Source organism: Porites lutea, chromosome 5 (genome assembly GCF_958299795.1).
Source record: "Porites lutea chromosome 5, jaPorLute2.1, whole genome shotgun sequence".
NCBI classification, from domain to species: Eukaryota; Metazoa; Cnidaria; class Anthozoa; order Scleractinia; family Poritidae; genus Porites; species Porites lutea.
In genome coordinates this window covers 8790851-8912705 of record NC_133205.1, presented here as the reverse complement: position 1 = coordinate 8912705, position 121855 = coordinate 8790851, and the positions used below count along the sequence as shown (strand labels likewise).

Here is a 121855-nt window from a genome sequence, read left to right as displayed (position 1 = left end):
GATACCCAGCTGTATATATCGTTTAGAACTGACTGTAGCTATGATCTCTCTTTGGCTAAGCGTCGTGTCGAATGCTGTGTAAACGACATTGATTGTTGGATGGTGAACAACGGTCTTAAACTCAACCAGGATAAAACTGAACTTGTTCTCATCAGCTCAAAATTTCGTTGCAGGCCTTCTCTAGAGTTTATCCAAGTGGTTGATGAGAAGATCCAACTCAAACCTTCCGCCCGAAATCTGGGGGTGATTATAGATCAGTGTCTTGATTTAACCGACCATGTTAACAAAATCTGCGTTTCTTGTCAGTATCATTTAAGGAACATAGCTAAGACCAGGACGTACTTGAGTGAAGATACCTCTCAAATTTTAGTATATGCGTTTATTAGCTCTAAACTCGGTAACTGTAATTCTTTGTTATATGGTCTTCCTAAACACCTGTTAAACAGGTTAAGACTGATACAAAACACTGCTGCACGCATTGTTACATTATCTAAGCGGTTTGACCATATCACTACTATCCTGTTCAAACTTCATTGGTTGCCGCTGGATTATCGCATTTATTTTAAAATTTTACTCTTAGTTTACAATATCTAAATGGCTTGGCACCAACTTACCTATCCGAACTTTTACGCTACACTAATGGTCCACGATTACTTCGTTCTAGTTCACAGAATTTTCTAGCCGTGCCTAGGACTAGGTTAAAGACGTATGGTGATAGGGCTTTTTCCGCAGCTGCTCCTAGGTTATGGAACCAATTGCGCCTTGAACTCAGGGGTGTTACATCTGTCGACCAGTTCAGGACGCAGTTGAAGACATACTTATTTAAATTAGCCTACGATGTTTGATTTTAGTAGCTTTATTTAATTTTTATTTTATCTTATAATAGTTTTTAACTCTAGTTTCTTACCATATTATTGTACAGCGCTTTGTATAGGTAATAGCATGATTTGTAGTGATATTTGGCATAAATACCGCGAGTGATATTTCAAAATTGTTATACGAAATTTAACGAGCCGTTAAGCGTGTGAAATTTGAGACAATTTTGAAATATCGCAAGTGGTATTTATGCCAAATATCACGTACAAATCATGCTATTATTTGCTTTTACTTCTACCCACAAAAGGTCTGTAATTTTCACATGTAGGTATTTCAAATTAAGCTGAAATACCACTGCTCTAAGCCAATCAAATTGCAGAAATGTCTCATGAAGTAGTATAAGAGCAATTACTGGATACCGCGCTATATAAGGATCTATTATTGTTATTATTATTAAAACGAACAAAGAGTGAGTTGACAGCTGGCAGAAAAGTGAAGCTTTTGCTTTTGTTGTATTTGTATGAAGCTGATATACATGTAGTTCTCAGTATCGGACTAGGATTATGCCTCTCAACGTGTTGCCCCGAACCTTTGAAGTACTGCAGCTGATATAAAATGGCAAATTCAGCTCCTCTAATTGTCAACAGAAGTGAATGAATATTATTGGGAAATATCACAGCTGCGCCTATACTTTAATTGGCTACAAAAAAGGAAGAAAATTCGGCCATTCATCTTCCAGCACCGAATCTCTCAGTGTTGTGTTAAAATCGAGTGCAAGTTTTATGTTTAATATCTCGAAAAAGAAATAGTCAGTCTTTGACTCAGGTTGATCAGTGGGTTGTTCCATGAGAAAAACAATTTACGGTGAGATAAACATCGACACTGACTAGAGGTAGAAAACTGTCAATTTAAGAAACAATGAAAGAGTGATTGAAGTTTTGATCTAACTCTTTTAAGTTTCATTTATTATTAATAAGGAGTTTATTTGCAATCTTTGATAACGCCCACGTGTGAAACTGAATAAAAGTGATTGGTGAAATTAAAAGTCATAAAAAAGCGAATAAACACAACTGTCTTTTTGATAGAAAAAAGGCCGGGAGAGATGATAAAGTAATAAATAAACACGCGTCAAAAAGGTTTTTAAGAGTGATGAACCAATAAATCTTTATTAACACAGGAGTGGTTTTGATGTGGGAAGCTCCGCAGTCGTCCTTGTGACCAACGAACGTTTTAACTACCCGGTTAAGAATTTAAGACAAATAAGAAAAATGCGCAGCGCTAATTGTACGCTTTGTGATAAAATAAAGGCACATATGGAGAACTCTTCGTACAAGATCTTAGCCCTATTTAATATCTTTTCTGGAGTTTTATCTGTGGCAAGCAATCTATTGGTTTTAATAGCAATTTACAATTTTTCTCCTTTGAGAAAAGTTTCAATTTTTTTCATATTATCTCTTGCGGTGGCTGATTTCTTAGTTGGCCTGGTAATGAATCCAGTTTACGCTTGGATATTCTTCGTAAACGCAACTGAAGAGAATCATCCTTTAAGAGTTGCCGAACATTGGTTATGACTTCAAGCGGTCGTGATCTCAACTTTTACCTTGACTGCTGTTTCTATAGAGCGCTATATTGCAGTGACAAAATGCTTGCACTACCTCGAAATTGTCACAGCGAAGCGTTGTTTGTATTGTGTCGCATTGACATGGCTTTTCTCTACCATCTACGCTTCACTTTGCTTTTTCATTCACCGCGCTAAAGATCTACCTGCGTTATGGATTTCTACAACAATGCTAACAGTGTTTATTCCTTTCTTCATCATCTTGTACTGTTATATTTGCATTTTCAAGGCTGCTAGAACTCAGTGTATGCGCATTGCTACGGATAGCAGCAGCACAAATGCGGCGTACTGCAAAGAAGTTCTTAAAAACAAGAAAGCGGCCTGGACTTTGTGTATTGTGATTGGTTTGTTCGCGTTGTTATGGAGTCCCAGTTTTATACTGTCATTATGGGACAGTATGACCGCTGATCCATGCGACAGACGGTGGGTAAATTATCTCTGGTTCTGGGCAAGCTTTTTGTCATTCACAAGCTCGTTTTGTAACCCTTGGATTTACTCCATACGTATGAGAGAATTTCGGTTAGCGTTCTTCAAAATACTGCGCATTAACCATGCATCAACAAACAAAGAAGCTTAATGTTAAACGCTTAATGACTGGTCCCGAGGGACTGACGTCATAGATTTTGCAATGCTGCGCATGCCCGCTCAGAGATTTTGGCGGGAAACAGTTTCATTGTTAGATGTCATGTGACCTCGAAGTTTTTTCGGGGGAGGAGCGCGGGCTCATTTCCCGAACAGCGGCTGGTAATCGACCTACGCGCGCTGTTGGAAAGAAATTTCTGGCTATATAAGTAGGTGTTACGTTCTTTTAGTATGAAGGCTAAAGTAGTAGCAGTGCGTAGCACTTCAGACAGCAGCCAATAAGCATCGAGGAAACACTCACATTACAGTTTTAAGCCAGTCAGGACCGGGTAAAAAATGAGCCCTAACTGAACTGCCTTAATCTGAAACTACATTGTTATAACACACGAAAAAAGTAAACACATTACAGGGTTGGTACAGGTCATGTAAAACCTGGAAGGTCATAGAAATTAAGAATCTTATCTTCCAGACCCTGGAGAGGTATGGAATTCAATTGTCCGTCCTTCAAAGTCATGCAAAATTAAAGTTTTGTTTGATAGATAAGTTAATGCAGATGACAAGGCAAGGACAATGTAAAATAGAGAGGAGTAATTCAGCAGCGCAAACGGCGTGCTTTTTTGGTGGACCCTAGAGTTTGTGTCTGTTGAACCGTTTAAGGTCACAAATACTCTAAAACAAGAAAACTTTTTGAATTTTTGAAACTGACAGCTAAACCTAAGGTCTTGGAAAACTTGAAAAGGTCACGGAAAAAGAGTACGAACCCTGCATTAGTTATGTCCCTGTTAGTACAGGTATCTCACAGCGAGACACTGCGAGAAAACTCTCATTTTTCTCTCGCCATAAGAGACCTCTTAATTCTAGCAGGGAAACGTCTTATTGGACTGACCATGGATTCAGGGCAATCTTGTTCCCAGAGCCCTTGTTACCCATACCAAAAGGTCGCAGCTCTCCCCCACTGGAAAGGCGCCCTTGAGAAAGACCATAAATGTCCTTATATGAAGTAAAACAAAAATGCCCAGGTATCAGCTGAGATTAGGGTCTCCTAGCGAGGGTGGAAGAGATGTTACTTCGCCAACTGGAGAAATATATGTTCAAGAAAACAAATTTTATAACCTTTCATGCTACTTGTCTGTTTCAGTGGTCTAAATATACTGATGTACGCAAGTCCCAACTAGACTAACTAGTTTTTGAATTAAAGTGATCGTTGTAGAGTTAAGATTCTGAGGAAACTCTAAAACAACATGTAAATGGTCGAGTTATGCTTCAAGTTTTATTGCCGGATTTTACTTTTATTTAACAAAGCTTCTACGCTAGAAATTTGGATAAAATTTAATGCACCTTACGTATAAATAATCATATTTCCTATATATTAGTTTACACAACCTTCTATCTGAGGCAACTTTAAACAAAAAGGGGATCCACTGGTTTAAAGCTGTGTTTTCTTTAACGATAGGGAAATCGCACCCACATAGTATAATCAGTATTAACAAGGCACAAGAAAATGAATGCATTGATGCAAAGCCAATTTTAAAATATCACATATATATTCACTTATAGCTGTATATTTCTAACTGTCATATACTGCATAGCAGGAAAAAATTAAGGTTGTTTGCATTCCCGTTCAACCAGTTTGTCCTTGTTTTTGGATATTATGGTAATGTGAGCAATAATGAGTTTAAAGCAAAATTTTTCAAAATCTGAACCAGGGATAGAAATGACGCACAACATTTACATTAAAGCCGAGTTGTTTCCAACTCTGTTTCTTTAGCTTAAACTCCTCTGTTTTTAACATATGGTTGCGCTTCTTGTTTGCACCTTGTAAAACATAGTCCGCCACACCGTTTTGCTCTACAACAGAACTTTCTCAATTCGTCGCTAAAGGTCCTATTGTAATAGCCAAATATAAGAGGATTTAGGACTGAACTGGCGAAAGTCAACGTATCAAATATTCCGTGTAGTAAAAAATACAGCTCAACACTATAAATGTCATGAAAAAGCCGAATCCGTGAGTTCGTACCGACTGCTTCGGTAGTGCCTTCAAACTCCTCCTCCACGTTATCCTCCATTTCTTCAACAAGTATTGATTCCTCGAATATTTTAAAAGCGTCTATCGTGTGCAAAATTAGCTGAGGGCCCCATGTAATCAAATAGGCTAAGACAACAAGCAACATCATTTTTACAACTCGAAATTTAGCCCTTGCAACTTGGGAGTTGATTAATTTGCTGCGATTACGGCTCCATAGAAAGTGTAGAATTTTACCGTACGCAAAGCCCATGGCAACCAAAGGAATCACAAAAGAACAGCAAAGAAAAACAGTTAATGAAATTGGAAAAGCCAAACCGAAGACATGATCACAGGACAAAAACTCTTCTTCTTGATCTACGACTTTCACACTTTCTGAGCTGTACAAAAATGGCGCCGAACATGCCGCTCCGTAAATCCACGAGAACACCACCACATTTCGACTGTGCCTCCAGGTTATACTCCTCGCTTTGAACGGATGAACAATATGCATGTAACGGTCAAAAGCGATTCCAGCGAGAAGGCAAAACGTGACCGCTAAAGTCGCGTATTTCCCAAATTCCACAACCTTGCATCTCAAATCGCTGACAGCGAAAGGCGTCTGAATAAAACGATCGGGATTGGAGACAATCCGAAAAATGAGATCTGCGACTGCTAAATTCAACAAATGAAAGTTGGAGAAGCTTTTGAAGCACTTTTTCGTCCGAATTAGTATCCAGCAAACGAGAACATTTTCAACGAATCCACAGATGATTAAAATGCCGCATATAACAAAAAGAGCCATGTGTACTGAGTTTAATGCCTTGATTTCGGGAAATAAATCATCCTGTATTCCCGTTTGAAAGTAATTGTTGGAATTTTCTTTTTCTGTGTAATTCCAATCCATAATCTTCTTTCAGGCAAGGCAATATCTCCGATCATGAAACCATCAACTTCTTATCCTCCTGTTCGAAGTAGAACTCTGATATTTTCTCTGTATTGCAACAGCGTTCCCTAACCAAACAGATATGTTCATATCTACCTCTTCTCGAGTGTTATGTTTGGATTATTTTCCATCTGTGGTCGATGTTGGACCTGCGTTAAGCCAATCAATGCTATGGCATTTCTTTGTTACATTACAACAATGTGAATATCATTGATTAGGTTTGCAATCAGTGTGACGAATAGACGCAAAGGAAACATGATAAATAGAGCGAAATGTACTAAAACGAGCAGTCGACCCTTTTTTCTTTCTTATTTTTGGCAACGTTGCTTTAATCATTTCCTCTCTTGAATATTTTATGTTCCTTTTTGTTATAATTAAGTGTTCTATCGCAGTTCTAAGTGTTTTTTTTATTACCTTCCGGCGTTTTAAATAGAATTCTTTCCAATAAATGTCACCATGTAACTGATTATGATTCATTAGCTATGGCTTATCAACCGCAAAATTAAAGCCTTGTAACATGTCAAGAGCCCACAACGAAGTGATAGGCAAACCTATGTAAGTGTCGGTTTAACTGCTTTCTCTTGGCTATCCAGCGTATTAACACCAAATATAATAAATCCAAATAATCCGACTTTTTTGCCCTAACTTTAAGTCCGTGTCGGTGAGGAGAAAACCGTCAGTATCTCACCTTGAGTCAAAATTACGATCGTTCAATTAGGGCCGGAGTAGGTTTATAGTTTAATTTAAAAGCATCATGTAGACCCACCAGCTGAAACTCAAGATTGGAATTAAATCGCAGTTTGATAGGCCTTTTCTAGCTTTTTTTTGGTTTTTTTTGGGCTCCACAAAATGCTGAATCGCACTTTGAGTCCGCGGGGAAGATCTTATGAGTTGCATATCTAGGAGAAATTTATGTATTTTCTCAGCCATAATTTATATAAGTCATGAAACTGAATTTTGTAGCAGCAATGTGAATTTACGAAACCTAGAATTTGTCACTGTTTAAGTCAATTAAGAAAGGCAAAACAGCTGTTCGGGTCATATAATTATATATTTGCCATCTTGTAAATACTCTTATGGAAAAGTGCTCTGCCCGGATCGATATCGATTCTGGCAGATAATAATAACAAGAATTCCAAAATGAGTTATTTCGGTTAAAAAAAATCATTTTTCACTTCTTCTTTAATAAATCACTTAGAGTAACGTCGAATGAACTTTTGTGACTGATTTGTAAAAATATGAAATACTGTTTCAAAATGTATATCAGCCAATCTATTAGGAAAACCGTCTTGTTACATTTTCTCTCTTTCATTCTCTAGTAACATTTTGTTTACAGTCAAACACGTACTCATAAAACAGCGCGCAATGCGGCGGATATTTGAAATGATTTTACTGTAAAATGCCCAGTTGCAGGGTTAGTTCGCTCAAGTCTCAAGTCTAATTGCTAGTGATTTTAAAATGATTTTCAGCGTTTTTTTAAAAATAAATAGTTACTGTCCAACAGTATCAAAGTACAGTCTTTGACCGAAATTTTTTTTAACTCTGCTAAAACTTAGTATTCTAATATCAGAATTCTTTTGTATGACGCGTAAATGTCTTTTAGTTAACTAATGACTTTACTTAGAGCGATTTTTGTTTGACTTTGGATGATAACGCAAGAAAAAAACTAAACAACAAAGGGAAAAAAAACTTGTGATTAAAACTTGAAAAATGATGGCCCAACTTTTTTGAAATTTCAGTCCATGTTCATCCTTGCTATCCGTAGCAACGGACGACAGAAACAGTTTCAGTGCCTTTAAAATATAGAATTAAGCTACAAAACTCGACCATTATTTTTAAAAATGAACTGATGGGAAGATCCGTTTTATAGCCTTTTAAGAAGATAGCAAAGAGCGTGACATTAAGCCTCTTTAACACGATCATGAAACCTTGGGAACGACAGTGTACTGAATAACTCGAAGTATAAAACGGTTTCAGGCTGATCGAACGTCACAAAGACAGTGTTAGTATTTACCAAATCAGTGAATAGCAATTTTCGCGCGTTTTGATTGGCTCCCGTAAGTAGGAATATCCCTGGCTAGTTCTTGTTTTGCGACCGGAGCCAAGATGGCGTCTCGTTTCAAGACATTTTCGGAAGACGGAATTTGAGCGATATATGAAGCAGTCGTACAAAGAAATACCAGAAAAGCGACGAACCTTGGCTTGTCGGTGTTTACTGGCAGGTAGAAAATTAATTTCGTGCTGAATTTGCAACAAAAGTCGTAAAAATCACTTGACAAAATCCCCGAAATGTTTGTAAATTGTAAACAAAGTTCCAGCTAAGTGACGTTTTTAAATTACAAAAAGTTGTTTTCTTCATCATATATATCCAACCGATTTGGTAAATACTAAAGCAACTATCCCCCTCAGGGTCGGTGAACAGCGCTCGATATTTACCTCGACGCTTCATGTCTTCGGTAAAAACCTACCACCATTCACCTCCCCTTCGGGGGATAATTGTATATTATTCAGAGACAGCCTCCGTGGCAAGCGTCGAAAAAAAACTATTGAAATTTGTTTGCCCACCAAGAATTTAAGAGTTCTTAAAAAAACTTTTAAATGTGTCCGTGCGTTCCAGATCGAATTGATATTTGGAAATGTTGACTTTTGAGGAGAAGGGCTTTTTTCTCCCCCGGCCCTTTCCTCCCCTCCTCTTTTTGCGCCTGGCGCACAGCCTGTTAAATTCCGGAAGTACTGTATTTGGTTGCTTTTTCATCTCACTGACAGCAAATTGTTGTATATCTAAATTCTATCTTCCTTTTATCTCCATTTTCCATTTTAGGTAAGGTACGTTTTTATTAGCGGAAAAGATTGATCAATCACACTGGCCTTGTCATCATTACAGTCATTACGCAAATGAATCCTAAAACAAACGCTAAAAAGTAAAGAACATTTAATGACAGTTTTATTCTCATAAATATAAACATTTGTTCAGCTTTACGTTCGTTAATTACAACTTTGTAGTAATTACCTCCAAATCTTCTGTCATTTTGGTTGTGTCCTCGGGAAAATAAACCTTTGGAAAAAATTCACTTCTGTCCTCTAAATTACAAAAATCTAAAGATCTCATCGTGTTGGTCTCAAAAAAGAGAGTTTGGGGCTCGGGTTGTCCTGTTTTCTTACGACTTTTGGTCTTCGCATCACCTGTTTTAAAACATTGTGAACAATTTATTCTGCAACAACAACTTTTCAGTTCCTCCCTGAAAGACTTGTTATAATAACCAAATATGACAGAATTTAACACGGAACTTGTATAGGTTAACATTTCCAGGGTATCGTCAATAATAAGTAACTTTATGTAGTTCTTCTCTTCTCTAATTTTGTCTTCCAGAGGTATTTCTTTACTTTCCCAGTCAATCATGTACTCTAGAGAAACTATCTCGAACGCTTGCAAAAAATCCCAAACTAGCTTCGGCCCCCAACTTATCGAATATGCAATCACCACACACACCATCATTTTCACCGCGCGAAATTTAGCGTTTGCAATTTGTGAGTTGACACAGACGTTATTTCGCGCTCGTTGCCAGAGAGCTTTTAAAATCTTGGCGTAGGCAACTGTCATCAAAGCTAAAGGAAGTAAAAAGGCAAAGAACAGAAATACACTTGATGAAATTTGAAAAGGCAATCCAACACCCCACAGACAGACCTCGTAATCTGTTTCCTTCCAGTCGACTGTTGAGTATTCTATACTGAAGAGAATTGGTGACGAACAAGCAGCTCCGTATAACCAGGAGAAAAATACGGCTTTTCGGCTGTGCTTCCATGTTATGTTTCTGGCTTTGATCGGATGTACAATATGAAAATAGCGATCTAACGTAATTCCCAACAGCAGGACAAAGGTGACAGCCAGGGTAGTGTAACTTCCAAATCCTCCGAGTTTGCACAAAGCATTGCTACCATCTCTTACTTCTTTATTTTCAATAGCGAATAAAACCGGTGTAAGAGCCAGTCTAAAGACCACATCCGTCATAGCTAAGTTGAAAAGGTGAAAATTTGAGAAGTTTTTCAGTAGGCGTTTCTTGCGGAGCAGAACGCCGCAAATTGTGATGTCCGCGATGATTCCGATCACGGCTACAGCGAATTGCAAAACATACACGACGTTTGTGAACAACGAATATCTCTTGTATTCTTCGGCGAAATATTGTTCAAAATAGAAGTCACTGTTGGTTGTATTTGTGGACTCTTCGTACACACTTTCAGTCATTTTGATCAAGCGATTAAACAGAAACTATTGATCATCTTCAAACTTGAAGTCCACTCGATGTCAGTTCGTCACCTTAAAGCAAAACCATCTTTACGGGACAATGATTGCACCAATCGTTATAGCGACCCTCCAATGAATATAATAATTTAACTGCCTGCAGGTGGTTTATTAAAACAATTCGCAAAAAAGAACGTACTTATGGTAACACAAACAACAAGAAAATACTCTGGCTCATAAAAAATACAGCATAAATATTGACAATAAAAAACTTAATTTTAGAAAATTCACAGTCTTCAAAGATTTTTGGGCGGAAAAAGCAACAAGGATGGATGATTAACTGTAGTGAGAATGTTTATCACTGAGAATTCAAAGTTTTTGTTACAGCAAATCGCTTAATTATTTTCTCATCAATAACAAAATTGTTTATTGAACCTACAATAGGTGGTCAGTAATGTTTATCTAAAGAAACAACTTGAGTGTGCTTGCTTACTATTAATGATAACTCTAAAACAAAACTATTACGACGTTTTGAAGTATTTTTTAAGACATACACTGTTATTGAAAGGTCTCTCTTTCATAACCCTCAGTTATACTGGAGTAACTCAAAAGGCAAAAATGCCAATCGAGGTTAGTTTCTAACGTTTATATGCAGAGCTTCGTAGAATTCGACTACAAATATTATTCTCTCTAATCTACACCTTCCATTATGAGAACATTAATTTTAAAAACAGTTTACTTTAGTGTTATATTAATAACCAAGACGCAATTTTTGTAGTTTTATTTTAACTATAAGTAAAGGCCGGGGAACCGTATTGTTAACAGGTTACGTTGTTCCTGGACACCACACGATAACGGGCAAAAAATTAAGGTCGTGATTGAAGTACACCAAGTACCAAGATCACGTAAAGGAAAATCATAAATTTATATTTTTTCACCTGGTGTTTACTAGATTTTCACAAAAAACAAGTTACTGCGAGTAAATTTTGGGGGCAGCTGTCGAATTCTCATGACACCACTAATTAACGAGAGAAAACCGCAAGCAGCCTGAATGTTTCTCTGAAGCAATGACTCAAACCACGTGAAAGAATAATAAGTAATAATAATAATAATCCTTTATTTACCCTCGGCAGTATTTATAGCACTAATGCCAGTGGGACCGAGCAAATGCCTGGAAGAAATAATTTAAATCAAACTAGAGATAAACACCTTTATTTATTCAGGGAACTCCCGTCTCTTTTTCCTCAATCGTTTTTCTCCACCCTCTAACCCTTGGGGGGCGCCGGGTAGAGAAAGACGTCAAAATTCCTAACGTTATCCAGCGACGTCACCTACTTTTGCGAATATGGTAGGTGTTTTCTGATTGGCTATTACCTTTCCGAAATAGAACATCTTTAATTATTGGCTGAACACGTTAAGGAAAACATCCGGTTGGAAATAGTGTTGACAGGCTAATTGAGGACTGGAGCGCGATAGGAACTTACCCCACCAACTATCATGACATTCTAATGACCCGCCACGCAAGGAAACACCTCGAAATTTTCTTCCCTACCCACCAAAGGATAAATAATGAACGCTCCCTTAGGGTAGCATGGGTTAGATCTGGGGTGGGGTTTTTTCGTTGAAGACACAGGGGTTTTTTTCATAACGTTCCTTTACTCATAAAAAGTGTCATTTCGATGCGACACACCTTTGTCACCAACTAAACATCGAGTTCAACTCGCGCACGGATCACATACGAGGTCATGGTCACACAACCATTATAAAATGTCCTTGCTCATTCAGGAATGTCTCGCATTCTGCAGACTTCCCTCAAACACCTAATTGAGCAGTAACAGAAGACAAATGTGCATTGAATTTCTCTCAACCTCTGTAAGTTCAAAGAGCTTGGTTTCACCACTTGCAGCGCTGTAGCAGCGCTTTCTTTCAGAGGGAACGCTGCTGTAAAGTACGGATTGCAGCAGATAAAGCAGTGCCCGGTCGGCGTACTTAGAAGACTGGTCACATCAGATGGAAGAAGAAGAGATGACAAACTTTCATCGGTAATGGATCGAACTACAAAGGAAATTACAGCAGGGACAACTGAAAAGACAGTTTGTTCACCTTTCAATAATCAGGTAACAAGTGAAACAAGTAATGGCGGAATTTGCTGATTTGGGATTTAAGCTTATCATTTACAAACTGCAAAATGAAGTGTCGCCAAATCATTGCACAGGCTTCACAGTTTACTGTTTAAGAGGTGGGATGAAAGAGGCCTTCACCTTAGAGTGAGAACTGGTTTGGTGAACTGTGATTGAGAATCTGATCACAGTTTAACTATCCTAAGAGTAGTTTTAAATAATTGAGAATCAGAATTATTTCCATGTTTCTTAGATTAGACATTTCATTTTCTTACACGTTGTGCCACTTTTCCGACCCAGTAGGAGTAAAATCAAGACAACTTGAAACTTTAATAGCCACACCCAGTCTGGGGAACCATGTTCTGGTACTAAAAAAAGGGTAGTTTACACCTGCTAGCACAAACTGTTGTAAAAGGTTAAAACATTAATATGGCTTTGAACATCAAGTGTGAAACTTCTTACCAAATGAGTGGACTGCTCTAAAACACAATTCTGTCAAGGGTGGAACATTGCTGTAGTGGCTGTCCAGGATATACCTCAAACTTAGCACTTGTCTTAAATCTGTCGAAGAAAAAATGCGAGAGGTATTGTTCAATTTATTGGCATTTGTCAGCAAATGGAACAATATGCCTTTCTATGCCTTTCTATGCCTTTCAGATGCGATTGCTTGCAATATTTCCTTATCTTTACTACAAAACGGCCATTCCCTAAAAATAACAAGATACATGTACACTGGGTTATGAAAACTTGCTTCATAGCAAGCAGTGGTGGATCCTGGGGAGAGACCCCCCCCCCCCCCCCCCCCCTCCCCAGTTAATTTTAGACCAAACTGAGCAAGAGATCCTTTTTGGGCTGATTTGCCAAAACAAGATACAGGAAACTCTTCTTTCCAAATATTCCCAACACCCCAGCCACTCCAGCTATTTTCAATGAGGAAGCATTTATACAAGTTAGAGTAAAATTCACAGAAGATTTGGAAACAAATACAAAAAACATATAACTGAATGAAAGAGGAATGTGATCACCTGAACAATGTTCTTCTTTTGAGCTGGACAGACTGCTGACAGCAATGCTGAATAAGTAAAAAAGTAATCAGCATGCATGCTTGGGATGTTTACACCTGTAGGTTCAATGATTTTTAAACAGGTCTGTTATTTAACATTCAATCCCAATCAACTTCTGATCAACAGTTTGAAAGAGAGGACCTCCCATCCTATCCAGGACTGTTTTTTGCAACTGACTACTATATTAGGAAGAAAGGCACTTTATAACCAGTAATTGAATGTCCTTAATACAAAATGTTAGTGCCTTTCCTTGACCTTCTCTTTTCAGTAAATTTATTTTCTTTTGGACTCTAACCGCTACTCTGCCAAGCACAAGTATTAATGCTATGAACATTTCATTTGTTGACATGTCAATGTGTGCAAAGGACACTGTATCTGACCTGCATACTAGAATCAGAAAAACACTATTTTCGAAAATATAATTTCTATAAATCTTGGGCATAAAAGTGAGTTTCTCTTCTTAGGACCTGCCATGACACCTAAAATACTCAGTAAGAAAATGAAGCGAAAATGGGGAATCAAGTCCCAAGAGATGTCGAGACGGTGTTTCGTTAGCGCAACCTTACTAATAAACAGTAGTAAACTTTCTCTTAACTAACAACTCTCTAAAACATACAACAAGTCGTTGACCCCTGCCCTTCTTTAGTCATTTTCTTGGTCTCTCTATAAGATGCATGGACACCAAGACTAAGAGTGACCTGACTAAGACATGTGTAGTGATGCATACCAACTTAAGCCAATAATTTTCAAATTCTCCATTTTGAGAAGAGTGGCAGGTAGTAGCTGAAGATTCATGTTGTTGTCTAGTATTAAAGACTCAAGCGACGAAAGCTGATTCACATCTATAAAAAAAAGAAACAGAGGCACTAATATTTAGGGCTGGTTCACACAAGTGACTCTTCACCCTGCAAGCACGTAGCCTGAAAAACAGCCGTCTCTCTTTGCTAAATTTGTCGCTAGAGATGTTTGGCCAGGAGGGACATCCGTGTTTTGGTCACAGAAATTCCATAATAATGATGTAAAATCTATTTGAAATATGCTCAGGAGCTCTTATTGGTTGGATTAGTTATATGATTACTTCAGCTCTTGTTTACTAAAGACAGACAAAAGATACTAGTCACAAAAGTCAAGATAATGTAAACAGAATGAATCTACTTCGAAAACTGTAAAATGAATATTCCTCGAATTAAGATTCTTCTTTACAAGATGCATTTGAAGTTTTGCTCAAGCTCATTTGCAGAACACAAAACTTTACCATAATCAACCAGGCAAAACATAAAATCGAACAAATTTGCTTTTGGAACCCCATATGACTACCCAATTTAGTATAAAGTTTTGCATCATTGGAATTTCTGTCACTGAGGCACAGACGTCTCTGCTTGGGAAATGTCCCTAAGAGTGAGGAGTGAGGAGGGATGGCTGTTTTCCCAGGCTACAAAGTTAAAAAAAGAAGTATAACTTTACCTCAGCTTGAGTGTGTGGATCAAATAATCCTTAATCCTTAAGAGCCCTTTTATTGTGTTACCTTGAGGTAAAGAACTGAGTTTATTTCCACTTGCATAAAGATCAGTTAGTCCTTGATGCCTCATTAACTGACGCGGAATCTTGCGAATGGCATTTCCATCAAATGATAAACTGTTAAGGGATGCACAGTTGCATAATTGCCATGGTAACCATTCAAGCTTGTTATTAATGACATTGAGATCCTTTAGTTGTGTTAGATTCCCTAATTCTGAGGAAAGAAGTAATTTATAAATGAATTAATATTTTATAGGTCAGAATGTTAAATTGTGTATGAGAAAATTTAACATTACACCCTGGGGGGAACTCCGCATATGAAAGTGGTGGGGATGCTCGTCGTCTCGCTTAGAGGTGTAAATTGCGGATTTTGGTCTCATTTAGGGTGTTCTGGGCAAAATCCCATCATATTTAGCCATGAAGGTCTCGTTTAGGGTTGCACACGAAAAAATTTAAAAATATATATTTGATATGTGTATTTTAACTCGTTTTATTTACTCCATTCATATAATCCAAGTTTTCTCATTTGTCTGTGTTTTAACATGGTCTCTTTTAGATTTCAAAAAAAGTTTGGGCCATGCCCAGATCGGTCTCCTTTAGGGGTTTAATTCAAAGTTTCCGATGAACATCCCCACCCCTTTCATATGCGGAGTCCCCCCCACCCACCCGGGCATTATACATCCCCAGAACTCCTAGAATAGATGGAGACCCTTAAACCACACCTAATAAACATCTAAGTTTTGTGTCTGCCTCAAAGAAGGTCAATGAGATTGACTGAAGAATAGTATGAAGCAACTCTCTATCATCACTTTTTGAAGGTGTTCATCTTACTGATGTATCTGTTAAGAGAGAATTTACAGTAATCGCCTTATGGCCTACGTACCTTGGGGTAAAAATGGCAATTCATTGTTGACAAGTTGCAATGATGTAAGTGATGTCAGCTGACCAATGGCTGGAGTTAGATTTTTCAAGAAGTTATTACAAACATTAAGTCTCTCCAGTGTCTGAAGTTTTCCAATTCCTAAAACAGAGAAAGAGCAATGCCTTCAGCGTTACACCAAAGTTTTATTGGAACTTATATTAAACTCTCCACGACCTTTAATTTCAGTCAATTATTTACATGAAAATATAGTATCCACAATAAATAATGTAATTTTACCATCTGGAAGTTCATGAAGGTTATTAGAATGCAAGTACCTATCAAAGAAAAGGTAAAAATAAGGAAAGTCACCATGTGGCACATATATAGAAGAGTAAAATCAGCTACTGTTATAGCATGACTTATAGCGTTATGAGAACAAGACAGTAGCTGTGGTCACACTACGGACTTTACCTAGGTAAAACCGATTTACCTTGGGCAAATTCATCAAAAATCTCCAGAAGTAGATTCATCTCGGGTTTTGTTTTACCTGGGTTAAAAAATTCAGGGAAGGTCACACTACTGATATCGGCTCCTAAGGTTTTCATGCACAGTTGAATTTTTTGGATCATAAATTCAAGAAGGCAAGATGCGCAGGGATCTACCCGATCAAAGAGACGTTTTTTCTTTTATCTTGCTGTTATTTCTTATGCTAATTCAACGTGCAAGGTGAAGACAGGCGATGACGTGGGCAACTCGTGCCCCCAAACTTTCTTTCACCGCGTGAGCTATGTCTGGTTCTGTCATCAAGACCTTCGCCAATGCGCATCTATTGGCTAGCAACCTCGGTATTTCTTTTTTCTTGGCTATCGCTTTGGGGTAGCTGTCAAGGGAAAGTCTATTGTCCTGGAGACATATCCAAGCCTCAGACGATAAAATTTCCCCGAGGTAAGTTACTTAGGGAAAAATCGGTCACATTTAAAAAATCAAGTTTCCCTAAGCAAACTGTCAACAAGTCGAGTTTACCGAGGTAAAAAGTCAGTAGTGTGAACACAGCTATTGAGAGCCAAGACAGTAGCAGAAATATTATTGAGCTATTTTGAAAAATAGCTCATATGTCAGTGGTGTGAGCGTATGTATCTTTGTGGCTTTGTATCTCTGTATCTTCGTGTGTTCGGATGTTTGTTGCAAGAGCCAATAAGGTTGAAGGTACTATGAGTTGATGCTTAGGAACCAATGAGATCTTGGCATCTACTTAAACATGACATTGCTAAAGGTCGAACAAGGGCACTTTTAGATCGCCATCTTGATTCTTGACAATTTTTTCGTCTTTTATTACGGCTACAGGTGTTTGGAAACATTATATTAAATATCTTCATGATTCAAACGCTGTGTACATTGATGCAGCTGTTTAAGGGTTCATCTTTTAGTGTGGATGCTATTTCAAGACATTTCTGACCGAATTCGGCTATCGTGAACGGTACTGACGCATGTACCGCATTTATTTGAATAAGCGCCCAACCTTGAATTAGCGCCCACCTCGAATAAGTGCCCATCCTAAAGGCAGAAAAAGTTAATAAGCGCCCAGCCTCGAATAAGCGCCCACCTCCTCCTCGTCCCAATCAAACTCAAATAAGTGCTCACCCCCACCCCACCCACTTGAGTGAATAAATTCTAATAAGAGACTTCCCGGAGGACGGAGTTTTCTTCAGAGTATTATACAGAAACCTTTCTTTGTTACTTCTCCGCGTTTTGTTATTAGCATTTATTGTTTTGTTGCAAAATAAACATACTTTACTTGCTGAAAATAGTGAAAATTTAATAAGCGCCCAGCCTCGAATAAGTGCCCACCTCGAATAAGCGCCCACTCTCAAGGTCCAAAAATTTAATAAGCACCCAGGGCGGTTAATCGAATAAATACGGTATTTATGAGTTGTGTTTCACCTGCTTCAAGGTAGAATATAAAAGGTCATATATTTTCAAAGCTCTTCCAGTGAAGCAATAATTGATATTTAGATATGGACTTTAATTTGAAAGTATGCAGCCTATAAAATGTAGTCTTGCAAGTTTGAAAGGCAGCTTATTTTTTTAAAGCTGTACCGAGTATTGTTAATCCTGAAAAGATTGTAAACAAGCTTTAAAAATATTATTCTCTTGCTTACAAAGTTCAACAGACCTTTTTCGTTCCGGCAAAACAAAAAATAATAACGATAATAAGTGAACAACATGATACATCCTTCCTGCATACTAAGCATTATAGTTATTGAAACGTATTTTATTTAGCAAAGATGAGTAACTTAAGTAGAAACCAGTAGCGTTAGGGAATAAAATTGGAAGAAGCTAGTTGACACAATAATTAGATACTGTTTTATTGAGTGGAGTAACATGATTATGAGCAGAAATATATTTCGGCAGTTTGGTAATTTTCTTGGAAGTTAATAGACCTTAATAAATGTTAGGCTATCAACCTTGACGTTGCATGAAACATAATTTAATTGCAGATGTTGTGATGAAGCCGAGGTGATTTCTTAAAATCGTTGAGAAAATTTTGTAGTAAACAATTTGGGTTTTTTGTACGTACGAATTGTAAAAGGGCCAAAGGCCAACATCTTCACGTGCAAATTGTGTGCATGAGTTATTTTTATTATTCTCTTTACTAGATTACCGTGTGATAACTCGAATTCCCTCACGTACGAACCACGAAAGGGGTCAAAGTCCAACACTTTCACGTGCCAGTTGTGTGACTGTGCATCTCATGCAGATTGGCTTTTCACGATAATAATAGTAACTTGAACGTATGAAAACCTGTTTCGTTTTGTAACCAATGCCTTTAAAAAGGCTCTTGTCTTTTAAGAAGCAATAGCTTTTAAAACATGAAGAAATAAGTTGTCGGAGTTAAGGACTGTTTCACTGAGTAGAATAGCACGTGAAAACCTCGTGAACTGTGATGATGCAACCATCTACCACAATGATAAGAATCCTGGTATTTCGTAAGTTCGATGAGTCACATTTTGGCTTAAGAAACTCCGAGGAAACCTTAGAGTTTTCCTTCTAATCAACATTTGGTGAGTAGACATTTATTTTACTTTAATAATTTATTTAACTTGCACCAAATGTAACAGGGAAAGACAGAGGAAAGTGAATATATAGCATGATGATCGACGCAGCTGAGCGATTCGCATTTTCATTTATGTACCGCAATACCCAATTTCGCACAAAAACCCAGTCTACATTTAGGACGAAAAAGGTAGATTCATCACTCTTGGTAAGGACGTTACACTGAAGCATTCAAAATAGCTCATGCACGTTTAACGTGCCAATGTTTACTAAAAACTAGTAATAGTTGACACTACAGCTGCCCCCGCTCTGTATATTGTCGGTCAATAGCATTCTTGCTCGTTGTGTAGCTCTTTGAAATATACCGATTCATAAGGAAGATTTTCACACATATTCCATACAATAGGTGAGATAAATACAGGAAACGCAAGGTTCCATGCACAGTTTTAGGTCGATTTACACATTGATCAAAACATTCTCAGTTTCGAGAATAATTTATTCTAAACCATAAGAAAAGATTTAATTAGAAGTTGAATTTTTCGCTATTTCTCTTTCACTTTTTACATTCAGTTCATTTTATTTGCCGGAAAGGAAGCCTTAGAAATTAAAAGGACGTTTGATCAATCCACACTCGCGCATTCTAGTCTTATTTTAAACTTTATAGCGGAAGGACATCTTTGAGCAGGGAATAAGTCAGCAGAGAATTTGACTGTCTGCGAATTTCTGTAATCGTCCATCGTTCTGCGAGTGAGAAGCTAGCCGTTGTTCAGTCGTCTTGCTTTTTTGGGGCTGAGTCTTATTCCGGTCAAAGAGAGAGAGAAAGAGTGTCTGGCAAGGTTTCCAATGAAAGATTTGTGAACTCGTGGCTGGCAAACTCTCCAAGTGTTTATATATACACAGTTATTCCTCACGAAGCGAGGCGCGGAGCGCCGAGCGAAGTGAGTTTATAATCTCGGCGCGCGCGCTGTGCTTGAACCGCGTGTGGGTCCTAGCGAGCTGCAAACTCGCAGCTCTCATCTTTTCTTGTATATATCCGATGGTGTCCGCCATGACGTCATACAGTAGTTTGACGTCACGGCACATTTTTGTTTCTAGGCAACATTCGACTGAAAGCGATTTCGAATTCCATCAATGACCAAAGTATTCATGAAGAGCTGTCTTTTCAGCGTCTGCAAAACAATGTTTGCTATCGGTGAATCTCAAGCCATTTCTCGTGCAAACAGAACGGCAAACACAAGAACGCCGAATTGTCAATCCTCCCAGGGGAAGATTTGACTCCTCTGGAGCGAGAACGCCGACTTGAAATTCAACGGCCCAAGCAACAAAGATGGAGACGGCATCAACAAACAGCGGAGCAGAGGGAACATCACGCAATGAATTTCGAATGCTAAAGTACTTTAAGAGCAAATTGAAGCGATTTTGGATAATTAGCCTTAACATATGCGCGAACATCGCGGGAACAAAACACGATTTGCTCGCAGACGAGCCGTATCGGCTTAGGCTGTTGGGCTTCCATTGTTTACATGTAAATGCGACGAAATACATCTTCGTTGGGTTTTCACTGTCGAAACTGCAGTCATTCTTCTGAAAAATATCTTTGAATTCACGTTTAATAAGGCCTGAAGGCTCGAAGGTTTTAATAATAAAATTTCGACACATCGTCGTTGTTTCACGTGGCCTAGTGGTAAAGCTTTGACTCGGTGTGTCGGAGTTCCGGAAATAACCTTTTTCTCTTCGCTTCTTTTCTTTTCGTCTTTTTTTGCTTTTTCTTTCCCTTTAGTTTTCATTTTACGTATAACAGTTTTGTTATGTTTCTATATATAGCTTGCAATTTTTAGATTTACAATTTTTTTTCTCGGCTTACTTGCCGTAACCCCGAAGTCCTTCGCGAGGTCCTGCGATTTACGTATTTCTAGTACGCACCTTATAACTTTTTCTGCGCTTAATGACTGTCGTTAAAATTTTGGTTCATAACTTTCACTGAAACAACTGCTCCACAGAATGTCACTGATAACACGTAACGCAAAAGAGTGTCGAAGTATGACTGCACAATAAATGTCACAAAATCTACCTAAGCGGTCCCTTGGGGATGTTCTGTCTTTACGTCATCCTAACCATTTCGTACTTGCGGGCACAAACAATAGAAACGTCATCATTAACCTACCGGGCCTCGCGGCCCCTGTTCAACTTGAAATCGAGATATTTCAACTGTAAGTACTTTCCTTAATATACGCGCGAGTTACTAGAGTGCCTCCTCGGGATTTCGCATTCTAGGCGAAATCCCTGCGGGGGTGATAATACATTTGCAGATAATTATGTAAGAACGCTGGCTATTTTGGTGCCAACATTTTAGCTTGTCTGCCTATACCGCAGTTTGTTTGCTTGACGGGTTACTTTCTAGGGAGGTAAAAGTGGTATTTCCCAGTTCAACATTTATCCAATCCCTCCTGAGTATCTGAAGAGAAACAACAAATATAAAAAGGCGAAGAAAGGTAAGAGTTCAATCTTCGGCTTTTATAGTTAAATTTCTCTTATCACAATTCTGATTTTTGACTCATTCATTCAGTTTGGTTTGTTTAGTAACGACTATGTTTAGGATATCAGAATGTTTGTTAGGTTGGAATTTTGGAAGTCATAGGTAACTGAAAACCTTCTCCATCAGTATTCGGCAAATGAGTTTGTAAGCTCTTTAAAAATTGACCGAAATAAACACAGGTCAGTAAAAATAAGGTCTGTCGAAATATTCTGCTGAAACTGAATCTATAGGTCATTACACGAAAATTTTCCGAAGAAATAGGGGAAACTGACGGATTTAAGTTTCTTATATTTTCACCTTCTTTTAAAACATTTTTAAACCACTGAATTTACAATTAATTGTTTCTTTTAAAAACCAACTCTAAGCTGAGGTAGAGTCGTCTCTGATTTATTGTTCGTAGAAACAGAAAGTTGCATTCATAATTTCAATTGTAAAGATGTCTTTGAGTTGCCCGAGCAAACGATGACTATATAAAATAGCGATTTTCATTCCGAAAACACCTTTTTTACGGTTTTGTTTACAAAGGGAATAAGAATGGCAGACGCCACCGATTGCCGTGGCAACTGGATATTTTCCGGCCCCGATGGTATTAAGCCTTTAGTACGTTACAAACTGCGTGACACAAGCTACGTTGGTCACACAACTTTCTCACGTGAACGCACAAGTGACGTCAGACATATGTGGCGTGCTCCGTGGTAGTCTGCTAATTTTACCGCCAAAAGTTGCTGGGTTGGTGCTATTGGTTGGAACACGTGGTCTTACAATGACTGGCGACTGCTCAAAACCGGGAATCAGATTAGATCTGGACCATTTCGTTCAGCTGTTGCACATCGAATCGTTAACGAAGGAGTGTATTGACAGTTGATTAACGTTCAAACCAGTAAAATTGCCAACTTATCTAGTGACAACAGTGAAACTACAAATAAATTACTGCTTACTTACGTGGCTTGTATTTACTTTACAGTGATTCATGTATTTATTGAATAATTTTCCACTGGACAACTAAGAAATGTAGCTTTAATTAAGAATTTACAGGGCTTTTCGCAACTTGCGTGCAATGTTTGTCTGAGAAAAATTAAAACATTTTGGTAACTCTTTAAATTCCTTTCGGAACGAGTTGGATCCAGCGGAGAATACAAAAGAACGCCCGAGGCGCGAAATGAACTTCGACGAACTGCAAGAATACTGGCAAGAAAACCGTCATGAAGGTAAGTTCCCGGTGGTTTTGTCGCCAGCAAGAAGGAGTCCTCAAACCGAAAATCGCTATTGATGATAGATCACTTCATCTTCAATAATCTGGTCGTTGATAATGCTGGTCAAACAGCAGATAACAAGCACACAGGCTAGCATCAACTCAGAATCTCTTCCCTCTTCACTCGCCATATCCAATGATTAAATACTGATAGATCGATTAGTTACTCAAATAGCTTGATGTTAATTTCAACCAATCGGATTAAGGAATCAAGGCTGCAGTTTGACACGTTTTGGGATACTCAACAATCAGGATTTTTACATTCATCTGGTGGATGTAAAAAACGTTCTCTTTCCTCCTTCCTCGGGCGCCTTTCGCGCTTCTCACGCGCCCGAAATCCTTTTTCTCTTGCCCTTCGAACGGCTACCACGCAGGCTAATCATGACCCCGCGAGGAAGGTCGGCAAATGTAAATCCGATGATATAACTGCAGCAAAGTATTTCGCAACTCCCCTCTTATGCAGTAAGCATATAAAGCTACAAACCACCCCCTGACTTTACTTACACTTTATCTAACCCCACAAAGCTTAAATTGAATAACTATACTACCCCACCCATCCCCTACACTTCAGTCATTGCACTTGATTACCGTAAAATTCCGAAAATAAGCCCCTTCGTGTATAAGCCCCTCCAAATATAAGCCCCTAAACTCGTAACGCAAAAAATCATCCCTTAAATCGCCCCTCCAAATATAAGCCCCCACGGGGGCTTGTACTTAGAAATTACCCTCAAATACAAAGTAAAACAAAGCAAAAACGGTAAATTTACTTCCAACTATAAGGCTAGCCCGATCGATTTTGAAACGCAAATTTCCCTCCGTAGATAAGCCCCTCCGAATGTAAGCCCCTCCAAAAATAAGCCCCTCAAAAAGGGCCTTTGAAAAATATAAGCCCCGGGGCTTATTTTCGGAATTTTACGGTATGTCCATACTACAAATAGCGTGACTGTCTAAAATAGCGTGACTGTCTAAATAGTGTGATTGTGCAAATAGGGTGCGTTTGACGTCAGTATTATCTGTCATGTGTATCATACCTCACTTTCACTTTCCATCAGCCTCAAGCAGTTTACCTCATGTTATAGTGAATAGAATTTCTTTGGATTCTGTTGAGGAAGGTGGGTAGTTTTTCTCTGGTTATTATGCTCACAGATTTAATAATTCGTTGTAGACTTCGCCATGTGCTGACGAAATTCAGTTGTTCTCAATACGAAGCGTTTCTATAGCCTCTTGTTTTCACAACGTGTGAAAGCCTTATGCAGCATTCATTCTTGGTCTCTGTTTTGTGCATGGTTTAGAATTTGAAGAAAAAAGGTTATATATGTCTGTTGTAACTGTTTGGTTATCGTGTTTCGAAACCATTTTAATTTTCGCGTGATTATTTGAAGCTGACAACATATGCGAGTACAAGTCATACTTCCCTGTGCTTATGCGAGATCATTGAAGACTGGACTCCGTGTGGTTTATCACTTTTGCTAACGGTCGCTTTTCGGTTAAACATACGTGCGTTAAAGTGACTTCTACCGTCCTAGAAAATATACGTCGATAGTCGTGGACCATTGATCGTGCGAGTTCAAAACGAACGATTATTGCATGCCTTGGAAAGGAATTAAAGAAATTGCAGTTTGTGTTCACAGATGCTTGACATTCAAATAGGAAGCTTAAGGTGCTTAATATGAGCCAGTTTCAGTAGTTTTTCTAACCTGCTCTCGTCGCGCCAGAAGTGGCTGGATAATTCTCGATTTTTAGATATGTGGATAGTAAAGTTCAATCGTTCTCGCTTTCAACTAAGTGATTGAAATTTGTTTTGAAGCTTGGGTTTAGCAATATGAGCAAAGTTTCTAACAATGGTATCTCTGCAAATCGTCTTTCTGTTCACACAAAAATCGAGCGTTTTCAACGAAACTCAAAGTTCTTGAGTTTGAGACTGACAGGAAGTTCCTGTGCAACGACGGAAATAAGAGACGTCTGCAGGCTAAAGCAAAAGCGTTTTTTAATTGACCACGACAGTTTAATACCATAACATACCATAATGCTCTCTGCTTGTCACCCCAAAATTTTGCACAAGCATTGTTTTCAGCTTTTCTTGGGGCCATTTTAACTCCCAAGAGAAACTGAAAACATTGTTTATGCAAAATTTTGGGGTGACAAACAAAGGGCATTATGGTATGTTATGGTATTTTCTGGAGCGGTCAATTTTGAGCGACGCACGTCAACCGGAAGTAAGGCCTTTTCCCTTTAAATGTGCCTTGACGCTACCAAATTGTATTGCTCGGCGTCTTTTAAGAATTAAAATTCATATAGAGACAATTTTTCCAAAAGTTGAGGACATTTACTGCCCAAGAATGCAAAAAACCACTTCCGGTTAACGTACCTAGCTCAAAAACGTCTTTCCTTAACCTCCCGTCCATTCACAGGTTTCGTTGCTTAGTGCTCAGTGAAATCTTCATGCACCTTTTTATGACTAAAAACTTACAGTCTCAGTGGCGAGCAAAATTTATGAACTTTTGACCAACCCACTTTCGTTCTCATTTTGCTCTCTGTTCGTTATGATCCGTTATCTTCTTATGTCTATTATGTGTCTATTGCACTCTGCTTGCCCGCCCCCCACCCCCCCCCCCCAAATTTTGCATAGACTATTGTTTTCAAATCCTCTTGGGAGGACTGTATATTCCCAAAAGGATATGAAAACAATACCTTATGCAAAATTTGAGGGGTAAACAGAGTGGATTATGGGGATTTGAAAATAGTCAGTGGGAAGGAGGTGCGTGCGCACCCGTTGCACCTCTTCCTCATTATTCTCCTCTACGGAGCCATGCTGCCATGGGATTTTTCTGGCCGCGTACAGACGAGAGCTCTGGAGTCGAAAATACCTCCTACGTACTTGAATCAGAAAGACCGCAATTTGATTAAAAGGGTACATCTCCTTCGATTGTTTTATCCTTCTCTTCTGCAAAATCTGCTTCCTCTACTTGACAGTCACACCAAGCGCTAGTCGAAGCCTTTCAAAACGTAGTCTACGTGGTTTTAAAATGGAAACATTGAAGAGCGTTCATTACTTAACAAATCTTAGAAGCACGTTGCTGGTCACGAGCCGTATCTCTTGTTATGAAGTAGCCTGTGCCAGGCTCTCAGAAAGTAGAGCCGCCGAGAAAATAAAACAAGCGAAGCGAAAATAGGACTCGCGCGATCTGGAGGGGGCTGTGTCCCCCGCGCGTATTTTGCATCACTTTTTACTGTACGACTGTACCACTATCTTGGAGCCTGGAACAGACTAGTCATAAATTAAAAAGCTTTATACCGAAAAGGTTAATAAAAAAATATGTGTTCATACTTATCTAACGTAACTTATGAAAGGAATTCATTAGTTTATTAACTGAGCGAATCGATTGCAGGATCAAGAGCTGGTGATGGAATACTCGCAGGAGCAACTGAACTTCTTCAGACTCTGTTGTGTAGTATTTGATTTGGTTCCAGAAGGACTGCGGCAAATTTTCAAAAACGAGTGGGACTTTCGTTACAAGGCGCCACTCGGAGAATGGAAAGACACGGCACAAAATGGTCGTGATTTCTACAACAAGGAATCGAAATCAAGTCGCAAGAAAAATGGCCGACTGCTCGCGACAATACAGAATGGTAACACGGCCGAGTGGGACTGCACCTGCTTGTTTTTTGCCATCCTGTACTCAGACAGTATTGGTACCACCTTAAGTCCAGCTGTCCAGAAAGAGGTCGATGATATTCGTCAGGTGCGAAACGAGATCGCCCATATCACTGACGGCAAACTGGCAGATGCTGATTTTCAAACTTCTGTAGATAGAGTGTTGAACGCTTTTACATCCCTTGGCCTTGCTATTACTGACGTCCAAGAAATAAAGAATCAGACGAGCTTTCCAACGACAGAAGTAGAAAAAATTAAGAAGCAAGCCCTTGATCTCCAAGCTGAGTTAAAACAGACAAAATGTGACTTGAAGGAAAAGGAAAGCAGACTTCAGCGTACAGAAGCTGATCTGGTTTCTACGAAAGAAGAAAACAGGGCTCTCACTCAGGAAATAAATGCGAAATTTCAGCCATTTTGCTTTCTCACATCGCGTCCCCCACATGATATCATCAAGCGTTCGCATGATATTGAAAGAATTACAAACAAAATGGAGGAGCTTTACAATGGTGCTAAGGGAGCAGTTAGTGCTGTGTATTTGTCAGGAAATCCAGGATGTGGTAAGAGTCAACTTGCTCGGGAAATCGGACAGCAGTTTTATTCTGAACGAAACGATGACGTTAAAGAATTGATCTTTGTTGCGACACTGAACCCTGAAAGCGTTGAAACACTTGCTGACTCTTACCTTACCCTTGCCAAACACTTACAGATGACTGAATACGCCTTGAAAGAGTTAGAATCTTTAAAAAGTGAAAAGCCTCTTGAAGCAATTCAGCAGCTCTATCGGTTCATCATACCAAAAGCCAGCAAGTTTACCAAATGGCTTATTATCGTGGACAATGTAATTGACTTGCGTTTAGTCCGCGGCTTGCTGCCTCAAACAGGCAGCGTGGAATGGGGCCATGGTCAAGTCTTGATTACCACTCAAGATAGTGGTATAATTCCTCAAAACGCGCCTCATACGTATCATGAATCATTAAGTAAAGGAATGAAGTTAGATGAGGCGGTGAAATTGCTGGAAACACTAACGCAAATTTCAGAGCGAGGACAAGAAGAAATTGTCGCTGAACTTCTCGATTTTCAGCCACTGGCCTTAGCTGCTGCTGCTTATTACGTGCAAACTGTTGTAAACAGTGGGTCTTTAAATTATGATTGGAAAGCGTACCTCGACGACATATCAACATATGGCCAAAGAAATGAGATTGAAAGTGTCCTTGCGACTGAGAGTTCAGCATATTCTAAAACAACAATGGCCGCTGTAGAAATGGCCATCAAGAGAGCTGCCGACGTTGACGAGGTTCTTCGTCAGACATTTTCTTTTCTTTCTCTTTGCGCTAAAGAAGATCTCCCCCTCGAAACTGTTTCAAAGTTCGTCAAAGCCCAAGTAAAAGACCAGCCAGAGGAGTTAATAAAGGCAAAGATTGTAAGGTCTTCTTTACTTCTTGTTTATTCCGAAGAAGGAAATAAACCATTAACTTATTTGCGCTTGCATAAAATTGTGTATGAAGCTTTAAAGCAAGCCAAAATGTCAAATTTAAAATCATGGGAGTATGACCAACATATGGCAGAAGCGGTAAAGATTTTCAAGTCCCAGCTTGAAGGAAATGGCGAAAAGTATGCGTTTTGCAAAAAATTGACGCCCCATTGTGAATCTTTACTTAATCACATGACGTTAGAGTTCAGTTTCGATCAATGCACTTTCAAAAAAAGGCTTACGCCCTTTGTAGATTTGGATATTGTTATCGATTGGCTGTGTACAATTGCCAGTGTCTGTCTTAACAATTCTTATTACTTTTTCGCGAGAAAAGTGGTCGGTTTAGCACGCAATCTATTGGAGGGCATAGACGAAACTAATTCACGTGCATAAGCTCGAAAAGCGAGAATTTTCAACACGAGTGGTTTAGTATACTGGAGGCTAGGAGAACATAATCAAGCCAAAGAACTTCAGGAAAAAGCAATTGTGATTCGCAAAAAGATTTTTGGTGAAGATCATGCCGATGTAGCAAAAAGTTATAACGACTTGGCCTTAGTGTACGACAGCCTGGGAGAATACAATCAAGCCAAAGAACTTCATGGAAAAGCAGTGATAATTTACAAAAGGATTTTCGGTGAAGATCATGCCGATGTAGCAACAAGTTATAACAATTTGGCATTGTTGTACAATAGGCTGGGAGAATACAATCAAGCCAAAGAACTTCATGAAAAAGCAGTGATGATTTACAAAACGATTTTCGGTGAAGATCATGCCAACGTAGCAACAAGTTATAACAACTTGGCATTGTTGTACAACAAGGCTGGGAGAATACAATCGGGCCAAACAACTTCACGAAAAAGCACTTGTGATTCGCAAAAAGATTTTTGGTGAACATCATGCCTGTGTAGCAACAAGTTATAACAACTTGGCACCAGTGTACAACAGGCTGGGAGAATACAACCGAGCCAAAGAACTTCACGAAAAAGCACTTGTGATTTACAAAAAGATATTTGGTGAAGATCATGCCAATGTAGCAACAAGTTATAATAACTTGGCATTGTTGTACAACAGGCTGGGAGAATACAATCGAGCTAAAGAACTTCACGAGAAAGCACTTGTGATTCGCAAAAAGATTTTTGGTGAAGATCATGCCGATGTAGCAACAAGTTATAACAGCGTGGCATCAGTGTACAACAGGTTGGGAGAATACAATCGAGCCAAAGAACTTCACGAAAAAGCACTTGTGATTTACAAAAAGGTTTTTGGTGAAGATCATGCCGATGTAGCAACAAGTTATAACAACTTGGCATCAGTGTACGACAGACTGGGAGAATACAATCAAGCCAAAGATCTTCACGAAAAAGCACTTGTGATTCGCAAAAAGATTTTCGGTGAAGATCACGCCGATGTAGCAACAAGTTATAACAACTTGGCATCAGTGTACAACAGGCTGGGAGAATACAATAAAGCTAAAGAAATTGACGAAAAAGCACTTGTGATTCGCAAAAAGATTTTTGGTGAACATCATGCCGATGTAGCAAGAAGTTATAACGACTTGGCATCAGTGTATGGATGGTTGGGAGAATACAATCGAGCAAAAGAACTTCACGAAAAAGCACTTGTAATTCGCAAAAAGATTTTTGGTAAACATCATGCCGATGTAGCAACAAGTTATAACAACTTGGCATCAGTGTACAGAAGGTTGGGAGAATACAATCGAGCAAAAGAACTTCAGGAAAAAGCACTTGTGATTCGCAAAAAGATTTTTGGTGAAGATCATGCCGATGTAGCAACAAGTTATAACGACTTGGCCTTAGTATACGACATCCTAGGAGAATACAATCGAGCCAAAGAACTTCATGAAAAAGAAGTGAAGATTTACAAAACGGTTTTTGGTGAAGTTCATGCCAATGTAGCAACAAGTTATAACAACTTGGCATTGTTGTACAACAGGCTGGGAGAATACAACCGAGCCAAAGAACTTCACGAAAAAGCACTTGTGATTCACAGAAATATTTTTGGTGAGGATCATGCCTGTGTAGCAACAATTTATAACAGCTTGGCATCAGTGTACAGCAGGTTGGGAGAATACAATCGAGCCAAAGAACTTCACAAAAAAGCACTTGTGATTTACAAAAAGATTTTTGGTGCAGATCATGCCAATGTAGCAACAAGTTATAACAACTTGGCATTGGTGTACAACAAGCTGGGAGAATACAATCAAGCTAAAGAACTTCACGAAAAAGCACTTGTGATTAGCAAAAAGATTTTTGGTGAAGATCATGCCTTTGTAGCAACAAGTTATAACGACTTGGCATCAGTGTACAGAAGGTTCGGAGAATACAATCGAGCAAAAGAACTTCAGGAGAAAGCACTAGTGATTCGCAAGAAGATTTTTGGTGAAGATCATGCCGATGTAGCAAAAAGTTATAACGACTCGGCCTTAGTGTACGACAGCCTGGGAGAATACAATCGAGCCAAAGAACTTCATGAAAAAGCAGTGAAGATTTACAAAACGATTTTTGGTGAAGATCATGCCAATGTAGCAACAAGTTATAACAGCGTGGCATCAGTGTACAACAGGTTGGGAGAATACAATCGAGCCAAAGAACTTCACGAAAAAGCACTTGTGATTTACAAAAAGATATTTGGTGAAGATCATGCCAATGTAGCAACAAGTTATAGTAACTTGGCATTGTTGTACAACAGGCTGGGAGAATACAATCGAGCTAAAGAACTTCACGAGAAAGCACTTGTGATTCGCAAAAAGATTTTCGGTGAAGATCATGCCGATGTAGCAACAAGTTATAACAGCGTGGCATCAGTGTACAACAGGTTGGGAGAATACAATCGAGCCAAAGAACTTCACGAAAAAGCACTTGTGATTTACAAAAAGGTTTTTGGTGAAGATCATGCCGATGTAGCAACAAGTTATAACAACTTGGCATCAGTGTACGACAGACTGGGAGAATACAATCAAGCCAAAGATCTTCACGAAAAAGCACTTGTGATTCGCAAAAAGATTTTCGGTGAAGATCACGCCGATGTAGCAACAAGTTATAACAACTTGGCATCAGTGTACAACAGGCTGGGAGAATACAATAAAGCTAAAGAAATTGACGAAAAAGCACTTGTGATTCGCAAAAAGATTTTTGGTGAACATCATGCCGATGTAGCAAGAAGTTATAACGACTTGGCATCAGTGTATGGATGGTTGGGAGAATACAATCGAGCAAAAGAACTTCACGAAAAAGCACTTGTAATTCGCAAAAAGATTTTTGGTAAACATCATGCCGATGTAGCAACAAGTTATAACAACTTGGCATCAGTGTACAGAAGGTTGGGAGAATACAATCGAGCAAAAGAACTTCAGGAAAAAGCACTTGTGATTCGCAAAAAGATTTTTGGTGAAGATCATGCCGATGTAGCAACAAGTTATAACGACTTGGCCTTAGTATACGACATCCTAGGAGAATACAATCGAGCCAAAGAACTTCATGAAAAAGCAGTGAAGATTTACAAAATGGTTTTTGGTGAAGTTCATGCCAATGTAGCAACAAGTTATAACAACTTGGCATTGTTGTACAACAGGCTGGGAGAATACAACCGAGCCAAAGAACTTCACGAAAAAGCACTTGTGATTCACAGAAATATTTTTGGTGAGGATCATGCCTGTGTAGCAACAATTTATAACAGCTTGGCATCAGTGTACAGCAGGTTGGGAGAATACAATCGAGCCAAAGAACTTCACAAAAAAGCACTTGTGATTTACAAAAAGATTTTTGGTGCAGATCATGCCAATGTAGCAACAAGTTATAACAACTTGGCATTGGTGTACAACAAGCTGGGAGAATACAATCAAGCTAAAGAACTTCACGAAAAAGCACTTGTGATTAGCAAAAAGATTTTTGGTGAAGATCATGCCTTTGTAGCAACAAGTTATAACGACTTGGCATCAGTGTACAGAAGGTTCGGAGAATACAATCGAGCAAAAGAACTTCAGGAGAAAGCACTAGTGATTCGCAAGAAGATTTTTGGTGAAGATCATGCCGATGTAGCAAAAAGTTATAACGACTTGGCCTTAGTGTACGACAGCCTGGGAGAATACAATCGAGCCAAAGAACTTCATGAAAAAGCAGTGAAGATTTACAAAACGATTTTTGGTGAAGATCATGCCAATGTAGCAACAAGTTATAACAACTTGGCATCAGTGTACGACAGACTGGGGAATACAATCAAGCCAAAGAACTTCACGAAAAAGCACTTGTGATACGCAAAAAGATTTTCGGTGAAGATCATGCCGATGTAGCAACAAGTTATAATAACTTGGCATCATTGTACAACAGGCTGGGAGAATACAATCAAGCTAAAGAACTTCACGAAAAAGCACTTGTGATTCGCAAAAAGATTTTTGGTGAAGATCATGTCGATATAGTAGCAAGTTATAACGACTTGGCCTTAGTGTACGACAGCCTGCGAAAATAACTCCAAAAGGCTCCACAAGCGATGATAACACGAACAAATGTATGGTGAAAGTTTAAAAAAGTCGGGACACAGTATTTACCAAACAATCACAGACCGTAAGACCGTATTAAAAACTGTCTTCTCCTCTCTCCCTTACACTGTAATCATTATTGAATATTCCCTGCCTGACACCATATTGAATGTGTTGAAACATGCCATTCATTCTGCATTTTGTATGAGATTATAGAACTTATTGAACGACCGCAAAAGAGTCCTTTACAAATGTTTTCACGCCTTCGTCAAGCTGCAACATCGTTGTCGGGGAACATTGAATATCCGAGTTATGAAAGTAGTTTCTCGTAAAGTTTAAAAATGCGATGGACGAGCTATTTTAGACTTAAAGAAAAAGAAAAAACTACTTTATCTTTATTTCGCTTCCCCGAGGAAGGGTTCACTTTGCATTCTCCTTGCTGCCCGATGTTTGCAACATCCTGTTTATATAAAGGAAACGGAAAATCACGAGACCTCAGGAAGAAGTACGTTGCATTTTCTGGCCATTCAGTTCACAACATTTAGCTCAGCATGTTTGTCTTTCATCATCCTCTTAAGTCCCAATATCCAAATACAAATACTCCAAACTGATCTCTATATATTTCTTTAAAGAATGAGTTGAGAGAATTTGATAAAAGATCAAAGCATTTTCTCTTAGGTGATCATTTTATTAATTCTCATAACCTAATCTCTTGACAATGTATGGATATTATTAGGAGAAAATTGATGTTGGTCACTATTGGGACTTAAAGGGTTAAAAAATTGCTCCTGTAGAGTGTTGAAAAGATGTAAAACAATTACATTCTCATCAGGGAACACTAACCGTAACATTTGGGGTGATTTTTGCTTGCATAGCATTTAACACTTGAAAAAGTTGGGCAAATTTCAATCAATGTCAATCCTCGCCATTTGTAGCAGCAGGCGACAAGAAACATTTTCAATGCCTAAATAATAGTCTAATATAACAAAACTGGACCATTAGTTTTGGAATTTGTCAATACGAAAAAAGTCTCAGCTTTTAAAAAAGATCTGATAGCAAATAGCTTAATTTAGCCCTTTTAAAATTTATTAGTGTGCTGAGAAACAAGGAACACATTTGGGAGGACCTCTAAAACAATACAAGTGGCGCTTATAATTGCTTAATTTGGAAGATTTGTGAATTTTGGTTACTCCCCTGATAGTAACAGTTGACACTACAGCTGCACCCGCTCTGTATATTGTCGGTCAATAGCTAGCATTCTTGCTCGTTGTGTAGCTCTTTGAAATATGCCGATTCATAATGAAGATTTTCACACATATTCCATACAATAGGTGAGATAAATACAGGAAACGCAAGGTTCCATGCACAGTTTCAGGTCAATTTACACAGCTTTGATCAAAACATTCTCAGTTTCGAGAATAATTTATTCTAAACCATAAGAAAAGATTTAATTAGAAGTTGAATTTTTCGCTATTTCTCTTTCACTTGTTACATTCAGTTCATTTTATTTGCAGGAAAGGAAGCCTTAGAAATTAAAAGGATGTTTAATCAATTCACACTCGCACATTCTAGTCTTGTTTTAAACTTTATAGCGGAAGGACATCTGTCAGCAGGGAATGAGTCAGCTCAGAATTTGATTGTCGGCGAATTTCTGTAATCGTTCATCGTTCTGCTAGTGAAAAGCTAGCCGTTGTTCACTCGTCTTGCTTGTTTGGGGCTGAGTCTTATTCCCAAGGTTTCCAATGAAAGATTTGTGAACTCGTGTCTGGCAAACTCTCCAAGTGTTTATATATACACAGTTATACGCACCTTATAACTTCTTCTGTGTTTAACGAGTGTCGTTATCAGTTGTTTCACTGAAACAACTGCTCCACAGAATGTCACATATAACAAGTAACGCAAAAGAGTGTCGAAGTATGACTGCACAATAAATGTCACAAAATCTACCTAAGCGGTCCCTTGGGGATGTTCTGTCCTTACGTCATCCTAACCATTTCATATTTGCGGGCGCAAACAATAGAAATGTCATCATTACCTACCGATTCCTCGCGGTCCCTGTTCAAGCAAATCGAGATTTTTTCTATATTGACTGTATGATTGTATATTTCAACTGTAAGTACTTTCCTTAATATACACGCAAGTTACTAGAGTGTCTCCTCGGGATTTCACCCCAAGGGCAATAATTTAAATAAAACGTTTTCTTTCAGCTTGCTGTGGGACATTATAAAACATTTCCAAAGCCTCCCCCATCCCAAACTCCCACAACATCAAAATTTTATCATGGACAAATCATGAACTGCTAAGGTGCAATTTCCAAAAGTGCTGACAACAAAAATCTAGGGCACCAAAATCTGCTTCTACATAGGACATACTGCGAATAGACAATGGCATGTTTCTACCCCTCGGTACTCCAGGGATCAATTTGATAAAACCTTTATAACTGTTATATATATGTTATATCTGTTATATGGTTCTTTGGTTCTTAATCTTCTGTTTCACTTAATCTGTAGTCATGTAGCTGCAAAGAAACAAGAAGAACCATTTAATTCACTGTAGCCACTTACAGTTCTACTAGATTTCCAAGTCTCCAAATATCTGCTGGCTGATAAAAGTAGAAAAACAAAGCTTTTAAGAACCTTGAAATACAAATTGAACGCATCTGTGCTAAAACGGCACCGCTTACCAGTTTTCGTAGCACATTTCGCTTTAGATATAGTTTCTTTATCTTTGACAAGGAGAGAAGTTCCTCAGGTAATTCACTAAGCTTGCGATAATTCAAGTAAAGCAAAGTATAACCTTGAGACTGAGCTTCTAAAATTTCTTCGTGTATAGAAGAAGACATCAAAAACAGCGGACACGAAAGCAAAATGACGAATAACTACGAGGTTTAGTGCCTGCAACATCAACCTCGGCCGCCATGTTGAAAGTGTACATGTATATCTCGCGGGCTCAGCATTGGGCCGCCGAGCTGTTAAGTCTGTATTCGGCGTTTTCACTCTAACATTAGTAACATTGATTGTAAAATATTTTTATTTGCTAGAAAGTCTTAAAGATACTACAAAATGCAGCTGAAAATAATTATTAAAAAAAAAAAACGAGAAAGCGAATGCCTCAGTCCTCGTCCAAGTCTTTCTCATGAGATAGTCAGCGGTATCAGGCTTGAAAAAGGTAGGTACTTCATATATGATGAGGTCGAACCAATTTTCGCTTTTCGCTGGCTGGAAATTTGTCCGAGGTTTTCGTCCTATTTTTATGACTCTTCTTGGGTGCTATTCCTTTATTTCGTAACAATACATCTATGAGTATCTAGCCAATGTATTACGAAAGGCAGGTTCCCTTTGGGTTTGCATATTTTACAGAAAAATAGTACAGTCTATTTTTCAAACACGTGCGTTGAACACCTTGCTGTCGGAGGTTCTACAGTTTTCACTTGTTGAACTGAAGCTCAGTCTATGGACTGATTACGTTATGAGGAATCTAGAGCTTTTGAGGAGCTTTCCTGTACTGGAGTTGGATGGGTTAGAGTCGTCCTTCTGTTTGACAGTTGACTCAGAGTGTGGAGTTATCTATACAGCCACCAATTCAGGAATAACTGGTTTCCAACCTTCCAACCAACAGGTATAAGCTTATAATGATTTCTGTGATTGTTTCTCTACACACACTTTTAGTTTGGAAATGGAAGGGAGGTACTAAGTAAACTCAGCAGGGGAGGTGATGGGGAATTTAAGACATACAGTTTGTATTTGCAGAGATGCCAACCTCTGGAAATCTCAAATCTGGAGACTTTCTCTTTTGCATTACCCCCCTCCCCCCTGAATATCAATGACCAACCATTCCCCTCCCCTGACTCCGACCCTCCTGATAAGCACGATTCGATCCAGTCCTATAATGCCCTAAGCCACTCCCATGTGATAAATATATGAAGTCTCACATTAGGTACAGACCATCACAATTCGCTGTTATGATAATCTTTGTCAGTGACGAAATACATACAAAATGCCCCAGACACGGAACTATGAATCAAAGAAAATTCAAATTTTAGAAGAAAATGGGGTAAATTCCACATTAAAGCACAGAAAAGCTCATAACTTGATTTTATGCCGGAGATTTTGTGACCCATATGGGAGAGCAAGAGATTGGTGTCATATCCAGGAGAGCTAGCATGTATGTATGTATATGTCTTGGTAAAACAGAAACCAGTTCAGCCAGAGGCAGAAGGGGGGGTACACCCATGTATTGTGATACATGTATATAGCAATCCTGAAAGCACTTTGTTCTTTATGCAGATAGTGAGCTCTGTTTCACTTGTGACTGATGGATACTTACCTGATGATGGCACTGGAAGAGTAACAGGAATACAACATTTACCAGATTTGGAGTCTGTATGTGTAGCTACAGGCAAAGGTGATGTTATTCTCTGGAATACAGTCACTGAACAGGCAAGTTCTTAGCAAAATTAATTGCCATAGAATAATATTTTGTTATAAGCAACTCACTGAACCTCCAAAAATATTATCTTCTCATTTATGTTTTTAGGAGACCTCTCAGGCAATTCCAGACAAATTTTTTGGGCGATAAAGAAGTTTTTAAAGCATATCATCCTTTTGTCCTTAGCTCAGATCCTATATGTAAACTTCTAACTAACTCTCTTTCTGAAGAGTTACAGATCTAACTGTGCAGTTTTATTTGAACCGATCAGAAACAGAGAGCCACTATTTTTGAATGAATAACAAGTAATTGCACCTGATGTTGTAGTTTGAGTGTGACTTGTCTAATGTTGTTGTTCTTCAGCTTGAGTGTGTTGGCAGTGTTGACAGTGGACTGAGGTGCATGGCCTGGAGTCCAGACCAAGAACTTGTTGTTTTCATGACAGGTTTGTCTTCCTACTTTTAGTCCTACATTTTAACGGGCTAACCAGGGTAACCTACGTGCACCACTGACAAAGCTTAACTCTGGTTAAATCCGTCTGCCAAACTGGGCCAAAATCCTTGTTCTGGGCCCCAAGCTGTGTACCAGGATTTCAGTATGCATCATGATTGGCCTGTTGTAGAAGCCATTGTCGATTTGCCAATCAAGATAAAAGGAAATTCGATATGCACTTCTGGTAATTCGTTGAGTCTGTTGGGGGCCCAGAATAAGGATATCGGTACTGCTTCGCAGATGTTGCTGAGGTTAAAGTACGTCTGCGGCTCAGGCTAACCAGGGCTTGAAAAAGTCCAAGCTGGCACATTGTAGTCTATGACAAGTAGAGTTACGTGCTGTGCAAGTAACTTTTAAAGCTTACTCGCCCAATGGGCAAGGGTCCAGCAAGTCTTCCTCTAACAAAATCATTGACTAATACAAGCAAGAAGTGGCCCTAGGCAATTAAAATGGAGAGCTTAGCTTGCCCAAAAGACAAACTGGAATTCAAGTTTTTTTTTAGCCCTGTTAACCATATACTTCTATCTTCTGATGTTGGAGCTCAATCCACGTGTGCTTGAAGTGACACGAGTGGAGCCCTTTACCTAGGGAGAGTTGAAAAAACTGACCCCCACTCCGCGGACTACCCACTGACCCCACTCCGCGGACTACTCTACGGACTACTCCGCGGACTACTCTATGGACTAGTCCGCGGACTACCATGCGGACTACCCTAACTAATCAACCAAATTTACTTTCACGGAGAAAAGAGTTAGAAGAAGCGTACCTGCCTACGAGATCACACTTGATAAACAGCCGCCATCTTGATTTTCGCCATTTTACTCGACCCAGCTCTCCTTTAGCCTCGCCCCAGTCTTCATCGGCCACAAGTCAGAGCACGCCGTTCAGCCAATCGATGACCACTATTGGCGCTGGTAACAGTTTTTGTTATATTCAGCTTAAAAATGTTTTTAAGAACTTACTTATAGCCGTGCTTGGAAGTCACCATATTTTTGGATTCACCTGGCCCACAAGGCCCTTGGAGACGTATTCTCCTACGTAGGGTACGCAGTCGTTATTTGGATCGTCACGCGAGGTTTGGAGAGAAGCGTTGCGTGACGATCCAAGAACGGAAGCTGCAATGGACGTAGCAATGAAGAAGAAGGGCTGGGTCGAGTAAAATGGCGAAAATCAAGATGGCGGCTGTTTATCAAGTGTGATCTTGTAGGCAGGTACGCTTCTTCTAACTCTTTTCTCCGTGAAAGTAAATTTGGTTGATTAGTTAGGGTAGTCCGCATGGTAGTCCGCGGACTAGTCCGTAGAGTAGTCCGCGGAGTAGTCCGTAGAGTAGTCCGCGGAGTGGGGTCAGTGGGTAGTCCGCGGAGTGGGGGTCAGTTTTTTCAACTCTCCCCTTTACCTACATGTAAGAAAATTTAGTAATCTATCCATGCGATAAATTTGGTGAATCATGTGACTGATATCCACCTGTCTGTCCGTCCACACCACCCCGAAACCAATGTGGAATGTCAAACTTTATACTAGCTTAGTGTGGGAGCCTGTAACCTGTGTTTAACTTATATTATGGTTAATTGACAGCTGTCAAAACAGGGTATCTGCTGACCAGTGTCACATGACCGTATCGCCGGCTCAGGTGCCAACTCATCAACATTAAGTGTTTTTTAAAGTTTTTCGCTGACCAGTTGTTAGCTTTTAATCAATTGCAGGCTCAAGTTTTTTTTCAGTCGTACAGTTGTAAGGTTCTCCCCTAAAGTTAAGAAGTATAGATTTACAGATTTCTTTGCAGTGGTAAAGAGTCCAATTATTTTAAAATGCATAAACGGGAGCTTCACTTTTAGCTCTGGCTAAATCTGTATATTATGTCAGGAATGTAAGATTAGGACAGTTAAGGGAGGTGGGCTGGCTGTTTCATGGTGGTTGTTTATATATTTAGTTATTTATTTCTCCTAGCTTCTCATCCACCCTTTCCAAAATTTTTTGTGTAGACTATACATGGACTGAAAAAGGAGAAGTTCCATTTTGATTTCAGATATTAATTAAAAGTTTTAACTTTCTAGGAGAAGAAACTCTTATTATGATGACTAAAGATTTTGATCCAATATCAGAGTTCCCTTTCCATTCAGAGGAGTTTGGAGAAGGTATGCCATCTTTGGAATACATGTTAACTTTCTATACAATCTCTTATTTTGATGTAAACAGTAATAAAGTAAGAAAGAAACTACATGTAGGTAAAGTTTGCATGCAAGCTAAGTGGTTTGGACAGGAGTGTAACTTGATTTCTGTAGCATGAAGGGACTAGGAATACTGTAAATGTCTGCTCATACCCCCCTCCCCCTACATTATATGCCCATCTACCTGTAAAACAAAAAAATTTATCCAGTTATAAGTACCCCTCTATCATAAACTGAAATGAATTCGATTTTTTACAATGTTTTAAAGCTTTATTAAAAATGCAAATAAATACAAAGTATTTTGATCAGCACTGCTAGGTAACTTGTTAAGAAATGCTTTTTTAGTCTGGTTATAAGCCTGCCTACATCTCCCCGCGCCCCCTCCCATCTATAAGCCCTCCTGACCCTGGTAGGGCCTGAAGCTGAACCTCTCGATATGCAGTGATGTACCCAAGGAAAAGTTAAGCAGCCTTTTTTATCTGTCAAGCTGGCATTTTTCTCAACTGCACCTCAAAATTTCCCTGTTTACCAGAGAAAATGAGTTCATTAAGTTTGTCAGTTAAGTGAAATTAGCCAGCAGCTTTCTCTGTGTGAGATCCCTTGATATGGAGGACTTCCAAAGCACTAGCTACTAAGCCACCCTTCCCACTAGTAATAAAACAACAGCAAAGAAATTAGTGGTTGTTGCACTTTATAACACTGTATTGGTTTATCCCTAATTATTGTTTTACCTCTAGAAAAGCCAATAACAGTTGGATGGGGAAAGAAAGAAACTCAGTTTCATGGATCAGAAGGAAAACCCACAGCTGCCAGTTTGCAACAAGTTGTAAGTTCATGTTCACAATGGACTGTCTGAAATCCCAGCAACTTTTATGTACAGTGAAAATTAAGGCTCACCTACTGAAACATAGCTGTTTCTTATGCAATTAACAGACTGCAAGACCTGCGACAGAATGGGATGACAAGATGCCAAGAATATGCTGGCGTGGTGATGGACAGTTTTTTGTTGTTAGTGCAATCAACCCTAGAACAGGTTATAATGCGAAACTGAATTCTCCAGCTTCTTAATTGCATTGCGTGTTTTTTTTGTATTTGTTATTATGGTAAATGTCCAGTCACATGTACATGTGTATGTTGAGCATATTTGTAAGATTTGTACTTCACATTATTTTTGTTGCTTTGTTCACAGGTTCAAGGATGCTACGAGTGTGGAGCAGAGAGGGAGTGTTAAGCTCAACTAGTGAAACTGTGGATGGTTTGGAGCAAGCCTTGTTTTGGAAGTAATAAAATTATTAATTGCAAATGCATTACTGTGTACAGTTGAACCTCTCCACAGTGGCCACCTTGGGGACAGAAAGTGGCCATTGTAGAGAGGTGGCCATTAGTGCAGGTTCAACTGTATTATCATCATCTCTCTCACTTTACTGTGGCAAAAAACCATTACATTAGGCATTACTGCTAGTATCTAACAAGTTGAAAAGTTTTTCTTGGCTACAAGTCAGTGTTACATTGTAAATTCTGTATTTTAATGCTTGATCGCTATGATGTTACAGGTTTTCAACAAAAACCGAACATACATTCTTTAGGCATCACAACACTAACAACCCAGCACACATGGCATTGTGGGATGTCTACAGTGTAATACGTATACTTCCGGTTAACTTAAACAACCTAAACATCTGGTTTAATACACTACATCCCTCCTGTTTTTTTAGAGCATAATGGAATGTCCAAAATGAAAGGAGAACGAAATGTTCAATACTGGAGAAAGAAATCAAGTTCAGTTCCTTAACATGTTAAACAGGGTACAGCTGTAAGATGCTCCGCCGGTAACAAAGTCCAGTCATGCCTTTGACAGTTCATAATCATCAAATTGTTTAGGAAGTCTAATACATGTAGTTGGAGTTGGTCTTGGGCTTGTTTAAAGCATAGCTGAACTTGGGTTAACTGTCTGCTGCATTGAAATTGGGCTAGCAATTGGTTGAAGTGGTGCAACTGATTCTGATTCTGATTCTGATTCTGAAGTACCATTCTCTTGGTACTTCAAAAGCGACACATTTCGTTTTATTTCCACACCATCTTTCTTCCTTAATTTGACTTCCTCTCTATTTCTGTCTATGACTTCACAAGGACTGCGGTCGTAATTTGGAGACAGTTTGTTTGTTTTGGTGTTTCTCAATAATACTTAGTCCCTAGCCTCCACTTGACCCTCAACTGCGTGTCTCTTTGTGTCCACGTTATCTTTCTGTGTCATCTTTCTTGCCTAGTCCGGGTCACGGATTTCTTTATTGGTGATGGGTGCCTCACGTCTTAACTCTGGCAACTTCGACCACATTTCTCACCCAAACATTAAGCAGAATAGTGCTACACCAGTTGTTATTTGAGTATCCTTCCCTTCAATTTGGGCTACCTGGGTCACTTTCTACCCCCCCCCCCCCCATCTGCTTGGGGTCACAGTGGGGGAGATGTTCGGTGTTCTATCCCATTTTCCGCAAGGAACACTCTGAACTCCTCTGAAATGAACTGAGGACCATTGTCTGTTTTAAGTGTGTGGGGAACTCCAAACCGAGTAAATAAAAAAATTATTGGCTCAAGTTTGTCGATGACCTTTGTGCTTGTAGTTGACCTCAGGATAACTACTTCAAAATATCTGCTATAATAGACCGCTGTAACAAGTAAATTCTCTCCAGAGGGTAAAGGACCCAATATGTCTGCAGCGCAATCTTGCCATGGTCCACTTGGTGGGTTAGCTTGTGCCATAGGTTCTGGAGCGGAATATTCGCTAACAGCTTGACAGCCATGACGACTATTGCATAATTTTTCTGCATCTGCATCTACCTTCGGCCACCGCACCTTACTACGCTGTCTACACTTTACTTTCACCATTCCTTGATGTCCTTCATGAGCCAATTTCAAGACATGCTCCCGTAACACTTGAGGATTACAATTCTCAAACCACGCAGCAATAACTGACCATAAGAACACAGTTCATTCTTCACATGGAAATAGGCAGGTACATTAGAAGCACTCCAGTCTCCCGTATGCAAACATTCTTTCACAAGGCTTATTTCTGGGCCTCCTGTTGAAGCTTTCTCGATCTCAGAGGGTGTCAGAGCACAAGGAGTGCTATTCTCAACTACGATGCGAACATGGTCATAGTGTTCTCGATCACCGCAGGGTACTCAACAATTCAGCCTTGACAATGCATCTGCAATATTGGTTCTTCCTGGTCTGTAGATTACCTTAAGCCATAGGCTTGCAAGTGGAGAACCCACTGTTCCACACAAGCGGAAGGCTTTGATTTTGGTGAATACAATTATGTATTCTAGTTCAAAATTCCTTCCAAAAATGAACATGTTAAAGTGTTCGCAAGCCCACACCAGTGCCAGGGCTTCTCTCTCTGCGTGGCTGTACCTCCTTTCTACATCTGTCAGACCTCTTGAAGCATAAGCAATAACCCTTCACTCAACCCCCTGCAATTGAATCAGCACTACCCCTAAACCAACTGGTGATGCATCCGCCACAATCGTTGTCTTACTGTTTACATTGAAGTTAGCTAATGCCACTGTACTTGTGATCAGTTCCTTTAACTCAAATGAAGCCTGTTTTTCAGACTGCCACTTGAACTCCACATTCTTGTGAGTTAATCTCTGGATGGGCTCTGTAACAGTTGACAGGTCTGAATAAACTAAGACACAAATTAAGCCAGACTTAGGAATGATCATGTGTCGCAGGCATTCTTGGTGGATGTGTATTCCAGATTGCTGTGACCCTCTCCTCACCAGTTTCTACCCCATTCTGTGTCACTTAATGGCCAAAAAATGTCAACCTTGGTAACTCGAACTCACATTAATTTGTCCCCATTCAATGTCAAACCCACCTTCTTTTACCAACTGAGCATGACAAAAAGCCTCTCATCATGCTGCTCAATACCCTTCCCATGAATAACTAGGTCATCTGCAATATTGATGACCCCCTCACAACCACGCATTACATCCCGGATGATTTGTTGATACATGCAGTTTTTTGGGGGTGCTGAGGTCACCCCAAACAAGAAAAAGACTGCAGTGAGTCACAAATGTTGTCACATGATTACTCTCCTCTGCAAGAAGTATCAGATGAAATCCCTACTTCAGGTCCACACAGCTAAATACTGTGCTGCCATTCAAGTCTTGGAGAACTTCTTTAACTGTGGGGATGGGCTGACGTTCTCTAATAATTATTGCTTATTTGGCACACCTCATGTCAATGCAGATTGTAACATCACCATCAGGTTTGGGTGCAACAACAAGTGAAGAGACCCAACTGGTTGGTCCCTCTGGTACTTCCTCTATGATCCCACAAGCCAACAACTCTAACTTTTCCTCCACTTTCTCTCTCACACCAAATGGGATTCTTCAGACAGTTTGTGCATCCGGTTTTACAAAAGTATTGACATTAAGTTTCAACTCGTAGCCCTTCAGGAGACCCACCCCGTTGAACAGTTCCTTGTATTTGCCCTGTATATCTTGTTCTGTGGTCTCTACCCCAACATTGTTCGCTATCACTTATCTTTTGCTCAACTTTCCTACCCCGGCTATACAGACCTGGTCTTTCCCACGGCTGAAAATTTTGAGATGTCCCTCTCTGACACCACTTTAAAATGACCTATTTCTCCACACTGGTCACATTTACGACCCCTTGCAGGACATCTTCTATCCCTTGAAAAACAATCATCCTAGCCACAGTTAAAACAACCCCTCCTGTCACCTTTCCCTTTCAACAAAATCAGTGACATTATTGACCTGTTCTGAACTAGTGTTCTCTCCCATTGCTACCATTTGTAAATCAACTGCTTTCTGAGCTCTAGCAGTTATTAAGAGATCATTCAGAGTAACGCTACCATCTTTTTCAAGGAACTTTTGATGCAACTGTGCAGAATAACATTTATCAGTTAACTGGCCCGTGTGTTGAACAGCTCTGTGGGGACCTTTCAAACTTTGCCATTGAGAATCATGATTGAAAGTGTTAATGGGCAGTTGACAAAGGAGACTGAAGTGAAGATGTGTCCCTGCAGTGACTGGAAGCTATCAAGTTGAAAAATTGGAGGGCAAGTAAAGTTAGGTGGCCTCACCTTGTCCAGTGTGATGAATTGGTGGACTTGTTGATTGGGGTTGATTATGCTAAACCCAGGGCTCAAAATAACGGCCAGTCAACGGACAATGTCAGGCCTGATCGTGGGCTTGACCGGTCAAACTCTCGTCTGGCCGGTCATTTTGACCGGTCATTTTTGGATGCTTGTCGCTTAATACGTTTTGCTCTATAACGCTGTAATTCGCTGCTTTCTGTGGTTTTTTTTGCTGCTTTGCACTAAACCCTTTAAAGAAAAACGTTCTGCTCTGCTGTGATCAGTAATGCGACCTTCTTTGGGAAAACATACGCCAACAATAATCCGTTATTTTTTAGAAAACTAAAGGATGAGTGACAGTTTTTGTCCATCAAATGTTTCACATCTACTTGTAAGAGGATTGTGAAAATCACCTTTGACGGAATTCGGGCTAATCGCCGATTTCACTGATATGCAGATATAGGACGAACCTTGGAGACTTCCGATACCGCCGTACGATGATACTGAAGGTATGTATAAACTGACATAAAACGGGCGAAAATCGCGGGAAGGAACTCAACAACGTGTGAATGAATTTTTCACCAACTTGCCGGCAAAAACCTGAACGACCATGCCGTACAACGATCTACTGCCAGCTTAATTCGATATTCCATGGGCAAAAAAATAATTATAATATTCATTAATTTGACTGGCCAAAATCGGGGTTTGTCAACCAGATCGACTGGTCAGTGCCGTTATCATACAAGCAAAAATTATCCTTCAAAAATTCTGGAGTTAAGGTTACGAATGGGAAGAGGAAATTGAAGATGAAATGGCTTACTGCATACAGAACTGGTTTTCACAGCTGCCATGATTAAAGGAGGTCAAAGTTTCCCGGTGCCTGAGAAAACCGTAGCCAGTGAAATGTAAGGAAGTGGTAACCTTTGTTGACGCTTCGCGGAAAGCTTGTGGAACTGTGTCATATTTACAAAGCGAGTATGAAGAGGGCTCGGTAACCACACAACTGATAGCCTCCAAGAGCAAAGTAGTGCCGCCCACATCTATTACTGTACCCAGGCTGGAATTTATTGGTGCGATTGTTGGGTTGAGGTTAACCCAGTCTGTTTCAAGAGCACTTGAAGTACTGCAGTTAAAGGCTGCAGCCTTCTACTCTGACAGCAGGGCCGTTTTTGGTGGATCCAAGGATGAGGGAGAGATTTCCTCCCCTTTGTTGCATTGGCGAAATACAAATGTACACAGATCCAGCTCAATGGCAGCATGTTCCCACTGAACAAAATATAGTAGACCCATGCTCCAGAGGAACTGGTCTAGTAGAACTTGCCGAGTCTCCTCTGTGGTGGGATGGTCTTGAGCGCCTGAGTAAAAAGAAGAGTGAGTGGCTGAAGATGCAGCCAGTAGACCACCCCCCAACCGTCATGCAAGAGATGAAAACAGTAAAGAAACAGGAGACAGGAGACGAGGACACTGGGTTACAAAGCTCATTGTTAAGCATTACCATGAACAGGCCAACCATTCAGCAGGTACTAATTTTCTGCTGTCCCAAATAAGTGAAAAGTATTGGGAAATTGCAGCCCATGGGGAGATTCGAGAATGGGAGAGAGAATGCAACATGTGCAAAAGGAGGAACATAACGAGCCGCACGATCTTAGCAACCAAAAAAATCCTCAGTATCCAGCTGAGATAGCTGAGTAAAAGTCAGCTATCTCAGCTGGATACCCAGTAGCTTGCACCATTCCCTACTTAATCTCTGATCGTATTTCGCATCTAATATGATAGAGGCGTCAATTTTCACGCAATCATGTCATCATCCTAGGGCGAGAAATGTAATTAATTAAAAGTGCAGTATCTAACAAAATGTACGGCTTTGCTTTCGGAAAAATAATTCAGTGCCGTCTAAAAAGAAACATTTTTCGGCTACGGATCGAAATGCTAAAGGTGTTATGTATCCTAGAAGCGCTCAGGCATAATAACATCATGCCAGGACTTCTACCTGGATGAACCAGAAAGGATATAGAACAACTGCTTATTTTTTTTTTTCGCCTACGGGTCGAAATGCTAAACGTGTTATATATCCTAGAAGCGCTCAGGCATAATAACATCATGCCAGGACTTCTACCTGGATGAACCAGAAAGGATATAGAACAACTGCCTAATTTTTTGTTTTTACGGCTACGGGTCGAAATGTTAAACGTGTTATATATCCTAGAAGCGCTCAGGCATAATAACATCATGCCAGGACTTCTACCTGGATGAACCAGAAAGGATATAGAACAACTGCTTATTTATTTTTTTTTTCGCCTACGGGTCGAAATGCTAAACGTGTTATATATCCTAGAAGCGCTCAGGCATAATAACATCATGCTAGGACTTCTACCTGGATGAACCAGAAAGGATATAGAACAACTACCTAATTTTTTTTTCTACGCGTCGAAATGCTAAACGTGTATATATCCTAGAAGCGCTCAGGCATAATAACATCATGCCTGGACTTCTACCTGGATGAACCAGGAAGGATATAGAACAACTGCTTAATTATTTTTCTTCGCCTACGGGTCGAAATGCTAAACGTGTTATATATCCTAGAAGCGCTCAGGCATAATAACATCATGCCAGGACTTCTACCTGGATGAACCAGAAAGGATATAGAACAACTACCTAATTTTTTTTTCTACGCGTCGAAATGCTAAACGTGTTATATATCCTAGAAGCGCTCAGGCATAATAATATGCCAGGACTTCTACCTGGGTGAACCAGAAAGGATATAGAACAACTGCCTAGTTTTTTTTACGGCTACGGGTTGAAATGCTAAACGTGTTATATATCCTAGAAGCGCTCAGGCATAATAATATGCCAGGACTTCTACCTGGATGAACCAGAAAGGATATAGAACAACTACCTTTTTTTCTACTTGTCAAATTTCTAAACGTGTCATTCTTAGAAGCGCTTAGGCTTAATAATTTGCCAGGTTTCCAGCGACTGATTTTAGCTGATTTTGCGGTGCGCAAGAATGGATAATTTACGCGACTTGTAAACAGATATTTCCTTCAGCCGATTGTGTCTCATGCAGGAGAATGTCATGTCTGCGTTGTTTTGTTTCTACTGAAGTTTAATCAAAGAAAGCTTAAGCGAAAATAGGGAGATCGCAATTTATACTCTTACAAACTATAAATTAGGGCTGACCTGGAAGACACGTTGAATTGTGCCGCCATCCATAATCTGGCTGTGTTTAGGGAGACAATTTCCTCTTCCATCCAGATTTACTTGGTACGTGTGTTTGGGAGAATCTTCAGACAAAGAATTGGGTATACAGTGATTCGAATGGCTTGGCGATACTAAGTGCTTAAGTCTACTTACCGATTACAACATGTTTTGGAAGTATTGAGAAACACGCCAAACGAGGTTGTCACAGCGTTCTCGAGCGAACACGGCGCGACCTGGATTGATAAAACTACCATTACATGCAGCTATCATGCCAGTGATTTCTCCTTTCGTCGCATAGTGAATAGTTTGTGAGCACATCCTCGCCTCTCGAAACATTTGTCTTGCGCCGCTATAGAAGTTGCTTCTCCCACGAACCATAGGTAGATTTCCCGCTTAACATAATGTTTGATAATTTATGCAAAAGTTGACCTCGTGAAAGTCAGCAGTGCATTAATCGACTCAAAAATAAACAGACTTCCTACAGGGTTTTGAACACGGTTTAATTAAAGTACCTTACGAGCGCCGCGGTTGTTGACTGCAAAAGTGTTACGATGATGGATACTCAACTGGATGATTAGGTCAAAACGAAATAACGTGGGGTGCGACCTACCAGCTAGCTCATAAAATCACAAAAAGCATAAAACTCAGGGAATTTCAATTTAAATTGCTGCACAGAAGAATACCAACAAACGCTTTCTTAACTAAGATAAGAGTAAAAGAAAACTCCAACTGCTCCTTTTGTAAAAAAGAACCAGAAAAACTCGTACACCTTTTCTGGTCCTGCCCCAAAACGGCGCTCTTCTGGGAGAGCATCATAACGCGATTAAAACTTTGCCAAATTATTCCCGATAGTTACTCTGCAGACATGACTGTTTCACTAGGCCTGAGATCAGACTCTTCTAAACTTCAACGCCAGATCAACTTTTGTTTTCTTATTGCCAGGCACTATATCTGGCTCTGCAAAACAAAAGAAGCTATACCTCTATTGCAAGGATTTCTCAAACACCTAAAGACAATTTACAACATACAAGCACAAGCAGAAGCAAACAATGTTCTGCCCAAACAATGGTCATTCCTACACGACATCACGTAGAAACTATCGTTTCTACCATGGCGCTATTCCCAACGCCCCCTGATATTCTCTATGTCTTTCATCCGTAGCTTATCCTGCCTCAATAACGCCAACTATCCTTAAATAAGTTTCTTCCGATGCAACTGTGTACTTGAAGCATACGAAATGTAATAATGTTTGAAAACAGTAGTATTGTTAGCAATGTAAGCAATAAGTATTGTCAGTATTGTAAGTATGGTATGAATGTTGTAAATAATGTAAGCAGTGTAAGCAGTGTTCAAATTGTAATTATTGGGTTAAGTAAAGCAAATAAAAAAAAAAAAAAAAAAAAAAAAAAAACTGGATGATTACGTCACTTCATAGCAACCAGACGGTACGAATTTTTTAACTTCCGGAGCGCTGAGGCTCGTAGTGAAGTCATCAACACAGATCATGGATGATCATGGATGTGGCTTTGCTTGTTTATATGCTGGTCGACTCTCGCAGTTCATTTGGAAATAGCATTTGGTCTGGATACAGACGGCTTTTTGAATGCCTTCACAGGAAAAACCAGCCAAAGAGTTGTGCCAAAGGAATTGATTAGTGATTGTGGGATGAACTTCGTGGGAGATGTCAGTGAACTGAAAGAACTCATCAGTAAGTTGGACCAAAAGAAGATCCAGCAGGACACAGCTTATCAAGCTGTGAAGTGGAATTTCAATCCGCCAGTAACCATTGAGGAGCTAATTACTCCTGTTGCTGGAGTTGAGAGCCTACTAAACTCTCAAGAACTTACCTACCAGTCTGCTGACCCACGAGATGTTGTACCTCTTGCCCCAAACCATTTCCTACATGGACAGCTTGGTGGCCAATTTGCACCTGAAACCGTCGACACCTCAAAGTTCAGACCAAGCAAATGATGGCGAAAACTTTTCATCAGAGCAAGTCTTGTGGAAAAAGTTGCTGGTTTGTTTGTCAGCAATTTGGGTTAAAACGTTGATTAATTTTTTAATTAACTTTTTCTTAAACAAAATGTAATATTTTTTGATTATGTGTTTCATGCATTTGCTCAGACATCCCATCGGCCTGTCTGAATATAATATTGCTGATTTTGTGATCTACGACGTACATTTCTCTGGTCTTGCTATCTAGGAATCAAGTGGAATGATCTACTTACTATTTTCAAAATTCATTCTACCACTTTAATTATATGCAGTGTTATCAAAGACTCATAACCACTTGCATTTACTGCTCATGAGAACTAATTCTTTATTTTTAATTTTTTAATTTTTGTATTTATTTATTTACTTAGGTTTGCCAATTCTTGGCAGGGTCACTGCAACAGCGCATGGCGCCACTGTGCGGGCCCTTAACAGTCCCTCCACCCCCCATGAGAGAAAGACCACCAAAACAGGAACTACATCGATCCCCTAATCTTTACAAACAGTGGGTGGGTTCTTTAATGCCCCACAGAATTTATATCTGCAAGGGTTGCAAGACGGGGCTTATGGTTTATCGTCCTTATCCTAGAAGACTAGAAAGTCTAACTGTTTGTAGGTGTCTTTACAAAGGCAGCACTTTCTTCTCAGTTATTTAAAGACCCTGAGTGTTGGGCCATCTGGGGTTTGAACCAACAGTGCTTCCCACTCAGCAGACCGGTGCTTATCCAATTGAGCTAACTGGGTGGGGGTTAATAATAATAAGAATAAAAATATTTCCATACTGTATGCCTGGCCAAAGAGGGACATTCACTTACAGCTATCGAGTCACTGAGTGACAAGTTCATCAGAAGTCATGAGAAACTGTATTTTTCAACACGTTTTTCATTCTTTTTTTTTCTTTATACCTCTTTAGACCATCTGGCAGCGTGATAGCTTCATCCCAACGAAAACCCCATAGACATGAGATCATTTTCTTTGAAAGAAATGGCCTTAGACATGGTGAATTCATTTTGCCTTTCAACAAGATGGAAGTACAAGTAAGCCTGTTTTCAGATATTTTATGTGGCTAAATGTAATTCAATTTAAACTCAAGACAAATAATTATGCTGGCCACCAGTTAGCCTGCGAGCAAACTCTCCCAGGGTTCTCTGGTGTACCCCTGGGATCATCAGGAGAGCTTGCACACAAGCTAGCTAGCAGTCTCAACTGTATATGGGGGGGGGGGGGGGGGGGGCGGGGGGTTACTAAGACACGTCAATCATTTGGCTCACATTGCCTTTGCTTGCAGTAGCTATAGCTGTTTCGCTCCCAGCCCTCCCTTCCATCTGGATGCCCTTTGGTAAGTATCTGCACATTTCTCCACTGAGGTTCTCAGTGTGATGGTGCCTGGTTGCTGTCGCTCACAGGATTTTCATGGTTACCTTCTAGGCTTGCTTTTGGCTCCCTTCGGTTTCAGCAGTCGATTGGTTTGATAAGTTATAAAAAGTGTTAAATTTTAGTTCTGGGTTTACTTTGGTCATGAAATATACATAAATGGTTTGTAGTACGTGTATTATTTTATGATTAATCTGTTTTTTTTCAAAGGTTGTAGAGCTGGCATGGAATATAGATTCAACAGTCCTAGCTGTGTGGGCAGTAGAATTGCAGTCTCAGGAGTTAACTGAATCACAGTTTGTTCCAAAGTCTTATGGTAAATTTAAGAGTCGCTACTGTCGCATACAAGATAACACCATCCATTCTTTCATTTTTTGTAGTCTCTTTTGTCTGACCTTTCCTTTATGTCCATTTTGAAAAATTAAATGCATGTGAATGCCTCTGGAAAAAAAATTCTGAGGAGAAACTGTCCAGTTGTTTTAGGTCTGGCGTGACAGAATGGCTTTAGGGTTAATTATCTGTACACAAAAATTGACTTTTGTGGAACTTGAGTATTACCATTGTAAATGTGAAAAATTACTAGGAAGCTTGCCTATAGACTGTGATTTTAGTTTTGTTTATTTGCTGTTACCAGAAATCTTCAGTAAAATTATTAATATTACTGGTAATAATTTTTCAATGTTTAGTTATGGTATTATTTTTCTAGTTCAATTATGGACTGTAAATAATTACCACTGGTACCTTAAGCAACAGCTTGAATTCCCAGCTTCATTGAAAGACAGAGTAGCATGTTTTACGTGGGATCCTGAAGTCTCTTTGAGGATGCATTTAATGACGAAAGGTAAGAGCTACATAAAGAGTATTTATTAAAAACTCACTTTCATCCAACAAGGTATACAAGCACCAGTTGTTTTTGTTTTGAAGTGCTTGCATCATTAAAAGTTGCAATCAGATTGTTGGTTAGTTCTCTTATATGTTCTCATAATGTAGGAACTAACTGTTCCTTGTCATGCATCGGTTGAACATAGGTCTGTAAGACAGTTTATATCAACCATTTATTTTCCTCCATCACAATAATCGATGATTCTTGCAAATATATTATTTGTCACGTTTGGTAACCAGTTTGTAGTTGCTTTGTTGGCTTTAATAAAAAAAGGTTTTGGGCCAAGTTTTGGTGTTATTAATTACTTGGTAGGAGGACAATATTTGTGTTATGACTGGTGCTGGGGTACTGTGCATAGTGAGGGAACCTGTGAACAGAACATTTCTACAGTGGCAGTGATAGATGGAGGTTTGTACATTGAGAAGTATAGTGTACCACAATGTCAAATGCAAACCAGTTTAATTTAGTTTAATTCAATTCAATAGAATTAATTAGCTTAGCCAGATATGGCAGGGGACACCGCCAAAGCTTGCAGTATTTTGTAACACTTTAGTAATTCTGAGTTAAACAGATTAATCTGAGGTTTCCTGGTGTAACCAGTGTTACCCTTTGATTTCCTGTGAACCTTTGAAAAATCTTTAAGAGTGCATTTTGATGGTATAGAGCACAAAGAAGTCGAGCAAGTCGCACAAAGTTAAATCAGATTGAATTTGTGCAACTTGTTGCGGCAACAACATTCTGTTGCTAAGACAAAAATTTCACGAAAATTCTCCAGTACATGCAGAGCGATTTGTCGCTCTGATGTGTCGCGCAACTTGTTACCTTGTGCAACTTGTTGCAGCCACATGTTGCCTAGTACATTATGTGCCGTTACAGTAATTAATGTTGACTAATGTTTATTATATATCCTTGTTGTTCCCAGCCAAGTTGCTCCTTACACCAATGAAACACATGGTCGTTCCTCCACCGATGTCAGCCATTACCATAGATCTGCCATCACCAGCATCAATTGTTAGCTTTGGCCCATCACCCATGTGTAATGATATGGCAGTTCTATTGTCAAATGGTAGTGTAGCTATCTACAAACCACTGGTAGAAAATGGTGTCAAGGAAAAATTCAAACCTCCAGGGAAAGCACCAACACTTGTAGCAACTTACAGGTACTACAGTCCTGTATGTGCAGTTAAAACGAGCGTATTGAAAGTTAAAGTAAACTAAAATCTAGTTTATGGTTAAACAAGTGCACTTGAACCTCCATTTAGAGCGGCCATCCTTAGGGTAGTGACCAGTGGCCGCTTGAAAGGTTCGTAGCGTGCAAAAACCGCCGTCTCTCTTCGCTCCTCGCCGCTAGGTACGTTTCGCTAAAGGCAGACGTCTCTACTGGCGAAACGACCCTAGCGGCGAGGAGCTGTTTTCGCAGCCTAGGAGGTTGGCCGCTCAATATTAAGCATTTGATAATCTTTAGCAGAAACATCGCTTTATTTTGCCAAAAAAAAAAAAAAAACACGCAACACGCAAAAAACAGGCAACAGGGTTGTAAACGGATGCAACATGTGACATCCAACAGTGGTGGTAGATGTTGTCCAACAATGTTTCGTTCGTTTGCACGTAGCATAAAACGTAAAATTAGGGATTTTCACGTCGTAGTCGTGCAGTGACGGCAAAGAAATGTACAAAAAAAGTGTGATGCTTGTGCAGACGTGTTGTTCTGCTAATCAAACTTTTTGCTTTTTGCCGTTCTCGTCGCCGTCGTCGTTGCTAAAGCTCCCTAATATATCATCAGGTTCATTAGTGTGTTATGGTAAGTTACCAGCTTTAACATCAGACTAAACATTTTTAATGTGTAGCTTTAATTACTCTCACTGTTATGACTGATGGCTGAGCGATGAAGAATAGGTAGCGTTAGTGTGTTATAGTACGTTAACCCTTGTTAAAATCAGGCTTATTACTTCTAATATGTATCTTACTTAACTGTTGTATCTGACTTGATTGATGCTTCTGCTTTGAAGCGTAGACACAACAGATGATCCGTCGATTTGGCGAGGTCCTTTGAGCTGGCGTCAGTTAATGTGGTGGAAGGAGCGTACACTTTTAGCCTTGGGATGGGATTCGATGACTCAAGCAGACATAATTTGTGAACTAGAGATTATGACGGAAAATAACAGCAACAGAATTGTTATCAGGTATTCACTTAATCATATCCCGTAGTGAAAAAAAGCACTTCATTTGAATGGCCATGTATTTAGCACCAAAGTAATAATTTTAAAAGGACACTATTTTTACGTCTCCTACTGGAGACGGGATCACCATTTTACGTCGTCCTTCTTGCCACGCGAAGGTCTAGCCCTTTGCAGGGCAAAGGCAGTACCTTCATTTCCCAGTCTTTTTTAAGACCATGAGTATTGGTCTAACCCCCGGGGATCAAACCCGCGACATTCCGCTCTGCAAGTTAGCGCTCTACCCTACCGGTACCTCCTTTCCCTTCCTCGCGGTCAATACCTTGATTTAATGCCCAGGCTAAATGGTACTCACTTGGACCACCTTTGTATCTATTTTCAGGCACAAGACAGCAACTGAGGAGCCAGTCCTTCGCCTGTGTTTAAGCTCCTATTCAGGATCTGTGTTTGTTGAACTCATGAGCGGATCACTGCTTAGATACAGCTCAGGTATTTCTCTAGACTATCAAGCAGTTTTAAATCTGTAATCGGCGGCAAAGTTAGTCGAAACATTTTGCCCGAAAGGGCCTTTCTGACATTTTGCCCACTTTAAAAGGGTAAAATGAAGCTTCCCCTCTCCCACCCACCTCATGCAATGTTGTTCCGCTGTTGTAGCTTCCTGTAGGAAACAACAAACACCCCAAATTTGAATGGAGGGGAGGGGTAGGGCGTGGATTGTTTTGTTCTCCAAAGTTACCCAATTTGAGGACAAATTCTCGACAACTTTGTCGCCGATTTTATCGTCGTGAGAAAGTTGTCTTCCTTTAATATTTATTTCTTTACTAAACATCTTGCTCGGTTAAATGCCACCTTCTCATCTAATCAGATCAAAAACAAACTTAATGGTGGCTTTCTTATTAATAGACATGATTGGAATGTCAGTACATCATTCGCACTTGAGTGCGTGCCATGGCTTAAGGTCGGTTATTAAAACAAGGGCTAGTTCATATGGCACCGGAAGAATTTTCGACCGGCTAAAAAATTTGACCAGACACTTTGTTCACACGGAACCGTTCAATATTTTCGCGCTGTTCACACGGAACCGACGAACCAGCCATCTGTCCATGCGCTGAGCGCTACTATAGCAAATCCAAACTGGCGTCTCCCAACCTAGTTACCACGCATCCATGCAACTGCGTCTTTGCCGTACGAAATTTTAGACGGTTATGGCGTTCACACCTGGCCGGTCAAATTTTTCGTACAAAAATTTAGACGGTTATGGTGTTCACATCGCGTCGGTTTAATTTTCGCCCATGCCGGCTTAAAATTTGACCTCGATTTTGGAGTTCGAATGTTTGAACGGCTAAGTTTTACCATCTGCCCATGCGCAGAGCGCTAATATAGCAAATCCAAACTGGCGTCTCCCAGCTTAGTTACCACGCATCCATGCAACCGCGTCTTTGCTGTACGAAATTTTAGACGGTCATGGCGTTCACAACGCGCCGGTTAAATTTTCGACCGTACCGGCTTAAAATTTGACCTCGATTTAAGCGCTCGAGTTTTTGAACGGCTAAGCGTTCAAATTTTCCTACGGTTAGCTTGGTTCCCTGTGGACGGTACAGATAAATGCACGAATTTTTCGGCCGTTCAAAAATTCGTCCAGTATCGGTTGAAGTAGCCAAAGTCTTCTTAAAGCGCGTTTTAAGAACATTAGCAAATATTTTACCATTCATCTCACCAGAACTTTGAGAAGTACATCCCAGCCATCAGCGCTGAGATTCATGGGATCGTCGTTTTAGTAGCTGTTATGGGCTATGATTGGTTGATAGTTGCCTTAGAAACCTCTGACCAATCAAAACCTTATTTCGTTGCCTATACGATCCCGTGAATCCTAGAGCCGAAATAAGTACCCTGTCTCTCCATGCCTTGAGGACTAGCCAGCCCTCTCCTGTTTTCTTTCAATTTTTATTTTATCCTCTTTTGTTTTAGATTCAAACCAAGCTTCGTTATCTCCATGGACAAACAGCCGAGGCGAAGAAGTGTCGCTTCCACAGCCTTGCCAATGTGTCAAGATCGCTTTTGTGGGCAACGAGGTTTGTTATTTGTGATGCAGAACATATAACAGATAAAACGTATGGCAATTAATTCGTTGCTCGTCCTTTTGAACAACGAAGGCTGTGAGGAGGAGATGTAGGATACACACCTGTATGCCTAAGAATAAATTACTTGCACGCATGACCGCTTTTCCGATTATTTCTTCCGTCTTGTTCGAAAAATAAAAGCAAAACTAAGATTGAAAAGTGGTAACATGTTACTGGCTTTCATTAACCATATGTGAGTGCCAACTAAGCCGGCTCAACGTTTGTGAAGCCATCATCATCATCATCATCATCATCATCGTCGTCATCATCACCACCACCACCACCACCAACATCATCATCATCATCATCATCAGCAGCAGCAGCAGCAGCAGCATCAGTGTCATTATCATCATCAGGCCGTCATGCTGCCTGTCCAACCCGCCCTGTTTTGTGTTGTTGTCCTGACTCTTACCTCAATACCTGTTCCGTTCTTTCTCGAAGGTCCTCCCTCAAGTCGTCTTCGGCCTTACCCTCCCTCTCCAACCCTCTGGCCTCAGTCCAACCTAGTGTTTTCTATGTGAAGTACTTAAAAAAAAAAAATGAAAAATTAGAGCATTTAATCAGAGTTGGTAATATCGTTTCAGGAGGTTGCCTTAGGTCTTACCCAACATTCAAGATTATATGTTAACAGCAAAGAGGTAAGCCTAGTTATTTTTCTCTTTAACCTTAAGCTTTGATCCTTTACACCTCCTCTCAATAAATTTAAATCCGTGCTATGAACCGGCCCTAGATTAAATTGCTTTGAAAAGTGGATTGGTGTAAAACCACAGTCGAACACCTATTGATCTTTTCTTGCAGTAAAAATGTCAGCATATTTGATACTGTAAAACATAAACGGTGAAACTGCCGTCAACAGATCGTTTCCTTAGTTTATTACAGAGACAATAATCGAGAATGGCGGCCATTTTCTATGTCAGGCAAATTTACCTCGTTTTCATGCAAGCTGGTAGCCTCATTTTCATGGTAAAACCATTAAATAGCGAGCTTAATTAAGGAGAGAGCTAACATCCCGACCGTCATGAATGGCGACCGGAGGTTATGTTTTCGCTTGACGGAACACAACTTGTTTGAAAGCTTTTTTTGTTGCTGCTCCCTTAATATTAAGTTTTGGAGTCTGACCACCCGAAGGAGAGAAGAATCAACTTTCGGTTGTTATTATCGCAAATTTTTCACGACTCCGTTGTCTCACAATACCCAGAAGAAACTTGAGCACAAAGAAAACCAAACCAAATATAGAAAAATGACCAGAAAGCCTCGAAGTTATGGCAGAATTTGATATATCGAACGTGGACTATTGGAATATGTGCTTAATCTGTAGTTATTACTACTTAACTTGATTAGCAATCTGAAACACCACAATACAGTTGTAATATTAATAACCAACATCAGAAAGTCGTGGTGGTTGTATTTGCATATTTTCTTACCGTACACTTCATTTTAGGTGGCCTCAAACTGCAGTTCATTTGCGGTTCATGATGAATTCTTACTACTAACAACGCATGCGCACACACTGCGTTTTATCAGCCTGTTACCAAACACTCAAGGTAGGACCCAGTTCTCTTTCAGCGAAGGCCGGAAAAATTGATATTGTCATAAATTCAGTAAAATGCATACGAAAAATGTTATTTCTGTGTCAAGCAAATGGTAACGTGCGCAATATGCGAAAAATGTTTGATGTCCAGAATTGTAGACTAAATCGTAAATCAGTTTGTCGTTAGTTGAGATTGGAGGTGGGTTGTACCTATCGGTACAAACTTAGGAGCTGTTTACGTGGAGAAAGGAGGATCCTTGAAGGCGAAACAGCTTTTCGTTTGGTTTACATGCAGAAATTTTGTCCGTGTGGTTACCACGTAGACAAGGAAAGTGAAGATGGCAGGCGACTATGACAGACGTGCAATTTGCGCCCTTCTGCTCTCTTTTCTCTCTTTGCTGGTTCATTTTAACCCTTCTTCGTGGTAGGCTCGATTTCCGCTGCTCCCTCAGTTGAGGAGCGCTGGCTCATTTCCCGAACAGAGGCCTATCTTCGTGGGAGACTGGAAGAAAACTTCAATCTCATCTTCCTCGCCATCGTGGTCGTCTTTCAACCCATCCGGATATATTTGACTCGCAGCGTTTTTGACAATCAATCGTCGATTGCTTGATTCTTTCCTCAGTACTTCCTATCTTCGGAACAAAACTGGTCCCAAATATTGCACGCCGAGGCACAATCATCAGCTCGTAGTAACGCCAAACGAAATTGTCAGCCTTTATTGCCGTGATTGCCAACTCAACGACCCGCCGCCAATTTTTTTCTAGTTTTCCCCTAGTGCTAGGATCTTCCTTGCGAAACAAGGTTCTTCCTCGTTCTAGGATCATCCTACTTCTCAGATAGGAAGCTCCTAGCGCTAGGGACAAGTACAACCCTTTGTTTGTAAACTGAATATAGAAAACATATGACACTGAGATGATCCGCCTTCTATGATCTTCTTGGTGCTAGGAACTTCCTCCCTTCATGTAAAGAGCCCCTTAGATAGGCCCGAGGGTGCCATTCTCTGGTGTAATTGCTCTTGGGCTGTATATTTTAGATCTATTTTCATTTCATCTAGGGTTACCAATGTTAGTGGAAGACAAACCACACCCTTTAGATGAAAACATCAGGAGTGTCGAGAGAGGCTCGCGAATAGTAGTGGCTGTTACACAAGACACTAAAGTCGTTCTTCAGGTTTGTGTTTTTAAAGAATAAAAATACACATTTAGATTAAGCTTTAATGATAGCCTGCTTAGTAAGTTTTTCGGATAGAGTTATTGCGCGGAATTTGTCTCCCTCTTTTTTACGCTCTCGTTTCAACTTTCTCGACGATTCCGCGCGGAAACGCTTGATACGCAGGGTACCAAAATTATTTTGCCATTAACGAACATTTTATGGCATTTTGTTTTAAAGAGTTTTTTCTATGCTCTCTTTAAATGCAATGATTAAAGTACCCAAAACGTAAGCTTGAAAGTATGATCAGTGAATGTAAAAATGATTTACTAAAAAAAACGTTATATTAATAATATTTTCATACATTTATTGTATCGAGTCGTTCGTTTCAACCTTACTTGGTACCTTTTACAGTTCTGAATGAGCCTGTATTACGTGCAGTGCTTCACACTTAGCTAATGTTTGAGGCTTAAATCTTTATTGTTGCCAGATGCCTCGTGGGAACTTGGAAACCATCCATCCGCGTGCATTAGTATTGTCTCATTTACAGAAGTGTTTAGATGGGTAAGTGTGCTATTTCGTATGTGTTCAAACTGAAAACGTCGATGCGTTGCTTTGTACTGTAAATCTTAGATGAAACTGTCTACACTCGGGACCCGAGGAAAGAATCATCCCGCCGTGGAATCTTCTGTTGTCTTTTAACGGCACTGGAAAGAAACGGGATCACAACATCGACCCTGAAATACATATGCGTTATTTACGAAGCGTGAGGTCAATATGGCTGGATATTCGCCAAGTCCTTTTTGCATTTTTTTCGAACGAGACAAGGAACGAGGCCTATATTCAGCCATCTTGACTGATCAACCTTGGTCAATAAAGGATTTATCAATATTGCCAAAAAGAGAACTTTTTGCGGGACCATCGCGGGAAATCCCGAGCGGGAAGTTGGATAGCCAATCAGAACGCAGGATTCGCTTCATCTTGCCCACTCGCAGACTTAGCCATTTAATAAAAGGTTTCATTAACTGAAGATCATACTATCAAATGACTTTAAAACAGAGGAGACCATGAAGGACTTGACTTGCCACTGGTGAACAATTCCCTTCCAAAGGCGACCCGATGGCCACTGTCATTTTGCTGACGAGGATTAACGAAATATCCTAATTCAGTAACTTAAATCGCTTTGAATGGGGAACTTTGTTTGTCATGCCTTTGTTAGATCAAGGAAACGACATTTTTAGTTGTGCGTTCTTTCCGACTAAAACTAGATTAAAATTCGACTTTAAACCCTTTCTCTGTCAGATTGAACGATCGAATCTCGTATGGCGGTTTTAACTAATAAGTCTATGGATAAAATCCTATGGTGTGACCATTCAAATGAAACCTCTTCAGCAGTACTTTCACATAGTACTATTATTTAGTACGTTGTTCTAACTTTTGAGTCTGTGGACGAAATCCGTTAGTGTGACCATTCAAATGAAACCTCTTCAGCAGTACTTTCACATGGTACTACTTCTTTTTCAGCATTTTGCAAAATAAAATACAGATATTTTGTTGAATTTTCAATTTGGCCAATTTTAACAGTGACAGAACTGTCAGCTTTCTAAAGTCTTGTGTTTCCTTTCTCTTTATTCAGTCTTTATTACCGGGATGCTTTCATAGCCATGCGGCGACATCGTATTAACTTGAATTTAATACACGACCACAATCCAAAGGTGAGGTTAACGATACTGTGTTGGCCTGGTCCGCTCATTAACCATCCTTGTTTCAGCGTGTAACGTCTAAATTTTATAGCTCAAAAGGTGGTCGACCACCTCATAAGGTTTAGGCGTCGTAGTGTTGTTAACCATTTTTTTAGGACGGAGAAATGTTCATTTAGTAGGAAATTACGAAGAAGGGCAGCCAGTGTAGTAGGTAAAGAAGTAAGAAAATAGAGCTGCCATTATGGTTTGCACTGATGTTTAGTAATTAGGGTTAAGCACTGATTTAGAGTGGTTAGCTCAGTTTTTGTTACTCTATTTGAAACTCCACAGAAATATTATAAAATGACGGCTGCTGTTGGTACCGATTGCTCCTTTAGTGTAGTGGTTAGGGACAAGAGATAAATGTAGAAAACCGGGTTCAAGTCTTCCCGACTCTCTATACAGCCGTACCTCTTCACTTGACTTCTTCCTTCCTTCACTATAAATGGGCCAAAGAAGTCGATGCCAACGTGACTGAACGGAGGCTGTCCGCGTGTAACACGTTCCTTAGAAAGATCTGCCATCTTTTGACTACACACAGGAGCTTGTCGCCCTCTGCAGCTGAAACAATTCGCGAGAAGTTTATGTACCACTGAATTGGCACGGATAACCCCGAATTTACTTCGTTGAAGTGACAGAAGATACTCTCCCCCCGAATGACCAGATGCAAAATGATAGTGCCGCACTATCAAGTTCGTAACATGGTGGTCTTTAGGCAAAGTGATTTGATGTTTGGTATCTTCAGGCAGCGAAGCATACCGCATTTATCCACCGACATCCAAAATTCCGTGCACCAGAACGGGCTCTAAACCAAATATGCCGCTACCTCTCTTAACTGAACCTCCTTTGAGCCGTTGCCTTGGAACCACAGTTATAACATCCACCCAGGCATTCAATCTCCTCCTTGAAGTGCTTCTCCCGAGCATAATTGACAATGCTTCGTCCCGCCTCTCTCATTTCAAGCACGCTAATCGGCTCAATAACAGACTTCACCACCGGTTTCACTGGCTTCTCCTTGTCTCGCACACAGAACTTGCAGAAGCTTGTCTTATATCTTAGGATGTATGCAACAAACTTCTTAAGGCTGTGCCAGGACGAGAATCTGTCAAACAACTGGTCAACTTGTATAGCATCACCATCAGTGAGCACAGCACCGACCTTTGCATCTTTCTTTACTTTAGGATCGTCTTGAGAGAGCTCTTCCACACCAGGATAGCTTGGCCATTGTATTCTCTCTGCCACTGAAAGGGTGGACCCATCTTCCACCTGCTGTTTGTAAGCAGCTCATCAATCTTGAGACCCCTCGATAAATCATCGGCTGGGTTCAATTTCGACGACATGTCTCCATTGAGAAGGAGAAGAACAGTCAGTGTGACTGTTTGCTACACACTTCAGTACCGATGTACTATCTGTTCGGAAAAACGTTCGATCAATAGTCATTCCTAACTCTCGTTTTATCATCTCTTCAAGTCTGACAGAGACAGTTGCAGCAGATAGTTCCAATCGCGGTACAGTAATCCTCTTTAGGGGGACGACCCTTGCCTTGGACATCATCTGACATAATCTGACCTGATTCGTTCACTAAGCGAAGATAAGTGACTGCAGTGTAACCAACTTGGGAAGCGTCGCTGAAGTGGTGGTGTTCACAGCTACTAGCATCTCCAAAACCGCTAGGCTTAAAACAGGGATTAACAGAAGATTCTTCCAACCGTGGAAGATCACGAACCCACTGTTGCCAGTTCTTCAAGTGTTCGTCAGGGACAACCTCGTCCCATTTCAATCCATGACAGCAAAGGTTTTGCAGGATAACTTTAGTAAGTAATACAAAAGGACTGGCGAACCCCAGGGGGGTCATACACTGAAGTGACTAAGGACAATATACTGCTGCGAGTAGGAGGCTTCTGTTTTAACCTTCACTCTGAAACCAAATGTGACTGACTCTAGATTCCACTTGACGGCAAGGGCCCGTTCAGAAGGGATGTCACCTAACTGAGGATCCTTCAGACTTCGGTCTCTCTCTGATTCAGGAATAGGGGCAAGTCTAGTTCATGCCAAAGGTCTTTCGGGATCCGTAGACGCACACTGATGCTGGATTATTCTTATTCTTCTCACAAACTGCGCGCGCTCCGCGGGAAGACTCCCTTTTAAATTCGGGACAGTCGTGCAGATAATAATCCTAACGACCCGTGAAATTACGTATAACAATTTAGAAATATCACTCGTGGTATTTATGCCAAATATCACTACAAATCATGCTGTTACCTATACAAATACAACAATTTCTTCATACTTAATCTCTCTGTCTTGATTTTCTGATATCTGATCAGCGATGTTTCGCTACTTCCTCAAATCACAAGGTAGCCTATTGATGACGCCCCTCCAGCTGTCTGGATTTTCAATCTTGCTACTGTAACCAATACTTTTCAAAGTGTTTCTACAACTTGTCAGCAAGGTCGCAAGGTTCTGCAATCCTTTTCTGTCTTCAGACTTAATTGCTGGCCCCCAAGTCACCTTATCTACCTAAGCTGTGGTAATCTTGTAACTCTGACCATACCGCTGTTTCCGTAATTTACGGGCTTCGGGATAACCTTCTTCTGGATAGCTAAACAACTGTGCATCAAGTCTTGAACCTCTCCTGCTGTATACTGACAAGGTAATACAATCTTGAACTGCTACTTTCTGTCCTTGACTATATCAGACGCTCAAATGCTTTCACAAAGTTTGAATATTCAACAGGATCTCCCCCAAAAACTGGAACTTCAGGCTTAGGCAGGGTAAGGTTAGTGCACTCTTGTATTACTGATTAACTAGGCCCTCCATGCATTTTGTCTGCTTCTCCTGGATGTCTACCGTTCTTTCAATAGCTTCTACACTGGCTTGTGATTGATACATTCCTTGGTCACTGAGGGGCAGAGATGAAGGAGACCACCCATAGACCACAGGGTTGAGCCCCTCACGTTCAACGTTAGTTACTCCTGTTTCTTCACGTTCTTTGATCTTGCAATTTTGCGGAGAAAGTTTCTTTAACTTGAGACCTAACTCAAATGACTGCCTCTTTCCAAAGCATCTGCTTCTGCATACACTTGCTCCTTTGCTCCTATCTCGATAAGATCAGTCTTAATTTTTAACTTCTTCTCTTGCTGCTGCAACTGAAATTTTCTTTCTGCTAAAGCTTGTTGCTTCACACACAAATTCAACTTTGCCTCGAAGGCTCTTCTTTTGGCTGATTCCTCAACATATCTTCCGTCTCACAGAACTTGCTTTGCTACCACTGGCAACAGATCTATCACCTAAACCTGCCTGACTGACTTAATCTTCAGGTAACACATCAGAACCAGCTAAATTTGCCTTTCCACACTCAACACCGACAATCCAACCAGCTATCTTTTCTCTCAAACGACTAACAGCATGATACTTGGCGTGAAAATAATCATAAGCTTCCTTAATGCTACCGACATCAACAAGGCCCTTCGTGTACAATTCATGAGCTCCCTTGAAATTCTCAAATACTCGATTAAGCTCAGATGTTTTTTTCTTTACACAATCAACGTCAGCACCATTGAGTTAGAGTTCACTCCTCTTCCTCGTAAGCACCGGCTTAAAACCAGCTCTAGTTCTTTTCAGTTGGGTACTTTCTTGCACATGTCTGGCTTCTTGACCACGAGGACCAACCACTTCGTCGCTAACTGCATTGGCTTCGTATTCCATGGAGACACAGGCACGTGTTTAAACTAATGTACCCGCCAAAACCACAACCTTTAATTCAAACTCGTGAAACCAACTTTACGATAAACATGGTTTCTGGATAAAAATACAAAAGACGAAAATAAAACAAAAAAGTTACACTAACACTAGGAAACGACGAAATACAGAAAACGCGAACAAAAGTAACGACAAAAATACACACGTGTAGAAACGTCCGTCTGGCTCGATGAAAACCGATAAAAGGAAAAAACAAATGCAACCTACATTCAAACAAACGAGGAGAACACATTACACATCCCACCACCGCGCGGTCCGGTGCCTAACCAAAATATTTGCGCTGTAGTAACAACTCAGCCCTACCAAAGTGCCGTACTAAAACATATTAACGTAGCTTTTTCTCCGCTCTCGCATGTAAACTTGCACTTTCATCAGTAGAACTTCAGCGCCCCTTTTACTGTAACGTCAGTACCATAGTGTGATATTTAGCATTAGTGTATAGTATTGTTTAACATCAGTGACCAGGTATTTTAACTGTTTTATAGAGGCATTATTGTAACCCTGTCCCAGAATAAGAAATTGTAAACCTTTTGCCTTATTTTGTTAACACAATGTAATTTACCTTTAGGTACTAGTTTGTGATTTTTAATAAACCTTTATTATTATTATTAATTTAGTTCGACCCAAATTAGAGTTTGGTTCGTCTCATGGAATGTTCGACGTTTAACCTAGGCCTAAGTTTTCTTTAAAACTTAAAAACTTGTTTTTTTTTTCTTCTTCGCTTCATCCGACAGCTCTTCCTAGATAATCTGGGGACATTTATAAGCCAGGTGGAATCTGTGAACTTTATAAACTTATTTCTTACTGACCTCAAGTGAGTACAATTATTATTTTTTCCTCTCTGTCATCTGTACATTTTTTTTTACTTAATACGAGAGAAGCGTGTGATACATTCAGTAAATAATAATAATAATTTATTACATTTAATATAGCGCTTTAACTATTAAAACATTCTAAAGCGCTTAACAATATGTACAAGATCGTTAGTGGCTCAGTGTGAAAGTTAACTAATGTAGCGAAGTATTGCGGTTTTCATTTGTGACTTGTTTTACGGATGACCCACTTGTGGTTAGTTGCAAAATTCTCCTGGAGGGTTTCATAACCGTGGAGGGTTTTGAAAGGTGGCTTCCGAGAGGTTTTTTTTTTTCTTTTAAGGAAAGACCCACTTTCAGGAGAAACTGGGGTTCACGCGGCCGTCTCCTGCCCTCGATGTTACTGGTGTTACAAATCGAACTAAAGTATTGCCTCACTTTATTTATTTATATTGTCTGTTTCTTTTTTTCTCGTTTTGAAGGGAGGAAGATGTAACTGCAACGATGTATGCTGACTATTATTCGGAACCAAGACGGACGTAAGTTTTTTGTTATTGTCGTAGATCTCTTGAGGGTTTCACTTTCCTTGAATTGCGGTGTAACGATATTGCTTTTTAATTTCAACAGGTTGCTGGAGCCTGCTTCAGAGAACAGTAAAGTTGATCGCGTCTGTGACGCGTTACGTCTTACATTAGAAACCGCCGGACACAACAAGTATGTTAAAACTGAATTCCATCGTAAGAAAGGTTAAAGATTACCATATTATTGGTATTCCCGATAGAGAACTGGCTTTAGCTTGTAGCCTATTACCAGTTTTCACTGTCACCCCATCGAAAATAAAATATAAAACAATATATAAAGTCCAGAATCTGGCAAATAAAAGAAGAACATCGCCACTAAGTTTTAGGTCTGTGCAATTTTTCATATGTGAGATATTCGGAGAATTGTTTTAGATAAATTTACAGAGCTTTATATGGAGCCCTTTGAGGGGTACCAACATGACGGCTGTGAATTTTTTGGTTTGCAACCACGTGACAAGGTAGGCATGTTGGGGGTCAATACGATAGAATTTTTTCTCGAATAATTTACATGAAAATATAGTTTAGTTCCCAGAGGAGAGAAATGTCTTCATTCTTGACCAGCAATTCATTCCGCCTCGAGAAACTCATTAACATTAAAGTGATACTCTTCGAAATACAAGGACTGTTCAGATGGCAAAATCCCTCAGAATAAGTCATTTTTCAACCTACTAACATGACAGTTCTCTCGGCCGCCACGTAAATACCGTGTCACACAAAACTGGTTAGAAATTTAAGCGTACTCTATTACAAAACGAAGAACCCTTTAAAGTAAAAAAATTGTGAAAATATAAGTTTTTAGCTGCTTCAACACTTCATGAAATTAAAAACTCAGGAGGATCGATTATTCTTTAGTTTTGAATTTTGGTAACTTCATATGAAAACCAAGAATTATTAATATAAACGAGAGAAGCGCTTTCAAGGGGAGCGCGAGGAGTGATGGGAAGGAAGAACAATGGGAGAGTCTCCCTTTCCTTTTCCTCCTTCCCATCACCCCTCGCGCTCCCTTCGGTCATGCTTCTGGCGTCCTGTCCCCCGCGCGTGATTCCCGTATCCAAATAGAGAACACTGGGGACGGGTCAGGTCGGGTCTAATGTGAAATGTGACGTAATCTTTTCAAGTGAAAATATTTGTAGCTGTTAAAATTTTCTCCAAGTTAGCCTCGATTGCAAGCTTGTACCAGTGCACTACTGAGGATATAAGTAATTATGAGGCGAACGTTATTTCGTGACTGCTTTCGATTGGGTTTCAGAACCTAATTCGCTTTTTAAGATAGGCCAGAGTATTTACTTAATTTGAGTTTTGCCAATTTATGAAACGTAACTTTGAGTCAAAGAGCCTTGAAGTGGTTTCAGCAGCTGGGTTCTCTGTGGCCATTTACAATGGTGAATTCCATACAGATCTGTTGCTCTTTAATCTGCAATGATGTGTTACGTTTTACAATATTTTCGCTAAATACAACTTTTTAATATATATTTTTTTCATATTTTCTGTAGGTACCTTCTTTCCATCTTAACGACGTACGTCAAGAAAACAAATCCGGCGCTAGAAAAGGTTCTTTCCATTATCAAGGATTTGAAAGGTAAACTTAGACGGATGACATTGCAGACTAAGGTAAACTATACAATCACGAAAACTTGTCTTTTGCCTTTTTTTTTATGACGTATAACACAGAATTTTAAAAGTCTCACTCGACGGTAGTTTCAATTCACGAGCAAGTTGTCGTAAAGAACGAAGTCCTCACAATCGTGATCTTAAGTCAAATCTAAAGTTTCGTGTTTCATTTCATTTCAGCCAATCCCGTCACCTCAGCGGCACTTGACCCTGTGACGTCTGAGGAGGCCCTTAAATACGTGCTGTTTCTTGTAGACGTCAATCAAATGTATGACGTAGCACTTGGAATGTACGACTTCGAGTTGGTTCTTATGGTCGCCGAAAAGTCACAAAAGGTAAAGGCATTGGGATCAGTGAGTGTGTACCCTGCTAACAGAGCCCTTTTTTTCACTTGCTCGATGAAAGAATCGACATGAATCGAGTAAGATCTTTGTTGAGCATGTGCTGCTTGTTGCTGGGATACAGTTTTGAACCCAGGCCTAACAGCTGTGCGCTTAGTACAGCGGGCTCAGTTATGACCACTGGTTTGTCAATGAACGGAAGCTCATACTCGAAAAACCAGTTTGACGAGGGAAAACAAGATTGACTAGTCCAACGGTTCGGGTTTCGGCGACTTCAAAGGCTTGACGTGATTAAGGTAGAGCATCCTTTTCCCCTCTTCACTCAAGAAGGGTGCTACTTTAAAAAAGGCTGAAGCGCTAGTTTATAAATATGCACATTTACTGCACAGTGCCTTCTTGTCGCCAAGGTAAACTTTTGAGATTCCCAGGCCGGCGATCTCTACATCAAGTTTTTGTGAAAGACTTAACATAGGAATCGTAGATATCTGTACTACACTCGTCTGGAAAATGGGTTCTTGCTGAGCCTGCGTAGAGGGCGATTTCGTTGGAGCGCGACAAGGATAATTCGTTGTGAACTCGAAAACATTATTTTTTGTCATTTTTGTTATCCTTGACCTTTTCAGGATCCAAAAGAGTATCTCCCGTTTCTAAATAATCTTCGAAAATTGGAGACGAATTTCCAGAGATACACGATCGACAAGTATCTGAAGCGCTACAGCAAGGCCATTCGTCACCTGAGTCTGTGCAGTAAGTTAATAAAACGTTCCTGGATAGCCTGTGCCATGTTGTGCACAGATTGCATAGTGTGCACTACGGAGTTACAGTGAGAAGACAACAAGACAAAAATACAACTTTTCCATATTCCGTCCCAGTGAACAAACATAAAGAAATGAGGTCGAGGCTCAACGACAATTTCATTCAAATCACTGTATTTTGTCCACCCAAGCTTCGAGTAGGTGCCTTTTGTTTAGCAGACAAAAACAAGACACAACAAAACGAAAGAAAACATGTTTCTTACGAAAGCGTGGAGAACTAGGGCTTTTATGAAGCGTTAAACTTTTAATTTTCTTGTTGTTGTTGTTGTTGTTGTTAATATTATTATTATTATTATTATTATTATTACAGTTATTATTTATTATTATGATTTTAGGTGCGGAACATTTTGAGGAGCTCGTCTCAGTGGTAAAGGAACACTGTTTATTTAAGGAGGCACTGAAGCTTTACCCAAAATCTAGTGAGCAGTACAGGGTATGCACGCTAACCCTTTTATTTCGCCTCTTAAGACGGTTTAGTGGACTATTGGACCTATTTTTAGCTACATTTGAAAGATCCTGTTCTAGAGCACGGTTTTCTTGACAACGCCGTCTTAAACCACAAACAAACCATATGAGGTGTCTCGTACCCGTTTACGCTAAATTGTTTTTATCACGGTATTGTAAGTCAGTGGCTTCTTTATAGGAACAAGGAAACTCCAACACGAGAGAGAACTAGGAACAAGACAGCGACTGACTTTCTATTTCTATACGTTCCCTTCTTTCCACAAAGTGGTTTTAGGTTTTCGTATCGTATGGTAGAACAGCCCACCCTCTCCAAGTAAGAGGTGAGGATTTGTTTGTAGAAAAGTAGCGTTAATGTTAACTGACGCCAGGTGTTTTCTGTGTAGGCGCTGTCGATTGCTTATGGAGAGCACCTTTTTGAAAACAAGAGACACGACGAAGCTGGGCTAGGTATATTGCTTTTAACTTCTTCTCTGAAAAGATTTGAGGTGTTGTGAGTTTTACCTTGTACATTATTATTTTATGTTTTTATATATTTTATTTAGTGTTTACTCGATGTGGATCTTACGAAGAAGCGTTGTCGTCTTTCCAAAAGAGCGGAAACTGGAGACAAGTGTTTTGCATGGCTTCTCTCTTACGTCATACGGATGAACACGTAATTTCATTGGCCAGATCTGTGGCAGGTATGAACAGCCTCTGCGTGCCGTTTCATGAGAATGCTAAGCCGGTTATCTTTTTAATGATCACAGTCAGAGTTATTGAAACCCAAAGCATTTCAAAACTCTATCGACACTTAAAAAAACGTTTTGTCAAAAAGTTCATTTTACGGTCTTTGTTTGTTCAGAAACGTAGTTGGTGCTATAGACCTATTCGGCTAACTCAATGTTGTACCCAATTCAAAAATCCCGGGGATAAGATTCGTTGTGTATTGAATTTGCATTATAATGTGGCGTTCACATTTAAATGATATGGAAATTCCTGAAACAAATCGTTTTATTCTCAAAGGGTTTGAATTGGGTACAACAATTAGTTAGCCGAATAGGTCTATTGAGCTTCTCTGTATGGGTACCTGCGTACGTTGTTTTCGTCGCGCTTTTTTTAATCAAATCGTCGGCTTTTCAAGGAAATGTTCGTAATAATATCAAAAATTGTTTTGCTTCTTAACGCCTGTTGCGAGCTCGAGCTACCACGACCACGTCGACGGAAACGAGAAAATAATAGGGAGCTTACGCAACGGTGACAGCGACGGCAACGTAAACGCCAGAATTAGCAAAACAACAACTTTCCACGTGAATCACGCTTTTTATACATTTCTTTACCGTCACTGCACGACTACGACGTAAACGTGCAGCAGATTTTTGACAGATTTCTCTGTTCGTCAGTTAACACGACTGACGTTGTAAAACTTGATCAAAATGGCAATGCGATCTTCGCTTTAAACTCTAAAATCGTTTCATCAAGAGCTATCGTGGGAAACACCCATAGGGTCCCACCATTTGAAACTTGAATTTCCCAGCGTTTCGATAAAGTTCTGAACAGTCTACAGTTTAATACAGCTATGTTAATGATCCATGCAGGGCGGTGCCTGTACTTTGGTGCTCCTACGTTAGTTAATAAGAAACCTTTCCCAGTACTTTTTGAGTTTGTTTTCTCGTTGGGTTTGTTTCCTCTCACCCATGTCGAGTGTCTTATTTTATGCGAGTTTTAACTTGTTACATTTACAATAGGTTATTTGAAAGGACACAAGCGGTTTCTCGAAGCTTCCAGAGTATTGGAGGAATATGCCCAGGTAAATTGAACTTGTAAGAGAAGAAACAGTCGTTAGATAGATGTTAAGAATTTCTTTGCGCAAGGTTTTTTCAATGGCCGGACTTTATTTAAATATAAAATCCGTGGGGGAAAAAAAGGATGCCTGCCACCATTAGGGAAATTAAGCAAAGACGTTTTTGAGCGACGCACGCTAACCGGAAAAGGAGGTTTTGCGTTCATGGGCCGTGGTTTTGCCCAAATTTCCGGGCAAATCGCCTCTTTAACAGTTAGCTAAAAAAATGGCAGCGTCAAAGCATATCAAAAAAGAAAATACTTTCAGTTGACTTGCGTCGCCCAAAAACTTTTTTGCTCAACTTTCTGATGTCGACTTGGTTCGAGTCCAGGCATCGACGCCATATAGTGTGGGTTGAGTTTGTTGTTATTTTCCTTCTCTGCCCCCCCCCCCTCCCCCCGAGAGTATTTTTCTTGAAGTGGAGGGGGGTGGGGGGGGGGGGTGGCGGAGGTGGCGTTCTTTTGTTTTTTCCTCATCTCAAAAGCCAACATTCCAAAATCCTATTTGATCTGTAAAGGGTCTCCAATTATTTGGCAAAAATTAAAGGACCAAAGGTTTATCAGATCTTGAACTATCAAGGTTTACCCGCTCCAAATAAAGTTTGTTTGTTCAGTTGTTTGATGTAAGGAATCGTTAACAACGTTACTCAATACGATGGTTGACGGGCCGTCTTGTCTTCTTTATACTCTAAATTTTGCTATCTTTGCCCAAGTAGATTGGACTGTTATTTTTCAGGACCCCGAGGAAGCCATTGCCGTTCTTATTGACGGGATGCATTGGGAGGAAGCCTTAAGATTGGTAAGTTCACTCAGTGATATCATTAGAGAGCTTTAGATTCTGAGACGAAGACGACTACGAGTACAAGATTTTCACAATGAGTATTGCTCACGCGTGAAGCAGCGTTATATTGGCGGGAAAACGGGACAGCCGTCGTCATTCTACTACGAGTTTTAGCGCGAATGTCGTAGTGGCGGGAACAAGTTATCAAATGTAAGACGTTTTATCATTTTGCTATCGGGAGAAAACAAGGCAAAAAGGTGTATTGAGAAAACACAGGTAAAATCGTCAAGCGTAAGATTTCATCTAGTGAAATTTGAAGCTTTTGAAGTTTGGGTTTCTCCAGCTCCCATAAGAAACTTTTCTTTGGAGTTATTTCATAAAACTTATTACATTTATAGCCCTAGAAAAGTGTAAAACTAGAATGCAATATGCTTGAAGTTATTCTGGTACAACGTTTTTGTCCTCTGAAAATTAAAATTACTCAATTTCCTAATGGATTCCGTCCTAAAAGAAATTCAAAATATTATTTCAAGGTCAAAAAACTGTGGAACTCGCTGCTTTTGAGTATAAGCTTCAGCTTTGAATATAAGAAAATTCAAGAGAGCTTTAAAAATTTCTGAATTGAATCTCAAAACCACTCCTAACCTCTGAAACTGACTCGTTACCACCTCAAAGAAATTCAAGTTACCATGTGTATGCCTTGCTCTTCTCAAACTCATTAATAATTCATTAAGAAAATACAAAGGAAATTAATGTTTAATGAGTGTTTGGAAATCGGATGAAACACTGCTTAGTATTTGCATCCTTAATTTCTCCTTCAAAAATGATTTTGTTTGAGAAGAAATATCAAACATTCGACACAGTGTTTCATCACCAGATGAAACACCTCGAAGTTCGTCAAAAATACTCCGCTGCGCGTCGTATTTTCAACTCTCTTCTCGGTGTTTCATCTGGTGATGAAACACTGCATCTCATGTTTGATATATTACATAAAATACCTCTTGTTGGACTTCTCATCCTATTATTCCTAACTTTTTAGAGGATTCCCTGTCCCTCCTATCTATGCGATTGTATGCAAATGAATGAAAGAATAATTTAATGAATAAATAAATAAAAAATATCTACTTGGAAAAAGCTCGTCTCGAACGAGCGTCGTTATTAAAAATTTCGGCCAAAATAGTGACGAGCGCGGTAATAAGGCAAAAATCAAAAGAGAAGATAATCAACATAAAATATCTCTGCACAGTGCAAGTACTTTGACAGACTAATAATCCGAACTGACTTAACGAACAGGATACTGTTTTCCCTCAGGTGAGGACTTAGTGTAGTCTCCCGGGGTAGTCAAAGATAAAACTATTTAATATAAAAGAGACGAGAAGGCTCAGTTCTTTGTGAATATTCTTAATGTGAAAAGAAAGTGTAGAAAAGGAGGGGGAGGCGCTTATTTGCAAGTTTGCTCTAATGCGCTTTAGGGTGAAAGTAATTCTCAAGATTGTCATTCGCTAAGCGATGTTCGACTAAAATTAACCAAAGCTTTTTTTTTTATTTCTTTCAGATGTATAAGCATAAAAGGAGAGATATCTTGGAGACGCACTTGAAAGGCGCCTTAGAGGAAGGTTTGTTCAGTATTCTAGAAAATTTATCTTATCTTTTAGCTTATCCAAACAGCGTTATTTAGCTTCCACCGGGATTACATAGTGATTTGTAAAGGAAAATTTGACCCGTTTAGGAAGACGGTCAGTGCGCGTGCGCCGGATAGGTTAAGAGTTACTTTTGATCGGATTGGTTGAAAAAGTGGCCCGAAATTTTTCAGCCAATCGTAAATTGTGGCAGTGTAAAACCAAAGCAATCACGAACTTACCATTAGATTGAGAGAAATCTCTTGTTTTTCTTACGGATAGCATTTTGCTCGCTCTACCATCCCTGGAGAAAAAGTGAGACTACTTATGAGGCTAACTTGCCACGGAAAGTTTGGCTGGTGCTCGTAAAGTATGTTAAAACCGTTAAACTTGCAACTGTTGCCTGGCTCTTAACTTACACAGCTTTATTCCCTTGTAGCTTATAACCACCACATCAGCTCAATAGAAGAACAGAAGGAGTTATTTGAAAAATACACCAAGAGACTACAGGTGGTTAGAGAAATAAAAGAAAAACAAAATATAGAATTCCAAGGTATGTCATTTACTGTCCTTATACACTCCTTAAAAGAGTAGCCTGCGAAGCAGACGTGCTAATATTTCCGGTCGTCGTTCTCTCCGCCTGAAAAGTCACGTTTGCAAACGTTACTTTTCGAGTGCAGAGATGCGACGACTGGAAATACTTCTGCGTTCGCAGGCTATAAATGAGTTCCTTCACTATGAAAACTGAAGGCGAAACCGGCTTGCACTGCATTGATGTTTTACAGAACATTTTGTGTCTATGTTTACGTTAACAGAGAGTGGAGTGGCACGAGATGACACAGATCTTTACTCTGACACGAGCAGCGTGGGAGACAATTCAGAATACGCTTCTAGTACCAGTTCACGTGGGTCGAGATCGTCGGGGTAGGTACCAGTGAAGACTTTTGCAAAGAAATGCTCTTGACTCGCTCCGAGTTACATTTCCGAACTTGTATCTATTAAAGAAACTGGGGGCGGATATTGTTTAAGTTGAAATGTATTCATACTTCTTAACAACCCAACTTGCAAGTCTTTTACCACGCTGAGTGATGGATCTTTTTATATGGCTGCCCCAAAATTATGAAAGGATCTTCTCCTTTTTTATTAGAAATATATCTTCAGTAATAGGTTTTGAAAGGCGCAAAAAACACATTTATTTGAGAAGGCGCTTCCTAGCTAATTTATTATTATTATTATTATTATTATTATTATTATTATTATTATTATTATTATTATTATTATTATTATTATTTATAAATTTTGATTATTGACTAGGATTTGTAAATAGGATTTTAAGGAAGAGTTAGTCATTGTTCTTAGAATTTTAGAATTATTATTTTTATATATTATTTAGCAGAATTGTAAATAGTATTTTAGGGATAATTAGTCATTGGGTTAGAATTTTTAGGATTAGGACATGTACTAGGAATGTTTTTTTTTTTTTTTTCTTAAATGTAGATTTTTTTAATAGGATTTGTAAGTAGGATTTATGTAATGCGCAGATGATATTTTTTTCTAAATTGATATTTACCCAATACAAATTAATTGATATTATTATCGTATTATTATTAGATCTTCGCCGTCACCGAACACTACCCTGCGTCCAAATGTGTTTTTAAGGTTTCGCCGAAGCGCTTCTCTTTATCGCGTCGTACTCAAAACCTTATTAGGGAGTTAGCACCGAAGACGGCGACGGCAGCTAAACCTTTGAAAAGGAATTCGCGTTTTTTTCAAACTTTTTCCGCGTTTGTTCCAATTCGCTTAAAATGTCAAAAGTGGGCGAATTTTCCTGGAGTTGATTTCTTGGGGACCACACTAAATTTAAGGAAGAGAAAGAAAAATTCGTCGTCGCTGGTTTGCGTTTCCATTAAACGTGAAATTATGTATTTTCACGTCGTAGTCGTGCAGAGACGGCAGAGAAATGTTCAAGAAAAGTATGATGCACGTGCAAATTTGTTGTTTTGCCTAATAAGCCCATTGCTTTTTTGAAATTCTCGTTGCCGTCGCCGTCGCCGTTGCTAAAGCTCCCTGTTATCTATCACAGGAGATCTTCAAAAAACCGTCGAAAGGCAGCAAGCAAGATATACAGCTTGAAAGAAGGAAGCCGATTTGAGGACTTCGCGTTGATGAAAGCTCTTTCGGATATCATTCAATCCGTAAATAAATCCACCGGTATGAACTCACTCCCGCTTCTTCCCTTTTCCCTTCTCTCCTTTTTAAAGAGGCAGCGTGCTAAGTGGTCAGCGCGTCGGACTCGTAAGTCGGCGGTCCTGGCTTCCGAGTCCCGCTCTGGCCACCAGCAGGATTTGTTCTCGCTTGTCTCGAGTTCAGATCCTAGGCAACGATTGTAAATAGCCAACTGCTTGCCTCCTGTCAGTTGGGGTTTTTAATCCTGCTATGTTGTATTTGAATTATTTGTTGTTAAGTATTTGAGTGTCTTTCTTACAATTAGAACAACGCCTCAAAACACTGGCCCCAGGGCCAAAAAGTCACAACCTAATTATTAAGCAAACATGTTAAAGAAAACCCATAGCAAAAATAAAATTCCATTTTTTAAACAAATTCGGGGTGATATGCACTTTAAAGGCACTAAGTAACGGCTTTTAAAAGCTCCGAATTGACTTTCAACAGCGATCCACGCTACGTGGCCTCTTTCAAGACGAATCTTTAGGAAATCACGTTACCTTCTTATTTGGGCTTTACTTTGCTTACTTGCAGAGGACGTAGCTTCGTTACTCAAAATGATGGTGTTATTTGATCATGAAGAGCAAGCTGGACTCCTGCAGACCAACTTTCAACGACTTATCACAACGATAGAACAATCTATGAATATAATTTGGCCGCCAGAGGAAGCCTCAGTCAACCAGGCTCGAATATCACAGGTTGGTACAGTCAACTCCCTCTAAGACGGACACCTTTGGGACCGGCACTAAGTGTCCGTCGTAGAGAGATGTCCGTCTTATAGAGAGTCAAATAAAGGGAGTAAAGAAATGCACGGACCAACTCTAAGAGTCCGTTTTACAGAGGTGTCCGTTAAGAGAGAGTCAACTGTATTTCAGACCAAAAAATTTAATTTTCCATACCCGTTTTCAGACCTGGCCTTTAAGCAGAAATTATGTTATCATTACTTAGATTAGAGCGCAAACAAAAAAATTCGTCAAATGCATTTCGAATTCGCACATTTCTCCTTCATTCTTACTCATTCAGAATTGAAACGATAAATACGTTCTTATACTCCCGTAGTTCGCTTGAAGACCATGCCCGATTCCAGACCAAAATCGGCAAAGTGTATACCCGTTTTCAGACCATAACGGCGCAAAAAACCCTACCCGATGGAGCGGCACATACCTATATGGCTTATATAAGGGAGTACGCCTCCCGGGGGGGGGGGGGGGGGGGGTCAAGATAGGAGGCTAATTTAGCAACAGAACGGGAACGTCATTTGACAGAGGGAAAGCGCGGGGAAAGGACTAAACGCGACTTCCGGTGCTCAATTTGCCTCTCTGCGATTGGTCAAGCCAGTTGTTTGATTTGCGCGCGCCGTTTTCAACTGACGTTCCCGTTCTGTTGCTAAATCAGCCTAGTAGTGCAGTAACAACGGCGGCGAAAACGTCACCCAAAAAGTGAATTCGCTCTGCTTCAAACTTTACCTCTCTCTTTCCAATTCCTTAAATTTCTCAAAATGTTGACAATTTTTTCAGGAGTTGGATTCTAAAGGACTGTATCTACGTTCAAAAAAAAACAAAATCGTTGTCTTGGATTCACGCCCTCCATAAAACGTGAAATTAGGAAGTTTCACTTCGTAGTCATGCATTGATGGGAAAGAAATGTACAAAAAGGCGTGATGCACGTGCAGAGTTGCACTGACGGCAAAGAAATGTACAGTTAAGTGTGATGCACGTGCAGAGGTGTCGTTTTGGTTGTTAAACTTATTGCTTTTTTGACGTTCTCGTTGCTGTTGCCGTCGTCATTGCTAAAGCTTTCTCTTCTTTAAACTGACGTGTGGGTAGCGCTTCAGGTAAACCTGACTTTTGCATTATCTCTCAGCGTTCTTTGCATGAACTGCACGTGCAGTGTGAGCAAACGTGCAAATCGTGCAAGGAGCAAAAGGTATCGCAAAAGTCGGGTTTACATGAAGCAACACCCAAAAGGAAATTAAATAGATATTATGGTATTTTTCGCTTTGACCAATAGAAATGCGTATCCTTAATCAGTGTTCATCCATAACCTTGCACCGTATAGTACCTTATCCAAAGATAAACAGGTCTGCAAGCCTTGTCACCAATACAAAGACTCACTACAGCCAGGACTCGTTTTTTTAGAAAATTGCCCTATAGTGACAACAGGTCATTTGGTGCAAGCCAAAACGCATGAAAACGTGAGCCTCTTTCCAAGCATGCGTGTGCAACGTGCCAGGCATTGAGAAAGTCACGTCACGCAAGTCACGACTGACTTTTACTTTGCACGCACCTTGCTGTGATTGGTCAAGGTCCATAACGTAAGGTACGGACCGACCTGAACTCGTGAAGAGGTATATATTTTTAAAGAATACTCTTACGCAACTGATAGTGGAATAAAATTCCGTATTTTTTGCTTATATTCCTTGTGAAAGGTGACAGGTCCAGGAGCCACAGTGAACAGTATCATTGCAGCTTTGAGGAGCGACCAGAACAGTGCGTCATTTAAGCCAAAAGGTATTACCTCTTTAGTTCGCACGTTACTCTTCAAAGGGAGAAGTTTCTTCCAAGGAGTACACGCGAATCCTCGTTTACATTTTTTGCCTCATTAGCATAGGCTTATCATTATCTAATGAAGCTAATAAAATGAACAATTTCAGCAGAACAATTTCAGTTATCTCTGAAAATTTGACCCCGATATACAAAATAGTTCCGGAGAAATTCGTTTTGAAAAACCGCACAATTTACAAAGAATGTATGCGCTCATTATCATTTTGCCACCCAATAATAATGCAGTTTTTAATTGCTGCTATTTTCTATGTTACTGATTGCAAAGAGCTGAAAATTGCACAAACTGCATGACGTAACCAGCTCTTTTGATATTTGAACCTAATTGGTATATACGGTACATCTTCTATAGGTTAACTCGTATGCTAACGAGCAAAAATGTATGCCATCGTGACTTAGATTTGCAGTAAAACTTTGGAACTTAAAGTCCGAGGCCACCATTGAAATTTACGAAAGGATAAAATTATGCTGTTGTAATATCGCAGAACTCAGAGTGAAATGTAATTGAAAGGGGACCGTAACTTTGAACGATTGTTGCTGCTACGAATATCTGTCATAACCGTTCATCAGTAAGATACCTACAATGTGTACAATTCAAACAGTTTTAAACGTTCAATTCATTCGTGCCTTTTTAATACCCTTTCCTCTGGTTTTACCGTCACATACTGATTAAAGCACGACTGAGGCCCGGTTCAGACGCCGAACCTTTCATGAGCCGAATCTAATACATTGAAGAAACTACATGAAAAGTTTGGCGTCTGAATCAACTAGGCAGGACTAGGAACGACTACACTCTTTTTTTTCTATAAGAATATATTTTATAAGAATATCGAGGCTGAAATTTGCGAAATTTTAAGAATATTTTAAGAATAAACCCCAGGCTGAGGTTTTGAAAAGGATGTAATTTTGTGTGTTCAAAAACTGTAAATACCACACAATTATGTTTTCAACTTATTCCATCCTCTGAACGGCAAAACTTGCCAACAAGGCGCAAAAACCTGCACTAACTATACTTGATACCCCCAATATATTCTAAAACGGAAATGTCATAAGCTATAATTTAAGAATAATACAAGAATATTTTCAGCCTAAAATCGGCAAAAAAATAAGAATATTCAGCCTCGGCCGAAAAAACAACATTCTTATATAAAAAAAGAGTGTATTTCAATTTGGAACGACTCAGCCGTTCCTCCCGCCTAGCCTGGCCGGGAATGTCGACTTTAGAACGACTTTGGAACTGCTTTGATTCAGACGCCGACCTTTTCATGTGCCTAATGCATAAATCATTATAACGTATCTTGCAAGCGGTTTAACCGAAATGAGCATTTTCGGCCTTTGAATTTAGTTCCGCTGGACTTAAAGATCGGCGTTTGAATCAATTCAAGGGAATTAGGCCGGTCTAAATTATTTGGGTCGGCCTTAATTCGAATTAGGTTCGGCTCATGAAAAGTTCAGCGTCTGAACCAGGCCTGAGTCATTTCTAGGTGGCAGGTTCTTCCCCATCAGCTTATAAAAAGTTATCAAGGAGCTTAAGTAACGAAGAAGGCGACGGCAACGAGAAAATCAACAAAGCAGTAGGGTTAATAAGCAAAACAACAACTCTGCACGTGCCAAAAATCGTTGTCGTGTGTGTTCAGTAATGGGGGTACAAAAAAGCGTGCAAGTGCAAAGTTTTGTTTTTCTTATCTAAAGCCCGCCGGTCCACACAAATCCGGACATTTTCTAAAGCACTTTTCTTTTTAACCGGATTCGTGTGACCGGGGGTTTAAACCACTCCGGAAAGCGGTAAGCGGATTTACTGGTTTCACGTGGGCGTAAGGTCGATTCATGTCAAATGATATCCGGTTCAATAATATCGGATTCGTGTGGACGCAGCTGTTGCTTTTTTGCCGTGCTCGTTGCCGTCGTCGCTGTCGTTGCTAAAGCTATCTACTAAGGCAATGGGCATTGCAGAGATAAAGAGACTGAGACGATTATCCAAGTTGACATTGGATAATTTTTAAATCCTGTAGATGAACCTCAGATGCCGAAACCACCGGTTGTCAAAATACCCACGTGCTGGAAATTAGAGCAACTCCAGTCATAGCATTATAATCGTCATGGACGCAAGTTAATGAGATACTCTGCGAAACTCTCTCCCCCTCTCTCTGATGGACTGCTCAAATCCAACGAGTAAAGAGACAGATGGCAGTCTACCGAAGCTTTGCTTTAGGACGCCCACTTATTCTCGTTCCCTTAACAGGGAATATGCCAAGCCGAAACCAAAACCGCTCTAATGGCCCAAATATTTCAGCAAATAACGATCAATGAAGGAATAGCACTACAATATAGGAAACAAGCCAGAGTGCACACACAATTTCAAGAAAGAAAAAGATCAACGCCATGTTTTCGTTTGCCCTATCAGTGTATATTACAACAAACTTAAAACCTCATGAATAGAAATGGAAGTGGAAATGGTAGAAGTCAACTGATTCAGGATTGGTCACAACAAGTCGACGTTCCGAGCGCCCTTTTGTCAGAGCGATTTATTCTAACTCTAAGAACGTTAAACTCTGTAAACGCTCGCGGCTTGCAGATGCCATATTTATCTTAAAAAGCTTTCCCACCGAGCGGCACGATGAGCTCTTTAGAAATTAATCCCTTGAAACAATTGAAATCAGCCTCGGGTTGTCACTGATCAAGTTTCTGAAAAGAAATTCAATCTCTAATAAATATTTTCCAACAATCTTTTTAAATTCGATATCGGCGTTGGTTAATACTCTGCGGTCTTCCTTCATTGTGGCCTCTTTCATTTACCAGTGGAAAATGTGACGAACGTCTGTCTGTGGGTGGTTTCTTGGATACGCAAATTCCAATCCTACCACCGCATGCGGCATGTTCTTACACAACCAATCCTCGAACCCCTTTTGAGTTGAAAGAAATCAGGGACTTCATGACTTTATGACCTATCGATCCAAGGATTCTTCATTGCTATGAAGGTTCTTGTTTCACACTGACTCCAAGTTTAGCTGCAAAAAAAAAATCAATACAAGTTGGTAACTACTCACAACTTCAACGCTACTGATTGATTGGTTGTAATAATGAACTCTGCTGGCGACAGTGGGGAGAAAAGTGAAGAGCACCAGCGACAGATTTAATTACTAGGTTGAACAATGTCGGGTTCTAGTAGGTGAAGCTTTCGGCCATGGTAGAGCCCACACCCATGAAACGCCTGTTACTGAGCTGAAGGAACATGAATAAACCGTGGCTCCTAACTTCATAACCTCCCATGCAGTAGCGAAACGTCCTTAGTGGCGAGGAGCGAGGAGAGACGGCTGTATTCCCAGGCTACCCACGCAGGCGTTTTTTGGGGAGTGGGTCGTATTTCCTGTCTAAATACGACTCCCCTTGGCGTGAAAACGCCTGCGTGGAAGGCTGAGTGACGACTTCAAGCTGGCTGAAATTGTTAAAAACCTATCCCTGGGCGCGGTAAAAGTGGCTGGAGATTTCCGGTTTTCTTGATGGAGTTCGGTCGTTTCCATCCAAAGTCGTTTTAATACAAGTCGATTCGATACAAACTGAAGTAGTTTCAATCCATCAACAGGCCGATTCGATCCATTCTAAGATCTACGTGGATCGAATCGACTTGTATCGAAACGACTTTGGATCGAAACGACCGAACTCCATCATGTTTTTCTTGATTAAGCATCTTTGTGAGTTTTCATAACGCATTCGTAAAAAACTAGCAAATGAGTTTTGAATACTCTAGTTGAAACATTGGTCTTGCTTTCATTTCGTAGCACGTCATAGGAACATTGTACTCACCTCTTAAATGAAATACTTCATTCTCTAGCTCCTCGCGCCTCTTTCGTTCTGAGTCCATCTGCAGCTTGTATGAATCTGAAAACATGCGGATGATATGAGTGTTTGTTGGTATTGGTGGTAACAAGACGATAAAGGAAACGAGAGGACTTCAATGTGAAATCCTGGTTTAAGTGTTGTCAGTTCAACTTAGTTTGATTCAAAAGAATGAAGACAATTCTTTATTGAGCTCTTAATGATATTTCATCTAAGTACGAAACTAATAAAGGAAATGAAAGGTGCGAGCTAGGAAGAAAAATTCTGCTTGGTTTTCTAGTTAGCCCCCATTCAAGTTAGGGTAGGTGGGGGGTTGGGTAGTGCAAATTTACATGATTATTTCTGTGTGTTTTTATAGCTCCAAGAAACTCAAGTTATTGTAGGCCACACTTGCAAATCAAGGTTAGAATCGGGAGATAGGATGGCCGTTACACTTTGAGTTTTAGAAAGAAAACATAGCTTTACTATCATCAGGAAAAAGATAGTTGAAAAGATGGGTTACCGTGCAAAATCTGCATTTCCAACTCTTTTCTTTCGATGTTCTTTAAAAGCGCTGTATTAGAATCTGCAAAACAATGCACCTTCCCATAAACCTTGAGCGTTACGACAGTTATTTGTTGATCACCACAAGTATGTTATTTATGAAATCTTAACCCTTAAGCCCTAAGAGTGATCAGCATCAAATTTCTCCTTGTTATATCAATGCTTTGTAAAACAGAGTGGTCATGAGAATTACGGACATGATCACACAAGATGAATTTGCTTGAGATTAAAACTTCTCCCAACTACTTCTGTAGGAAATTAATAGGGGCAACAAATGAGAATTTAAATTTTGATCTGAGGATTCAAAGGGTTAAAATTGGCTCTCCACTACAAGCACTACTGTGATTATGCAGAGACAGCTTCAGCAGTTAAATGCTCTATGATTGCTGCAAGAAGAATGATCAAGTGTGCAATTGACGGGTTAAATGTGACGGATGGTACCAACCAAATTACCCCCACCCCCAACCAAAGCAAATAAACTAGGTGCCACACATACATGGCCACACCCATATATCTCCTTCCTTTTTGGGGTTATGTGCAAAGTTAAGTCAGTAATTCAAATTACAACAATATTGTGATTACACGAATTCATCAAGTTAGTGTATAGAGTGGATTAAGACCTGGAAGCTCACCACCACACAAAAAGAAGGCTCAGAACAGTAGTTTCTGATACTCAGATGCTGAAGCTTCTCTATATTCATCCTGATACCATGAAAAGGAGGGTACCTTTGTCATTTAAGGCTTGAATGCCCATGACAAGAGTCTAAGGTAATAAGTAACATACCCTTTAACCGGTCCAACTCTTGTTGCATCACAAGTCTGTTTTCTCTTTCCTGTTTTATTTGCCCTTGATATGCATCTAAATGCAAGTCAATACACAGTTTTTTTTTTCAACGTGCGACTCCATGTTAATTTAAGACAGATTTCATCCTCAACATCACCATCCTCAATGTTTTCATTGCAATAATCATTAACATCACTTCATTTTCAACACTATCATCACCACTGTTACTATGACCATTACCATAGTTGTCTGCAGTGGCTAGCTCAAAAGCTAAGCTCCTCTCACCACCGCACACTTCTACCAAAGTCATTAATGTCTTTTTTTTCTTTTTCTCTCTAATTTGTTATTTTATTCCCACGTTACTATATACAGTGTCAATATTATAAACAGGTGTGAATAAACTAAACTGAACTGAACTGTCGTCATCACCAGCATTATCACTATCATCACCACTGTTACTATGACCATTACCATAGTTGTCCGCAGTGGTTAGCTCAAAAGCTAAGCTCCTCTAACCACCGCACACTTCTACCAAAGTCATTAATGTATTTCTTTTCTTTTTCTCTCTAATTTGTTATTTTATTCCTACGTTACTATATACAGTGTCAATATTGTATACAGGTGTGAATAAACTGAACTGTCATCATCACCAGCATTATCACTATCATCACCACTGTTACAGCACTAACTTTTCAAAGCTACAACAAGTGCTTTAGAAGTGATATTTGTTAGTTTTGGATATCTTATTCAATCTTGCCTGTTTGTTTGCAGTGCATGATGAAAAAAGCTTTGTTCCTGCTTTTTTTAAGGTCTCTATAGATCACCTATTTGATAACCTTGGGTCTGGAAAAAGAAATTGTTGTTTTGGAAGAAAGTATGGAAAAAGTCTTGAATTTTGGATCCAAAGATCTGTACAAACCCTGTTGCTATATGCCATGAGAGTTACTTTTTTCAGTGCAAGATATTTTTTCCCCAGGTATTTCCCTGCAAGATTTTTTCCCCTTGAAAAAATCAGTCTGCAGGATATTTTTTTCTGAAATCGCCCATACCATGATCCGCCCCCCTCAAAAGTCAAATGGTTGGTCCCTAGTTAGAGGTGCCAAGAGAACTCTTGTCAGCATGGCCAAAATGTGGCACGGGCACTTGATGGAAGTGGCCACTCAATAGAGGTTTCATTTACAATGATATAGTCTTTGTGACAATATTATTTTGGGACTTTGATTACTGTCCACTCATTAATAGAGGGTGGCCATACACTTCATAGAAGGAGCTTAATGAAGGATCAACTGTAGAAGCAATTCATGAAAACTACTTCTCTCACCATGTAAAATTTTCATTTCAGTTTCTTTACGCTGAAGGGTCTTTAATAAATCTTCATCACTCACTGAAATAAAGGAAATCAGAGACTTGTCGAGATCAAATAATGTATTGTATCCAGTCTGCAGGGTACATATCAGGGGCTAATAGCCCAAACACATTGATTTTAAATACGTTAACAATGAAAACAACCCATGCAAAATATACCTCTATATTTTTTGGCTGGTTGTTCAAACACTCTTGGATGACTCACTAAATCTTCAGTTGGTCTTTTGCTGCTTTGATGACAGTGACCTGTTAAAAAAAGTCATTTAAAAAATGATAACTTCCTTTTCCCTCACTACCTCTGATGACATGGTATTAATATTTTTCAGGAAAAATTAGATGCTTACATCCAAGCAAGTAACTTTTTTCTCCTATGGTAGGTCTGCTTGGGCAGTAAAATCACTGATTCCATAAAAAGGAAATTATTATGACATGATCAATAACCTATAATACAAAAATGAATTGGTGCTTGTCTACCTTGTTGTTTCCACTTATGATTGGCAAATTGCAAGGGACTTGTTCAAAGAAGCAGCATGAATACCATCCATCCATGACCAATTTTGGCTTTCCAGTATTTCATAAATGTGCATTAACTCTCTTAAAGGAGTAAGGGCATGCAGGTTTAGTTCAGTGCGTGCACACTGATCATGATATAGAGCTGATTGCTAGTTTGCTTAAGTGGAACCTCACTTGGCTGTAGCTAGTCTCCCAAGCATACTTTTTTTTTTGTCCCGCAGTGCCCCTTGGAATGATCCTTGGGGAGGGGTGTTGCATGGCAACACAACAAATGGCTGTGTAGGGGACTAGGCTCTTGCCTAATGTATATTGTTGTTTTCCTGGGTGTTTACCAAAGAAGTAGATTTTAAGGATCAAGAATGATATCAAACAACCAAGTCAAGATTATAGACTAATATCTTACCACAGCTTGTAGGACTCAAACCAACTGAAGGCATCACCCCATATCTGCTAGCAGTTGTGGCACATGTTGAATGGATGTTATAATCTGTTGGAATGGATGGAACACGCTCTGTGATGCCATGATGTGTGATGACACCTAAGTGTGCATCACGCAAACCAAAAGCAGGAAGAATTGTGCTAAGAGAAGGTGAAGGATGAACAACATGGGTTCCAGTAATAGAATGGATCTCCTTGGACACACCCTTTGGACTGTCAACAGTGGGTCTGATCCCAACAAGAAAGACACCTGTCGCTGGAGGGCTAATATTTTTGCTGTGTTCTTCACCTTCCACTGCTTTGACACAGACATGACCTCCATCAGGTGTCCCACTAGGCTGAGGTGACACAGAAGATACATGGCTTGAAACAGCTGTACTGGGATGAGTGACCAGCTCTGCTATGGAAAATGAGCCAGCATCTGAAAGACTTGGGGAAACTATTTTGTAAGTCATTGTACTTTCTTGACATTCATCACCGACAGCTTCATTATCCGAGTCAGGATTAACAATATTGAGTTGTGAAGAAGGCAAGATGCTGACACTTGTTGGTGGTGACCTGCATTGAGAAATTTGCTCTTGTAGATTATCATCAGTATTATTTTGGCTGCTCTGAGTGGAATCTAGGTCATCACCCACAAATACTTTGTAAAGATCAGATATAGAATATTCATCAACCTGATCCTTATTAGTTTCATCCTCATCTTCAACTTCTTCACCAGCCCCAGCACTAAAAGTGCTGTCAGAATTGCTCTCCATTCTCTCTACCACTACTGGCTCCTGTAATTCAATTAACTTCAATTTGTGTTCATTTGCAGAAGTTGTGTAAAACTGTAGAAGGACATCAAAGTCTGCTCTAGTGATGTATGTGCACACACTTGGCCTGTTAATGTGACCTAAAACTTTCAGATGAAGTACATCAGAGTAGGAGTATTTGTGTTTGACAATTCCTAGCTTGTCAAGATTGTAACGTAACTGCACACTGTTACCATTCAGCAATTGAACAGCTCTATGAACATCTGGCATAGCAACAACCACTTGCTGGTTTATGATAAACAAGGGAACCTTTAATTCAGCTTGAACACACTGCTGCAGCTGTGGTGATGCTAGGTGGTCTCCATGGGTTGCATTGAAGTCATTTGCAAGAATGATCGGCTCACTCCACTCAATTCTTGGTGGATCTTCGCTTTGGTTCTCGGAACGATTACACATGTGGTACATCTTGAGCAGTCTTTCAGCATCTGCCTTTGTGATGTAAGTACAAAGGGTTGCTCTTGAACTCAAGATGTTGTGACCTTTGAGATGCTTCAAGATCATGCTTGAGAAACGGTGTGTTGGAATTCCAAGCCGATGCATTAAGCTGCCAACTTGGACGCTTTGACCATACAGATCAATAACGACTTTGCGCAGATCAGGAACACACACAACAACTTCGCCCTCCACCAGACAAGTTCTAATTACACAGCTAGGGACACTGTTGCTTTCTTTTGCTGTTTCTGATTCTAAGAAGTTTCCAGTGTCAGACAACATAGGTGTTTCAGAGGTTGTTGAAGAGGAACTAGATACTAATCCAGCTGAGTTGTGTGCCTCTGTGTTGTTCCCTTTCTTGGCCATAGAATTACTGAATGCTTCCAAATGACCAGATGAAACAGTGGCTGGACTTGTATCAAGAAAAGCTGAGGTGTACTGTAAGACGTGCTCAAAATCTTCTCTAGTTATATACAGTTCTCTTAAAGTGTCATCATTACACATGACTCCAGCATTAGTATCAACCCTTGCCATTTCATTTGCTGTTAACTTACATACATTTATCTTTAGATTGTGTAACACCAGGTTTAAAAGGTCTGGCCTTCTGAACTTGGTTTCAAATAATCTATAAGCTTCAGACAAGGTTACGAAATCTTGATCTTGATTCGTAGAGAGATATGTGTATGTGTTCTGAATTGAAGATCCACAGATTTGACTTGAGGTCTTTCTACCAACAGCCAAAATATCATTGTTACAGTACTTTTTCCCACCCTGAGACTGTGTGTTTGTTTTGCTAAGATTATCCATCGTAATTGGACTTGACAGCTGAATTCTTTTTGCACGATCAGTGTTGTTCTCCTCATCATATTTGTGAAGTATTTGATAGAAATCTTTCTCGATAATAAATGAACAATTTTTAACTTGGAGATTAACAAATCCAGAATTCTTCAGCCATCTAAGCTGTAAGTGATCAAATCGGCATGTCCCGATTCCATGTTTTTTCAACATGTTATATAAATTGTTGTATGACCCCCAAGTCTTTAAAACCACTTGGCATAAGTCCGAAAAAATGATTATATTATGGCCATTCTGATAAAACTGCTGTACACTCAAGACTGGTGATGTCTCACCATCATTTATGCACACACTTGCTTTGACAATTTTATCTCTGTTGTAAAAATGTTCAGATCCATCAACTGAAGTGCTTGATAACTCACTCATATCAGCTGGAATAATCGTGAGAGGATCCTCTGCCATCCAGCTGTGTTTAAAATTTTCTGTCGAGTGTGGCTCAGGTCTTAACATGCCACTTGAACTTCAATCAATGCCTGTTGCCCTTCATTTAATATGCCACTTGAACTGCTGCTTTATCATCAAGGTTCACAAAACATATTATCTCTGGTGCATTCTGATGGAAAAACAAACACAAATTTAAGGTCTAGCAACCTGTTTCTCAAAAGTCCTTCGGGCAGTAACTTGTGGGCCCAAAATAAACAACATTCAAACTGCAAACTAAAGAAGCCAGGTCCTAGCTAACGAACTAGTCCACTTTGCGTTTTCAACTGATAGTTTTATCATAGTCCCCTGAATTTAACTATTGCAAACCTAGCCAGTGAGGAAACAGCTGACATTTTACAAAACAAAACATTTTACAACAAAACCATAATTATATGAACTTTAAAAACTAAAACATTTTTTAATGTTGGGGAGAATTTGGTCTACATTCTAAACTTAAGCACAGCTGAAAAGTCAATTTTATCCTTACACTGGATTTTTAGAGACCAAGGGATATGGGAGACTAGGAGATTTGTGGCACATCTGGGAGAGTTGGAAAACCAATTCCTTTGCACTGGAGATTTTATCATATGAAGAGCCCTATCCATCATTTGCAGAGATGGCAACCTCTGGAGATTCAAAATCTGGAGACTCCTTTTTGAATTACCCCCCACCCCTAATATCAACTCTGATATGGGTATTCCATTGGGGTAGTTCGGACTGGCTGGGGTCAATGTTTTGTCCATCACCCCTTTGAACATCTGAGGCCAGGTTGTCTTGTGAGTACATCTAGTACATCTGTAACCTCCCCAAAAAAGGAAAATCCAGTAGACAAAATTCTCCTGCCAATAATTGAGAAGTGGAGAATACAAAAATTAAAGTTTAAGCTATGATTATACAACATTCTTATTCTCTTTCATTACACTAAAGTACGACCTTTTTGGTCATTTTACAACAAAATAGTAAACTATTGAACTTCACAACAGGTTACAGAGCTTACTATCACTAACAGGTCATGTGCATGATGACGTCATTTACTACTACGACCAGAATGAGCTATTGCATTTAATATGACTATCCCCCTCTCCTCTCCAGGGGTAAGTTATAAAAATTGAGGATTTATTTAGGGGTAGAATAAAAAAATATGGAATTCTTTGAGGGTGAACCTTTAATTTTCATGAAATTCTTCGGGACCCATATTCTTCAGGGGTAAACCCATATTTTATGGAAGTCTTCAGGGGTGAATGCAATTTCAGGGGTAAGGAGAAAAGGTCAGTCCTCAACCGGGCAGGGGGGGGACGGATATTAAATGCAATAGCCCAATCCTCCAGGGATTTGCCTTCTTCTTTCTTTAAACCTCCCTTAAAATAAGAAAGGAATAACAAAAAGGATTCTGGTCTTAGTACTAAAATGACGCCATCGTGCAAAATGGCCGAATCAAATTATTAAAAAACTTAATTTGAGTTATATTTCCAATTTTTTTTGGCCAGAATAACCAAAAGACGTAAGAGTAAAGTAAGCTTATTTGAAGTAGTTCGATTGAGTCGCAATTAGACTTGACGCTATTCGTGTTTTATCAAGAAACGCTCAATAAAGCTTACAAAAAAAATTATATGACAAAAAAAAATAAGCTTTATTGATGGGTTGAGTCTTGTGCTCTAAACTTCGAAAAACTCCCGCTTTTGAAACAATCTTTATTTAGAAAAAGGAAACAAATGGAAAACAGTATTTATATCGATGAAAGCCTCTTGCATACCTGTTTACAATCTTGACCAGAGGGGATTTTCTTCTACAAACTGGAGAGTCGGCCGAACATCCTTCCCTTTGAATGGCTTGGTGACCACTCATCAAGGAAGACTGGGGCGAACAAAAGCCCTCTGTTTCCTTTATTCGGGCGTCCAACATTCTTCCAAATTTCGTAAAATTCTCTATCAAGTTATGACCTACGAGTCTCAGTTAGTGGACTGTGCTGCTGAAAGTTGGCAGAGAATGCTGTTTAGAGAGGCGTGATCAGTTTTAGTGGCGAATATTGCGTGACTTTTCGTCACAACCCGACTTGACTTGCGTGTAATATTTTCACAATTTTTGGTGGCGATCATCATTCCTCACTAAGATGTCTTTGAATCTGGGGTTTTCTTACTTTATTGACAGCTCAATGCAAACCGCTGTCAAGCGTTTTACGCACAAAAAGTTCTGGTAAGTATTCAAGAGCCTCTCATTGCCGTCTTTGGTCTCCTTCACTTTGGGACTCAACCTTGGTTATGATCAGTGTTCGTCTACATAAACCTATGCGTGTTAACAGCTGTAGCATAGTATGGAAAAGTTGATTACGATTTGTTTTCGAACAGACAGGGAGTTCTGTTGGTTTTATTTTCCTTTCCAGGTTCCTATTAACTGTTTTCGGATCTCCCATAGACACTCCCTTTGCCCCCCAAATCGTGCTTACATGTAACAATAATTATTATTGTTTTCAAATGCTCTTGTGAATGGGACATTCCATTTTGTTATCCACCCCCCCCCCCCACCCCCCATGAAGGGAATAATTAAATAATATCCAGAAGAACCCTGTTGGAATCTGGCATTTTAACTACAATAAAGGGTTTCGGAATTAGGTGTCAGATTCTCAGATTACTACAAGGCCTGTCTGGCCTGTGGGAATTGTGAGATCTGGGACTTGTAGGAATCACAATCTAAGTGTTAAGGGCCTGTCGGAACCCTGCCCTCCATACTGTGTGGCGAGATAAGCGACCTGTAGGAATCGCAAACCTATCAAATCATGACTTCCATCGGGGGGTTCAGATAAAAGATGGAATGTCCCAATAATTATGCAGTCCTCCAGCCCAGAAGCACTTGAAAACAGTAGTTTATGCAAAATTTGGGGGGCATACAGAGTGTATTATGGGGATTCCGAAAGTGGAGAGTGAAAGTAGTCATGCTTATGGTAGCAGGTGGAAATCCCCAGCTCTAAGTCCTTAGTGACAGCCTTGGAATACCAGTTTAGAAAGTATTCACAGTGATGCTTCGTCATATGAAAATTTCTTGGAGTGAAAGAAATTTTTTTGGTTATGAAAAGATTTCAATCCCCAAAGGATTATTTTGGTATATGGCCATCACCTCCCATGTGGATGTTAATAGGATCTGGCATCCAAAGAGGTATCTTAATATCCTGGGTAGCCAGAAGTTTAGCTGATTGGAGCAATAAATATTATTTAATTATTTATTTTATGATTTTTTTTTCTATTAGGAATGTTGCCACTCATGTTGCAACATCATGGCCAATAGCATGGGCCACGCTCTGCATTGGCCGAAACTTTTTACCCCTTTCACTGCAGCTACTGTTGATTTTGTTAAAGAGCCTTCTGTGTATCGTACAAGAGCCACCCATTGGGGTAAGTGGGGTCCTTTTTTGTGGACAGGCTAAGATTATGTTAATCTTACTAGTACCCAGGTCTCCTGTAGCCTGTTCCAGATAAAATACACAAAAAAACTTGAATAATGTTTTGAATTAAAATTTGACAAAACAAGCAAGGTTCACAACATTTGCTATAAGTATCTTAGATGAGTTATACTTACTGTAGCAGCATAAATGGAACACAATCAAAGTACATATACGATTGTCGCAATCTTAAATCATCAATATGCTATTCGGGTCAAGTTTCATGACCATTCTTGACTTTTTCATCAGTCGTTTACAAAACTGGCTGCTATCAAGAGGCTATTTTGGCAGTTGGGGACACACTTTAGTGGCCGTTGGCCATTGTATAGAGGTGGTCTGACATTATAGAGAGGTTTAAACAAGAGCTAATGCATGGACTGTCTGCTGGGACAAAAATTAGTGACCATTGTAGAGAGGTGACCATTATAGAGAGGTTTAAACTAGAGCCAATGTATAGACTGTCTGCTGGGACAAAAATTAGTGACCATTGTAGAGAGGTGGCCATGAGGTTTAAACTAGAGCCAATGTATAGACTGTCTGCTGGGACAAAAATTAGTGACCATTGTAGAGAGGTGGCCATGAGGTTTAAACTAGAGCCGATGTATAGACTGTCTGCTGGGACAAAAATTATTGGCTGTTGTAGATAGATGGCCATTAGTGGAGGTTTGACTGTATTCTGTACCTTTAACAATAAGACTTTGTATGAAATAGACTCTGCTCATTCTTTATTGAATCATACCTTTCCATCTTTTCATCTTTTACAGTTTGTCTACACCGTTTTGTATAGTACTATGGCTTACTATGTATTAATAGTGTACACCGAAACAACAACATTCCAAGCCTTCTTTATTATTGCCTTATGCCTTGGTATTCAGCTTTTGAGTCACTTAATTTTTGAAGGAGGAATTCCACAGCGTCTGCCTGCGAAAGAAGACAGTGCATTGTTTCAAGTCTTGGATCTCGCAAATGAGTTTTTTCTTGCCCAGTTTCACTTCATGTTGACTTTAATGGTCAGATGTGACCTTCTACCTATATTACGGTGGCGCTCAGATGCTTCATTGCACAAACTAATGACGGCAACTCAAGAACTAAAGTATGGTAAGAAGGCCCCATGAAAGGCTTCATAGCCATGCTCATTATTGAAAAGGAGAAGCTATAATACATAATTGTGACTTGCTCACAATAAAATTAGATAAATTAATATATAATGCCTAAAGGAGTTAAGGTCAGTACACACTAGGTGACAAGTTGCAGCAACTTGTTGTCATGACGACATGTCGTAGGGACAAATTGCTTTGTATGTACTGGAGAATTTTTGTGAAAATCTTTGTCGTCTGCAACAGAACTTTGTCACAGCAACATCAAAAAATCAAATCAGACAATTTGTGCGACTTTTCGCAGTGACAAAATTCTGTTGTAGAGACAAGGACTTTCACAAAATTTCTCCAGTACGCACGAAGCGACTTATTGCTGCGATGTGTTGCCGCAACATGTTGCTGCAACTAGTTGTAGGACCTGTACACACGGAGTGATCTGTCGCCACGTCTTGTTGCTGCAACTTGTCAGGTAGTGTGTACCGTCCTTTAGTCTGCAGTCTGTGTAGCTGGAAGGATTGCTATGTCCCAGGTACTTTGTTGAAAGCCTGGCTGTCACCTAAGAGAGCGTCAAAGAAAACAATTTTACTTGCTCCCAATCTTCTTGCATCTCCACTGCTAAAAAACTACTTAACAGCGCCTCCCTGCTTCGCCAGATACGCAGGCTAAAAAGAGTAAATAGACTGTCAAGGAAATTGAACAAATCGATCATGATATGAAAGAAAGATTTAAAGAATTTTATGATGAAGTTCTACCCATAGTATCCATCTGCCAATTTGGATCTTGAAATGTACTATGCCCTATTACTAAAGACTTATGGCAATGAAAAACAGTGGATCTGAATGTGAACCAACAGACTGTGGAGCTTTTACAGTGGTTTGCATACTGTGTACTTTAGAAGATAAACTGTGGCCTTTAGGAGTAGACTGAAACACAACCTTTCAAAAAAGTTTTTTGTCTTTTTTGTTGATAATGCCATTTTTAAAATGTTTACATATAATTTCCAGTATGCAATTTATTTTATGCCTTTATCTCTCAAACATTTAACAGTGCTGAGTAGAATCAGCTGACAGTATGTCTATGCATGACATGTGCAAAGGTTTGCTCAAGGAGGGAACTGTTTACTCAGCTACCATAAAATTCCAAAAATAAGCCCACAGGCATATAGTTTTCAAAGGCCTTTTTTGAGGGGCTTATTTTCGGAGGGGCTTATCTACGGAGGAAAATTGCGTTTCAAAATCGATTGGGCTAGCCTTATAGTTGAAAGTAAATGTACTGCTTTTGCTCTGTTTTACTTTGTATTTGAGGGCAATTTTCCAAGTACAAGCACCCGGGCGGGGGGGTGGGGGGTGGGTGGTTATATTTGGAGGGGCGATTTAACAGAGCGTTTTTAGAGTTACCGGTTTGGGGGCTTATATTCTTGGAGGGGCTTATTTTCGGAATTTTACGGTATATTGCAAAACAATGCAACATTGTCACCAACTTGAAGGGTACCTACCTAAACAAAGCAGCACACTTCAATCAGTGCCACACTTTCAGTAACACCAGTGATTTTGTTACAAATAGTTATGGCGAGTCCTGGGGCTCATCATGTAAAAAATCATGAGTCCTAGTCCAGAACCATTGAGTCCCAGTTCAAAAACCCATGAGTCCTAAACTGAATTTTTTGGGGCCTTTATTAGACTGTGAGCAGTGTCTTATTTTTCTTTTGCATCACGGTAAAATGTGATAACCCCGGAGGGGGGACTCAGCATATGAAAGGGGTGGGGATGCTAGTCGGAAATTTTGAATTAAGCCCCTAAAGGAGACCGATCTGGGCGTGGCCCAAGCTTTTTTTGACCCCTAAAAGAGACCATGTTAAAACACAGACAAATGAGAAAACTTGGATTATGTGAATGGGATAAATAAAACGAATTAAAAATATACATATCAAATACATATTTTTATATTTTTTCGCGTGCAACCCTAAACAAGACCTTCATGGCTAAATAAATTATGATGGCGTTTTGCCCAGAACACCCTAAGTGAGACCAAAATCCGAAATTTACACCCCTAAGCGAGACGACGAGCATTCCCACCCCTTTCATATGCGGAGTCCCTCCCCTCCCCCCCCCCCTCCCCCGGGGCGATAACGCGATAATTAATTTCCTTTTTTGCCAGTAATTTGCATAATTTTAACTTTTCGCGCGCCCCGCGTGGCTCTGAGGAACAAAGGACGACGGCTCGCGGTCTAGGCCTTTATCAGTTTATGTATAATATGTAACCATGCAGACAATTAATCTGAAGACAGACTCAAAAACTCTTTATTACAGTTTACTGGAATAAAAATCTCCTTTTGTCCTAAAGCACAACAAAGAAAAAGAAATATACCTAGTTAAACAACAGCCGCAAGAACAGCCACGGAAATTATACGAACAGAATATTCTAGAAAAGCATCTTCAGGTCGATCAAACAATCTTTGCGTCCCCCACAGGACACATGTAATGAATTGTGTTGCTAGCCTGAATTTCATCCGATTACTTCGAGTCGTTATTACTCCCTCAGAGGAGAAAACGACTCGAAGCAATCGGATGAATTTCAGGCTATTGTTTTGCGTCTTTTGCGCTTTTTATGCGTCAGGGAAGCAGGGCGCAGAGGTAACAAAGTCACTGTAACACGGCGGTTATTCTATCATCTTTGGTATAGTGTTTATGTAATGCATCAGTCAATTCCACCTGCGCCCAGGCCCCCCCCCCGGGCTGACCCCCGGGCATTAGCATTCTTTTTGCCTTGGATGGCAAATTCCCGGGGGTTGGGACTCTTGAGCTGTCAAATTCCCCGGGGTGGGGACAAAAAAAGAGGGCAAATGCCCCGTCTTCCGTCAACACTGTAACATTTTTCATTGATCTCACAGTCAAATAGTGCCGTTTTAAGCATTTTAATGTGCGATTTTTTTGGTTTAATTAACGTCTTCCTTTGTAATAGCGCGAGGATTCTAATTAAGACTTCACTCCGCGACGACTTGCACCAGTTTTAATATGGTTTTAGTATTGGTATCAAATTATTGAAATTAAAATTAATAGAGCGCTGTAAAGTTATATGTTATGAATAGTTTTATAAATATGAAAGGATGTTCTTCAAATAATATCAACAGAAATTTGATTCAATAACCAAAAAACGTTGATTCACATCGATAGCTCGAATTTCGCTACGTAATTCTGGCTTGATAAGCAATGAAGAAATGCATACATACATTTAAAATCGAGAACATGCCTTTACAACCCTCTACAATTTATTTCTGTCCTTGACAAATGAGCCATTCTGCTTTTCTTCCAGTAAAACCTTATATTCTGATAGGAAACCGCGTGCGTGTCAAATGCTCGGGATTGGCCCGGGGGTTGGCAAATGCCCGGCCCCCGGGCAGTGCAACATTTGCAAATGCCCCACCCCCGGGACTGACAAGGCGGGCAAATGCCCCTCAGTTGCCCGGGGGGGGCTGGGCGCAGGTGGAATTGACTGATGCATAACTGACTTTAAGGACATCTTTGATCTTTAAAAAACTAACTTTCGTTACATTCACTTGCTGTTCTCATCATTTCTTAACAAAGCGAAAAAAGAAACGAAGTTGTGGTAGTTTTTTCGGGGGAGGGGGTACTTGGGTTAATTTTTGCTGGGTATGTGCCGCTGGCCTCTCAGAACCCCTACCACTTTATAGTCTATTCTGTGGCCAGTTATAGACCCCATCTTAGTCACTTTTGGGCAAATATGTAATTTTCGCGATCCCAACTTAGTAACTTTCTATTTATGTATCTGGGAAGCAGAGAAATGAACCAAGGATTGGGAAATGTGGATTTGATTTTGAAATGATCCAAAAACGTATCTGTAACGCTAAAAAATCCATCCTTGGATTTCCTCTAATTCCATTTCTATGGGAAATCTGTTTAATGCAAAATCTGAGACAAATTCTTAATCCAGATTTCCCGACTGAACACACCCCGCATTTCCTCTCAGAAGTAGAGAAGTATAATATTAAGATCTAGTGAAAACAGTGTTACGGTAATAATGCTTTACAACTGCAAAGCCTTCAAACTGGCGCAAACCAGCCTGTCAGCGTGACAAGCGGAAACAATAAGAAAGAATTGAACTGAAACAAAGGAAGAAGGTGAATTATATTTTTATTATGAGTTTATCAGCATGTCGCTGGGGTGGGACAATAACTCTAATTTTTTCAATATATTCACTACGCAATACCCCCACTTACAAATCGTATAACTCAAGCTTTAACTTAATCTCTCTCAACACTGTTTTTAAGGTTAATGTCATGAAAGATATTGTTCATCGTGGATAACGTGTCTCAAGGTCAAACTGTCATGATCAATATCTCAGTGACAATCGTGAGACAAACAATGAACGAAACCCTTTATTTTTAAGGTTGCCATCATTTTGATTTTAATGTGTTTCTATCAACTAGTTGAAACAATAACTTTATTTACTGTAACATGCCAGATTGAAAACTTTGATTAAAACAATAAAGGTTAACATTCTTTTTTGAACTACCTGTTAAAATTAAACATAATAAAATCGTAAGGTAGAAATTGATTTTAATGAAATTGTTCCTCAAGAACTGTTCCAAGAAATGCCAATCAAATACATTTTGCAAGTTCTTGGATTTGCTTACTTTCTCAATCAACAAATCATTGATAAAATGTTTCCAACAGCATTTTTCAGTGATTACAACAAGTTATTGAATGCTAGAAAACTAATCGACGACAACTACTTACAAAAGTAATATCAAAGTTAAAAGCAGTTTTAGTTGAAACTATCTTAAACTATAAACATCTACCTGTCCAAAACTAAATTTATTAAGTAATTATTCAAAGTAATGGTATTACTGCTTTCGTCATTTTAATTATTTTGGAATAGACAAATACATGTAAATGTGTTGTGTATTGGAACTCTCAATATTTTAAGTTAATAAGAAGTAAATTTTAAGTAAGAATTTATGAGTCTTTTCCATTCTCGTTTCCCTCTGACTCTGTCGTGTCTTCGATTTCTTCCATGGTGATATCCATTTTGTTTATGTCTTCAACGGCGACGATGTGAGGAATTATCCACTGAATGGGGCGAGATGAAAGGAGGTATTCAGTCATTACTTGGGGTGGGACAAACACATGGCCGACAAGTTTGTCTTTTGCATCAGAGAGTGGTTGAACAGCTTTCATCACACAGTTGGCAATTGTAGCAGGCATGTCCTTGATGGGATGAGCCTAAGATCAAACCAATATTTACTCACATTAACCCTTAAACCATAATATCAAAATTCTAATTCTAATTTGTTGTCCCTATAGGTTTGCTATAGAAGTAGTGGGAAGCGGTTGCTGAAGTACAGGGTATCAACCAGATTAATCTTTCCCGACTATTCCCAACCTTGATGCATTGCGCGCCGCGAACACAAATCCCTCAAATCTAGTGTTACACAAAATTAAAGGCAGGATTCACCAAAACCTATGACGGATTGTCCAAGACAGCCGGTAGAAATTTAGTGTGGACATGTAAACCTTTGACGTGGCTTGTCCGTTGGACAAGCACATTTTTTATTACAGAAAATACAGAAATAGTTAAGAATTGACTTCATTTTGCAAAGTCATAAAAGCAAACCTCACACTTTATTTGTTAGCTCTGTTTGGCTTAAGAACCTGGCTTAGTTACCAGGCCTGCTTTTTTAGACAAGAGCTCTCGGGTTTCAGACAACTAAGTTTAATATAGTGCTTGTCCAAGGGACAAGTGGATAAGAAAATTTTTTTCCTACTGTGAGAGGGTTAAGTTTTACACAAACAGATCAAAGCTTGCCTTTTCCTATTTTTTCACTGACTACATGTCCAAAATAGTGGTTTTAAAACTCTCTTTTTGATTTCTTGACATAAACTTTGTAAACTGAAATAATTAATTTTATTCAGTATGCAAATTTCAAAACTCAGAGCAACAATTTAAAATGAATCAGATATTTCATTTGACTTGCTTGAACTTCATCAGCAATGTAAAATGTCAGGTTACGTGACAGAAAGGTTGTTACGTATTCCTAGAGGAGGATTGTAAATGGCTGGAGGTCCAGTCCCCCGTCCCTACTCAGAGAGGGTTTTCTTTGTTTGATGGTGATGGCCTTCTTGATGTGGTGTTTTCGTCAGATTGAATTAAATAATTTAGTTCCTCCCTCAGCAATGAGCAACTGTACTTTGCCATTAAATTTGCATGATGAGTTCTCATTCTTGAAGACTTAATTGGTTTAATATAGCTCAGAACGAAACAAAATGAAAGGTAGAATCGTGCAATTTGAAAAGGTGAAAATAAGAACTTCAAATTACATGACTTTGCGAACACAGTCGCACTTTGGTCATCTGGTGAGCATCCTATCAAAACAGCTGTTAGAAAATCGTTTGAAATCACTCACATATCTGTCCAGTCAGAGAGGCAGTGATATCTACTGCATAATGATGTAATCTGGGCCTTCTGTAGTGTTTTTTGGGCAATGCTCATATCCACGTGACCGCAGGTAATCCTTCCTAATTTTTTCTCCTTTCGAAACCTCCGAAACTGCTATTACAAATCTTCTTATTTCACAATGCAGTGTTTATCTTTCATTTAAAATAAAACCAATGATGAAAGAAAACATCACACTGGGTGCAGATCATGAGAGGTAGAATCGTGCATTTTGGAAAGATAAAAATAAAACCTTTGAAGTGTTTTAGTGTTATGCTGGTCCTGCCAATCTATTATCACTGTATTAATATTAATCATCCAGACAGTCCAAAATTAAAGTACCTTGTGAAGTGCGAAAACAAAATCTTTGGCCGAAACAATGACACTCCCAGATAGCTCAAGTGCCATGCTAGGGATGTACATGGTTGCATTGTAGACTTTTTTCCCTGCTCCTGATGACTTGCCAACCAAGTCTGTTACCTTATCCTGCAAGTTGCTCATCTACAAGAAAACAGAAAAAGTATCAACTTTACTGTGACAACGTAGATAGTGAATGATTGTAAATATGATGAAGGCACTGTGATGAAAAGCTTTGTCTACCTTCCAAAAATTTAAGAGAAAACAAATCACCAAATATACTTGAAATGGTCGTTCTGGTATGAGGAACTTCTCATAAATAGTACATTTGGTCATAGATAGCTATGTTAAAAAATACGATCATTTTAAAATTTGGATCAACCCTTTTCCACTGAATCTTAGACGAAACTCACTAGTAGTAACTTCCTTTGCCACCATTTTCCATTTTAAACTCACTTTATATCATTTTAATAGTGATCCAGAAGAAATTTATGAGACAAGTTCTGACCGGATGTTATTCAATACCATTTGTTTTAAATCTAATCCAGATCTACAGCATACCGTATCAACTGTGAACTTAATGGGCTGGTACGACATCAGCTTTCTCTTTCCCCTGCGTGCCAACTTTTTCTGCAGATTCCGGGCTCTCACCAAGTGTCCTTTCTCATGATCAGCATCATCTGTTTCCAGCTCCTTCATGTCCTCTTCACATTTGCCATCAGTAGGCAGAGTTAATTCGCCAATCAACTCAAACGTTGACAGCACATCTCCTGTCCTAGCAACCATCATCTTCACGGCTGCACTGTCTTGCAGTTTGGAATAGTAATCTGAGGCAGTACCGGTTACTACAGTCTTGATCTAAAGAGGCAAGACAAAAATCCAGTACGTGTTAACAAGGTCAAGTATGGCCCAAAATGACATGTACTTTTGTGAAACCAATGCAGGCCTTTGCACCATTTTCAGTCTTGGAATAAACTTCTCCCAAATTTAATGCAAGTTATAATAAAGCCAACAAAAGAATAAGCCTCCAAGTCAAATTGGGATCTTTTAGTGCAGTGCACATCTTCTGGCTCCATAGCAATATAAGAAATTTCCAACAACTAAGTATTGATCCTTGTATATACGATGCCAAGCATGAAGAAAACCAATAATATTAGAACTGGTATACCATTAGGTTGCCATGGACAGTTTCAGACAATATAATGCATCAAATTTACTTCAAGTATTCTGATTGACTAAAACACAAGTATGAATGGCTAAACTTCCTTGCGTGGACAGGGACAGACTCAAGTGTCCACATTATGGAGGAGGTGTCCAATGTTGAAAAGGTAGGAATTATTTGAATTTGGCAAGTTTAAAACCAAGAAAACTGTCTGTAAGAGAGAGGTGTCCAGAGAGGTTACTATAAGAAGAGAATCATTAATGACATAACTGGATGGGGGAGGTAATACATACAACTTTTACCTCAGTGGGTGTCTTCGTAATAATGGGACACTTCTCTTCAACCTTAGCCAGTGTCTCTGAAGCCACACGGTCAATGGTAGCAGCTGTAATGAAAATGGTTCTCACTCTAAGCTATAAATACTTTTGATACATGAATTTAAAAGGGTAAATCCCCTTAAAATTATCACAATGACTGACTGATTCAAGTGATTCATGAAAAAACCTATTCATTGTTTTATGTCTTTGAGATTGAGAGGGATCAATAGGAAGTTCAAGGTTCACTAATAAGTGGACAGCAACCTGAAATCGGGCTGTCAAGACGTGACCAAGTTTATGCTTCATTTCGAGTTTTATCACTAGTGTGCTGATTTTCATAAATAAGTTAAATGAAAACGAAAATTAGGACACACTACAGAAGAGTCTCACTTGAAACGCGAAGAGGATAGCCAACAAGGGTCCCTTACGTAAGCTATAAAGGTACATGATCAATGATTCGATGGACAAGTTTAAGCTTACTGTCGAAAAAAAACGGGCGTTTTTCCTTCACGTACCAGCACATTCGACTTTTCCAACAATGGGTTTCGACAACGAACAATTATTTGCTGCGTCGATAATAGGCTTTGTAGCAGCTGTAGCCATTTGGATCGTACTTTCACCCGCATTACAAGCCATCCTTGTCACTGCATTCCGTTCCTTTACCGAACTGTAGATTTGAGAAAGCTGTTCGACGGCGGCAATCGCCACTGGAAGTTCCCACACACGGGTCGCAAACGACTTGTTCTCTGCTTCCTGCGTCATCTCCATTTCAGAAGTCATATCTTTCGAACGACGTTTAGATCTACTCTCACCAAAAAAGAAGTAGTATACAACCAAATACAACCGAACGACGAATAACTCGTACCGTTCAGAGAGCAATTTTTATTGCGAAGACAGTCGGACTTTGGTCATCGGGTAAGCATCCTATCAAAACAGCCGTTAGAAAATCGTTTGAAATCGCTCGCATATCTGTCCAATCAGAGATGCGGTAATATCTATTGCATAATGATGTAATCTGGGCCCTCCAGCGTGTTTGTTGGACAAAGTTCATATCCACGTGACCGCAGGTAATGTTCCCTAGTATTTCCTCTTTCGAAACCTCCAAAACTGGTATTACAAATCTTTTAATTTCACAATGCAGCGGTGATCTTTCATTTAAAATATAATGATGATGGAAAAGGAACGTTGTATCGTGTGTGGATCATGCAATAACTCTACAAAACATTTTGCGTGACAAAATTCATTAAAGGTCGTCCAAGGTGAAATTCCCTGAACTGGAAAAATCTATGAATAGAGATTGATCTTTGGCCGGTTGTTTATTTCCCAGATGACAAGGTCCAGAAATGTATACAAAAGTGGAATACTTGTACGTATGAATTTACAAAACCAAAGATAGAGACAAATTAAACAGCAGACGATAGAGATGAACGATAGAGCAGTCACCGAGGACTGCTTTTGAGACGTAAATACGCTGCAAATACAGATGACTATCACCTGGGCCTGGGGAACCGACAACGGTTCCTCCAAAATACGCTGAAAACACTTTTGGGCTATCAGAGTACTTTTAGATCTCTAGAAATGCATTCTAAGCGGCGCTACAAAAATTTTATCTGTCGGTCATCGATTCCTAGGGGAACCTTTTGAAAATTCAGGGGGAATTAAGTGATAATTTTTCTGGTTCCTCTCTCCGTCACACTATAGAGCCCGTAAATTTTAGGTTTCCTTTTTCTAAGAAAAATAGTGTAATCTGGATAGTAAAGTAGGAAAACTGAAACTTCAGAAAATTGTAGCGAATTTATTACATAAGCTTCGAAAATTGCACATGAATGGAATGTTCATCTTGAAATTTTTTTGCCGTCCTTAAGCAAAAGAAAATTCTAGGCAATATTTGCTTCTCCGAACAGATATTTTACAGAAAACAGTCGTTGGGTGCCCCTAGTGGTCTTTCATATTTTCTGAATATTGAAAGTTTGAGACTGCAGATAACTTAAATTTGGTGTAATAAACGGAAATATAGACATAAATAACAAAACAGCAAAGAGAAAAGCGACTTGAGGTTTCCCGATATTTCGGACAGACAAGCGGTCAGGGGATTTAGTGAAGAATCGAAAAGTCGTTACAATTCAAATATTATAGACGACGAGTAGACGTTGGAAATTTGATGCAAAGGTAATGTAAAAAACTAAATGAGAAACGATTCAGATGGTAACTGGAAAAAATAAGTAAATAAATAAAAAGAAACAAAAAAAAACATAACATAATTAAAATAAAATATATATAATAATAATAACAAAATAATAATAAAAAAATTCAATTAAATAACAATTTAAAAACAAATAAATAATAAAAATATAACAAATAAAATAAAAATAAAAAGTAAATAATAATAAAACGATGAAAAAAAGAAAATATTAGAAATGAAAAATATTATATAAACAAATACAATAATAATCATAAAAAGAATAAGAATAAAATAAATTAAAATGAAATAAAGTTTAACGATCGTCCTCTCTGTTTATTCCCCGTGGGCATAGTTTGTGGCTTTTCAATGTAAAAACGTTCGCGGGCTCTACGTATGGATTGTCTTTTAGTGTACGTTGATAAGTTCGAGTGGGATAAGTTCGATGTCTTTAACTTGGTGTCCGGGTTGATTCAAATGTTGTGGTACTGCGTCGTCAATTTTGTTTTGTATCGCCCTGCGCTGTTCTCCAAATCTGTCTCTTAAGGCCAGTTTCCGCTAGTGTGTTTGGGATGCTTTTACATTTACGACATTGGATCACGAACGGAAGCCGGCTATTCTGCAATTTTTTTAAGCCGGAAAGTATTGGAAAAGTTCCCCCAACCCAAAGTCAATTCACAAATAGATGATGGCTTTAATTACAGTACGAGGGGAAAAACGTAATGACCAAAGGGGAAGATCATTTGACCTTTGGGCCGAATCGATCGAGGGTGCTGAGCGGATAGCCCTTATGCATGTTTACGCCAGACGTAGTTAATCGATAAAAGTCGATATCGGAAATCAATCGATATCATCGATATTAATCGATTTAATCCGTCGATTAACATCCATTGATGATCGGAAATCGATAGAAATTGAAGTCACAGAAAAACTAATAGATAAAAAATCATTATCGATTTCTATTGGAAACTCATCGATATTAATTGAGGTCACAACTTTTTTTCTTTATTTATTTCGATCGATTAATAGCGATTACTATCGACTGATATCGATTATCGGCTTATCGATTAACTACGTCTGGGTTTACGTCACACAAGGAAATTTCACCACCAAGCTAAAGCCTCTTTATGAATTAAAAATTAGCGAAGTTTCAGAGAAATGAATTCCCAAGGCAATAGAGTTAACAAGCATACCCACCCACAAAAAGTGCAAATGCAAAGCATTTTGTTCACACAGGAGCCCATGGGCTCCTGGTTCACAAAGGTACAAACAAGGCTTGGTGGTGAAATTTTACTCGTCTGACGTAATCGTGCATAAGGGAGGGATATTCAGAAAGAAAAGAGAGAGAAGAAAGAAAAAATATATATATATATCTTCCCTTGAGAGGACATACCATATTTATTCGAATAAGCGCCCGACCTCGAATTAGCGCCCACCTCGAATAAGCGCCCATCCTAAAGGCAGAAAGTGAAAAGATAATAAGCGCCCAGCCTCTGCCTAAGTGCCGTGAGATTAGTACTGCAGGTATATTACTATGTGGCTATTGTTTTTATTATTTCTATTGCTGGTTGTCTTATGGCGTCACTAAAATTCAAACTACAAAACTATCGATCCTACCGAGATTTTACTTCACGATGTATTAGAGCAGATGAAAACTAATTTTCATACAAATTTTCGCGTCAAAAGGTTTCTTGGTTTTGTGATAGAGTACGCCCTCGAATTTCTAAGCTTTTGCGTGACGCGGCATTTGCATGACGGCCAAGAGAACAGTCATGTAGGTTAAAAAAATGACTTATTTTAGGAAATTTTCCTATCTAAACAGTTCATGTATTAGAAAAAGTATTACTTTAATGTTTATGAGTTCTTCGAAGAATGAATTCACGCTTTTTTAGCAAAACTCGTTAACAGATGTTTCTTTCGGTTTTCGTCCGCCATGTTGGTGCTCATCCGGATGAGTACCAGCATGGCGTCTCCATACAAATCTTTATAAATTTGGGTAAAACGTTTCTTCGAATATCTCGTATACGTAATATTCCTCTGACCTGCGATTTGGAGAGGGTCTTTGCATATTTACCTCCTTTCATTTCCCAGATTCTGGACTTTATCAGTACAACGGTTTTGATTTTTATTTTGATATCTATTTTGAATGGCGTGACACTGAAAACCAGCAATTGTTTATTTCGTTTGGTATCTATGCCACTGGTAATTTTATACCATGGTGATGCCCCTCCGTATAACCTGGGAAATGACATTTGTAACCACTTCAGTGGACAAGTCAGGAATGACCTTTTAATTTTACAGTTTAAATCGCACGCGATAAACTAAGTTGAAGCCCTATGTATTATCCGGCCCAGATTTTTCTTTACCGAAGATTTTAATAAGTATCGATAATAACGTACCCCGGCGTAAGTAAGTAGTCTTTGAATAGAACTTCATTGAAAACACACGGAAAATCATCAGTAAAACTCAAAAAAAGTTCTAAAAAAATGTTTTGCTATTGTTTTTAATGATTTCCGACGGTTTAGAATCCGATAAGTCAGATACCTGATTGATGCTTCGCTTTAGAATTGTCGATATTTTTTATCTATCCATTATAAATTACATTTTTACAACAAACCCTTCTTATTACTTGTTATCTGCTATTACAATGCATATAATGGCAGGTTGCCTCATTTAATTCCATGGGGCAAAAAGACTCGATCTAGAAGGGATGCACCATTAGGAATGTGAAGAGGGGAGTCCAAAAACAGGAACAAATTCCTTCAAACCAAATTAAAAGGAAAAAAAATGCATAATTCAAAGAAACCAGAAAAAAGGTTTTCAGGGTTGAAAAAAATCTTGCATCCTGGCTGCTTTTGAAAAAAATATATCATGCTCCTTCAGAATGTCTTTCCCCCCGTCCCCCACCCCCTTCACATTTCTAATGGTGCATTCCTAAACAAGTCTCGTCTTTTCAGGTAATTTGTACGTCGCCTGGGCAGAGAAAGTTTTTTCTAGATTCTTAAAGTGTATTCCAGGTGGCAATAGTAAGACGACGTACCTATTCCAGGGAAGGTTTAATGAATGAATTGTAAATGCGCATTTATGTGTTTGGCCGGGACGTCGTGCTCCTCTCACTGAAATTTTTGCAATTGTTCAGGGGCCGAGTTGTTCAAAGCTGGGTTAAGGGGTTAGTGCGAGATTTGAATTCAGATTTGAAAGCTTAAAAAGCATTTCAATTTCAATTCTTTTTGTCTACGGGCTGATGATTGGAAGCCCTAAAAATAACAGAGAAAATTATCCGAGAAAATACTTTTGAACATAAGAAAAATGAAACCCTGGGTCTAAATTTAAGCCAGGGTTAAGCGCTAATCAGCCTTTGAACAACTGGGCCCTGGGTTTCACCCTTAGAGAACCTATTGGGGCAACTTTCCCAAAGTTATTTTTTTCACGTTTTCAAGCCACCATCAACCCCCACCACACCCCACCCGATCACCACCGCTAACGGGACCCTCCACAGGGGTGATTGAGTTGTGGGAAAACATGAATATAAATACATAATCGAAAAGAAAAAAAACAATCATGATAAAACCGTCCTAGAAATATTAATTTGTGGTTGGGAGTTTTCAGAACGAGACTATCCCCCCTCCGATCCTCCCCAGTGCTTTTCTTCATGTCATAAAAACGAAAGCCTGTTGGCCCAGGTTTCAATGCTCTTAATTACTACGTGTTCGTCTTGGCAGGTTCTTTTGAGCCGAGTGGTTAAGACGTAGTTGCACGAATGTATTCCGCGTGCTCAGAATGCAAATCTGTGCCATTCTCAAACAATTATTTTATTTTTTTCACCTTTGAATATAACTAACGGAATAACAAAGTATGTTGGTTGGTTGGTTGCGAAGCCAGAGCGTTAAGCCTTCTTGTAAGTTGTCGAGGCAAGGAATAATGTCGGAGGCCGAGGGTCCCGAAAACGTTAACGTTGTGCAAAATGAAGCGTCTTCTTCGCGAATGCCGAGGGTTCTAAAGCGCCTGAACGAATTACCGATTGTAATCTCACTTTGCGAGCATGCATCCGATATGTATACGCGAATTCGCGAGAAGAATTATGGCACACAGCTTGGCTTTGGTGCCGCTGAAGTAGCGGTGAAGGCAGTGGTCGTGACTTCACATATGACATACTCTATTCTGCCTAAGTTTAGTCTTGCGGGAAAACTGAAAGAAGGTTTTGAACAGAAAGGTACGTAAGCTCATGAAAACTTTGCAGTTGAACTAACAAATAACTATCAAATGGTAACATTTCCATTTTCTTTGAAAGTTACAAGAAAGGAATCCTTTTAAAACTATCTGAAATATAAAGATAAGTTTACGACTGATAGTTTTCTTGAGATTTTTTTTAGGAGAATAAACTGTGATTTTGTCAGAAATATTTAACTTCTAGATCAGGTCAATCTCTTGAGAATTTTCATTCAAAGAATCTCACGCATACCGCACCCTGAACTTCGCGACCCTGCTCGATCGCTGAGATCACTCAGCCGAGTTTATCGGCCTTGTACGTTTGAAAAGTCCACATCTAATTTGTTAAGTTAGCTCGATCTTGGAATAAAATGAAAATAAAGGGAAAAAATAAAATCACGGCTCTTTAACTTATTCTCACTTTACGTGCTTGGACCTAAGTGGATTTTAGAATTGAAAAGAGTGAATTATTTTTAATGATTTGTTCGCCAGCTTCCCAAGTCGACACCATGGCTTGTAATGGACTAGAATTCTTGCAAAACAAATGGCTCGTTGCAAAAGGCCAAACCAACAAGGTAAGGGAAAAATTGAAGAAGCATACCGCTGCCCTTAGCTTTATTCCTTGAGTTTTGATCAGTTGCTGCCTCTTAAAGATCCCATTATAGCGATTAATTTTCCTCTGACCTTAAACAAAAGTTTCCCTAGGTGTTCGTTATATTTAACACTTGAACTAGTAGTTAAAAAGACCAAAACGTGGACTCGTTGTTGCCACCAAAGTAAACCCAGAGATGGAACTGAAAAGCATCGTTTAATTATCCTCTCGGCACTGAGTAAAGTTTCTGTTGCCCCAAGTCAGAGATATGTCCAGAAGTCTTAATTCTCGTTAGATTTGTTATTTTTGCGATTTTTGCGATATTTGTCACGGGTGTTTTTAGCTAGCAAAAAAAAATCCTTGTTACTTTTGCGATTTTTGCGATATTTGCGAACATTTCGGGGCCCTTCTTGGCTTCTTCAGTTTCCAAGTCTTGATTCTTGTTACATTTGTTATTTTTGCGATTTTTGCGATATTTCTTAGTGATTTTCTGACATAATTTTTTCTCAATTATTTCTTTTGCGACAATTGCGAAAGCAATTTGCTAGCAAATTTTTGCTAACAAGATTGATCCTGGACATAAGTGCCAAGTCATGGAAAATTACTTTTCACTAATTTTTTATCCAAGGTCTAGGACAAACATCGAACTTTTCATGAGACGAACCAAACTCTAATGTGGGTCGACCTAAATTAACTTAAGATCGTCTGCTGGGTCAGACGTCGAACTTATAGCCTGCGTAGCAAGCGTTTCCTCGCGAGGTTCGTCTAGAAAACTGGGACAAGAGCAAAAAAAAATGAATGACGGGGGAGGGGGAGGGGAACTAACTTTCGCGCAATAACTCGATTGGAAACGCTTGCTACGCAGGCTATCGAACTTAGGACGCGTCCAACCAATCAACTGAATCAAACCAAAAAGAAATTCTAGTCGGCCAGTACAAGTAATAAATTTTCTCCCGAACGAGGCTAAGCATACATTATCAAAAAATTTTTTAATCTATTAGTTTAGTTCGTCCGTGCGAAGATCGACGTTTGTCTCGGAGGCGATCTAGAGACGACCTATCCGTCGGAAGCAGACGATGCAACGTGCTCAACCTCATTCAGACGAAGGATTCAAACAGACAAACTTAACTGAGCCAGAAGTCGAACTTTTCATGAACTTGACTCGCGTAGTGTGGTTCATCTCATGAAAAGTTCGACGTTTGATCTAGGCCTAAGAATGCACTGCAGGCCTGTTTCCTATAGAGCGTTTTCACTCACGTGGTCGATCAGCATCAGTGTATGCAAATTGCATAAGAAAAGAGTTCAACTCCCGCGGGACTGGTGTTGGACACCAACATCGCCGCCGTTTTATTGTTTTGGGACACCAATATGGCCGCCGTGACGTCATGTGAAAACACTCTATACCAACCAAAAGACACACGCATTTGAGTCTGCTCTGGCTGAACCAATCAGATTCTTATGTCGGCTTCAAAAGGTGCTCCAAGGGTGGTAATTGTAATGATAATATAAAACAAGGAAAAGAAAGGACTCTTTCTCCGGTCCAAAACAACCGTTCGTAATAACAGGGTGGTCGGGCGGTATGGCGGGGATCCACTGTTATAAACATCTTGAAAAATAAACGTGTAGTCCAGGAGTAGTCAAAAAGACGATTGGGTGAATTTCTTTAAACTCGAAGTGTTTCTCAAAGAAACTTTGCAGATATTTTGTTTATTTAGGTCAAGTTGAAAGTTGATCTCGTACCCAGAGTCCGCAAGCTTTTCGGTCAGCAGGACCACACCAGGCACCTGTAGTCGCATGAGTACTGGGTACGAGGAATAGCAAGAGCAATGTTTGTTCTACGGTAAAAACTGTTAGTTCTTTACTCTTTAGCCTCCCACGAAGACGTTCTCAGGGCTTCGTCGCTCGTGTGAGGCTATTCACTCTTTTGACGAAGCATAGAACATTATGACATCTCTGCTCTAGCTCACTTAGACAGCTTGCAGTCCGTCCAGTTCTTATCCCAGCCAGCGCGATTGCAAACAACAACGTTACAATAAGGGATCTAATACAACGAGACGAGAAAAGATTTATTATTTCATGATTTTATTATTCTTATTTTTTCTCGTTTATCGCGCGTGGAATAATTTTTCAAAGAAACATAAGAGACTGCTTGTGGTCTGTAGCTCATTGAAAGCCTGCTTCTTCTAATAATCTTCCCTTCGCCGTATCAAAGTTAGGTAAGAGAATATAAAAAGGACTTTCATCCTTCCTCGACAGGCCTTGGAGAATTGTATCAGCATATTTTAATTCCTATTTATAAAGGTCATCAAGCACTTTTTCACCTTCAATCATGCACAAACTTTTCCAGGTCATAGCTCTCGGAGTAGAGAAACTTGAGCAGTCTGATGTAGCAGAGGTTCTGATCACGGTCACTGAAGCTGCTGTTGATTACTTCAAACCACCAGAAGAGAACGCGAAAGACCAAGAGAAACCTGGCCTCCCTGTGGTACAAACTAAGGTGGATCGAATACGTGCAGTCAGTTACACCATCGGAGACCAAGGAACAAAGGTAAAAAATGGTATCAAGTCAAATAATCGACAAATTTAACTATATTTAGTAGAGGAGACTGGTTATGAAAGCCGGCAAACATCAAAGATGAAACCAACGGTGCTGCAGTTTATGTTGGAAGCTCCTTGACCGTGCAAAATTCTGCGTTTTTTGTTCACAAATTGTGATTGAAAATTAATGCGATGTTTCTATTGGTCAATAAGTTCAAAATGATAACAAAAACATATATGACAAAGAAGTCTGTTGAGCTTCAGAACCAACCAGTTTCGGATCTCGAACTTAAGATAAGCGGGGGGAGCGTTCATCCAGGCCCTTAGATAAGGCGGGACCCCGGTCTCCAAAAATTTTTTTTCCCGCCCTTCGGGCCTCAGGTTGCCCTAAAAAAAGGGTGGCGCGGCCCCTCAGGCCTCTCCCCTGGATCTGCCACTGTTAATTATGATTTAAGCGAACAAGACCATACACAGCCTCGATCATTCTCGGATTTTTCTTCCCTCTCCTCCAACTTTAATTTACAAAGGGAAAAAATTAGAAGTAAGAGCCTGGGTAAAGATGGTTGACCCTGATATACTCTATTACCCTGAAATTCTGTTTTCTTGCTCCGGTGAAAACACGTCGAACAAAAACATTTCTGACTCAGAGCGATTTAATTCTTAGAGCTCGCATATTTCCTTTAAGGTGATCTTACGCGAGATTATTTGCAACGACGACACAGCTTTGCAACATTGTTGGGACATTGTTTCGAATGTTTACAACATTGTGCCAACATCGCAGCGCTGTGTTGTGCTAAAAATCGTCGTTGCGAATCGTCCTGTGTAACATCACCCGGCTTTAAATCTCTCGAATATCACGTCAGTGATCCATAACCCCGGCCAGTCAAAACACAAGCTGGGGGCAGTAGCTTGCTGTACAAACCTGAAATTCCTGTATGGCGGGTGAAATAATACAGTACAAACATATGACCGCTCGCCAACCCAGAGGGGGAAAAAATCGGGCAAACATGGCAAACGGAATTCTTTCCACAAACTCTACATGACTCATACGTCAGTTAAAGTTGATCCTTGCTCCCAGTGATTACCTATCCAAAAGATAAGAGATTGCAAGCTGTCTTGGCTGAATTTTGTTTCTCTCTCCCCAGGTCCTGTCTTTAGCAGCCTCAGCCGGACTTGGACGCGCAAGAGCAGCCGCTCAATGGACCTGGAACATCACGCAACACCTGCTTCAAAAGATACCGGTGAAAGCAAAACACGGTTTTTAAACGACAACCTCTGTTTACTCGAAGTTCAAAATGGTAGCAGTACGGCCTTATAGACCCCATTTTCGGTGCATTTTGCCCCTGGGGGCCCGGGGCATTTTGTACACGGAGCTGACAGTTTAACGCTTGTACTAAGCAACTGTCCCTCTTCTCCCTCCCCCTTTTCGTTCGTTTTGGCCTTAAGGGTCATACCTTCGTTCTCACAGTAATAGTTGCTATTTTCCCAGTAGATTCATTATTGTCACTATTTACTTGGCGCTGCCCGCAAAAGACAAAGGCCGAGTATTTTGGACTTCGAGCTAACCTCTTAAACTTATTGATAACTGCAAAAGACAACGGTTAAAAGGGATCGTGACGTGTTTGGATATATATGTACATATACATTTCATGATGTCGGATTACCTCTTATCAAGAACTATTCAGTTTTCGCGTAAAGAAAATCCAATTTAACGGTTTTCATTGACCATGCGGCTTAACTTTTGCAACTTTCCTGCGTAAAACCAATTATTTGAAATGAATATTAACGAAAGCTTTTTCTAAAAAATTTAGGTTGTTAATGGGATGTTTACAGCTTTTCTGGACCCCACACATAGCGGCGAGTTTCTTTTTTTACCGCCTGTTCATGGTGAAGGAGAAAGGAGGGTATGTCAATACCTTTGCGTCACATTAAACGAAGAAACGATAATTCAAATCTAAACGGGTATTCTCTTTCTTTAAAGAGACTATGACGAAGTATTTTGCAATCTTTTTAAAAAGCTAACACGTGTTTTAACATCAATTAAATTCCAAGAACCTTCGTCCAGTTTTGTTATTGGAGACTATAGAGACCTTAAGATTGAGGTGTTTTTGGGCATTTGCCGCGAACTGCGAACGTCAAGAAGTCACGTGACCAGGGTCTTGCCGTCGGGTTTCAGGTTTGAGGTTCACGTTCACGGTACGGCTGGGCCACGCTTTCGAGGTAAGTGATTTACCGCAGAGTTTTTTGCATCTTTAAGCATCACAATCCAACGTTTGAGAAGAAATACGACTATTTACAACTCTTTTGCTTATTAATTATCAAATTCTACTTCAAAAAAAACGTAACTTGGAACACAATTTCTCAGCTAAAATAGAAGTAAGTGGATGAATGAAAACAAACATGGCAGTCACGAGCTACCACCCACGCATCTTAAGTCCCAAATATGGGTAGACGGGTAGCGTGAAACTGTTAACCGCAAACTGCAGTTTGTCGTTTGCAGTAAAATGACCAAACCTCGATCTTAAGGTCTCTTACATTTAGGCATGCACTGAAACTCTTCCCGGCTCTCTGTTGCTGCGGGTGGAGATGGATTGGAACTTGAAAAAGTTGGCCCATCTTTTCAAGTTTTACTGCTCTGCCTGCAAAACATCAAAACATGGACTCTTCGTTTTCCCGCGAAAGAAAACCTTATTATGGAGGAGGCATCGGTCGATTGGCCAATCGTGTTGCAGTATGACGTCAAAGCGAAGTATATTGATTGATTTCTAGAAAGTTCACGGGCATGAATTTTTTTCCCACGCGCGTTTGTATCCGTTCCCGTTCGGGCGTTTTCATTTCAAGGTTATACCGAAAATCACTCTAACTCCACCGGAGCAATGTGTGTATGGAGGGCAGTACGTAATGACTTTTACACAGAGTTGATCTAAAACAGTTATATCCTTTACATATAATATGGACTTGAAGTAACGACGACGGTGATGGCAACGACGACGAGAACGGGAAAAAAAGTATTGGTTTAGTTTTGTAATACACTCGTGGGGGGGAAGGGGGGGGAGGGGGTGCACTCAAGGGAATCTTGCGGTAGGCGGGTGTGCCGCTGCGGCCCTTAAACCATGACCTTGTTTAAGACAAAAATCGTTCATTTTGTTACCCTGTTTAAGACAAGAGACTGGTTTTATGACCCTGCACATGACAGAATTAAGTATTTTTAAACACTAACATTACGGAATTAAATTAGTTTGGAAAAAGATTGTTTGCATCACAAAATTAGACCCCTTATCGTTAACCTTCACACTCTTTAACTTCAAAAAGTTCCAGTCCAAAAAAATACCTTGTTCAAGACGTTAAATGGTGAAATTGTATACCCTGTGTAAGACACAAGACCCTGAATTAAAACCATACCCTGTTCAGCAGCCCATACCCTTTTAGGCCAAATAAGGGAGTGCCCCCAGGGGAGCAAAACAACAACTTTGCACGTGCATCACACTTTTTTATACATTTCTTTGCCGTCGTTGCACGACTGTAACTTGAAACTTCCAAATTTCACGTTTTATGGAGGAGGTAAACACAAGAACGATTTTTGTATTTTTGAACTTGGATACATTCCTTTAGAATTCAACTGCAGCAAAATTCGCCGATCTGTGACCAATTGGATGAGAAGAAATCTCCTCCGAAAGCACTGCATGAAGCCCCGAGAACACCAAAACGCGCCATTTCCCCCTTATTGATTTGGGGGAGGGGAGGGGGTCTAAATGTTACCACCCATTTAATGTTTTCTAAAATTATGGATTAAATATAATAAATGCATGGAGGACACGCAAACGGGAAATTTCAAGATCACCTGATCGTTTAATAAAGCATAATGTCTTACTGAACACTGGTGAATTTCCTCGATTTCGGAGGTCTGCTTTTTAAACGTTTTCCGAGATACCGTAAAATTCCCCAAAATAAGCCCCTCCAAATATAAGCCCCCCGGGGGCTTGTACTTGGAAAATTGACCTCAAATACTAAGTAAAACAAAGCAAAAACGATAAATTTACCTCCAACTATAAGGCTAGCCCAATCGATTTTGAAACGCAAACCGCAGACAAGCCCCTCCGAATATAAGCCCCTCCAAAAATATGCTCCTCAATGGGGGCCTTTTAAAAAATATAAGCCCCCGGGCTAATTTTCGGAATTTTACGGTATAACAACTTAAACGTGTTTTTTCAATTTTATCTAGCAGATTGTTGGACGAAAGCAAAAACTGAGGAGATCCAAACGCCTTACAGCGAAAGGCGATTACCACAGAATAATAGATGCTTCAGAGCCATTTCCGGTTTCTCCTGACCGGAAGCGAAAATACGATAAAGAAGAAGGGGAAGAGGCATTAATTGAGGAGCTCATTCATGTCAGCGAGAGTTACAAGTCTGATGAAGATGCCGACTATGTTCCGGATGATGGCGAAGATGAGGAAAGCGAGTCGTCGGGAGACGACGACGACGACGACGACGACGAAGATGATGATGATGATGATGATGATGATGAAGATGAAGACGATGGAGCCGACGAAGACGAAGAACAGGACGAAGTTGGCACGAAGACGCTCGTTAAACCCGCGACAACAGTACAAGCTGAGTCTAAGACTGAGGCTAGAGGTACAGTTCATGTTACTTTTCAAGGAAAGACTGATACACAGATAAAGACGTCAGTCAAGCAAAAGCCAACAACCCAAGGTATTTCGCCAGGGAAGACTGTTCCTAAGCAAAAATTATCGGTCAAACCTGAAGCCAAAGTCCAAGCTATTTTACAAGAGAAGGCCGAGTCCAAGGAAACTGGTAAAACGAATCAGAATAGAGTGGAAGAACAGAAAGATGCCGGAACATACGCCAAGCCCAACGCTTCTAATGCTGACACTGACCCAAAGAAAAATGAAGCCCCGATTGCAGATGCCAAGAACAAAGGACAGGCTGAAAATGGGACGAAAACGGTAGATGGTGGGCTGATAGGCGTGCTCAAAGCATTCAACAACAAAATGTAGAGAGAGTAACGGAAATTGAAATACGGCTTGTGGTGTTTTCACCTTGACTGGCGGCAACGTTCAAGTTTGCCAAAAAATTGTCTTAGCTCAGGGTATAGTGAAACAATAAATCAGCTTGACAGTTGTCACCTTGCTGGTGCCTTTATTGTTCAAAAAGATAGTAATTGATTAAAACTGCTCGGACATCAAAAAAAGATCACCTGAAGTCCACACATTTCTCCCCTCGGACATTTATGGCGGGCAGCAAGAGGAGCCCGTAATTCTAACCCCCAGGTTGTTATTACGCATGCGTCGCACGTATGTAGTTAGCATTTGTCTGGACTTCCACTAAGAACGAATGGAAAGCGCAGAGCACAATTTGATCACGCCCGTTTGGACCTTCTATCACACTTTATCTGATCACGCGTGTTTTGACCATCTGTCAAGTGAAACTTACGCAAAGCACAGCAATGGAGCAAAAGCGTTTTGACCTTCGATCGATTATTGTCGCCCGCACTCCATAACCTTTGGTTATTACTAGTTTATTATATAAGTACTGCGATTTATTCACAGAATTGAAAGTGTGGAAAATCGTTCTGTTTTTAGTCACAACCAATCAGCGTCGCAGACGATGAAATTTCACTAGTGAAAAATCATCGTTCGCGGCGTCTGATTGGACAAACGATGTTTTTCACTAATGAAACCTGATCTTACGGGAAAGTACGTCATCCCTGGCGCGAAAACTGGGAAGCCGCCTTTTTATTTTGAGTTGGACTAATGGTCGCGGGTCGCGGGTTGTATGTCGCGGGTGGGAAAAATGATTTCGCGTTAAATTCAAGTTAGAGTTCGAGGTAAATCAAAAATGACTGGTAATATATTTAGGGGGGATGTAGGTGCTTGATATAAAAGTATACCGCAAACAAGACTGAAATGAAAAAACTCTCCCATCAAACGTAAAGTCTTAATACTTTACAGCAAAAATCGTTTTCAAAAAAACGAAAAAAAAAAAACCTCGTTCAAAAAAAAAAAAAATACGGACTCGACAAATTAAATGTAAGAAAAAACTGGGTCAACAAAAAGCTTCAAAGAAACTTTCCTACTTGTAAATAAACCAGGGACCACTTGCATACATTTTTACGTTCGACGTAAACGCTAAGCCTGGTTCTGAACTTTAATTCTTTATGTAAATGACCCCAGGTAAGACACAAGCAAGAAAAGAATCTCTCACAAATTTTGAGTGGATTTGCAACATACGCGTATAACTGTCGCATTTTCCTGTTGGAATTGTTTATTGTTTTAGCCCTAAAGACAATAAAAATTCCAACCGGGAAATCCGACAGCTATACGCGTATGTTGCATATGAATCACACACCATACTTTATTTTCATACTCATCCACCCTAAAGAGTGTCATTTATAACGACAATATCAAAAATCATTAATGATATCGTTATGTGTGTTCGTCACCAAAAATACATGATCTGTCATCACCTATAAATGATTGAAGACAGGAAACTAACGAAACCCAAACTACGCTGTACTAGCCAGAGAGCTACATACGAAATACACATTTGCTAGAAAACAACAACAACAACAACAGAAAAGAAAAAAACTGAAAAATTTGCTGTTCAGATGAAAAAAAGAAGTTTCTCACCACGCCCTGTTTCTCACCGTACAAACGATTTAAAGTACAGTGACAAATTCAACATTACCCCATTGGGGTGGGGCTGCACCCAACCCACCATGACAAGGATAATGAACGGTCCTCAGACATTCCCCCTCTCGGCCTTTACGTCCAAACAAAAATCCGCTAGGAAATGAAATATATATAGTATGAATTCATATAACCACATCACGCATGTTCTGTTGCACTTTGTTATAATCGTCGCATTTTGTCATAAACTTGAAATGGATGGTCGCAGGACAAGTAAACCCAATAGGTGGTTTTCACGTTACGTCATCGCCGCCATGCTGGTGGACAGTAAACAAAAGGTCGCTCTTTAGCTCGTTTTGTTTGTCCACCAGCATTTGTTCATTTCACCATTGTTATTTGTGTCTCCCGAGATTGCATGAAAACCACCTATAATAAGTATCATTATCGACAACAACAACGATAATGATAACATTCCACTGAACGGTTTTCAGCACCAATTTCTCAAGTGGGGGCGGAGGAAAATATTCACATCAAATGCGGCCTTCCAGCTTCAAGATCTATGCAGGGAAGTACAACTCTTTCCATGTGGACGACCTCGAGACCATGGGATAGTGACCAAAACAGCGAGAGGTCCGTAATAATGGGAGTTTGTATTGAAATGTAGCTGCTATAGGTGGTTTTCATGCAATCTCGGGAGACACAAATAACAATGGTGAAATGAACAAATGCTGGTGGACAAACAAAGCGAGCTAATGAGCGATCTTTTGTTTACCGCCACCAGCATGGCGGCGATGACGTAACGTGAAAACCACCACGTGGGTTTTCCACAAAATAAAGTGTCCTTCAGGCGAAAGGTAATTGTACACGGTATAAGCAAAATATTTTGAAAGTTTTTCTAGTAGCGCGGGCAACGCAGAAATTCGTTTTCATTACCTGCGAGATGTAACGATATTCATAGACCTATTCGGCTAACTCAGTGTTGTACCCAATTCAAATCTCCCGGGGTTAAGATTCTTTGTGTATTGTGTTTGCATTATAATGTGACATTCACATTTAAATGATATGGAAATTCCTGAAACAAAACGTTTTTCAGTCAACTCTCTCTAAGACGAACACCTTTGGGACCGGCACTAAGAGTCCGTCTTAGAGAGATGTCCGTCTTATAGAGAGTCAAATAAAGGGAGTAAAGAAAGGCAGGGACCAACTCTAAGTCTCAGTTTTACAGAGGTGTCCCTCTTATAGAGGTGTCCGTTAAGAGAGAGTCGAATGTGTTCGCAAAGAGTTTGAAGTGGGTACAACATTGAGTTAACCGAATAGGTCTATTAGTAAGTGTTTATTGCAGTGAATATGTGGTATACTAATATTTCATAAACAAATAAACGAACCCCGAGCACAACACGGTGCCACAGTCATTATCATAATCAAACAATCATCATCATCATCATCATCATCATGATCGTATTAACCGGCATTGCATAGTTGATTGTTAACGTGACATCTGTGGTTTGGCCACGAAACGTTTCAAGAAATTAAGACCTGATAAATGTGATTTTGCTTAGTATTTCATTTGGATGCTTGTCCATGTCATGTTGGAAGCTTGTCCTTGTCGAAATCCAAACTCAAAATAAATAAATTCCAGTAAGTAGAGCATGGCAAGTGCACACACGAGCCTTTTTTAAAAAAGCGTATTGCGCATACCAAAATCGTAGCATTGCATGCGGCAGCGTTGGGCCTATAAAGAGATTTGCACCTGACTTGCTACAGGGCCGTAGCCAAGATATTTTTGGCCAAATCTATCCTAACCTCTCTGCTCTCCAACATCATTTCCACATCCCTTGCTTTCACTTTTGCTTTCTCATCAGTATGGTGAGGTTATATCCGAATGAATGGATTGGCAATTTGTCTGTAATCTCGTTTGTAGCCCTTTTTTCGAGTGAACTGAACGGTAGTGCATGAACATACTAGGGGGGTCCGGGGGCATGTTCTTCCGGGAAAATTTGAAATTTAGGTCATCTAAAACAGCTGGAAATGCGCCTAAAACTCGCATCCTTCTAATACTGAGCCTCTCTATGGGCATGCACCCGTATTCTGGTATAAACAAATCGTATTCCACGGGGTGCACGTGGCCAAAATTGGCTCTGCACGCGCGAGATCTCGTCGAGTTCTGCCATACTCTGCGGAGGGTACTTGCCAACTTTGTATTATTTTTTTTCTTAATGGCATTGGTAAGTTGCCTAGTCTCCCTCGCAGCCGTTTTTTGGATGTCACGCAACGCTCCCACAAAAGAACGGCTGCTGGGGCGTTGTGTGACATCCAAGGGAGAGGGAGGGAGACTAGTAAGTTGCCATGAAATGGGTTTTTACAATAACGAATGAATGAAGTCAAAAATGCTGTCTATTTTCACCTCGAAATCAGCCTAAATTCGCTGTGGCTTTTAGAACTTGCCTTATGCTCCGCTTCGTTTGTAGTTTCCTTGTTCTTGCAATAAAAATGATAAACAACAATTCATGAAAGCGTATTCAATCTTCACCGTTGAATAGCAACCAGAACTGTTCGAAAAACATGCCGAAAAATTCAGCTTTGTTCATTTAAGTTTATTTTCTCGCTGGATTTTAATAATATTTTGTCACGAAACCCATTTCACCAGGAGGTACTGTTGAGAAATCATCCTCGACTGATAAAATTAATTCTACTACCACATTATTTTCTAATGCTGCTACCCTTGGTAGCTTTGTTTGCTTTGAAGCAGATTATACATACAAAAAAATAAGTTTGCATTCCACCATGTGTATTCGTGATGCTAAAAACTCAATTAATAACTACTGCAATTGAATCAAACACCACTTTGCATCTAATTACCTAAAAATGTTTATGAGTCTTTCCAATTCCGTTTAATCGGAAAACTCTACTTGAATAGCAGGGTGTTTGCAAAGTGAACGTTGACTGTAACAGAGTCGATCTATTCAGGGGACACTTGACTTGGTCTCGAGTGTGTCCCCTGAAAAGAGGTTCCACTGTAATAAATTACCATTTGATTGGGTCATATAAGCTAATGGATTCCTGGGTGAACATGCGCAAAAGCAGCCTTGATAAAGCAATAACGGGAGAATCATTTTCACTTGCTTCACATGCTCCCAGCCTGTCCCAACTAATTACAGTGTATTAAGTTTCTACGGGTACATACTGCAAATCTTTTGCCACGTCCCAACTAGCAGAGTCATCAATCCTGGTCTGTTCAGTCTCCTCTGCGGATTCCAATTGTTCCTCACGCTTTTTACGCAGCTCATCTAGGTAACTGTTTTCCGTTTTGATCAAGCGATTACACAAAAATTTAAAACTTGAATTCAAATCATTTCTAGTGGAATAGCTCTTCACAATTTTTCCCCTAAAAACCTCCTGCACTGCCCCAGTTCCATTCTCAAAACACATTTGCTGAAGTTTCAGTCTCCTTTCACGGAAAGCAGACAGGTCTTCGTAAAACCCTGAACCTTCCATTTCTATTTTTTTCCAAAATGTTGCATTGAAGTAAGTGAATAACAGAACGTCTGCCTTATTCCACCGTTTTATGTTTTCCTTTACTCTGTCACTTAGATAAAAAGCCTTTTCCTTGTCTAGTCGTTCGTTTACCTTCACGTTCAAAATATCATCTATTTCCCAACACAACAGCCGCTTCAACAATATTAATGATTCGTCAAAGTAATCCATAATCATAACCAAATCAAACTCTTTGTTTAGAAAGTTAATATACTTGGTAACAGCTGTATAACTTTGGAAATACTTTTGGCTAAGACCCAAATCAAACATCATTGGGTTTCTTGCATTGATAATCGCTGATGACGGTCTTTCTAGAAATTTCTCAAGTGAAACCACAGGATCGTCTCCTAGGCCTAAAGATGTTCCCATGTTGTAATAGTTGAAGAGAGACTCAAAAGTATCCACCGGATTTCTAATAATTGTTACGTACTTACTAAATTCTCGCGGAAAAAGCCAGTTCAAGGGTTTTTTGTTAAATACTGTATGGCTGCACAAAATGTTAGGTTGTCTGTAGAAAGGAAGAACTTGAGATATGTGGAATCTTTGTGGCCAGGCTAGATGACCGGCCCCAAGAGCAAATGTGAGATTCCTGCTGTCTCCATATCGAAAGAGGATGTTGACGATAGTTGATCCACCAGTCTTATGTGTCTTAAGGAACATAATGTGATTGTGTGGAACACATCTTGACGTCGAGTGATTGGAAGGAAGCCATTTTGACGTCGGATGACTATAATTTATATTCCTGTAGAAATAATCGATAAGAAACAAAGTCGTTTCAGATCCGAAAATGACCTACCTTCTTTAGCCCTAGGCCAATGGGATTATGAATACAAGGTTGTCCGTAAATTATGTGTTTGTAGTTGTGTTGTTCTGGCCCGGCGTTTGAATCAGGTAAGGTAGTAAACTGAGCGGTACCTTCTGGCATAAAATTTTTGCAGGTTCTAATTTTTGCGATTTTTCCAGCGATCCGCAAAAAAATTAAGTTTTATCTCAAACATTTTTTCCGCAAAAATTTACTTCAGAGTAAATATTCTCACTTAAATTCGCTACACAAAAATACACTACTAAGAAATTGTTTCTGTTCAATTGCAACTTGCCTCTTTCATTCAGGAACAAAACAAAGCGGTATACAGTGAATTACTAGGGTTTTTTTTGTTTTTTTTTTAATTTTTAATAAAATTCTTTATTGAAACAAATTGATATTAATACAGCAAACTAGTTACTTACCTACATAATTATAATGTTACAACTAATATTACTAATACTAATAATATAATACAAAAAAAAACCAATATCACTAACAATAGACGGTAACCAAAAAAAAGAAAAAAAAAACAAAATTC

At 39.6% G+C, this 121855-nt stretch overlaps 9 protein-coding genes and 1 pseudogene across 12 annotated transcripts in view; 5 read left to right on the top strand and 5 right to left on the bottom strand.

Annotated features, from left to right (window-relative positions):
• The first annotated feature begins 2084 nt into the window (after positions 1 to 2084).
• LOC140937859 (adenosine receptor A2a-like) lies at positions 2085 to 3011 on the top strand (annotated as a pseudogene).
• A 5942-nt stretch (positions 3012 to 8953) lies between these two features.
• On the bottom strand, positions 8954 to 10207 carry LOC140937858 (C-C chemokine receptor type 1-like). The gene has a single exon (XM_073387430.1). The coding sequence runs from the start codon at positions 10205 to 10207 to the stop codon at positions 8954 to 8956; it is 1254 nt and encodes a 417-aa protein (XP_073243531.1).
• Positions 10208 to 11957: 1750 nt separating this feature from the next.
• Positions 11958 to 35147, bottom strand: LOC140937294 (uncharacterized). 3 transcript variants are annotated; one of them, XM_073386837.1, is made up of 9 exons: positions 34915 to 35147; positions 34796 to 34833; positions 16066 to 16103; positions 15790 to 15927; positions 14914 to 15120; positions 14116 to 14230; positions 13350 to 13396; positions 12787 to 12885; positions 11962 to 12259 (listed from the first exon to the last, which is right to left on the bottom strand). In XM_073386837.1, exons 1-9 carry the CDS (start codon positions 35071 to 35073, stop codon positions 11982 to 11984), a joined length of 1119 nt encoding a protein of 372 aa, XP_073242938.1. In that variant the 5' UTR covers positions 35074 to 35147; the 3' UTR covers positions 11962 to 11981. The 3 variants fall into 3 exon arrangements, with proteins under 3 accessions (XP_073242939.1, XP_073242940.1, XP_073242938.1); XM_073386838.1 differs by lacking the exon at positions 15790 to 15927 and having other exon boundaries at positions 11958 to 12259; XM_073386839.1 differs by lacking the exons at positions 13350 to 13396; positions 14116 to 14230 and having other exon boundaries at positions 11958 to 12259.
• On the top strand, positions 25946 to 32221 carry LOC140936573 (uncharacterized). The gene is made up of 5 exons (XM_073386077.1): positions 25946 to 28121; positions 28182 to 28496; positions 28645 to 29437; positions 30572 to 31075; positions 32083 to 32221. Exons 1-5 carry the CDS (start codon positions 26015 to 26017, stop codon positions 32219 to 32221), a joined length of 3858 nt encoding a protein of 1285 aa, XP_073242178.1. The 5' UTR covers positions 25946 to 26014.
• Positions 35148 to 35462: 315 nt separating the features above from the next.
• LOC140936478 (elongator complex protein 1-like) lies at positions 35463 to 80724 on the top strand. The gene is made up of 38 exons (XM_073385957.1): positions 35463 to 35849; positions 36518 to 36670; positions 37023 to 37104; positions 39206 to 39286; positions 40057 to 40145; positions 40253 to 40352; positions 40509 to 40599; positions 50533 to 50656; positions 51204 to 51309; positions 51700 to 51834; positions 52189 to 52284; positions 52799 to 53036; positions 53886 to 54059; positions 54436 to 54542; positions 56022 to 56125; positions 56758 to 56811; positions 57615 to 57717; positions 58759 to 58874; positions 59344 to 59417; positions 60490 to 60568; positions 65092 to 65171; positions 65652 to 65708; positions 65797 to 65883; positions 67244 to 67329; positions 67542 to 67696; positions 68326 to 68449; positions 68853 to 68950; positions 69366 to 69429; positions 69525 to 69662; positions 70707 to 70768; positions 71537 to 71599; positions 73137 to 73197; positions 73640 to 73753; positions 74016 to 74124; positions 75284 to 75411; positions 75958 to 76121; positions 77852 to 77933; positions 79997 to 80724. The coding sequence occupies exons 1-38, from the start codon at positions 35700 to 35702 to the stop codon at positions 80068 to 80070; spliced, it is 4002 nt and encodes a 1333-aa protein (XP_073242058.1). The 5' UTR covers positions 35463 to 35699; the 3' UTR covers positions 80071 to 80724.
• A 122-nt stretch (positions 80725 to 80846) lies between these two features.
• LOC140936479 (uncharacterized) lies at positions 80847 to 88014 on the bottom strand. Its single transcript, XM_073385959.1, has 7 exons — positions 85430 to 88014; positions 84673 to 84759; positions 84470 to 84532; positions 83149 to 83223; positions 82324 to 82386; positions 81789 to 81863; positions 80847 to 80992 (listed from the first exon to the last, which is right to left on the bottom strand). Exons 1-7 carry the CDS (start codon positions 87966 to 87968, stop codon positions 80955 to 80957), a joined length of 2940 nt encoding a protein of 979 aa, XP_073242060.1. The 5' UTR covers positions 87969 to 88014; the 3' UTR covers positions 80847 to 80954.
• Positions 88015 to 89864: 1850 nt separating this feature from the next.
• Positions 89865 to 92580, top strand: LOC140937570 (uncharacterized). Its single transcript, XM_073387125.1, has 3 exons — positions 89865 to 90182; positions 91231 to 91375; positions 92187 to 92580. Exons 1-3 carry the CDS (start codon positions 90100 to 90102, stop codon positions 92535 to 92537), a joined length of 579 nt encoding a protein of 192 aa, XP_073243226.1. The 5' UTR covers positions 89865 to 90099; the 3' UTR covers positions 92538 to 92580.
• Positions 92581 to 96653: 4073 nt separating this feature from the next.
• Positions 96654 to 101701, bottom strand: LOC140936539 (uncharacterized). 2 transcript variants are annotated; one of them, XM_073386031.1, is made up of 5 exons: positions 101324 to 101701; positions 100794 to 100876; positions 99981 to 100187; positions 99315 to 99473; positions 96654 to 97762 (listed from the first exon to the last, which is right to left on the bottom strand). In XM_073386031.1, the coding sequence occupies exons 1-5, from the start codon at positions 101586 to 101588 to the stop codon at positions 97496 to 97498; spliced, it is 981 nt and encodes a 326-aa protein (XP_073242132.1). In that variant the 5' UTR covers positions 101589 to 101701; the 3' UTR covers positions 96654 to 97495. The 2 variants fall into 2 exon arrangements, with proteins under 2 accessions (XP_073242132.1, XP_073242131.1); XM_073386030.1 differs by having other exon boundaries at positions 99891 to 100187; positions 101324 to 101700.
• A 5182-nt stretch (positions 101702 to 106883) lies between these two features.
• LOC140936541 (uncharacterized) lies at positions 106884 to 115431 on the top strand. The gene is made up of 6 exons (XM_073386032.1): positions 106884 to 107200; positions 107689 to 107771; positions 110136 to 110336; positions 111472 to 111567; positions 112138 to 112230; positions 114549 to 115431. Exons 1-6 carry the CDS (start codon positions 106909 to 106911, stop codon positions 115344 to 115346), a joined length of 1563 nt encoding a protein of 520 aa, XP_073242133.1. The 5' UTR covers positions 106884 to 106908; the 3' UTR covers positions 115347 to 115431.
• Positions 115432 to 119596: 4165 nt separating this feature from the next.
• LOC140937598 (galactose-3-O-sulfotransferase 3-like) overlaps positions 119597 to 121855 on the bottom strand; it is a 5084-nt gene continuing 2825 nt past the window's right edge. The window contains exon 2 of the mRNA XM_073387145.1: positions 119597 to 121254. Within this exon, the coding sequence (XP_073243246.1) occupies positions 120141 to 121172 (1032 nt within the window). The 5' untranslated portion in view covers positions 121173 to 121254 and the 3' untranslated portion in view covers positions 119597 to 120140. The remainder of the gene's footprint in view (positions 121255 to 121855) is intronic.

Bases quoted from the DNA above. Each gene is read 5' to 3' on its own strand.
- LOC140936478 (XM_073385957.1), top strand. From the start codon at position 35,700: ATGAGGAATCTAGAGCTTTTGAGGAGCTTTCCTGTACTGGAGTTGGAT. The intron at 51,835-52,188 runs GTAAGAGCTACA...ATTACTTGGTAG, and splicing joins GATGCATTTAATGACGAAAG to GAGGACAATATTTGTGTTAT. The intron at 77,934-79,996 runs GTATTACCTCTT...TAAATCCTGTAG, and splicing joins TGCGTCATTTAAGCCAAAAG to ATGAACCTCAGATGCCGAAA.
- LOC140937294 (XM_073386837.1), bottom strand. From the start codon at position 35,073: ATGTCTTCTTCTATACACGAAGAAATTTTAGAAGCTCAGTCTCAAGGT. The intron at 15,928-16,065 runs GTAAAATTACAT...TCTCTGTTTTAG, and splicing joins CCTTCATGAACTTCCAGATG to GAATTGGAAAACTTCAGACA. The intron at 12,886-13,349 runs GTGATCACATTC...TTTCTTCGACAG, and splicing joins AAAAGAAGAACATTGTTCAG to ATTTAAGACAAGTGCTAAGT.
- LOC140936541 (XM_073386032.1), top strand. From the start codon at position 106,909: ATGTCGGAGGCCGAGGGTCCCGAAAACGTTAACGTTGTGCAAAATGAA. The intron at 107,201-107,688 runs GTACGTAAGCTC...TTTGTTCGCCAG, and splicing joins AGAAGGTTTTGAACAGAAAG to CTTCCCAAGTCGACACCATG. The intron at 107,772-110,135 runs GTAAGGGAAAAA...AAACTTTTCCAG, and splicing joins CAAAAGGCCAAACCAACAAG to GTCATAGCTCTCGGAGTAGA.
- LOC140936539 (XM_073386030.1), bottom strand. From the start codon at position 101,588: ATGACTTCTGAAATGGAGATGACGCAGGAAGCAGAGAACAAGTCGTTT. The intron at 100,188-100,793 runs GTAAAAGTTGTA...TTGCCTCTTTAG, and splicing joins TTACGAAGACACCCACTGAG to ATCAAGACTGTAGTAACCGG. The intron at 97,763-99,314 runs GTACTTTAATTT...GTTTGATCTTAG, and splicing joins TTGTTTTCGCACTTCACAAG to GCTCATCCCATCAAGGACAT.
- LOC140936573 (XM_073386077.1), top strand. From the start codon at position 26,015: ATGGAATACTCGCAGGAGCAACTGAACTTCTTCAGACTCTGTTGTGTA. The intron at 28,497-28,644 runs GTGAAGATCATG...ATGCCTGTGTAG, and splicing joins GATTTACAAAACGATTTTCG to CAACAAGTTATAACAACTTG. The intron at 31,076-32,082 runs GTTGGGAGAATA...ATTGTACAACAG, and splicing joins TTGGCATCAGTGTACAGAAG to GCTGGGAGAATACAATCAAG.
- LOC140937570 (XM_073387125.1), top strand. From the start codon at position 90,100: ATGTCTTTGAATCTGGGGTTTTCTTACTTTATTGACAGCTCAATGCAA. The intron at 90,183-91,230 runs GTAAGTATTCAA...TTTTTCTATTAG, and splicing joins TTTACGCACAAAAAGTTCTG to GAATGTTGCCACTCATGTTG. The intron at 91,376-92,186 runs GTAAGTGGGGTC...CATCTTTTACAG, and splicing joins TACAAGAGCCACCCATTGGG to TTTGTCTACACCGTTTTGTA.
- LOC140937858 (XM_073387430.1), bottom strand. From the start codon at position 10,207: ATGACTGAAAGTGTGTACGAAGAGTCCACAAATACAACCAACAGTGAC.
- LOC140936479 (XM_073385959.1), bottom strand. From the start codon at position 87,968: ATGGCAGAGGATCCTCTCACGATTATTCCAGCTGATATGAGTGAGTTA. The intron at 84,760-85,429 runs GTAAGATATTAG...TTTTTTTAACAG, and splicing joins TTTGAGTCCTACAAGCTGTG to GTCACTGTCATCAAAGCAGC. The intron at 83,224-84,469 runs GTGAGAGAAGTA...ACTTGCATTTAG, and splicing joins TGAAATGAAAATTTTACATG to ATGCATATCAAGGGCAAATA.